The 128,596-nt window shown below is 41.8% G+C and overlaps 4 protein-coding genes across 7 annotated transcripts; 2 read left to right on the top strand and 2 right to left on the bottom strand.

The window, feature by feature from the left end:
• Positions 1 to 8,600: 8,600 nt before the first annotated feature.
• LOC141765941 (uncharacterized) lies at positions 8,601 to 26,999 on the top strand. The gene is made up of 7 exons (XM_074632273.1): positions 8,601 to 9,102; positions 19,958 to 20,123; positions 20,721 to 20,863; positions 21,030 to 21,089; positions 22,731 to 23,153; positions 24,710 to 24,788; positions 25,013 to 26,999. The coding sequence occupies exons 1-7, from the start codon at positions 8,709 to 8,711 to the stop codon at positions 25,224 to 25,226; spliced, it is 1,479 nt and encodes a 492-aa protein (XP_074488374.1). The 5' UTR covers positions 8,601 to 8,708; the 3' UTR covers positions 25,227 to 26,999.
• A 4,248-nt stretch (positions 27,000 to 31,247) lies between these two features.
• LOC141765939 (excitatory amino acid transporter 2-like) lies at positions 31,248 to 59,882 on the bottom strand. 4 transcript variants are annotated; one of them, XM_074632271.1, is made up of 11 exons: positions 59,668 to 59,882; positions 40,889 to 41,028; positions 39,053 to 39,205; positions 38,400 to 38,650; positions 37,861 to 38,008; positions 36,614 to 36,740; positions 36,194 to 36,427; positions 35,916 to 36,110; positions 35,036 to 35,170; positions 34,743 to 34,931; positions 31,248 to 32,388 (listed from the first exon to the last, which is right to left on the bottom strand). In XM_074632271.1, the coding sequence occupies exons 2-11, from the start codon at positions 41,016 to 41,018 to the stop codon at positions 32,385 to 32,387; spliced, it is 1,566 nt and encodes a 521-aa protein (XP_074488372.1). In that variant the 5' UTR covers positions 41,019 to 41,028; positions 59,668 to 59,882; the 3' UTR covers positions 31,248 to 32,384. The 4 variants fall into 4 exon arrangements, with proteins under 4 accessions (XP_074488372.1, XP_074488371.1, XP_074488370.1 ...); XM_074632270.1 differs by lacking the exon at positions 59,668 to 59,882 and adding an exon at positions 44,115 to 44,291 and having other exon boundaries at positions 31,761 to 32,388; XM_074632269.1 differs by having other exon boundaries at positions 32,140 to 32,388; positions 34,667 to 34,931; positions 59,668 to 59,875.
• A 13,053-nt stretch (positions 59,883 to 72,935) lies between these two features.
• On the bottom strand, positions 72,936 to 100,074 carry pamr1b (peptidase domain containing associated with muscle regeneration 1b). The gene is made up of 14 exons (XM_074632267.1): positions 99,605 to 100,074; positions 91,902 to 92,078; positions 90,792 to 90,917; positions 90,124 to 90,238; positions 86,653 to 86,870; positions 85,304 to 85,411; positions 82,715 to 82,885; positions 82,352 to 82,543; positions 81,482 to 82,153; positions 81,224 to 81,400; positions 78,190 to 78,256; positions 77,777 to 78,006; positions 74,703 to 75,076; positions 72,936 to 73,976 (listed from the first exon to the last, which is right to left on the bottom strand). Exons 1-14 carry the CDS (start codon positions 99,756 to 99,758, stop codon positions 73,398 to 73,400), a joined length of 3,360 nt encoding a protein of 1,119 aa, XP_074488368.1. The 5' UTR covers positions 99,759 to 100,074; the 3' UTR covers positions 72,936 to 73,397.
• Positions 100,075 to 116,547: 16,473 nt separating this feature from the next.
• fjx1 (four-jointed box kinase 1) lies at positions 116,548 to 120,607 on the top strand. Its single transcript, XM_074632265.1, has one exon. The coding sequence runs from the start codon at positions 117,934 to 117,936 to the stop codon at positions 119,248 to 119,250; it is 1,317 nt and encodes a 438-aa protein (XP_074488366.1). The 5' UTR covers positions 116,548 to 117,933; the 3' UTR covers positions 119,251 to 120,607.
• Positions 120,608 to 128,596: the final 7,989 nt, after the last annotated feature.

Below are 128,596 nucleotides of genomic sequence, written 5' to 3'. Positions count from 1 at the left end.
ATGCAGTGAGATATCGGGATGAGATTCTGCAGCCAGTGGCGATCCCATATCTCTACAATCTGGGACCTAACTTCATCCTCCAAGATGACAACGCTCGCCCCCACAGAGCCAGGGTTATCACAGACTACCTCCACAATGTGGGAGTAGAGAGAACGGAACGGCCAGGTTGGTGACCAGCATGAGGAGGAGGTGCCAGGCTGACTACTGAGGCTCCTGACATATTGTATTAAATGAATAAAGTGTAAAATAGCCAATATGTCTTGTTTGTTCCTTGTTACTGATAGAGAGTTCAATCATCCAATCCACCAAACAACTCACAACAAGAGTCAGCACCAACAGGAGAATACACTGTTTACCATTGGCATAGCATTTTGGCAAATGTTTCTTGGGCGCTACCCACATAATCAGCTGTGCTGCTCATCCCACAAATGCATGATCCTTACAAGTTGGACATCAATGTGAAGGTAAATAAACAGGCTTTCCAACGATGTAAAATACAATGCCAGTTAGCATTGTAACAACAGAGAAATAATCCACCAAACACAAATTTCCAAACTTTTTTTTCTGAGTTTATTATGTAGCTTGCAGTATCTGGTGCCAAAAAGCCTGCTAGATGTTTTAAAGCCTGAAAACAGAGCCATGAGGAGGCGCAGAAGTCTAGTTATCTCTCAGAACACTTGAATTACAATATGCTGAAAGGTTATTATGTTATTTTTGCCCAAAGATGCCAAACAATATTCTGCCTACTGCAGGTTTAAGACACTTTTGAATTCTCAGCCCGTCTTTATGAGCTGCTGATTTACAATATGGGGTTTCTACATTTTTAACTCAGAATATAAATGACCTAAGGTGGATTATGCTGGTAGCAATGGAAAAGAGGTACAGGAACTGCATAAATATGTAATGCTATTACGGCCGGGGTTGTAGTGAAAATTTCGTTCTGATAGTTCCCTTTTCCATAGTATATTGCTTTTACCACAACTCTTCACGTACTTCCCCTTTTTCAGTGACTGTAGAGCGAGGACATTTTGTTCTGTGGTTGCTGTGGAATCAGATAGAGATGTGTGAATTCTGTGTTGAGGAAGGACATATACAGGCAGGGTACATAGGGATGGGGGCTTGGAGGGGGGCAAGAGGCAATTGGCACAGCACAGCTGTTTTCTACAGTATGTCCACTGTTCTGTCAGCCATTTGCAACACACACATACACCTTCCACAGTGCTAGTTACCACGGTGATGGAAGGTTCACTCAAATAAAAAGTGAGGAGAGGACAAAAACGGTGCCCTTTAACATTTAAGCTTGCACAACAATGTGCACATGCAGTTTTTTGATGTTCTGTCACGTCTTTCTTATTGTTTGAGATTTGATCAACTTGAAATGTCACCGTAAACATTACCTTTTCATCAGTCACACCAAGCATTTGCTTGTTTTAATCTTTCAGTTTTGTAAGCTATAATCATTCCATCATCTGACATCATCTCTGTTCAGCCTCAGACTAACCCCTTACTTCCACTTATCTCCTCCTTATAGAATATAAATATGTTATTACTCGGCTCATAATCCAAACCGCTGCATTGTGCAGCAGTATTTATCTGTGTGCACAACTTCCCCAGCTGCTTGGAAGAGATAGTAGTAGCTTCACAGGTCAACCTGGGATCAAGTCAGATTCAGAAATTGAAACGGCTGCTTAAGAAGGCAAAACCAATGTGTAAACTGCCATCAAAGCACATAAAAAACACATGGTAAAATGGCAGGAAGTGGTAGGTAATTTGAGTTTTTTAAACACTCTGAGATGAGATGACAGATCTGTTATCCCAGCTCCAAATTAACAGGAAAACAGGGATGCATTGCTCAGGGGCTGGTGATAACCATGTGGGATTTTCCTCTAGAAATCAGTGGTCTCATGGTCTTGTGCTACCGTACCGCCTAGTGTAATGAGATGTTGGGACAAAAAGGCTCTTTGTGTCATCGGTATGCAATATCCTTCAGGCCTAATATTTGTGATGAAGTAAACTATTCTTGCTGTTGATGCAATATCCTTGTTTTCTATCCTAATATGCCCTTGGTTGTTTGTCAAGATGGTGAAATCATGCTCCTTTATTAGACCTCCGTGCTGTATCACATTCTGCTATCATCTTGACAAGCTGCCGGGACTGCTAAGCAGAGCAGTTGAACAATGCTCTTCCAAATATCAGCGCTGCGAAAAAGCAGCAAAACAGATTCTGACATTTCCTCGGCTTTTCCTGTCACAGTCTTGACATTTACTCCTCTGACTGCCGCCCGTAAATCTCTGCCCAGCGATCTTGTTATGTGTAACAGCTGGATAAGAGAGCCACCAGACAGAAGTAGTCAGATTGGTCCCCGCCGAGGTTTTGATTAACTGTGCGCGCGAGGTCTTGAAGATGGTTGCGGGGGCTCGCGCTGGCGTGTAGGTCAGACTCATGGACACACAGCATGGTGCGGAGAGACGGAGGCAGTTGCCATGGAGACCGAAGTGGGCGAGTGTGCACTTCTGTTGTGCTGATATTTGGACGTCCTTCAGATGCGTCGTCTGATGAATGTGTTGGTTCCATGTTTGAAGGGTTTCCGCTACACATCCAATGAGGGGCTGGGAGCACCAGTCTGCTACCCCACCCTTTTACTACGCCTGCACCCATCCCCTCCTAGTCCTCCTGGGCAGTATCAAAGCTCGGAAGTATTCATGTATTAACAATCCTAAGGCTTTCAGATGAAATCAAATGGATTTTTAATGGATTTTTCTGTCTTCTCAAGGAAGGTAGTGTTGTGGAGGATAAAATAAGGATCAATGATGAATAATTTCCTCACTTATAAAAGGAACTTGATGGTTGTTTCATCCAATAATGACCCATTTTAGTCTGTTTTGCCTCTCAGGAGTCCCTCCCAGTCTCTTTTGTTGGTCTCCCACACACACACAGAGTGGGAGAGACACATATTTCCCTGTGTGAACAGGCTTTGCGAGTGATCACCAGCGTTGGTGAGAGGCTTGCTCTCGTCCACATTATCTCACGCTCAAGTTTGTACAACCATTGTTGACAGGATTTCCTCTGGTCTCCCCGTTTTCCCTTACTACCAGCACTTCTCTATTCAGTCGTCTTTTGCAGACTTTGCTCGCAAAAGCCCGGCTGTAAGATTGCCACCTCGTGCTTCCTCTTCCTTCTTCTGTCTGCATTCTACTACATTTAGACCTTGATGTCATTTCTTAGAAAAGCCTCTTTTTCCACTCAACTTAAAGACATCCCGTTTGAGGATCCTGAAAGGAAGCAGGTGTAAATTAACCAGAAACTGACGTTATAGCATCTGCGAACATTTCACCTATGCTCGCTGTGGTTTATCATCACTGTGCTGACTGAGAGTAGATTGGGGGATGACACAAGACATTCCTGATGACTATACAGTACTCTGTGACACTCACTGTCCAAACACGCCCGCTCTGCTGTCCCAGCAGCCAAACACAAGCGAGGCCCTTTGCTCTGTTGTTGTTGCACAAAGCCCGGCCTTTTGAAGCAGCCCAGTCATGCTACCGTGACGCCGGGATAGCTCATTCAGCCCGAGACACTGCAGGGCGAGGCAGAGCTCATCCATCGGCCACACTCCTGACGACCTCCCTCACCCCCTCACCCCCACAGCACAGCATAGATACACTTCTGGTTGCCACTCAGTAGTTCCAGAGAACAGGAAATAGTAACAGGAAGTTATCAGAAACATCTGTCTAACAAATACCAACAGATCACATGTTCATCTGTAGGTGGATCAGGTTAAACATGTGTCTTTGTCACCAGCTGCACACCATGTTGTTCTCATCCCTGCACCACATCTGTGCAAATACTCATATTCACTGGATGTTAAGACAGCGAATGATGGATTTCGTCTCGCTTGCTCTGTACGTATATGGACATCTTAGCAATCTAGTCGCAATCCAGTGACTGCGCCGGTCGGAGGGAAAAAGGCACGTTACCTAACAGGAATGCTGAGGAGGTGCCATTAGCCGGCCGTTATACCACAACGGTTCCCAACCACAAGGGCGTCTGGTGAGAGCGCACATGTGTGTGTGTCCTCAGTGAATAACCATCATGGAATTTTTTTTCTTTGCTGGATGCGTCTTGGCTGACTCAGCAGTCTGATGTTTAATTTAAGCTTTAGTCATGCCCAGTATACAGCTGTTCACAGCCTGTGTTTTTCTTTTTTTGCGCCGCTTTAACGTCACACAGCACAGATAATAACCCTCGGTTAACTGTTTGGTTACAGACAAGCTGTCTTTTCGACATCTTCTTTCGAAGCCACCTCACACATCAATGAGACTTAATGATCTACTTACTCACTTAGTCATGTTCACACAAGCCCTTAAACATGATGAGTTCAAGGTGAACATGTTTATTTTACTTCTATAGACTGAGGGTGATCGAGCTTTTTGTGTCGCTTTCAGTCGCTCAAGTGTTTGACCCTACATGGGACGGTTTGTATGTTCAGCGGTCTGAAAAGAGATTAATCAATCACAGAAAATGTTACACATTCACCCAACTATTCATTAAAGGAGTGGATCGTCTTTGCAGTTTCTCTCAAAGTTGTTTCTCCAGAGAGAGAAACTAGGACAGACATTGTTCTGAAGGCTGGATAATCATTCGTCTTCAGAGTCTCTCTGTCACTCTGTTTCCTTCTCTGTCTAGTACGATCTATTTCTTATCATCCAATCTGTCTGTATCTTACTGTCACTGTTTTATTGTTTCATTTGCAGCTGTACCTTAATCGATTGCACTATAAATCAATTTTATTTTACAGCCTACATATCTACATTAGTTTTCATATCACAGGCAACGTATTTATGCAGGCAAGGCAAACTTTAGTTATGTAGCACATGTCATGTACACAGGGGAACATTCAATGTGGTTTACATGGAGGAAAAAAACTGAAATTTTTTTTTTTTTTTGGCAGTTGCTTCAGATGAACTAAACATGTTTCACTATGGCAACAGCTAAAACAGGAAGTGACTTGTATCTGTAGGGTAGGAAGTGTGAATCTTTCTGGTGAAATCATGGTGGGTGCGAATTCAGTCGTCAGAAAACATATAGGCCTAACTGTAATCTGTGTGTGAAATCATAGCCAGCAGTCAGTGTGAAATTCTTAGTTATTTCTTTAATATGTTCCTTAAACTAAATGTGAACATGCGTTGTGTTTAACCAAAGACCATCAATCTCTCTGTTTTTCATGGCCCCTTGTGAAACCACTTGACCTATTGCTCTTGTCAGTGGTTTGTTAACAAACCGGAGGTGAGGCTGACGGAAGTCCAGGGTCTAGTCCTGACCTATTGTCTTGACCTATTTGGAGTACATGCCTTGTGTTCAGCATTGTTCAGCTATGAATTCCACTTGTTCCTTTGCCTGCATGTTTATTTCATTATTAGCTGTGTGATGTGGATTATGTTTGCGGCTCTGATGGCAGTCTCAGTTCTGATGTATACTGGTATTTTTAGCCATGTTAGTGATGTGGCAATAGGGATGGCAACAGTGGCGGACTCAGGCTGTCTGTGGCAGTGGGGCACAAGCTCACAGAAAGGTTTCTAGTATGTATAGGGCAGCCTTTATGGCGCTGCATCATGTTTTTTTTTCCATTTTAAGGTTACCCATTAGTGCATTTCGTCCTAGAGGGCACTTCACCACGTTTTCCCCACTGGAAGGGCACCCCAGAGGGCACTTCGTCACATTTTCTCCACTGGAAGGGCACCCTAGAGGGTACTTCGTCATGTTTTCTCCACTGGAAGGGCACCTTAGAGGGTACTTCATCACGTTTTCTCCACTGGAAGGGCACCTAGAGGGCACTTCATCACGTTTTCTCCACTGGAAGGGCACCTTAGAGGGTACTTCATCACGTTTTCTCCACTGGAAGGGCACCTAGAGGGCACTTCATCACGTTTTCTCCACTGGAAGGGCACCCCAGAGGGCACTTCGTCACATTTTCTCCACTGGAAGGGCACCCTAGAGGGTACTTCATCACGTTTTCTCCACTGGAAGGGCACCCCAGAGGGCACTTCGTCACATTTTCTCCACTGGAAGGGCACCCTAGAGGGTACTTCATCATGTTTTCTCCACTGGAAGGGCACCCTAGACGGCACTTTGTCATATTTTCTCCACTAGAAGGGCACCCTGGAGGACATTTCGGCACATTTTCTCCACTGGAAGGGCGCCCTAGAGGGCACTTCATCACGTTAATTTTTTTTTCACATACATTAATGGTTCCCAGATGATGTATCTTAATAACATTGATGATCCCCTGACTTTCCCTCTAGCGCCACCATGAGGTTGACATTTGTGTTTTTGAGTAAAATATCAACAACTGGATGCTGGATGGTTGCTATGAAATGTGGACATTCATGGTCCATTTTAGATTTGTCATTTTGAGCATGTAAGCATGTTGACATTTGGATTTAGTTTCCGGTTGAGAAGCATTGAAGTATATCTTCCATCTGTGTTCGTGTGATTTTTTGTTGTTTTACCCATTACCCCAATTGTCCCTGTTTGTCCCATCCTGATATAGGCTAAATGAGCTGGAAATGCTGTGATTTAAGTGCCATAAGCTGTTGAGTGTAATATTAACTGTGATCACCTGAAAGGCCAGGTCACATCTGTTTATTTAAGCGCTGTCCCCATGACTACCACATGCTGAGCCATCAGACAATCTGCATGGTTGGTTGGTAAGGAAGTCAGACTAGCAATCACATAATTATCACAGTTGTTTATTTGAGATATAACACACATCACATGCAAAAATCACAAGACATGTTGTCGTCGGGGAGATTCCAGAAACCCGAGATAACTCCATCTGCCACCAAGTGAAGTGAAATGTTAATCCCGGGTAAAGAGTGGAAGCAAGTTTCTCATAATGAAAGTGGAAAAGGAAGGAAGTTGAGATAGTGCAGATAGAATCAAGCTTGGTGCTATACACCATTACCAAAAATAAGTTTATTCAAGTGTGCTATTGGTATACTTCTTTTAAACTTAAAATAAGAGAGCATACTTTCAATTTACTTTTTATGTACTTATCAGAGATATACTTAACAAAAGTATTCATACGAATTATTGGCTCATATGACAAGTATACAGAAAAGTTTAAGTGTACTTGGCTCATACTCAAAAGTATACAGTAAAGTCTAAGTATACTTAGATTATACTGACAAGTATACATAAAAGTCTAAGTGTACTTGGCTCATACTGACAAGTATAAAGAAAAGTCTAAGTGTACTTGGCTCATAATGACAAGTATACAGAAAAGTCTTAGTATACTTGGCTCATACTGACAAGTATACAGAAAAGTCTAAGTACACTTGGCTCATACTGACAAGTATACAGAATAATCTAAGTGTACTTGGCTCATACTGACAAGTATAAAGAAAAGTCTAAGTGTACTTGGCTCATAATGACAAGTATACAGAAAAGTTTAAGTGTACTTGGCTCATACTCAAAAGTATACAGAAAAGTCTAAGTATACTTAGATTATACTGACAAGTATACAGAAAAGTCTAAGTATACTTGGCTCATACTGACAAGTATACAGAAAAGTCTAAGTACACTTGGCTCATACTGACAAGTATACAGAAAAGTCTAAGTATACTTGGCTCATAATGACAAGTATACAGAAAAGTCTTAGTATACTTGGCTCATACTGACAAGTATACAGAAAAGTCTAAGTATACTTGGCTCATACTGACAAGTATACAGAAAAATCTAAGTATACTTGGCTCATACTGACAAGTATACAGAAAAGTCTAAGTATACTTGGCTCATACTGACAAGTATACAGAAAAGTCTAAGTATACTTGGCTCATACTGACAAGTATACAGAAAAGTTTGAGTATACTTGGCTTATAGGACGAATTGTACTTAATGTTTTGATTGAGGTATACTTAAGAAAAGTATAACTAAGTAGTCTTGCCTTATAGGCGTACATAAATGTATACTTGGCTTGTAGTTGTGCTTACTTTTTGATAGAGTAGCCTATTAAAGCATGAGGGGGCTCCTGAGCTAAAAGCGGAACAGATTTTCACAACCCTTGTTTTTGTCATTCCTATGTGTAGTAGACAGAGGTTTAGACTAGCCCTTTACCGGTGCTTACTTTTGCATCTTAAACATTTTCCCTCTGATTAGTTGATATATGTTGGCCAGGCATGTTCAATGAGATCAAGGTATAGGTAAAAACAGATGTTAGACAGAGAAATGTGTGAGTTTCCTATTAATGTTTTGGATCTATAAAAGCTCAGAGGATGAGGTGTGTCTCTGTGAAATGGATGTGACCTCTTTCAATTGGAGGCACAGAATCACACTGAGACATACAGCAAGAGGGAGAAAGACAGAGAGCGCGAGGTAGAGAGAGAGACAAGAAAATCGGATGAATTGGAAATGGAGTGAGGACTGAACAAAAGACCAGATGGGCTCTCAGAAACTGTTGCTGTCAGGAACATGAAAAGAGGAAGAAGAGGGCGGGAGACGGGGAGAGGGCAGGGAAGGAGGGAGACGAGGATAAGCAGCCAGACAGAGGGAGAGATCACCTTCTCCTTAAACCATTAATAAATGTAGAGGCAGAGGAAGAAGGGGAGAGAGAAAGAGCAAGAGAGAGGAAAAGGGAGGCTGTGCGAGGCGAGGCGGGGCAGGAGGGGAGGTGGGGCAAGTGTGGGAGAGGCAGAAGGGTGTGTGCTCACATGAACCACTCTTGCCCTTCTGCGTGTGTGTTGCCACTAGTCTCTGTGTCTGTCGGGCAGAGAAAAGAAAAGTTGGGGCAAAGTCTGAGTCAGCTTCCAGCTCAGCTACCAGACACTCACAGCAACTCCCTCCACAGTGACAGGTTTCTTCTCTCTCTCTTTTTTTTCTCTCACTCATTTACTCTCTCTTTCACACACACACACACAAACACACACACACACCACCCGTCACTCCTGGCAGAGGAAAGACAAGGACCACAGGAGAACTGTTACACACCTTTACTCCCCAGCTACTCACCCAGCCATCGCCAGACGCTTTTGCCCAGGATGTGGACGCTTGTCTTGGGGGTCACCTTTGGATTACTGGCCTCCTCCAGGTCGCAGCAACTTAAAGGTGAGGGGGCTGTGCCTTCGCCCAGCAGATGGCTTTTTGTTTGAGGAATTTTTTTAATTGATTTTTTTTACCTTATTCTGCCTAAATTATGCCTGGCTGACTGGTTTGCCATCACTCCTTTGTTTCCAGATTTTAGGACCAGACTGTATCCTTGTTTTTTTTTTTTTTTCCCTCTTCTTGAGCCATGTTGAGAATTTGAGTGAGCGTTCATGCAAAGAGAAGACAGTGAAAGAAAGAAGGCTGTGCTCTGCTGCTGCTGCTGCTTCTGCTTGTAGAATGGATGAGTGGATGCCGGCAAGAGAGCGCGTGCTACACCAGCACAGACAGGCTTACGTCTGGCAGTCTCAGACTCCTGACAGACACAAAGGAGACAGGCGCTCTTGCTCACTCTCTCGTCTCACACACATTCACACGCCGGGAAGTGAACCTTATTTATCAGAGTTTTGGGTGATCAGTGTAGCTTTCACAAGCAGTCCTTTTCAGGTAGAAATAGAGAGGTCTTTTTTTTCCCCCTTCTTTTGCTGTGCTGATACAGCTGGAGTCTGTGCCGCCACGCTTATTCTCTGACACAAAGGATGTTCAGCAATCGCTCTAGCTTCCCCCCCCCCCACCCCCTAAATGTCTCCCTTGTTTCTCTTTGTCTCGCTCTCTCACATGTGCTTTTCTGTGTAAGGTTTTGATTGGATTTGTGGCTCGGAGCGATATATATCCCTGGAGGTGAAGTTGAATCAAACAGGTCTAGGGTTCGTCTGGCTTGCTCCCTGAGGAGATAGTGGTGGTGGGGTTGTTCACAAAGACTCCCTCTGGCACTGTGCCAAAGAACGATCAGCATCAAGCTGTAAATTTGACCGGTATTTAAAGGCAAATACGAGACTGCCTAAACAGCATGTATGTGCACTGTATGTGAGAAGAGGAAAAAAGGGAATGGAGCCACTTCCACACCCCCCTTTGCTTCAACATGTGTTTGCGCCCTTAAGGCACCTTGTGTGCTGAGGAGTTTTTGTGTATGTATCCTTGTGTTTGAGTGGTGAGAGTAATTGGTGTCTGGCTAGAAGTGTCCTGCGGTGGTGAGATCTCATCCTGGTCCAGACGTTGTCTTTGAACCTTAAACCCATGGCTGTGTTTCACCTGAAGCACATCATTAAGAGCAGGACTCATCGACTTGTGGCTGGCCAGTTAACCAAGATGAGATTTGAGGAGAGTTTTTTAAGATACTTACTGTATGCCAACCAATAGCATTTATATGAGCATGTATGATTCTACAAAAATTGTCAGGAAAAAAAGCGAATTTTACTGGTTTAACTGGTATCTCTACGACAGTAAAGTGACTGAAAATGACCTAAAGATATTCAAATTACTTCCCCCCAACCCAGTAGTTAATTAAATGATTTCATCCATTTAAATTCATCCGTAACGGTATGACCTCTGCAAGGCGTGTAATAAAAACCCAATTTAGGATGGTTCAAATTTATTACTGCACTTCAGTAATTCAGTTGATCATAAGACTTTAAAGAGTTATTCGTGATGACCTTCCAAATTGTATAACGTGTCAGTTTTTGTGTCTTTAACACCAAGTAAGAGTTTTATCAGTGATGATGATTATCAGAAAGACAACATGCACAGAGATTTCAACACATCCTAAACAACTGATATGCGAGCTGCTCTTGTATCTTTTGAGTTTCCTATTTAGATAACAAGTGCAGAATGTCCACTCACTGTGATAACAGACTGACCGTAATTCTGAGTCCTGCTTCCTCTATGCAGAGGATTAGCATCTCTCTCTCTCTCACACACACACAAACAAACAAACTCAAATACATGCACTTGAGCTAACCCGACCGCTGGACTTCCTGCAAATGCGTTCGTATTTGCCTCCTTGGCGTAGCGTTGCTTCATGCACCCGTGTCAGGTTTCAAGGTGAGAGGTGGTCATGGGGCCCCCGTGGACCCGGGACTGGGCCCTGACAAAGAGGGCTTGTGCCTGTACAGGTCTGAGTACCATCCACTGCCTGCCACCTGAGACTCTCAGACACGTGTTTGCCTTCTTCTTCCAATGTACCCTCCTCTGCAAATCAACCACCCTGAAGCCGAATGGCCCTGCACCAATATCTTATATAACTCCTCTTTCATTTTCTCTTCTTTACCCAGTGCATTTGACACTGATTGAACTGCTCTTAAAAAATGGTGCGGGGGTCCTCATATTCCAGGTTTCGTTTGTCTCTTTGTGTGCTGTTAAACCTTCTAATTGCTTTTTAAAACCTTTATGTGAGTTTCACCCTCATATACCCACACTCTCCCCCTGACCTGTCTGCTTTCCCTCCTTATAGTCTACACTAAAGTCTTTGTATCCATGGGAAAACTGCTCAGAAAGAGCTCTGCAATGTACACACATCGCATACACAGTGATTTCCAGACTCACTGTATCATCGGGCATAGCAGCAGATACTGGATCAATAGGCTATAGGCTACTTTGATTTTGAGCACACAATGCATGTTGGGACAAAAAAGGAAGAGGTTCCTTATTCCATATAAGGCTTATTGAAGTAGGCTGGGACACCGTCGGACACGGCTCTTGGGGTATGACACATGCGCAGTGTAACCGATGCGGTCGTGCGTTGCGATTGGCTCAATTTCGGCGAGTGCAGACCAGATTTTACCGTGCATGTGTTGTACCCCCAAAGATATGACGAGTTGATAAAGCGTGCCCCAGCCTCTTTCAATAGGCCTTGATTCCATAGAGAGGCTAAGTCCCGCCCCTTCCGGTGAACCACCATGGGACCTTATGTCGGGAAAATAAAATGAATGGTAGTCAACGGCGAGAGACAAATATCTTTTTGATCCCGTTTGAATTGCTGCATAAATTACACATAGATATTTGTAGCACCGCCACCCCATATAAAGGGCAGATGAGGTGGTTTGGCACGGGAACATTTTAAAACGGGCTGCTGAAGAACCAGGTTGATAAGCAGGAGTAGTGCAAATAAGTGGCATTTATTAAAAAAAGGTTTACCAAAACAAAGGGCAAAAATGAAACCCGGGCAATTTAATGAAACTACATTTACACTGAATCAAAAGAACACCATACAAATGAGAGCTGCAGCCTCACAGCATACAAGCTGCCAACACCTCCCCCCCCCTCTTACTCCAGTGAATGGGACATATCTCCTCAGCCTAACTGGAACCTACCACCTGACCAGGTAAGTATAGGATGAGCAAAACCGAGCAAGCATCCAAATTGACACAGAATAATGAACAGACCATTAATACAAGATCTCTAAGTTACTGCAAAAAAAAAACAACCTATGAACCCATAAAACAAACCAAACAAGCCTGTGTTATCCACACACACCACTTGACATTATATGAAATCAACTGAAACATTAGACTGAAATCAACAATTAAGCAGTCAATTTAAAAGATCATTTTGTGAGTCAAGGCAAGTCTCAGTTTGCTGTCGGTTTGTCGTAGTATCATTTAGTTTTGTGTATACTTCACCAATGCCAGCTAGCTAGATAACTGCTACAGTATGCTCCACGCACTAATGTAAAGTTATCTTACCTGATGTGCTTTTATCCAGCGACTCCTGGTCTTTTTATCAGCTGAAAAAAAGAGAAAGAACGAGCGAGACCTGTTGCTCGTGTGAGTACATCCTAGTACGAAACACACAAGCATCGTAGCTTCAGAGAGAGAGAGACGTCACTTACACCACTTTTGAGTGTGTAGTCTTTCTAATTAGGCCTACATAAACTTGAAAAAGTATCAGTAACAAGGAACAAACAAGACATATTGACAATTTTACACTTTATTCATTTAATACACCATCAGGAGCCTCAGCCACAACAGCCTGGCACCTCCACCTCATGCTGGTCACCAACCAGGTCACACGTTGCTGTGGGATGGCGTTTCATTCCTCAACCAGGATTCGTTGCAGGTCAGCCAGCGTGGTTGTGTATTCCCTTCGATGATGTCACTGGCAAAACAAGGCTTGTCATCATTGAAGGCCTTCTCAATGCAGTGAGATATCGGGATGAGATTCTGCAGCCAGTGGCGATCCCACATCTCCACAATCTGGGACCTAACTTCATCCTCCAAGATGACAACGCTCGCCCCCACAGAGCCAGGGTTATCACAGAGCCAGGGTTATCATAGAGCCAGGGTTATCACAGAGCCAGGGTTATCACAGACTACCTCCACAATGTGGGAGTAGAGAGAATGGAACGGCGTGCCAAGAGTCCAGACCTCAACCCAATTCAACACTTGTGGGATCAGCTTGGGCGTGCTGTACGTGTTAGAGTGACCAACACAACCACGCTGGCTGACCTGCAACGAATGTCTTGTTTGTTCCTTGTTACTGATACAGAGTTCAATCATCCAGTCCACCAAACAACTCAAAACAAGAGTCAATTCCAACAGGGGAGTACACTGTTTACCATTGGCAGAGAATTTTGACAAATTTTTCTTGGGTGCTACCCACATAATTAGCTGTGCTGCTCATCCCACAAATGCATGATCCTTACAAGTTGGACATCAATGTGAAGGTAAATAAACAGGCTTTCCAACGATGTAAAATGCAATGCCAATTAGCATTGTAACAACAGAGAAATAATCAACCAAACACAAATTTCCAAACTTTTTTTTCCCAATTTATTTTTACAGTCTTATACTTCAACAGTTTTACAACAAACAGCCACTCTCTTGACTTGCAAAATTATCTTTTAAATTGACAAACATCATATGTGTGATTCATGATGCAATTCAAACGGGTTCAAAAAATATTGGTCTCTCGCCGTTAACTACTGTTTTCCGAAATAAGGTCCCATGGTGGTCCACCAAACAACACTGTTACTTTAGAGGAATAGTTTGACGTTTTGGGAAATAAATCAATTAACTTTCCTTCTGAGAATCCCCAAAACAATTTATTTAAAAAGAATCCATCATAGAAACATTGATTAAAACCCTTGCATGAAGAATAACAACAAACACAAAACAGATATTCATGAAAATATGTGCACAATATGGTGGAAAACTGCTTTTCTGTTGGGTAAAATATCACAGCTTAACACATAAAAGTGCAAATAACAGCCATTAAAATACTACTGCAGTGTCAGGAATGTCATGTCCACTAAAGGCTCCTTTATTTTCAAATGTGAATGTCTGAAAAGAATGTTGGAGGTCAAATTTCTTATCACAGATCATCTATTTGGATTCATTGAAACCCTCTTTTTAATTCACGGGACAGCTTTGAGGCTAACGTTTAAGTAAAAAAGAGGGAAAAAAAGTGCACATGTCTGTTCTATTTGAAAGAAAGCTGCTTTCAAAAGTGTATATAATGGGTGGAGGTGGAGGGAGACGGATGGTGAGAAAGGAAATGGCCCATTCGGAAAAAAAATCAGATAGCGAGAGTCCTTCTTGTGACCTTCAGGTAATGCTGTGAGTGTGTAGGTGTGTGTGTGTGCACATATTTGCACCATTTCTCATGTTTCACATGTCCCACTGGCCTGGTGGACCTTTGTTGTGACCAGTGGAGGGAAAAGACATGCCTGCTGACGGGGTAACTTCACTCAAGTGTGATAATGCAGGACACTGGAGCATTGTGGGAGTGCTGGTGACAAGGTCTCTCTCTCAAACCAGCTGATGAACTATGGCTAAAAGGATGTTACAGTAATAGTGCGACGTATAGTGTACAGTAGACGCTCTGTTCTAAGCATGGCGTTCCTGCACGATATTGTGACAAACTCTAGTGAGAGCATTTTCAGTAAACTTTATCTGAGAAAGACAAGCGGAACAAGAAAAATGCAGATCAGAAGATAATAAATAGGTTTTCTGATGGTGTTGTTTATCTTGACATCACGCTACTGAGCATACGGGCCTCCCTCGCTGTGCTCCCGCTGTGTCGAGGCTTTACAAAGGTTATGACTCAAGAAATGATCAGCCATCGCTCAAGTGTGTGTGTGAGCATCTGTGATCTGCCTGTGTGTTTGCACACCTGCATGCAGGGGGGTAATTTGTACTTTATTGCTGGCGTAGAAAAGACAAACAGAGGGCAATGAGAGAAAACAAGAGAAAAGGAGATAGAGAGGGGGGAGAGAAAGTGAAGTGAGAGTGGAGAGTCGGGCTTGTCTATTACTTCTGGAGGTTTTGGCAAGACACTGTTATTCCCTTTCTCTTCGGTTCTGTACCCCCAGACTTTGCAGTATCCTTGGTTTCAACTCTATTAGGTGACAATGGAGCCTTTGGGAGAGGCAGTGTCTTGGCATCGCAGGCTTCTCAACTGTATAAAGACACCCATGACTATTCCCTCTGCATACTAATGTGTGCGCCTCAGATTCATGTCAGCCCCCTTTTCAGCTCCCTGATGGTAAGCTGTGCTCCCTTTGATCCCTCTGGGCAGGTTTGCAAGGCCAGGGTTGTTGTCTTCACCCCTTTACTTTCAGGGACACTGTCTGTGCCATGTGGCAGCATGTGTTGGGGTGCTTTCGGTTGAGTGTGTGTGTGTGTGTAAGAGAGAGAAGCAAACAACAACTGAAACTGCCACTAACAGCAGAGAGCTCAACTTCCTGCAGCTAGCTCTGTTTACTCATAACAACCAGTGGAAAAATTAGTCGGGGGACTTTTTTTAAAATCATATCTAGTCTTTTAGAAGTCAGCTTTCTCCACATTAAAGGGATAAAAATAGCCACAATATAACAAATAGCATCTTCAGTTGGGATATAATTTTATGCAGTTGGGATAACTGCAACATGCATGACTTTTCATTAGGACAAAACCAATATATTGTCTTATGTCATCGCGATATTTTAGTTTTTTTTCTTCTTCTTGCGTTTGCATGCCTCAATGCATCACGCTGGGCTAACAGACAAGGACTCAAAAGCAGGACTCTAACACAAAGGCAAGTTTAATACATATTTTTACTTGCAAAATGGTTCAGTACACAGGTAACTAGTCCAAAACAGGCAAAGGTATCCAAAAAGGCTGGGGAAAAATATAGTACAAACAGGAAAGGGTTAAGAGCACACAAGGAACAAAAGGCTGGAACGCTGAGAGGGAGAACAGACAAACTGGCAACAGATAAGGAGCAGCACGAGGACTAAATACACAAAGGGAGGAGGGGTAATCAGGACCAGGTGAAACTAATTGAGGGGAGGCAGGTAATCACAAAGGCGGGAAACACACGGAGGCAGGAAGTGAAGGATCTGAAACAAGTTTACCAAAAAAAAGCAGGAAATACAAACAAAACTGGAAACAAAACATGACCTTAAATCAGGAGACCGGGATGTAACACAATGCAGGCGTCAAGTTTAGGATGCAGCCTGAGAAATCTGTGCAGTGCACCTCCCTCTGTGCTGAGGCTATAGCTGTCATTATGGAGTACTATAGTGCAGTGCTCGTTGAAAACATGCCTGTTCAGAACGGGTCCAATGCTTGGTCTGTGGTGTTGCTGCTTGTAGCAATACACCTGTCATGACATAGTTGTCGTGGCTACTCACCGGTCAGAAACACTGATGAAATACACTCTGGTTCACAGGGTAAAAACAAGTCGTAGATACTCGCAATCAGAAAGACTGGTGAAATACACTCTGGTTCACAGGGTAAAAACAAGTCACAGATACTCGCAATCAGAAACACCAGTGAAATACACTGTACTTCACAGGAAAAAACACACCCAAATCACGGCTACTTATGGTCAGAAACACCAGTGAAATACACTGTACTTCACAGGAAAAAACACACCCAAATCACGGCTACTTATGTTCAGAAACACCAGTGAAATACACTTGAGTTCACAGGAAAAAACACACCCAAATCACGGCTACTCATGGTCAGAAACACCAGTGAAATACACTTGAGTTCACAGGAAAAAAGACACACATGTCACGGCTACTCACGGTCAGAAATACCGGTGAAATACACTCTAGTTTACGGGAAAAACCACATCAGATTTGCGGCTACTCACGGTCAGAAACACCAGTGAAATACACCTAGTGAAGGTAATTTCCAAATAGGCGTATTAGTCGCTTGCTTTGACATAACTACTGCGGTTAGAAAGTATAGCATGGATTTAATTAGCGGAGGTAATTTGCTGGCGGTAACGCTATTAGTGTTATAAGTTGGTATCAAGTCTGACATCGGTGAAATACACTCTGGTTTGATTCCGCTTCCAGTTGGCTATCCGCACGTGTTGACTCGTGAAGAACAGTCCGGTTGTAACGTTTTATCCAGCATCCACGTAATGTAGACTTTAAGATTAGTATAATTGCAGTAGATGAGCCGCGGTCTGCCCGCTCCAGAAGTGAAGAAAAGTTTGGTTGTAACATTATCCAGCGTTTCTGGGCTGTATCCAAGATCCAGCAACAGTGAACTGAGCCGTGGTCAGCCCGCTACAGACGACATGTTGGATTCAGTCTGCGGAGCCCTGAAGTGATGTGATTACTATGTGAGTGAGCACATACCGTACAATGTCATGCAATCCACAAACCACTGAGTTGACCTTGATGCACTCTCAGTAAAGCTTCACAAATGTAGTATGTATTAAGATAAGATATTTCTTTATTAGTCCCGCAGTGGGGAAATTTGCAGCGTAGGCTACAGCAGCAAAGGGGATAGTGCAAAAAACAAGAAGCATCAGCTAACACAGTTTAAAAAGAGCTAAACAAAGTATAACAAAATAGGAGCAGTATATACAGTACCGACAATAAACAGACTATTAAAAAATTGCACAAGTGGAAAATTATATTGCACAGTGAGAATGAAATTAAATTCCACCTGAAGTATTGCACAGTATGAATTACACCTGAGTAGTAATAATGATATGATGATATGATATGCTGATATGCACAGTCAGTGTACAATAAAGTGCAGTTATTGTCAGTATTTGGTGTGTAAGTGGTCTACTGGGAGCAGTGCTGGTTGTGGAGTCTGACAGCTGCAGGAAGGAAGGACCTGCGATAGCGCTCCTTCACACACTATTGCAGGACCATTGTGTAAAATTACAATATATTTTACAGGAATTGTTCATAATTGGCCTTTTGCTAAGTAGTTGTTATATTTTGAGGGAGCAGGTTTTACACTTACATTTCAATTAGTGGAAGTTGTTAACTAAAATAAGTTGGCATTGTAATCCAAAAACTGTTTACCAGTTGTGACTTGTAGGTTTTTCTGTTTGCCAGGCCACCAGAGACGAAGCTGTATATGTTATCTCTGCTGTTTTCATGTACAAATCTGGTGTTGTTGCTGGGTGACGCATTAGACATCTTTCACATCCCGTGCAGCTGTCACCATGGTAGCACTTGATAAACAAGCACCAAACAGATGATGTTGGTTTCCTCTGTGCATGAACGGTACGCATTCTGATAAATTTGATAAATGACATCCGGTGTTTGTGGTAAAGGACCCTACTTATGCAAATTATTATAGAGTTTTAACAGTATGGGATATGATACCCACAGGCAATGTGCAATATACTGCTCTGACTCTTGTATTTTGTGAGTATTGAGATTCTGCACAAAATATTGTCACCTCTGTTTTCAGCACTTTAGTCCCTGACTATCTGTTAAGCTTCCGCAGAACGAACTCATCAGTTTCCTGATCAAATTTTCAGGGTTGATAATACATTTTATGACTTCTTCTATTTCCCATAAAATCTTATGTTATTGCACATAATGGAGATTAAATGCTTTTCAAAATAGTCTTCAGTAGACTTCCACTGAAATTCGTATGCATTTTTTCTATGTGGGAGGGAGAACCATGCAAAGATCACTATATGGAGACAAAGTCACCAGTAAATATTCAGCGCAAGACTCGTGTTCTGAATCTCTGAAATCTATGTCTTGCCTATTCCAACCATTACATTAATTTTGCAATGGGCATATGGCTACTTGAAAGTGATCTACGTGTTTATACATACACATGCTGCCTGTTCATCCGCTCATTTGCTATAGACCTAGTTTGCATTTTTTGTTTTCACTTCAACGAGGCAAAGTCATTTCCCTGAGGTTTCTCCTTTGGTCAAGCAAACTTAAGCAAATATGCTGAGCATCGCACGAGAGACACGCTGTGCATCACAGTTTGGTTTGGGCTAAACCATTTGAAAAAGAGGTCGGTTAGTGTTGTGGAAAGTGTAGTGAAACTTTTTCTTGTGATGGCTTGATTGAGTATTTATTTGAGGCATCTAAAGCATACAGCATAGTGTAGCCCATGTGTGTGCATACCTTTGTATATCCTTCCTTGTCTCTAAGGGTTATGTAGACAATTCTTTGCTCACTGTTTTGAACAAAAAAAGACTTAGTCGGACCTGAATGGCTAAACGCTATAGATGAGTCTACTCCCTGTCTCAAGATGCTTCTCTCCCAGAGATCTCATCTGAACAAACCAGTCGTCTCGTGACTCAACCCCTGAATGATGACGCAAAAGACACTGCACATGTATAGATCAAGATGTTATTTTAAGCATTCATGCACACCATCACAGTGTTCTATAGAAATAAGTAACCGAAGCTTCTGAATGGAAATTATGGTAGTTGAATTGAGTGAATAGCTGGGTTTTCTCTGCCAGGAAATCATTAATTGAGAACAACAGCATCTGGATCTGTCTTAAACCTAATGTGTCATTCAGTTATTAGATTTGTTCTTGACTGACTGGAACAATTTCTCATCTCATCCAAAAATATTGTATGCCCTCCGTAGCCATAGTCTTCTAAAAATCAATATGTCAGACTGTGGCTGGGTAGAAATGATTTAGACTTAACATTTCAAGTGCTGCAGTGAAAAAGAACATAAGCGATGACCCCACCCCCATTATACTGTGTCTAAATGGTGATGAATCCTATACCCATATTTTTTCCTTCTATTTCCCAACAGTGAGTTCGCGCACCTGCAGCTATGCCGGGGTATTTCTGGCTGAGGGAGCGGCGCGTCACTTCCTGAACTTTGACATGGCCGCAAAGGTGTGTGATCAGCTGCAGAGCGTCTTGGCGAGTCCAGATCAAGTCCAGGAGGCCTTTGATAAAAAGATGGAAACATGCAGGTGAAACCACAAGGCTTTGTTTCATAATTATTTGTATTAACCGTGATGAACAAGACTTTTTTATTTACTGAAGACACTCCTTTTTAAATACAATGTATATTTTTAAGCTGTAAAACATTAAAGAAATACAGAACATTCATGATGAAACATTTATGGACCAAAATTCTCAAGATCTTGCCATGAGTTGATCCCTCTCACGTCTTTCAACATTTCGCCTTCTGGATCTTCTTCAGTTCTAAAATGTCACAAATGATTTCATTCATAGTCAGACAGCACAATTAAATCCCACAGTTGAACTTCAACTTTAAATGCACTTGGTTTCCATTAAAGCACTTCATCCCAATATGTGAAACCAGAACAGAGGAAGAAGGTCTTCCAGTTTTACAATACGGTTACGACATGGTTGTCATGTGGTAGACATCACAGAGACTTCCAATGAAAGAAGTCATCTGTTTCTCAAGTTTTCTCTATTTCTCTATGTGAATCCGTTTTTTTTGTATGATGTAATGTGTTTAGACCTGGCTACTTGGAGACAGATTGCATTCTGTATTAACAAATATGTCTTCTAATGATAATATTGTTACTGTGTCCATTCAGGAACGGCTGGATGAACAATGTGAGCACTGCCATCCTCAGACACTCGCGCCATGAGAACTGTGCACAGAACAGGACTGGCTTCATCATACATTCATATGTGACTAAAGAGGAAACCAGTGACGTCTACTGCTATGATAAAACAGGTGACTACATCCACAGGGAAAAGTCAGTTACACTTATCAGAGCAGTCCAAAGCTGATACACAAATTACTCAAGTGTCATGTAAATTTACAGTCTGCATCGCATAAACCTGTTGTTGTTTGACCCTCCATTTTTATAACGTCTACTTCCTGTTCCCCCATGTACCAGCTGGGCCTGACAAGAACTGTATGAAAAAATTTGAAGAATACTTACCCTCAGATGAACCAGGTTAGTACGAGTCCAGTATCCAGTAAAAAAAAAAGAAGAAAAAAAGCTTTTTAAAATCAGTGTAATTTTGTATCTATCACTAGATCAACTGAAATATTGTATAGGATGTCAACATTCAACGATCACAGCATGCAGTATTTCCAGGTTATGAAATTCATATTCGGCATTGGTCATGGAACTGACCAGAAACACATTTAGAAATTCAAACTCCTATTGCGAGATCACGCACAAACCCTCCGCATACAGTAAGTATTTGAATAAGCAAAGAAAATGAAACCTCTTAGACAACACCTCGGTCGAGTTACCAAATGATCTCATCTCTATAGTCAACGCCAACATCCTCTCAGCTCCTGGCAATGTTACCTGAGGTGGGCCATACAGTTAATCATCTCTGGCTCACCGACAAGACAGCTTGGTGAGGTTACCTTGAACGACCGCCTTGAATGCCAATGAGTCCTCAGATTACCCAACACCAGGTTACCTTTCTTTTGAAAACTGCAGGGCCGGTTTAAGGCATAAACCATATAGGCGGTCGCCTAGGGCGCCACCTTCAGGGGGGCATAGTCGCCCTCAAAAAAAAGAAAGAAGATATTATTTTTAAAAAATGATGGTGGGCGCCCTTCATTTTCTGCATTGAAGTAACAAATGATTAAATAAAGAAAGAAAGAAAGAAATACACTTTTGACCCCTGTAACTCTTCTCACACTTTCTCCATCTGTCTAGCCGCACTTCTTTGTTAGTGAAAAGTGTAAACCGAGTGAAACTGACTAAACACTTTAAGCCAATAATATCAGGGATCAGCTATAGCCTATAGTTATATATGAAAATAAAAATCTTAATTTTTATTATTCAAGTGCAAATTTCAGAATTTCACCCTTGGGCACCAAAATGGCTAAAGCCGGTCCTGGAAAAACTGCAAGAGCATACATTAGCAATGGTAACACTTTACATTGCAGTAAACTGTGTGCTGTCCTACAGAGAAATCTTGGGATTACAGAATTGTGATTTATGAATCCATAATAGAAATAGCTTTGATGGATTTGACGATAATGATAGTAATACAGTGTGCTGAAACAAAACGGTACAACAATGGCTTTCAAACCGAGTTCTGTTTTCACAAAAAGAAGGTGCCCTGTCAGTTAACACCAATTTTAAGAAGCACAACAACATCAACACTATGATTTTTGTATGTTTAAAAATCCAGATAGAAGTGAGCTGAATGGTATAAAGAGCATCACGCAGGACATTACTCATTGTCTACTCTATACTTACACAGCACCTGCAGCATGCCATTTCTTTAATGGCTCTCTCTGATTGTATTGTTGAGGAGACATTGTTCAATTATTTGTATGGTGGATGTCTGAGCATAAGATTGTGAGAAACTCCACTCAAACATGCATGTTCATATGTTTTGTATTGTAATGTATTATTACAATATTAATGTTGGCATAATGACATTAATTGAAAAGTAAAATCCACTTTAAATCCCAGAGAGAATGTAAGCAGGCTTTACAACACTGTAAAATGATATCCAGATAGATACCACAATATTGCTAAGAAATGGTTAATGTTCTTACAAAACACATTAAAAGTTACACGTGACTGTAACCATGCGTGACCCTCTATCTATTTGTCAATCAGCTGAACCCACACCAGAGCCTCACACCCCAACAGCAGCAGAGAACCAGGAGGAGACCACTCTGAAAACACAACCTGATGATGCCTCTGGTGGTGAGGGGGGTGACACCACGGTAACCCCTGAGGAAGATGAGACCGAAACGACCCCCTCAGCCACCACAAGTCTCACAGCACTAGACGATCTAGATGCCACGAACGGCCCCACTGTAGAAGAGGACACCCTTGGAGGGAGCGACAGCAGCAGCGTGGCGTCCACTTTCACTCCTGCAGAGTTGGACCAGCCCACTGGATCTGGGATGATGCCAACCAGTCCTGAGGAGGAGACAGACTCCCCGGTGGCCCCTGTTGAAGAGCCGGAGAAAAGAGCACCTACCACTGAAGATGACCAGAAAAAAGCGCCTCAAGGAGATGATCCCGGAACATCGAGTAAGAAAAACATAAGCAACACATAACTGCTACAAATCAAAGTTGTGTTCACTAAAGTATTCAGGATTTAGGTGAAATAACAACACCTGACAAGTAAAAAGCTCCTCTTTGGTGCTAACAATGTTAAATTTTTTTTGGAGACTGTATCAGAGAGAATGAGTGAGTGATTCAACTCTCTAGTAATGTTTGGATTGCATTTTACTTCTCCACCCTCTGTATTTACAAAATTGTAGTCACAGAAAATGCAGATACTTGAGTTTATTCATATGTAAAATGCATGGAAACGTGCTTAGAGAACAGCACATCCTGTCATCAGATGCAACAGGTTTTGGGAGGACTGGAGTAACTTTAGGAACACCTGACGCCCCCTTGTGTTAGGTTGAGCTGTGGAGTGGATTTACTACAAAACAGGCCTCAGTGAGTTTTCCTCTATGTTCCAAAGAGGAATTACAATCAGGCTCAGCGTATTCAACAAACACATCATATGCACAAAATTGAAGGCATAGATTATGTTTCAATTTGCTGAACATGTAGATTCAAATCAAATTCATGAATCAAATTAGATTTTCAGACAACTAACAGGACTAATTTTCGACAAACCATGTAAAGGAAAAAGCAACTTATTATGTAGCTTGCAGTATCTGGTGCCACAAAGCCTGCAGCCTCACAAAGAGAGGAAAATGCATACACAATTTAAAGCAGCAGTGGGTGGAAATGGAGCAAATACGATTAAAAAAAAAAAGGGATTTTTATAAAACGGTCACTATATCCTGACAGTAGTGCATGAGACAGGTAATCTGAAAAAAATCATGTGCCTCTGTGTCCTCCGGTGCTCCTAATGACATCTGCAAGATTTCACAGACCAGAGGAAAACAACCAATCAGGGCCGAGCTGGAGTGTGCCGTTTCTGAGTAGCTGTCAATCACACGCGAACTCCAATCAAATGGTCAAACTAGGCAGCGCTGATCAAATATGAATCAATATTCTGTTACTGTAATGCTTATTTCTCACCTTAGATGTTTTCAGAAACATCTTGTAGTGTACTGTTTAGCTGTAAAATTAGAAAGTTTTATATTTGGTCAGCGCTGCCTAGTTTGACCGTTTGATTGGAGTTTGCTAGGGATTGACAGCTGTTTCCGTTGAATGAACAGCCAATAGGAACGCTCTCTCTCTCTGAAATGACCTTTTTGATTTTTTTAAAGCCTGAAAACACAAATACATTTGAATATTTCATCCAGTTTTATGTTTTCAATTCGCTTACTTTTGAGAGATTAGGTACTTCTAAGTTGAATACGTCGGTTTATAACCTATATCTGAAATTATTTAAATGTCTACCTTTTGTTGCATGCGCCTCCACAACAACAACAAAAACCTAATGGCAAGGGACAGGTCCTGCTAGGTCCAGTACATATACCTCCAACACCCTGAGGTCCATAGTGATTGCAGTCAAATAAGACCATGTTGGGAAAAGTGCACTCCTATGTGAATTCACTATTTATTTCTTACTGACTCAGCCTTTATAGTGTTGACTCATGGCTTGTTATGTTTCCCTGCAGACTGGGTGTTGAGCATTGGACTGATTGTGGCAATTGCTGCTGTTCTTCTCGTGTGCGCAGCCGTTGCCAAAAGAAAGAAGTAAGAATTTGATTGCTATTTTTGTTTTAAATCTTACAACTAATAAAGCTGTCATGTAACATGTTTTGGGACATAAACATCACCCCGTTTGTCTTACTGAGCACAGTAATCAATAGTCAGCCTTCCAATGTTCACATATTTTGCTGCAGACTGGGGGAATGGCAAAAAAACACACAAAAAAAAAAATCTATAAGAAATAAATGTGTCTGATTGTGCTTTTGCAGCTGGTGTGGCAAAAAGCAAACCCTGAATATCACATCCAAAGACGGCGGCGAGGGAAACGGAGCTGCAGCATCAGCATCCAGCTCCCACGCCCAGGAGAGAGAGCAGGAAATGGTGACCCTCATGAACAAGGAGAAGATCCAGGAGAACGGCAACACCGAGGAGTTCACCGTCATCACGCTAGAGGAGTCGCCAGATAAAGAGCAGCTGGCGTGAGAGAGAGAGAGAGAGAGAATACTGTAGAGGCAGACAGGAGAGAGAGTAGGTGAGGATAGGGAGGGATGGAGTGAGGAGATGGTTGGGAGATTGGATGGGTATAGGGGGGTTTGGGGGCTCCAAACACTGGTGGTAAATAACTGCTTTGGTGGCCAGCACTGGATCGGGGTGTATGTGTGTGTTATTTAGAAAGATTGAGGTACAAAGTATTGTACCGGGTCTGAAGCTGTTGCCTCTCAGTGGGATCAGGTCTTTCAAACCAACATGTGCAGCATTTTGTTTGTCTGGTATGCCAGGTTAGCTATAGGACTGAATGGCGGTCAAGGAGCGTCATGCACGGTGGGGTGTCATGCATTGATGCATAGCAGGGTGTGTGAGTGTGTTTTTGTGTCAGTTCTTTGTGTTTGTGAGCTTTGTTGACGACGGGGCTGGTTTTTAAAGGGAGGGGGTGGCGATGGGGCTAATTTGTGAAGAACATATCGATGACAAATTATTCTCTTTTTATAGAATTGGTGGATCCTAAATTGTATGGCCTTTCAGCCAAAATGGGGAATAATAAATCAATGGGTTATTTTATTTGAGATACTGCAGTTAGAAAAACTAATCATTTTGAGCACCCTTGATGTTTTTTCTGTTTCTTTGTTTTGGTCGCTTATTGTTGTAACCTTGTGTATATTTCAGACATTTACCTGTGGACTGGAGTTTGTTTCCATTTCCAAGACAACTGGGGATGTCACTACCTTAATTTATGCAGCGTTGATTCTCTTTTTCTTGGTCTTTGTATATAAAGTATATGTTTTTGAAATGCCTTAGCAATAGCTGCCCGTGTTTTTTTCTTGTTTTGTAGAAAAGGGCTTTGTAACCCTTTTTAAATAAAGGAATGTGTCATTTTTTTTGACAGTTATTTAATTAGAAAAAAAACAGTACCTCCGAGGTAAACAATTGTGAATGGATTTTTGCAATAGTCAAAGTGGAGTGGATATTGTATGAATCAACTTGATGTATAGCATCCAAATCTGCTGCAATTGATGCACCATTGAAGTCAGTTACATACATTTCTATTGGGTTGGGAATATGATGATGAAATCCCTGTTGTTATCCTGAGGATAATGATACAAAATGATATATACATACTATATACACAGTGTGTACATTGATTAATTAAGGAAAAAAGAAAGAATTGGATAAATAAATTTTTTTCAATGCAAAATTTAAGCTCTATTGTGACAAGTGAGTGACGGCGGCCTAGCTTTAGATGCTAAACTGCATGGCACATATGATAATGGGGGGCCCATGTGCTGTAAACACATAGCAATGTAACGGTTTCTTCATAAGAAAGGGGCTGTGACAACGTCGTCTGTGTGCTCCCGAGGGGGGAAGGGAGTGATGAATGAAGCTTGTGTGCTTGCCCAGGCCTCAATGTGCCAGTTTCTGTACATTTTTCATATGTAAACAAAATTGCTGCAGTTTTTTCTACTGACCTTCTCATTGGTGAAATATATCATACATTGTGTCATATCAATATTATTCCCAGTGTGATAGCTAATTCTTCCTGGCTTTCAGTATGAAAACGCTGAATTACAAACAGCGATTGCAAACAGATTTTTTTTTTGTTGTTGTTTCCGTTTATTTCCTGCTTTTGCTCTCATGATTCGTTTTGAGGAGAAGTAGCTAATGCACTAGTGTAGGCAGGTTTTATGACAATTAACAAAAAGATGTCGCTGAAACAATTTGTAAAGTCATGAATGAAAATAAATGTGTATAGAAAAGAGATGTTCAGGAATGTGGTGTGTTCACTCACTGATTACTCTGTATGTGTGAAGACAAAAGGGCAGCGAGTGAATGGAATGACAGTGGGTTGAGAGCGGTTACATTGCCTCCACATAAGAGGAAGTGAGGTTTCCATGGTACCGGGGTCGTGATGTGAGAACATGTTAACGCAGGAAACAAAGACTGATATTAAGACGGCCATTTTGAAAGATAGGGATGGAATATTTCCATAGTGTTGACATTTTATGGCATGCTATATTTGACATTTTAAGGACATACAGTACTATGACTTTTTATGACATACTATACTATGACTTTTTTATGACACTATACTATGACGTTTTATGACATACTATACTATGACATTTTTATGACATACTATACTATGACTTTTTATTATACTATGACTTTTTTATGACATACTATACTATGACTTTTTTATGACATACTATACTATGACTTTTTTATGACATACTATACTATGACTTTTTTATGACATACTATACTATGACTCTTTTATGACATACTATACTATGACTTTTTATGACATACTATACTATGGCTTCTTTATGACATACTATACTATGACGTTTTATGACATACTATGTTATAACGTTTTTATGACATACTATACTATGACTCTTTTATGACATACTATACTATGTGTTTTTTAAGACATATTATATTATGACTTTTTATGACATACTATACTATGTCTATTTATGACATACTATACTATGACTTTTTTATGACATACTATACTGTAACTTTTTATGACATACTATACTATGACTTTTTATGACATACTATACTATGACTCTTTTATGACGTACTATGCTATGACGTTTTTATGACATACTATACTATGACTCTTTTATGACATACTATACTATGACTCTTTATGACATACTATACTATGACTTTTTATGACATACTATACTATGACCCTTTTATGACATACTATACTATGACCCTTTTATGACATACTATACTATGACATTTTTATGACATACTATACAATAACTTTTTTTATGGCATACTATATTATGACTTTCATGACATACTGTCTTGGCCCCTTGATCTTATCATATGCCAACTGTTTCTGTCATTTCTGTGTGTGTGACAGTTATGTGACAAGATCTAAAAAAAAATCACACAGTCAAAAAGCCAACATTTAGTTATGAATCAACATTTATTAGTTATATTTGTATATGTACACCAAAGGTACAACACTTATTGATATGTAGAAACAGATTTTTTATGTATACCATAGACCGAGGAAAGAATTCATGTCTTTTTTTGTCTTTTTTTTTCTCAATAGTGTATCTCCTCCACACATACGCTCCGCCTTTACATCAAAATTACAACAGCTTTACAAAGAGGGAAGGCCTAGAAAAGTAAGATCAGGAAAGCACATTGTAGGCAGGAGTGAGACAGGTTATCAGCTCTGTTTAGGAGTTTCTTCAAAAAGACACATTTCAGTAAAAAAAGGACAAGCTTGAAGATATAATGGCTCTTTGTTTGAAAATACTGTGTCAATCAATTTCCATTTCATCAGTACCATTTAGCTCAGCAGGTTCCAGGTGTTTGTGCGTGCATATAGTTTCTGTGTAAAAAGCAAAAAAAAGGCAAGTGGAGTAAAGGCAGTTTACCAAGTGGGATTTCTATAAACCTCCATGATGTTGATGGCATGTCAGAGGTCAAATGTGTGAAGTGGTGGTATGTAGTCAGGGTGAACACAGACTCTAAAAGATCTAGATATCCATGTCTTGCAGCTTTAAATGCACATGCACCATGTAAACAAACATGCCTGAGACTAAAGCCAGTTTTCCTTCATTGAAAAGACAAAATGGTTCAGATGAGTCACCTGAGGACTGTTGCTCAATACTATAACAGGCATCTAATGTTGTTTGTTCTTTCTCTCAAATCAACTACTAGTCTGTGTTTGATTCCTCTCTATCCTACGTACAGGGCAAATTTGACCTTTTCCTTTATTGGTCTCTCAGCAACCTTTATCACAGTAATTCCCACCAAAATATATCTCATGTTGGCCCCTTTTTTAAAAACAAAAAACTTCCCCTCGCTCTCTTACTCTATCTCTTTCTCACTCTCTTTCTTTCTCGTCGTCGTGCAAACAGCGTTTGCTTCAGGATCACTGTAATTTCCGGAAAATTCTGCATCGCCACTGAACAGAACAGTTATATATTTATTTATGTACAATGAAAATGAATGCACACTGCTTATATCTTCATGGAACAAACATTCAAAACGCTTACATTAGATTAAAAAAAAAAAAAAAAGATATTTATATATTGGTGTGTGACAGGTAAGTAAAACAACTAGTTAACAGCTATTAGAGAATAAAAAAACAAGCAATTTATTACACAATTTCCTCTCTATACATTTTGTCTAAATCTAATTTTACTCAGGACATAGATGATATATTTTTTCTAGAGGATTACATTAAAAATGTCACAGCAATGAAACTATATTCCTATATACCATTTCAATGCCCCCCAAAAGAAAACAAAAGGAACAAAACAAACAAAGAAAAAAAAAAACATCTGTTACCTACAATATATACACAAAGTGCAACGAGGCACTTCAAAATATCATGCTTTTAAGATAGTGGTGCAAAAAAATAATCATCATTTTTATTTTATTCATGCTTCTAAAAACCGTGAGTTTGAACATAATATTGGTCCAACACTCAATCCCCATCGATGACACTATGGTCTCCTTACTGGAGAGTTTTTTTTTCCTTTCCTGAAGATCACAAGGTCAAACGATCAGGCTCAAAGGGCCTATTAGGGTGTCAGTGCTGTGCTATGCAGCTCTGATTACAATTATAAATGTAGTAACCTTCGAGGTTTAAGAGTGTGTTTATATGTGTGCATATGAAAAAAAATGTGTGTGTGCATGCTTGTTTTTGAGTGTGTGTTGTGCGTCAGTTTGTGCAGCGTGTACGACAGAACACCGAGCGCGCTCTCTGTTGTATCAAAGCGCACTTCTGTCAGCCGAGCTTAAAAAAAAAAGAAGCAAAGTGAAAGACATCTTCTGAGAGTGTGTTTCAGGAGCTAAAGGACAGAGTGCTGCGCTAAGTGTTTTGTTAAGTTTCCTAGTGTTGCTTTAATTGGCGTTTGTTGTTGTGTGCTTTTGAAGTGAACATCTTCAAGGCAAGCTTGTCATTAAGCACAAAAGAAAAGAAACAAGACGAGAGAGAAGGACACAATACTGATAAAGAAATCAAATCCACAGCCACATCACAGATGTCTCACCTCTCATTCATGCAGGCTAAAAAAAAAAAAAGATTAACAGCCAGTATAGTCCAACGTTGTTTTCTTTTTAAGCCATTTGGTTCTATGAGAGGAATATATTACCTGATAGTTGGCGACATTCTGGCATAATGCATGTGAAGTGTCCATTGTTCTATTCTCAGTTTCCTAAAAAAACGTCTTTGCACCCATATGGACACACAGCTGCAGCATCTAGGGTTTGTAGAAACAGTCTTGAGCGCTGGTGGCTAAATATATATTGTTGTTTACCTTTTTAGGTCTGGCTAAACAAGAAGCTGGCAAGCCTCCCGGAAGAGTGTTATATCAATGATCTGTCTCTGTTTGTGCAAGCCAAGACTGACAGCCAAGTGCTGCACTATACTTCTTCCTCCGCTTCTTTTTTAAAAAATGTTCTGGTGGTTCATGTTGTGTGTCAGTAATAACCATGTCTGTGCTTTCAGAGAGTACGCAGGTCGAGGATCATTCAACCACTGGAATGCTGTCTGAAGTATGTGTGTGTGTGCTTCCTGTATGTGCTAGAAAACTTCCCTTCACAGCTTATTATCATATATTTAAATTACTGTCTTTCAAGAAAAGACCTTTGCAGTAAACTGTCACCATTTTCAGAGTCAACGCTGGCAAAAGTTGTGCTGTTAAGAGGTCAATGTTTTGAAGCTCTAGTGAGCAAGTAAACATTTTGGGATTACAACATTTTTTTCCCTGTAAAAGAGTAAACATACACGCCTGAGTATCTTCCGTTGTCCCTCATTTTGTTTTTATAATCCAATGAATGACTTTGATTATGCCGCTGACTGAAAATGATCCTCATTGGCTTTGTTTGTGCTCTATATAATCTCTTTTTTGTGCTTCAAATTATTCAGATACGTCAATTATTTATTATTGTTTGTTTTTTACAATAATCATTTTGGCGCTCATGATCTTTTCATTTCATTGGCATCACAAAGAATTTTTGGGGGGGGGGGGGGGGGGGGGAGTATAAAGTTTCATATTTAGGGCAATGATTTTCTTAGCTGTGAGGCTTCATCAGAAAATGTGGTAATATAAACTGCTGTGCCAGCCAGTTATAAATGGACATAAATGTCAGAAAATGTGTTGTGAGTGATGTCATGGAGGCAGTTCAAAGGCCTCTGTGAGTTAATTGATTTTCTGCCTGTTTGGTCCCTATAATTGACTTGGTCATGTTCTTAACTCCAGCTCTCTTTCTCTCTCTCTCTCTATCACACACACAGACACACAAACAAGTTTAATATGTCACTCAACAGGTGACACAAAGAATAAAGTCCCTTTCCTTTACGGTAGACGAAAAAAGGAAAACAAAAGGGGGATAAAATGTGTTGTCCATGGTACGATTTGTGCTTTATAATTCCATTGTGACTGTGCTTGTATAGGTTATGAGGCTCAGTGTGGATTTCCTGTTTATACTCTCTGCCTCCTACCCTTTCATCAGTTTGCTGGACCTCAGGGATAGTGGGTAATATTGGGCAGATGTACTTTAACGTCTCTGAGAATCAAAAGTGATGTTCTTAGATGAGAGACTGAGCTGATGAGGAAAAGCGGCAGCCTTACGCACACATTTTGATGGTACTGACAGGGATGCAAAGCAAGGAAGTTCAGTACAAACGCTGGTTGTCATGACTACTTCCACCACTTCTTCTCTCATCTTTATAACTTCCCTCATAAATGTATAGAACCAGGATGTATTGCTAGGAATATCTATCTAACTTTTTCTCTTCCTTCCCTCCCCAAGCCTTGAAGTATGTTGTGCAAGTATCTGCTATACGGACATAATTGTGCTCTAACAGGTAAAGTGTACCTCTGTTATCATTTCACGGTTAAGTGAATTAGTATTATATATCAGTCAGATAGACAGTTACAAAAACCTTTAAAGGGACTAATAAAAAAATGAAAACTAAACTACATAGAAAAGACAATTAGTAGTTCTGTTCATGTGACTTTTTTTTTCTTTTTTATCACCAGATAGGAAAGCTTGTGGAGCCCAGGAGCAGGGGATCTCTGTGCTGCCATTATTCATGTTTCCATGGTCCCTCCTCAACAAGCGTGCACTCCGCAGCAGAGCCGTTAGTGGCTGAGGTTACCTGTAAGGAGTTAGCAGGGAAATCTAAACAGTTGATCCAAGGCACAGACAAAAAACACACAGTTCATTTGTAATCAAACTTTGGATAAAAAAATAACACTGCATTATTGATTCAGTACTCCACTCCACTTAAGTTCCAGCCAAGCAATCTGATTGGTCAATTATTGTTTGCTGCTATCAAAAAAGTAACTTCACCAATCAATCCCGCTATGTCCTGACTTTAAGTGTCATGAGGTAATCCTTTTAGATAACGCACATGACTGTAAACATTGTATGACTGTAAAGCCAGGATGCCATTCTTTTCTGTAATTTTTGGGTGCTGTAGCGATGATACTGAATTAAAGAGGACAAATCATGCTCCTTTAAGGGGTCATACTTGTATTTTGGGTTTCTACTAGAACATGTTTACATGCTGTAATGTTCAAAAAACACTTCATTTTTCTCATAATGTCTGTCTGAATATACCTGTATTCACTTTCTGTCTGAAACGCTCCGTTTTAGTGCCTGTCTCTTTAAGCTCCCCTCCAGAAAAATCCCAGTCTGCTCTAATTGGCTTGCAAGGAAAAATATGGTGCACCCTGGCAAAGGTAGTTCTCAAGCTGTGGGTGATATATTTTAATGAGCCAGCTCTGCTTGTTGAATCACATGTTTTCTAATCTAGGTAGCCCACAAATAACTGACTGAGTTGTGTTATTTCACAGTTTGAGGGATGGTAGGCACTCCAGATACACAAATGTATCTGCAAAAGCATTGAAAAGGTGAGTTTTTCATGAGTTGTCCCCTTTAAAACATTGCATCTTAGGTATCATAGCTATTTTGTAACATACAATACAAAAACTATGGAGGAACTCCGTTACGACCACTGATGATCATGCTTATAGTCATCCTAGGAGTGGAGCTACTGACCTGGGAACAGACCACACATTTGTGATGACAAAAAACTCAACAGGCAGTAAGAAAGTAAAAAAAAATACAATGAATGAATGAATGCAAAATAGACAGATTACATTGAAAACAAGGAACAAACACTACAGAATGAATGCATTGTTAGGGTTTAAGCTATTTTGCAAGCACTCTACAGCGGTTTGAAAAAGAGGGTTAGAAATGTGAGTCACGCTATTTACAAGCAAAGCAGACCAGAAAACAGAAAAACAATTAGTCATGGCGGATACTGGAAATAGCAAGCCTTTGTGTCACATTTATATGTAAATGTCCTTTAATAAATAGAAACTCAGAAATGAAGATATAACTTTTTTTTACTGAGGACAGATTACTTGTGTGACAGGTTGCCAACGTTGCTAGGCAACACCTTTCACCCTTTAATAAATGAATAGGCTCATCAACAGACCTTTCCCACCAGGGAGTGTGTGTCAGGGAACAAGCCCTCTGAACTGCCATATATTATTCTAAAAGCCCAGCATACATTCAAAGACTGCATTCAAGGTGCATTATGTTTTACATTAAGGGAGCTACTTCACAGCTTTCCATTTCACAACGCAGTTCTCACAAAGGATGGAAATAGCTGGTGTCAAAATGCAAAAAACCCTAACTGGGAATGACTCACTGACAGCGTGTAGACGTGTCTAAGTAGGGAATATATGAACTGTTAATTAGCTGTAACACTTCCCCTCTCATTTAAAATCCTACAGGAACAGGTGAACCTTTGGAAATAAACGTCTTGATCAAATTTAAATCACCTACATTTTAAGATAAGGCAGAATGAACCACACTAGGCTGAACAAAAGGAAAATGAGCACTAAAATGCTTACAGAAAAGGGAACACATTATTCTATTGAGATGTTTTGTTTTGGAAAATGGATGTAGTTTGAACTTTGATAGATGGCAGGGCTGCTAAATAATTCCTCAGGGTCATGATGAGGATTATCTGGCTCTGCCTTTTGAGTTAGAGCCAATCCCCCAACAGGTTACAATCATCAGATTAGGCTAACTACAAAGCAGAAGCTGATTTATCCCTCATTTGCATGCACTGAACTTCAATCTTTTTTTTTTAGTTTGGAAACATTTTGGCAAGAGCGCTTAAAATATTTGGACGTTTGTTCAACACAAAAGCTGCTATTCCAGAAGAATGAAATACATACGTACTCATGCATCTGTTGTTCTCGTGCTTCACTTCTGTCTTAAAATAACAGTGGGTGTATTTACATTATTATGTACAGAGATGCAATGAATAAAACAGAGTCAAGCAAACGTGCAGTGTGAGCATGCAACGAAAGGGAGGGTTAAATACAAGTCTCTATGTCCGTAAGCATTAATGGTACCTTGCATTCATCTACTACGACAGAATTGTTAGCAGTGGCGGTAGCGGTTGTGGTAGCGGTAGCGGTTAAGACGCACTGGTTGGAATTGTTTTCGTGGTGGTTCTTCATGTCGTCGTAATAAGACTGGGTCTTTGTCATCATTTCGATGTCGTCGGATTTGGCCTGATGCGCGTCCAGCTCGTCGAGCTCAGCCTTGGACAGGTGGTACACGATGCCTGCACCGTAGGAGTCACCCACCACGTTCACTGAGGTCCTGAATCGATCCCTGCGGAGAGAGAAACCAGGATAAAAGATGGTCTTAATCAAATGTTAAACAAAAACCTAACGTAGGAGCAAATGGAAGAATCAATATAACCACAAAAAACTCACAGCAGCCAGTCAACAGCAACCAGCAGACTGATGTCTTGGGTTGGCAGGCCGACAGCGGTCAGGATCAAGAGCATAGTCACCAGGCCAGCACTGGGAATACTGGCCGCTCCAACACTGGCCAGGGTGGCTGTCAGACTGGATGAAGACACAGCAGAGCAGTACTCAATCACATACTCCAAACCCACCGCACCTAACCGCATCTTCCGTACCCGCCCCCACACCCTCCTCAGACACCGACGGACGTGAAATTGCAAACGCTGCACAGCTACAGCTGAAGACATTCATTCTCTATGGTGCTTGTATAAAGAGCAGCAGCTGAAGAGCACCATAGTGGGTCCTCCACCGCACATGAAGAGAGGTTTCAAATTGAGAGGTGGGATGTTTAATTTGAGGGTTTCGTGGATTGATACGCCACATAAATGTCAAGCTGAAGGCCGTCCATCCTTGACTCACCGTATTAACAGAAGAGCATTTAGGAAAGATAGTTACAGATATTTGCTTAGCATGAGACACAGCAGTGGCACATGTTGTCGCTTCCTCCTGGTGGTTTATTTGTCTTCTCTAAAGTTGCTGCTTTGAGCCATTCACTGTTAAACGCCTCTACACTGCTGCTGTGTTTGCCAAATTGCATCCTCAGGGCTCCATTTAAACCATCTCTACATATTGGGAATTACAATTTTTACCATTATGACTGAGAAAGGCAAATTTAAGTCCATTTAAAAAGCCTATTTTCATCCAGCTAAAATATAATGGAAGGTTTCATCATTGATGAACACTGATATTGACATTTCCTACACAGGCTTTTAACAGTGCAAATGACATCAACTCATAAAATATATGTTTGAAGTACAAGGATAAACTATCACGAGTGTGTCCTGACCTGACGGTGACAATCTGACCCGGATCAAGGTGGATGCCGTTCATCTGGGCAATGAAGATGGCTGCAACTGCCTCGTACAGAGCAGTTCCATCCATGTTGATGGTGGCGCCGACTGGGAGCACAAAACGAGTGACTCGTTTGTCAATACCTAAGTTCTCCTCCAGACAGCGGAAGGTGACAGGCAGTGTACCAGCACTGGAGGGAAAAAGCAGAAACATGTAGGTTATACTTTGTATTAACTGTATAAATATCAAGAAACAACTCATTTTGATGCTGACCTGGAGGCTGTCCCCAGGGCAGTGATCCAGGCCTGGAAGATGCCCAGGAAGAAGGTGAAGGGATTTTTCCTGACAATACAAAAGTAGATGCTGGGCAGGAAGATTACTCCGTGGATTAGGAGGCCAATAATCACAGTCACCATGTACATGCCCAGCTGCCTGCCCACCACCTCCAGGTCTTTGATGGAGATGATCTTACCACAGATGAGACAGGCAATACCGAAGGGAGAGTACCTGACAAGATGAAAAAGCTTTTAATTATTCATTTAAATACAGAGGAATTTGTCAGGACACAAATTCTGTTTCACATAATCTTCTAAAATGCGGTAATGACTTGAGAAATAACTTGGCATTAACCGTTATTTCTGACTTATTTCTGTTTCAAAAAATGAGTCAATGAGATTTTAAAGTGCTACTAACCACATGATCAAGATGACAAGTTTCATCACAATCTCATTGAGGATGCTGAAGAAGTCAAGCATGAGTTTGGCCTTCTCTCCCATCTTGCCCATGCAGATGCCAAATGCAATAAAGAAACCAATCAGACCTGTGACAGAAAATCATAAATGTATCAAACTTTGAACACCAGTGTGGACAGGTGAGAAGATGACTACTACATGAGAGGATTATTATTATTATTATTATTGGGAGATGAGAAGTTTTACATTTACAGCCAAAAACATTCGGTCTGTCCAGATGTTCGCTGCTGTGAAATTCCGTAAATGTAATACTGTGAATGTTGCTTTTATTTTTAGCCATGCTAGCTAGCAGCATGGCCCTAGGGATGGCAATGTTGTTTGGTCGGTCCACCACTTTGGCCCAAACTGAAACATCTCAACAACTATTAGATGAATTGCGATGACATTTAGTAGAGAAATCCATGGTGATCCCTTGATTTGTCCTGTAGTGCCACCGTAAGGTTCATATTTGTAGTTTGGAGTGAAATGTCTCACCAGCTATTGGATGAATTGCCATGACATTTGATACAGACACTGATGCCCCCTTAGGATGAATTGTAACAGCTTTGATGATCCCTTAACTTCACATACTTTGGCTCAAATACCTGCAAATCTAATGACATGCCGATCTGCATCATATGTACTTTGTGTTTAGTGCTAATTAGCAAATGTTAGCAAGCTGACATGCTAAACTAAGATGGTGAACATGCAAAATATTATACCTCCTAAACATCAGCATGTCATCAGCATTGCCATTGTGAGCATGTTAGCATGCTGATTTTAGCATTCAGCTCAGCCTCACAGAGCCACTAGCATGGCTGTAGACACTTACAGACATAGATATGAAACAGTTTTATATCTATGGATACAGATTTCGGAGGAGACCGGTGGCATTGAAAAAAGTCTGCCCTTTCAAAACTACTTGCTGACTGCTAACGTTACTAAATAGCTGTCTACCTCCGTGTTTTGGTACAGTTGGCTTTCACACCTGATGCGAACCTTACCCGAGTAGACATGATCCGTGCCCAAGACCACCTTTTTTCAAGTGGACTCGGGCACGGTATGGAGCGTTCACGCTAATCAAACAAACTGGACTTTGGGAAAAATTGTTCTCAGATCTGGGCCCAGATTCCCTGATGTGAAAGCACCTTAAGTCTTGTTTAATGTTAATTGTACATATACTGTGAGTATTTTCAGTTGGTTACATACCCAGAACATTCATTCCACTTTTGAACTGCAGGGTCTTTTTGACGATGAACTGAGGGTCCTTGGTAATGTTAGCTACCAGGCCCTCCATGACGGTGGCATTGACATCGTCCTCAATAGCCACCTCTACTTTCGTTGTGACGGTCTGGATCTGAAGTTAAAGGAAGAAAAGAAACTAGTGTTGAGTTTAATGAGCAATACCAGAATCAGATATGTTGTTCCCTACGACACAAGGCCACTCAACTGTCAATAATGCGTCTTCTATGGTGTGTCTTTACAATCCAAGGTGCATTTGGATTCCTCTGTTAATAATAAACACTTGGCTATATAAAGACAGTCCAAGGAATGCTCTTTCTGTACAAGCCTGCCTATTTACAGACATACAAGCTTATGAGTCTCTCTAACTTGATATTGGGCTACAAATGATGCTCCATATTAAGTGATACCACTCACCCAAGACTAACAGCGACTTTCAGATATCACAGAGAGACTTTCTAAGCGTCTAGCACCTGCGCTGACAGTCAAACTTCAGCATCCATTACCTGTTGGAAACAAGCCTGCACCAAGTTTTCTGGGAACAGGTTCCTGATCAGATCAAAGAAAGCATCCAAGCTGGACACGTCGTCGTTTTTCTCTCCCTCGCCCAGATTCTCCTTCAGTTTTGGGTTGCCGGGGTGGATGACTAACACCAGGATGACTCCCAGGACAGCAGCAATAATAGTGGTGGTCATGTAGTAGACCATAGCTCTGGTGCCCAGGCGACCACTGGATTTGGCATCCAAACCGGCCAGACCTGCAGCCAAAACAAACAAGATTGTGTTGACCTGGTAATTACTTATAGACTTACTGAATGGAAATGTTGACTTAATAGTGTGGGCCATGAAGGCTGGATGCAAGGACCATAGGGGCTTGCATAATAGTGTTTGTGCATGTGCATGAAATACTGTCAATTATGAATTCAGAATCAGGATTACAGCAATAACAGGGCTCTTTCCTTGTGTCTAGTTTTAGTATTACAGCAGTGAAAGGTGTAGATGAAGAATTTAATAATTTGCCTTTGTAATTAAACTCTACTGCAACATGAGCTGCTCAATCGTAGTATCAAGTGTTTAAAGATAAAATGCACAGTAAAATGTATAAAATACTCTTATAATAATACATGTATTTGCCATAAGTGATCAGTCACACACTGCACCTGTGATTAAACTGGAGATGATGAGGGGCAGGATCAACATCTTCAGCATCCTCATCAGGATGTCTCCGGGAAAAGCAATCACCATGACAATGTCTGGGTGGATCGGGGAGGCGATACGAAGCATCATCCCTGATACCGCTCCCAAGATCACACCTGAAGTGCAAGGAGGAGTGTGAGTGAGCGAAACAGCGAAAACGGCAAAATAGAAGGGAATTGGAAAAGGAAGTTAGAGAGAAGAAAATCAGATATTACACCATTTCTTATGGGTGTATTATGCGTTAATGGGAACATCTCAGATATAATCTATAGAATAACAAATGAGCTATGATTATCTCCTTAAAGAAGCCTTGATAACTGACTTCTGTCCTATCAATTTAGTCGTTTGGAGCTGTACAACAGGCTGTCTGTTACATACTTAAAGAGGACAGTGTGTTGTAAAAGATAAAACCGAAACCTGCTGAGAGAGAGTAAAGCTCATGGAGGATTAAGATCAGATCTCTTTGAAGCAGTAGGGAGGAGGCAGCATGTCGGATTCCCTGGTGGAGCATCTGTAATCTCAGCAAACCCAAAATGTTTTCGAGGATTTCTCACTTTGAGGAAAGATACTTCATACAAGGATTCAGTGAAAGCCATCCAGTGGCTACCTTACCTATCCTCTGGCTTCCATTCACTCTCTAGTAGCCTGAAAACAGTCATTTGAATGATCAGCCCCTCCCTAACAAAGCCACTGTTGACCTTTGACATATGCCTCTTCCAGCTAAGAGTTCTTTTCCTGCCACGCAGTGTTTCGGCCCCCGAAAGTAAAGATGACCTCTGTATGCTCTAACCCCCCTGCTGCCCAGCCTACCAGGCCTGATAGTTGGCCTCTGTGTCCGTCCATCTCAGGCCACACAAAACTTCATCACCACCCCCTCCCAACCGCCCCGGGGCTGCACTTCCTCTGCTACCACACCACTGCCAATGATCACACAGGCCGAGGCGTTGTTTAATAGCACACACTGGAACCAAAAGCCCTCCAGCTTTTTTTTTTAATTGTAAGCTGTCCTCTGTGCTTCAATCTATCCTCCAGTCTAGCAGCCTCCTGTGGATTCTGCACACCCAATGCTTTTGGATGGCACTTGATTTCCTGTGCCTTCTCTTTGGTCCCATTTGCAAGCTCCCATTCAGGCTCATATCTGCCAAGTGACAGATGATCAATGATCACGCTGGCTCACTCGCCTTTTATGAGAGTCCTTCCAAGTGGGGTGAGATGTACACATTACACATGCTCACGCAAACACACGTCCGTGTAAGCGGGACACAGATAGGCAGGCACATACATGGCTACACACATATTATATGCATTTATTCACAGCCTATGCTTATTAGATGATATAAGATTGGGAAGGAACACCATAGCTGTCAGACACAAAAAAAGTTTGAATGATATAACACAAGTATAGAGCGTATAACCATGACTACTTTGGTGCCCTTTCCTCTTTTCATTAAATCTCCCCCCGTGGCGCAGTGAGCCACCGCCATTATCACAATATTGTTCATGCGCCACCAGAGGCTGTTGTCTGGATGGCCAGAGCAAGCAGAGAGCGTTTGATAGCAACAGGTGGCACGGAGCTGGGGAAGGTCATGGACACCCAGTCATCTTACTGTCTGGTACACTGAGCAAGCACAGATGGCATCTCCTCCTCAGATTACGAGCAAGCAGCATAATCGAGCAGCTCGGCGTTAACAGAACACTGAGCTCAGCGGTGGTCGGTGCCCGTCTTTAGCATGCCCTGCTTTTTATTAGGGGAAGAAATGAGAAAACGAAAATACACCGACGACAACGGGGTGACTTACCGAGAACGGTGAGTGTGAGCAGAAGGTTCTTGAACAGCTTGGAGCACATTTTGGCACATTTGTTCTGAGGCCTGGCCTCGATGGGCTCCAGGTGACTCTCGTGCATCCTCACCTCGACTTGTTTAGGCATACTGTTGGCACTGTGACAGAGAGAAAGAACAAGGGGAACTGTGATTTACAAAATAACACACTATACAGCCTTATTAAGTATATATCATGTGGTTATATTCTGTCATGTGTGAGAAAGAACAAGGCATCATGTGGATACAGCACCATAATACAGAAATCATATCATTTGGATGTGCATGATGTCTCTGAAAACATATCTCTGATATAGTTAAAAAGAAAACAGTGCATGGGGAAAAATGTTAAGCATTCAAGTGTGCTGCCAAGCTGTCACTCCAACACCGTCCATGGTTACTATAGCATCCAACAGATGGAAGCTGACTGCAAGCTGCTGTCCTTTGGGGGCGATGCTTCAGATACATAACATCTCAAGTCAGTTTATTAAAAGGATTTATGTAAAGAAGTTCTGCATTTTGATAGAATAATAATATGCCCTGTCACAGCAGACATTTTGACATGTAATTGCAGGGTAAACACAGGTGTAATGAATAACATTTATTATGACCTGTTGCATTTAGGTGCGCCAGAGCTCTGGTATTGTGCATGCTGGCTCACTGGATTGGCTGTGACACTAAAAAGGACCGTAATTAATTGTATCAATTACAATTGTGTTTACACCGCAATTACATGTCAAAATGGCTGCTGTAAAAAGTGTCTGGGGCTTTGTGAGAATTTACAGGCATGTGCACATTTTGTAATTTGACTGACTTGTGAATTGACTGAATTGTCATGGTCCTGGGTTTGGGTTTGTAGTCTTGTCTGGTTTTATTTCCTGTGTTTGTGTTTTCCCGCCTTAAATTTACTTGTCTGCTTGGTGTCTTGTGTTTGGGTCAAGCTTTGGAACTGAAACTGTAACATTAAAAACTTTCACGATCGTTTTTATCATGCATAAAGAAATGGCATGAATTTAATATTAAAAAAAAAAGGTGCTGTTATACGCACTACATTAACAACCACAGAACAAACAGTGAAGCAGATTGGATTCGGAATACAAGTTTCACACCCAGTTAAATTAAATTACAATTTTAAATACTTATCACCCCTTATGTATGTTTTTAATTAAATACTGTATGAGCTGGTTCACAGTGTAGCCAACCAAAGACAAAAATCCATTGATGACAGTGATGAAAAGTGAAACAGATGCCCACTTGATGGGACAAAAGTTTGCTGAATTACTGAGAGGAGGAGCAAACATGTTGCCTGTTAAGAAGTATGCACCCAGTTATACATTCCCTCTCTCTGTTAGGATCGTGTGACTGTAAATTTAGAAGCACACAAAAACCTCAAATAGGCTACAACGGTAGGAAGCTCGGTCACGCAGCGTAATTAGTTGAATGAAGAGTGATTTCCCATTACAGGCGGCACAGAGCAGCTTCCTGCGGCCCCGGCGAGGTGTGAATGTGTTTGTAGAGCCAGCTGTGTCTGTCACATGCCAGTTAGGCAGGTGTTCAACAAGAGCTTTACATTCATCGTCACCGCTCAACAAGTCGCGGGAATAATCTATCAAATTGTGTTTGACATCTTTTTTTTGTCTATGAGGAAATATAAATGTCTCTAGTGTTCTATTCTTCTCCAATACGCCCTGCAAACGTCTGCTGGGATGGATTACAAAGAGGCAATAAAGTGGCTCTGACCTTTCACCTCACCCCTGGGGTTCATGGCCTAAAACTCACAAATGGAAGCCTCAATGGTGGAGTGATTTTTTTTGTGCTCATACCCTCCCCCCTGTCATAGTCCGCTATGAAGTCAGAACACTTCATAGATATTAATCATGTTGCCTGACAAGTTTTTTTCAAAGCTGAAAGTTAATCAAAGGCGAGACGGGGAGCTTAAATCAATAGGCGTTCTTCGCAACCAAAGGCTCTTTATGGTGTTATTGTTGTTGTGTAAGTAGTCACTAATAATTCCACACACACACACACACACATATACAGACTCACACATTTACACACACCTCCCCCAGCTTTGTGTGTTGCTGCTCTGTAAGCTTGGCTATATAGGAAGACCACCTGGTCAGCTTCCAGGCACACAGATGGAGCAGTCCTGTCTCCTCTTATTAATTTCAAAGTGAAGTGTGAAATACAGAAAAATACATGCAAACAGCAGGCCAAACAGTAGCCGTCATTATTTCATACTAACACATGATGGCCGAATGAATTAGTTAAAACCCCAGGAATAAAAACCCTGAAAAATCGGCATTATCATGTAATCCCATTCCGTAAGAGTGATGAGTGCTGTTAATTGAAATTTTCCCACTTTTCTCTCCGTTTCATTATTTTTAGCACCAAGAGAGAGGGAGAGAGAGAGAGAGAGAGAGAGAGAGGAAGCAGACGCTGGACGTCACAGAGGACGGAAATTATCCTGTCACGATCCTCTCATTAGCGCTTCTCTCACCAAGTCGGGGACAGATGAGAGAGTGGGCTTGTGCGACTCGATGAAAGATGAAAATGTACAGCAGCAGAGAGTAAATCAACTACAGCCGAGAACTGTCATTTCTCATCAGTAGGTGTTTTCCTTTGTTACAGAATTATTTCACTGGATGAGGAATTCTCCTTGCTGTAACATGTTTAGCTTTAGAATTAATTCTCTCTAGAGAATTACTAAATTTAGAAACTGTGAATATGAAAATGGAAGAACAAGGTGTTAATATAGCTACTCGTAAAATAAGTTTCTGTGGCTATAAAAGAATTTGACATGAAAGTCCAAACACACGCACACAGTTTCTTCTCCTCAGTCTCTAATGGGATCATCTGATAAACTGGTTAATCTTGGCCGGGGGTTTAGTCAGATTAACCGTGAAAGCCATAAAGAATGAATGATGGTTTTTAATTAAGCAACACCTGCTAACCCAGGTGATGAACAATCCAAACTGAAAGATTTACAACGTTCCAAAATGTTATTGACTTTCATTTAAATAAAGAGAGGTTCCCTTGTATTTTTTTACTTTATATACTGATTTACTTACTAACATTATAACAGCATGTCATGTTTACTCTTAACTTCTACATACAATTAAATTGCTTTGCATTGAATCAATAAGGAGACATGAAGAGAGAAAGTAACTATGCCAAGAACTTCAAATGGGATGCAAAGTACTTACTTCATTTCTGTTGGAGTTGAGGTAAGTGCTATATACATTGACCAGGATCAGATCAGCCTTTGGTATTTAAGAGTGAATCAGCACAAGGAGTCGGTATGAATCACGACTGCTCCATCCAAAACTGTTGCCAGATATCAGCAGGCACAGTAAGGTCCCAGGTACAAAACAGCAGAGCTCTGCTGACAGCTATAGCAGCTCTCAGCTGTCCACCAGCTCTTCCAAAGCATCCAAAGAGGACCGAGTCAACACAGCCCAGACGACAGACCCAGTCACAGCCACAGCAACCTGAATTGCCCCATCCTGAAGTCTGCACCCCCTCCCCAACCCCCACCCCCTCACTCCACCACCACCACCCACAACCAGGCACACACACACACACACACACACACACACACACACACACACACATCTAACAACCCTACAAATAAATAAATAAAAATAAGAAGTGGAGGGAGGAGTCAATATCTGAGCTTAAGAGTCAAATCCCTCAGAGACCCTCCATTCTCTGGAGTCTGTAATCCCCCCAGAGAGCTCACTCCCAGACTCATCCAGCTACAGTACATATGGGATGGCGAGGGAAAGGCCAGCAGGCTGCTGGAGATGAGCATGATGATGCCTGCTAATGGCACAATGCGGACAGTACAGTAGTGCTTTGTAAGTAGCTCTTTTGCTGAGCGGGAATAAGCGACAAAGGAATGACGGATGGAAGGGTTAAATGTCATAATGTTGCCTTGAGGTCGTCCTGATGGACAGCAGATGAGAGTTTGCTGCTCTCTGTAGTTACGCTACAAAATATGATGTCACTCTTCAAGAGCATATACTGTATTATGAGGCATCCTTAGATTTTTGTAAATGGTTTTGTCGCACACTTCCAAATCATTACATTCAAAGATATGAGAGAGATAATGTCCTCAATAACCTCAATAAATATGATTTTAAAGATATCTGTCTTTAAAGATTCTAGCCCAAATAAGATCAAGTCACACACACTCCAACATATATAGATTTACTTTTCCCCGCCGTTCAACGAAAAAACTCCAAAGTGCTGGACTCCCAAAGCACAAATTGCCAACGTGATTCATGTGAGGGACAGTGTCACGCTGATTTCCCTCCAGTCTCCCAGCAGCATGGGACTTCACATCGTATTGAGCAGTATCACATTATTCTAATTAGGGAAATGTGTTGGAAAGCTATTTCCTCTTCAAACAAATGACCAACCGCACAACAAAAAAGCCAGAGGAATCCTGTCCCTGTCGGCAAAGGTTGTGTCGTGAGAAATCACTCATCCTAAATCCCTTGACATGTCATACTCATTGAAAAGGGCCCTCTCGGGGGGATGAGGGAGTATTTTCGGGATGAGAGTAGGACAGAGAAGAAGGGGTTACACGGGGGAGTAAGAGGGACACTAGGGGGAGAAGGGGGTACTGGGGTCACACCAGCACCTCTCAGCCAAAAGAGGGGCCTGCGAGAGGGATGGCCGAGGCAGCCATCCCTGCTCTTGGCTGGTACCATGTGAAGCTCTCCGCTTCCTCTCTCTTCCTTCTGAGGGGCTTTGTTTCACACGCAAACAGCGGCAGTGGCCCCAACTCGCCCGGCCAAGCGCCGCATCCAAACTGGCAGGGGCGAGAAAAGAAGGGAGGGGGGGGTTTCGAATGGGAGGGTGTATAAGGGTATAGCGAGGAGGAGGAGGGCAGTGGGCATGTCCAGAATGCCAGTTCTTTCAGGCCACTGATGTCATGCCTGTGCCCACCGTGGGAGAGCAGCGGAGGGACCAAGGCACCCCTTTCTCTTCCCCCCCCCCCCCTCCACAGTCTCTCTTTTTCCAGGATGAATGAATCTTTCAGAAGCGGCAGCCCATTGTGTTCCATAATCGACGGCGATTATCCCGATTTTATGCTGCCTTCCCAGTGCGAGGAGGTTCCCTGAGTGCTGGCATTGAGGACCGCTGCGATGCAGCGAGGACCACGAGGGGTTGTCCTAGCAACACTCTGCGGCTTAGAGAGAAGGGGATGAAGAGGGGAAAGAGGAAGCTCACAGCGAAACACATCGCCTGCACACACACCATATAAAGATGAGAAACGGCTTGAAAGATTAGCAGATGGACAGATTATATCTTTACCTCACCAAATAACATTTCATAGATTTATTATGCATTCAAATACTTCTAACAAACCTCACAGGACATTTCTAAAAAGAGTTTCTTTAGTGTCCGTGCTGCATAATTAATGAGCTTCTCGCCATACAATGCCACTCGACCATCCACAACATGCGCTTACGTAACAATTAACAAGTTTGCATTAGCGGCCGATTGTGCGGTTACACTCGTCTAATTCAGGTCGTAGCACAGAGGAAGATGTAAATGAGAATACAAGTTTCCCACTGGTCTCTCGAGGGGCCCGATGCCCGTTCTCATGACTGGAGCATCACAATATACTGTGAGGTAAAGACAACTGGAGCCGGGCCAGGCTCCGGATATATCTGCCCCCCCTCTGGGCCTCACAGCCACTTGCCATGCAGTGGGAAGAAATGGGCTCCTCACACATACTGGCTGCCTAGGAGCTGTGAAAAAGCCCCCCCCCCCCCCTTCAAACGAAGCTCTCAGCAAACACTTCAGGTTGTGCCGTGCATAGGAAGTGGGAGATAAATTCCAGCACCTGAATAAAGGGAAGCTTTGTCACTCTACGCCTCTCAATTATGTATCCCTAGATGGTTGTTGGGATGAATGCGTTCAGTGATAGATAGCGATGGAGAGATGCGTGGACTGTCATGCAAATCTGGTTTATTCCATCAGCAGCAGTGTATGTAACCTACTGTTCTTCAGCAGCAAAACAAAACACACAAGACCCTCTAAGATTGCTGCTTTCAAAGAAACAATATAAGAAGAGGCACCATGGCAAAAAAAAAGCTTTCCCATCGGTAAGCTGCCTTAAAACTTTGCGTGGATTCAACCCCAAATACCAAACTACAATCAAAGAGCACAGGCTTTCCCAGTATACATTTCTCAAACAGCTGAATGAGCGAAACAACGAAGTTACTCAGTCAATTCATGTCTTGTGTCATCTCTAATGTTTAAAGATGGAAAAATATGTTCATGTAGCTCAACCAAATCTGAATGTACTCATCCAAAGTGTGAGTGTGCCTATATCAACTATTACAGGCAATGTCCATGTAAGTGAACCACACCCTTTATCGTCTTGATTCGCTCAGTGGTCCACTTGAAAGCTGTTTTGAACCGCCTCCAAGTGAACCCTGGAGCGAGACTACAGTCTGATCAAAGACTGGCACAGAACCAAAGGAACTGCGCATCAAATGGAGCAGATTTCAGTTATTTTAACGCTATCATTCACTGTTTTTGTACTGAATGAAATAGCTAATCATTGAATGGAGATCAAATCACTGTGATTCTAAAGGACATTAATATTTCATGCGAAACAATGTGCTCATTTACAGTCCTGTTCCATCAGAATAAACGAGTACCTTTTTTCGTTGGTGTTTGGTTATTCTATGAGTGTGTAACTTCTTGCAAATTGTTCGCTTAAATTCTACATATCATATTTATGTATTAGTTGCAGTTGTAAATACTTTATTCTGACTATGTATTGTCTACTATTGACCTGTAATACCTCATTCTTTGGGTGATTATGAAGAGCTACCTTGAATGTGTCTTCAGATATATGTGGTAGCAGGGCAGGCATTCAGTACCACGGTCAGTGACACAGCCTCAGTTCCCAGCTCAGGTTGATCTGAGCTGTATAGTGCTGAAGGAGCTGCTTTTACCACAACTGATCCAAGGTGATTATAAGGTTAGCAAGCTGCATTCCAGCACTGAAGCTACCAAGAGCCCTCACAAGAGTTGACAGAATTCACACACACATACATTAATCTCTGGGTACAAATCTTCCTTATTTGGCAGATTTCTGTGTGTCTTTTCTACTGAAGAACACCAGTGTCCATTTTGGTAACATGTCCATCATGTGCAGCGATTTGTTTTCTCACATTGTATGTAACAGCCATAACGCTCCTGTTTGTATGCTTTCATCACATTTTTCCCATTCTATTTTATCAGGGTGCATCAGCAGCATCCTGGCAACGCATGATTGAGCCATACTGTACGTACGTGCCGGTCCCTCAGCATCCTCTAAGGTTTCCCTTTGTTTGGCACGACTCTTTGTGTCCATAATGAGGCGGTCATTAGAGAGAGCCTCTGGGAATCCTGACGCTACTGTTGTAGTCTGCATAGGTCTCTCAGATGTGACCAGTCCCACTGTAATTATGTGCTAACAGGCCATTATGCTGGGGAGTGGTTGTTATAGGGCTGACTTGGGTGATTCCCATTCATCTGGATAATATTTGCAGAGGGATTTAATTTGATGGCATCCAACCCAGCCACAACCCACTTCACAGCCGGAGCTGGGCACTCAATCACGAACCAAATACTCGTCCCCAAGTCTTTCCCTCTTCGTTTTTACGTCTCCTCTTTTCTCCTTTTTTTTTGCATTCAAAGTGAGCATTCATATTACATGTCTCAGCTTTTGTAACTCTCAGTCTTTCCTCCATCATGTTCTAAGAGTCTTAACTCTTGATGCTGTTTTCAGTGATGTCCTTCAAAGCTGCAACCAAAAGGATTTTGTTACCAGCATCCCCTATCCCAGCCCCCATCTTTTGCCTAAAGCCGCAAAGATGAAAGGTCAGCGGAGAAAAGAAGATCATCCATAGTCAAGTGAGATTTTCCCGCTGTACTTCCCCACGACCTGCTCTATCCAATGAGGGGCTACACGCCTATTACAAACACACTCATCTCTTTTTCTCCTATAGCCTCTCCTGTGTTCATGCCTGCTGCATATGAAGCGATGCTACTATCATTAGCAAAGGCGCATCTGTTTAACAGAGCTGGCTATACGGCAGCATGCAGCTTTTGATGGCTTTGGTTCGATCCCCACAGGAGCTCATTAAATCTGCCAGTAAGGCAGGAGGACCACCCCACCCCCCCTACTACAACCACCACTATGGTATAGCCTACCCGCCACATTGCTGCTGAGAGTGAGAGAGAGAGAGAGAGAGAGAGAGAGAGAGAGAGAGAGAGAGAGAGAGAGGCATATAGTAGACAGAGGGAAGGGTGGGAGGGGTGAAATGGCAACAACGCCATATAAAGATAGATGTGTAACAATGTATGGGGGAAGGGTGAAGGAAATAGGGGGGAGGGTGGAAAAAGGGAAGGTGTGGCTGATGAAGGTAAGGATGGAGACAAAGGAATGGCAAACAAATGAGAAAATAAGTGAAGGCGGAGAGAAAAGGATTGGACGGAGGTCAGATTAAAGCAATCAATCGAAGTGGAGAATGAGATGGAGCATTGTCTCTACGTATACAGTATATGATGAGGGGCTTCTGTGTTATTATCTGAGGATACATGAAGAGCTGACATCTGTGTCGGGCAGCTGGCCCTGTGAAATGGGATTAGTGCACAAATCAACTTTCATACATCACTAGACTCACCTGCCGCACTCTCAGATTTAAACATACGCAGATGATACGTGCATTTACTCACACTATCTAACAACCCCTCTCGCTCACATTTGTGTGAGTACAAAACATGGCAATGCAAGCACGCCTACACACACACACACAAACACACACTTTTGTCTGCGGTCATAAATCTCAGTTGGTCCAGTCCCGTGGTATTGGAGGCGGGGTGAGGGGGGGTTACAGTCTCACTCAGGATTTGCCAATAAGAGGGCTAAGGAGGATGGATGTTCTCTCACTAATTAAACACTGGAGTCTGCAGGGAGTGAGCGCAGCCTGCAGCAGTGTGGCCGTGCCCTGCTCTCCTCACACCACCCCGCAGTGATGACAGAAAGGGCATTCCTGCACACACACACACACAGCTCATTACATCAACCAGCTAAACCGGACGACCACACACATACATTTCTAGCAAATGACTCCCCAAATCCTGAAGGTTGATATACAATGTAAAATGTTCAGTTGCTTTAGGGCGTGTTAAGTCATGTCTAAAACAAGACAAGTTAAAACTCAGTATGGTATACAATGCTAAATCCAATAAGAAGAGTTACCTTTTACAGTTTCCAGGTTCATAGTTGCAGGTAACTGTTGGAGTATCATGCTAAAAAAATTTATAGAACCAACAGAAATTCCTACACATACATTATGCGATTTTCATACAGCTTGGTTTGAATTATTCTTGTGCTCTTGTGGCATATGGTATCCACTGGCTGGACGTCATGCGATGTTTATTACCTTAAACAGATGTTGCAACACATGTAGACATGGCCTGCGACGATGTTATCGTAAGCACATTTCTATCAAGTCCCCTGAATGCACCGTGTTCTGTTATTCTAATTGCAACACTCCTCGTCTGTGTATCTGCACCGAGGAACACACATCACATCAAGGATGACCGGAATACGATGGGGAAGAATATCAGGAAAGCGGCGAAGTGTGACAGAGCTGACAGAGTAGACAGTCTACAGTATGCATTTCTCTTACTCATTACAATTTGTCTTTCACCGCCTCTCCCTCCGTTTCTCTCTTTCTCTGAAGCAAAACTTCAGCCTGTGATGTATAAGCTGTATGGTTTCAGGCCTCTAACACTGCAAGCCTGCTTTCCTTTCAGGACCACTTCACTGACACTGTTCTTTCAGAACCACCCATGTACTGTATGTATATGCACATGAACCAGGAGTTATTTTCTCTGTGACAAGAAAATCTTCCCATTGCCTATTACCGTCTGTTGTTGCACGTGAAAAGCCACAGGGGGAACCCTGCCACTCCTCACTTCACTGTTTTTCTTTCCACGTCACTATTCGCTGCATACTTTGTCAAACTATGTAAACATTTCTTCACTCACATGCAGCACTGGAATGCCATTGAGAGCGAACGTGCTCGCTTAGGCTTTTTTTCCACCGCCTAATTATGACAGCCTGCCTAAAGTCACAGTCAATCATTATCAGAACCTCTGGGTGAAAAGCATTTTCAACACATCTCCGCTGTTTGATCCCAGTCGCAGCCAAATCCCCCGAGCACACTCCTCTTAGCGCGCTCAGAAGATGGTAAACCCCCCCCTTCAGTCGAGATTTAAGGCATACAACACAAATTCCCTGGAATCCTGGTTCACTGTAATCCTCTACTACTGTAAGAGGAGACGGGATTCCCAGTGATGTCAGGATCTATCTGGATACAAAAGGATTCTGTACAGTGAAGCAGTAAGATTGCACGTTAAACTGATTTGAGCACACTAGAAATATCTAAATTAATTCAACTTGACATTAGACAATATGATCTTTTCTCTTTTTTTCAGCTGCAACATCAATTCATAATCTTAGTTTACATAACTGCATGGTAGGGGTGTAAGAAAATATCGAGTATTGTGATATTAAGTTTTGCGATATTGTATTGATTCTCAAAAACACTGTATTGATTTTAAATTAATAGCTTACGCGCAAAGATTAACTTAGTCAATAGGCTACTCTATTTCATTTGCAAAGACATTCGCCCTCTCAATGTATGCGCCCTCGCAAAGTAGTGTTCATTATGTTGGATGTTACAGGAACTGTGATAAATGCAAATGCACTGTTCTGATTGCATAAAAACTATATGATGATAATAACTTTTTTAACTCAGATTTTATGCATATGATGGTGTGTTCTTTGTACTATGACAGTTCTCCTAAAATTAGATTTAAAAAATCACAAATATATCACCTGATATTGCAAAATAATGAATCGTAACCCCTATATCGTGATACGTATCGTATCGCCAGATTCTTGCCAATACACAGCCCTACTGCATAGATAGATACTTTAGATACATAGATAGATAGATAGACAGATAGATACATAGATAGATAGATAGATAGATAGACAGACAGACAGACAGACAGACAGACAGATAGACAGATAGACAGATAGACAGATAGACAGATAGATAGATAGATAGATAGATAGATAGATAGATAGATAGATGCAGCTCCTAATTAACCAGTGCATAATGTGGTGAGCCAAAGCCCCCTAACAAAACCCTCTCTGTGTTCATCAGCCATTGAGGCAAGCCGCTCTTGGAACACGCCACCCCTACTAGAATAATGGGCCACTTTACAGGCCTCCAAGTTAGTTCACAGAACCTAGAGCTGGGAAACAGCTAGCGCAGGGTTCATGGGGAGGAGGGGCCATTTAATTGTTTCCTTCTTTTTTTTTGTTTTTGTAACCCCCCCTCCTCTCTCTCTCTCTCTCTCTCTCTCTCTCTCTCTCTCTCTCTCTCTCCTCTTTTAGTTCTGAAAAGGGGGCTGACAAACATGCAATGAAGGGGATTGTTGTGTGTTTCCGCTGGACAAGTGGGTGAGGTAAACAAAACTAGACTGCAGGGTCTATCAGCTGGGCTCGTCGGGACGGGATAGGCCGAGCCGTGGGGAGCAGCACCCATGCAGAGGGAGGATAGGTCGGGGGGGTCTGTAGGAGTAGGAGGGGTGAGGGCCGTTTTGGGGGGTGAGAGGGGGTGAGGGTAAAGGGCCCTGAGGGAGAGAGAGAGAGAGCAAAAAGGGTTTTTTTCCGGAAGAAGTGGGAGGTGGACATGGGTGCTGAGGTTACTCCTCCGAGTGTGGGCATTGTGTTGGGTGCTGAAGTTCTCATGCATGTCCCGCTTTGGCTCCCTAAAATGTCGGAAAGTGATGGAGCTCTCCGCGATTAAGCGGACAAGTGGCAGCTCCGCTCAGCGCTCCCACAGCTCGGGCTATTTACATACTCAAGAGGAACATTAATGCCGGCCGATCCCCCAGAGCCGAACAAAGAGGCACACAAACCTGCCTCAGAGGCCCATTACGCACTTAATTGAGGATTTGTGGAATAGTAAAAAGGGGCAGAGGAAGAGGAAGGTGGGTGAGACGGGGGAGGGGAGTTGGGTGAAGTGACACTAGTTTTACTTAGATTCACTTTTTTGGTGTTTCTTTTTTTCTTCTCCTGTCTCGGTTAATGGCTAAATGATATCTAGCTACATCTTCGTCACCATATGGAAAATCATCAAATCCTCTTTTTTCTCTCCATTCATCCTCTCCCTCTTTATTCCCCATTCGCTGATCCTCCCATTATCCTCATTATGAAACTGTCATAAAAGCTTTACTCTAGAAAAGGAAGGATATGAGGAGAAAAGCAGCTACAGCAACTCCTACATAATATATATATTCTTTTTCAAAAAGCTGAAAAGAAGTTAAACAGAAACTATTAATATTAACACATTTCTGAGTATACATTGTAAATGCTCTTTTGATTCTGTAAGGTCACATCAAACATTTATAATACATCTCTCTTAAATTCAAGTAAAAGTGAACTATCTTATATTGAGATATTATTGTCTGTGTGTTGAGGCATAAGGTTCAAAGAGCAATGTCATAATCAACCAAAGGCAGCCATCATCTGGTAACCAGTGTGAATCTGTCAGACTGCATCTTGTGACAATTGTTCAGATGAAGTCTTCTATTTGTTTTGAACGAATCTCTTAATGTGCTTTAATTATGATTCTTTTGTTGATGCACAATGGGAAGATTGTTCTCAATGGCATTGGTGCCAAGAGAAAAAACAAAACGAGACCCCCCCTCCCTCCCTTGTTCAGCCCCTCTTCCCTTTACCAATCACTCTCAGAGCAATTTCGTGACTCCCCCTGCTGACCTGAATTCCGATGCAGCAGGTGCCAATGGGATGTGGGTGGTTTGGGGTTTTCAGGGAGGAGGAGGAGGAGGAGGAGGAGGAGGACAGTGGCAGTGGTGAAGGGGTGGGTGGGATGAGGCCTTCACTGTACCAGTAAACACTGACTCAATCCCCTCTGGGGCCCCCCACCCAGTATGTTAATGTGTTAATGTGATATTCATTATGTTTGAGTCCTTCTGAAAGGAGGAACAGATTGAATCATTTAAATTGGAGTAGAAAAAGACGCGATCGAGTTGGTCCACATGTGAGAGGAACTTATTTCTGTGTTTCAGGATGTCGGCCAAACCCTCTTATCTTAGTTAAGGTGGGAATGTGTACTTGGGCACCTAGTAGGCCATTAGTACAAGTGTGGGCTTCTCTGACCATGACCTTTGACCTGTGTCTACCAGATGGGAGCAAACAAAAAAAATCCCACTTTGTACTGGCTACACAGCCTTTTGAATGTTTTACTTCACTTTTACACACAGCACTAGAAAGTATTTTGACATAATTATAATTAAACTTAATTTCAGAATCAGGTATTTATATAACACAATAAATATAGAGCAATCGGATTGCTTGCAAAACACAAAAGTGATAAATCACAATATAAAACTTTATGTATATTTTGTATTTGGGTCATTTTTTTTCTCTTTTTCTTTCTTATTTAATGTCTTTAATGTTTTTTAATATACATATAGGTCATTTGGCTTGTATGAATTGTAAACCATCGGTACTTTAAGGTATACTTTCTTTTCATGTTATCTTTTAAATGTTATTATTTCTATTTGAAGGTTTTATTTATATGATTGTTTTATTAATATGCAACATTTGAACCAGAGCCTGCTTCTGAAAAGGTTTCTACCCGGTAAAGGGGAGTTTTTGTTGCTCTAGTGCATGCTCATGGGGGATCTCATGTTGGGTCTCTGTAAATTATAGTGTACGGTCTAGATCTGCTCTAAAAGAAAAGTGTCTCCAGATAACTTCTGTTATGATTTGACGTTATATGACAATAAATTGAATTGAGTTGTGTTGTGGTAATAAAGTAAACTTAACTCAACTAAATCTCCATCTGCCTCGTGACAAACAACACGTGGTTCCACTTTTGGACATTTTGGTTTTGGAGGGCAGTTTAATGATCACTGCCGTCTCATAGCGAAACTGAAGAAATGCCTCGACCGTGGCCAGTGGAGATCTATCGCTTTGCCGCCAGCAGCAGACCCCGTTACTGAATGCCTCTGTTTCTGTTCCTGTGCAGTCATACAGAAGTGAAGGGAGCTGGGCTCTTTGTTTGGTCAACCCATGGGAAAGGCCTCGCTCTGTTCTGCTCTCTGAGAACCAAAAACACTGATTCTATAGGGCAAGACTAAAAAAAGGAACATGAATCCCACATATTGGGAAGATTCACATCAGGAGTAAAGTGATGAGGAGGCGATTCAAGGCCTGAAAAGCAATGAGCGGGCAAAGGGAGTACAGGGGGAAAATCAAGTGCGGAGACAAATAAAACTGGATGATATTAAGGCAATTAGGAAGGACTGAAATGAAAGAAAACAGCTAAGGGAAGTAAAAGAGAAGTATTGAGAAAAAAGAGAGACAGAGATAGACGAGCATGAGGGTGGTTAAGAGTGAAAAGAGGAGCTGGATGGTGCTTTGGCAGCTCCGGCGTGTTCCCAGGAGGATTACTCAAGCACTACATGCCGCAGACTGCCAGCAAGACCACAGAGAAGCTCCATGAATGGAGACCCACAGCCACACACATCTATCTCTGTCTGAATTATGGTGTCTATTTCACCTGTTTCCTCTTTTTTTCCTGTTGTACTGTCCTTTTCTTTTCCTTTTTCTTTCATTCATTCATCCACTTTTCCCAGCTTGTTCCCCCACCTCCCTTTTCTCACTCTCTAACTTTCTCACTCTTTATCTCTCACTCTCTCTGCAGCAGCCTTGCCGAGAGGTTTGACGTGTCCAGCCACAGTCAGGTAACATATGCTGCCTCTTCAGGCTGCTTGTGTAGCCCTTTTTACGTCTTCATGCATGGGCAGAGCTGAAAAAAAATGTCTAGGGGGACGCGGTGAACAACTTCTACCCCCCTTGATCACTCCATCCTTTGGCCATTTATCTCTTCTCAACCAAAGAAAGAGTTCTATATTTTACTATCTGTCCTCCCCATCCTTTTTTCTCTTTCTGTCACTCCCACATATTAAAGCCACTCTCCCACTCTATCTAACACTTCTGGCAGTGTAAAAATCTCAGTTTATCTGGCAGAAACTGCAGCGTTTCCACTGAATTCTTGGGTTTTTATTGTCTTTCTCAGGCGCTAAAAACTGAACTGAAGCACATTATGGAGCAGCAACAAAATACGAGGGCAGCAAGGAAAAATAGGCCAGCGCTATCTGCTGCCTGCTTGCTTTCTAGGCGTTATATAAAAAAAAAAATACAGCTAATTCTGAAAAAAAGACCACATTATCACATTCTAACCCCTCCATGTGAGCATCCTATATAGGATTCAATTAATCTTTCAGCTTACTCTGCAGTGTCAATGTAATTTTCTTTTCCATGCTTACTGGTGATGGCTCATTTGCCATCTGGTCTACCACTCCCAGTCATCTATGAGCATTACGGACAAATCCATCCAGTGGATTCTCCTCTTATTAATTCTCAAGCACAGACGACTACTTTAATCAATCCATAGGACTGTCGAGATTGATTGATAAAATTTAATTTCCACAGTAAAGCAAGAAGCTGTCAGTTATATTGATTTTTTTTTTATTGTTCCTTTCCCTCTCTATGTTATTTAACCCTGGCTTCACATATCTACACAGCTACCCTCCCCCTACCTGTATGTGTACCAGAACACAGCCTATATTTAGGCTAACACAAGTAACAAACACACGTCCATGCAAACATCTCCTCTGCCCTCCCCGAACACCCCGAGCGATGTCTACCCTAATTAAAACAACGTCTTCACAGATGGCCAACATAACAGTTTCCGAGAAATATGATTTTGACTCGTTTCACTTCAAGTGGGGGGATCAGCGCCGCCGCAGGGTTTTGTCTAGGCGTGGGAGTCCCTCTGTATGTTTTCTTGTGCGTGTATGCGTGCGTGATTACTTGGACTAATTTATGCTCAGAAGGGTTGACACTTTCATGATTCCATGTAGCCAAATATTGACATCACACAATGAATATGTATTTGATTTTCGTCCACCAGTGGCCATATCAAAGAGGTGTTTCCCTTAATAAGAGACTTGGAAGAAGAAAAAGGCATTTCAATTTCATTTATCTTGATTAATGCAGTCTAATCAAATGATGATAGTTACATGAAACACAAAAAAGAATATCTGTACAGACTGTGTTTCCTAGAACAGCATACGGCAAGACATAATAAACACCCAGGAAATAATTTGTTTTCTATTATTTTCTGGCACATGTAGGTAAAAAGGATTAATGGAGCATTCCCAGATAAAAGTCTCTGCATAAATTCCCTTACACTAATGATGTCCTTCTCTGTAAACAAATGCTAAATATGTGCATAATCTGTATGAAATGGTTGTTATGGCTGCATGTAACCCTCTCGCATGATAAACACATATACATATACAAAAATAAGAAAATCCACCCCCTGCAGATTCAGGACGTGCATTTACATATTAAATGACTCATCCTGCCTTTCAGCATGTGCGAGCTAGACTTGAATGTCTGTTGTGCTCATTCATGTAAGGCAGCGAATGCCACAGTACAGTAGTTTAGAGAGCAGCCTCTGGGAAAAGGACAAAACGCATTAGCTGCTTGGACACTTTCCTTTACGGATTCTCCCGGCAATTACACTGAAGGCCAAGAAAAAGTCCTCTTCAGATCCCGGCCCTGCCGCACAATGCACATGTTGCAGCCAGGTCCTCTCACCAGGACGCACCAGTGGAAGATAACTTGCCCATTAAAAATATAATCATCTGTAGTCAGAGAGTCACCACCTCCTCTCCATGCAGGTTGCATCAAGCATGAGTTGACAGAATCATAAATCCACAAACAAACACCTTTTTAAGTGGAAAGCTAAGAGTAATGCTGAAGGCGATCAACTGAGGGTGCCAGGAGACTTGGTTTCCATGGTGACATTGATGGTGCTATTGGGAAACAGTGTGTCTGTATGTGTGTGTGTGTGTGTGTGTGTGTGTGTGTGTGTGTGTGTGTGTGTGTGTGTGTGTGTGTGTGTGTGTGTGTGTGAGTTTTAATATGAAAGAGGGAAAGGGCTGCAATGATTGGCTCGAGAGGTGGGTGGCGATAGTAAGGTAATGAGCATTCCGTTGTTCCTTCCAGGAACGTTTCCTCGGTCTGTAAAATAAACTCCCTGATGCTCTCATCATGAAAAGATGAAGGGAAAAAAAGAGGTAGTGGACACAGGGAATGCCGTGGACTAGCTACTCCATTGTGCAAATAAAATATATATGCAATATCCTCTTTCTCTTCTCTTATATGACCTATAACATTTTTTTTCTTCCTCAGATCAGGCAAGTTTACAAAGTCATATATCTCCATTAGGCTATATAGTGAATCTGTAGGAGCAAAGCCTTGAAACAAATGTATGCTTTTACAGCAGAGACACTTTGTGCATGCTCAGGATATAAATTTCTGACAAATATATCATGAAATCACGATAAAAGCACAGCAGTAGAGTTGTTTAACATAGTCTATAAACCTGCTGCCAAACCATAAGATTGCTCTCATCTAAGTTGCCAAGGAATGTCACAGGGCAGCCTCATTAGAATATTAGTATACGCCTTAAGTGTTTCTACACAATGAATGCTTTGAGATTACAGTTAAAGTTAACCAACAGGATAATTCAGTATCAAAGCAACTTCCCTTTTCTTTTTGCAGCAAGAATACGTTTGGCAGGAGCCCTTTGGTTTAAATCAAGAAAAAGGCTGCTTTGGTCACAAGTTAAAACACAAAACAACAAATGAGATATAAGAAAAGAAGATATTATATCTACAGCAGTGACACCAAAGTGCTGCCCTAAGGCTGCTGTCAAACGTTGTGACTGTTCTCTGTGATGTAGCTGCAGGGAATAAAGGTTAACTTAGATCATGCATCTAACAGCAAATCAATTCCACTTTTATTTAACGCATGCACGCTCTGAGGCTGGAGAGAAAGATGTGCAGCTCTTTTATATTCAATGTGAAGATAATGTGCAGCAAGATGCGCTCACTGCGCTCCGGGACCTTTTCACTGCAGGTGAAAGGTTTCATCTATATGAGCATCTGTGGAATAGAAATATTGCGCAAAAGAGCAAAAAGTCAATGGAGAGCCGGTCTCACTGAACGTCTTTAAAGTGCTTCTAAAAGATTTGTAAACAGGCACATCTGGCTATAGATGTTTTGAATGTTGATGAATGTTTTTTTGATACCTTATGATTCTGTAATTTGCTCTTTGTCTTCGTTTTCAATTGTTGTGTTTGTTTTATGTCTGCAACCTGTGTAACTGTGGTGCTGCCTATCTTGGCCAGGACACTCTTGGAAAAGAGATTTTTAATCTCAGTGAGTTTTTTTTAACTCCTGGTTAAATAAAGGTTAAATAAAAATAAATAAAAATAATGGTTAAATGAAGGGAGATCTGCTAATTTGTGTGTTTCCTTGCAGCCTATATTATTAAATGGTTTACCCTATACAAGCATGCAATCATTTATCAATTAAAGCAATTATTTCAATTATGACTTGTGATGATAAACAGCAAAAGATAAGATACAAGAGAAGCGTCTTCCCATCACCAAACATCTCCATCATCGCGCGTATTTATTGATTTTTTTGCACGCTGAAATAAAAAAAAAATAAAAAAAAATAAAAAAATAAAAAAACAGAACAGCATCTCACCTTTGTTGAAAAGCACGATGAAAAAAGTTTTTGGTCTGGTCCCCTCGCAGGGTCTCCTGGTATCCGCTTCTTCAGAGGTGGTGAGCCACAGCGAGCCGCAGAAGAGCGCACAGACAGTCCAGGACAAGGAGCGCGTCTCAGAACACACGGAGAGGCTTCTCTGTTCGTTAAATCCGAGGAGCTCCGCAGCTCAACGATCCCACTGAATGAGCTCTGCCTCACCTCACTCTTCGGAAGCTTTACTCACCCCCCACCCTCCTCCTCCCGTTTCCCCCCTCTTTGTCTCTTCAGCATGGGAATGCCAACTCCGGTTGGTTGATGATGTAGCCTATATCTCTCCCTTTCTTTCTCTCTCTCGATCAGCCACTCTCTCTCACACACTCACACACACTGGTTTCCCAAACACTGACAAAAGTTCATTTGAGATTGAGAGATTTACAGCCAAGAAGAAGCTAACCACAGAGGAAGATGCAGGAAGATGCACCAACCAACAGTGGCCACTTTCAAATTTAGACTCAAGATCAAAAACTGTTCTTAATTGATCAAATGCTGCACTTTACTGTCTTTTGACAGTACATTTTTTTTTTTTAACTTATACTTTTATATTCTTTTATTCGTTTTTATCTTATGCACTTTGTGCTCTTTTATCTTGCTTTTATATACTGTATGTAAAGTACTTTGAATTGCCTTTGTGTATGAAATGTGCTATATAAATTTTTTCCTCAGATCAGGCAAGTTTACAAAGTCATATATCTCCATTAGGCTATATAGTGAATCTGTAGTAGCAAAGCCCAGCAGAGACACTTTGCTCATGCTCAGGATATAAATTTCTCACAAATATAATAATTCCTCTCTTCTTGGTCGAAAGGTCAGAGTGTTTGTCAGAGTGTCCCTCTGTTGACATTCTTGGGTTGGAGTCCTGTCTAGGGGAGCCGCTGTTATCTGTACAGCTGTGTCTGTAGTGGGGACCATAGAGCCAGTCGCTGTGGCAACCAGGGTCAGAGATGCCAGAGGAACGGAGTAAGTCATAACATGATAAGGGTAAAACACTGAGCACCACGGAGGAAGGACAGAGTTGTGAGGCCTTCACGCAGAGAGCACCTCAATGGTGGATACCTGACAATTGCTCCTTGATCAAGCTTCAATAAACCTTCTATGTAAGACATCATCAGCTCCGGGGCCTCTTCCTTCCTATAAGTTAACTTGTGTATCAGAATTCCATCACAAGTAGTAGTACCTCAGGTGTAACTTTTATTGAATTTCAACAGGAAATCATCTTAAACTGAAGTACAAGTTTCTTTGAGAATGAATGCATGTCATTTTAGCCTTTGTGGATCCCTGAAAAAAAGCACATGCTGAGATCTTCTTCTTCTTCTTAGTCCTCTTGGCCCCCTTGGGAGCATAGGGCGTCCACCATGGATCTCCACCTCACTCTCTTCTGTGCAGTGGTCTTTGCTTCTTGCCAGGAGGTCCCGATCTTGTTTTGCTCGTCAAGCGTGGACCGTCTCCAGTTGGTTTTTGGTCTCCTTGGCTTCCTCTTTCCTTGTGGGTTGTAGTCCAGAGCTTGTCTTGCTATGTTTGTTTCTTGTTTTCTGAGTGTATGCCCGATTCATCTCCACTTTCTCCCTTTGATTTCTTTGTTGATTCGCTCCTGGTTTGTCTGTTTCCACAGGTCTGTATTTGTAATTTTTCTGGGCCACCATATCCTCAGTATGTATCGGAGGCAGTTCTTAATGAACACTTACAGTTTGTTGGTGATCGTGTTTGTGGTTTTCCAGGTTTCACAGCCATAGAGAAGGACACATTTTACATTTGAGGTGAAAATTCAGATTTTTGTGTTTTTGGAGAGCTGGGAAGAGATGCTAAGATCAATGTGAGTCAAACCCACGGAGGAGAGTTGGGCTTGGGAACACTGTTGACTCATGTCAGGTCGGTACACTGACTTCATATCACTCTTTTTGACTCACAAATGACTCAGAGTGACAACATGTGGCAGACATATGTCGTCTGTGGCATGCATGGAGTCAAGGGTGAGGCTGAGCACAAAGAAGAGCACAACAAGAAACAATCAAGGGAATAAAAAGGGGGGAACTTTACTGCACTACGACATTACTGCAATTCGTCTGTGATTCACGTCTAGTGGATTGGTGTGTTTGACAATTATTGTCAATGTAGCTTTGATTAATGCTGATTAATTTCACAATTAATAATTTTGTCGACAAAATGTCAGAAGTTTGGGGGGAAAAAATATATATTTTAGCTTGGAAAACCATTTGAAATGATTCATTGATGAGCAAGATAGTGGCCGGTTAACATTTTTAACATTTATGTTTATGAGGTGGTGAGAGACCTTTTTTTTTTTTTTAAAGCAACAGAGTTCAAAGTTCAGAGATGCTAATGTTACACACTGAAACACTGTACATAACTATTCAAATGGATATGCTTTTTCAAAGAGGAGAAAAGAAGGAAAGAGGAAAAGTAGGAGGGCTGGCAGGTCATTTTGCAGGGCAATATTTTGATATTGCCAGGACTGTGGGTATAAGCCTGCCATTGGCCACGTATTTCACACAGCATTCTCCTCCTCTTCCGCTATCTGCGCTATCTATATTGCAAGGGCACCGTCGTTGCATCCTGGGCACCCAAGACGACTGATTGGTTTAAAGAAATTCAAACAAGCCAGAGCATTTTTTCTCTCTATAGCAGAATGATAATGTGTTGATCCAGACCTTTCTTTAGCACTGACACAGCGCTGTAGAAAGGTCTGGCTATACGAGACTATAGGTCGAGGCTGATATTTCTCCCTTGCAAAGCGACAATGGACCTTGTCCTCACAAGAAAAACAAAGGCATTGACCGTTTTAATGCTTAAAATGTCCGATGTTTACCTGATAAGGCACTCTAATGGTGGTCTTTTAGGGGTCAGCATGCTTTATCTAAAGTGCTTGTCGGATTGTCAATGAGCTTCTAAAAGCCCTGAAGAAAGTTTTTGTAGTTGCCAAACTGGAATAACTACTTCCGTGTCTGTCACATGATGCCATTGGACCCAAAAAGACTTTTCCGCATAGACTTACATTGGAAAAGAGACATCTGTAACTCAGCGGATAGTTTTTTTTGTTCGGTAAATCAACTTCCCAATATGAACACTTGAATAGCCCTTATTTAAATCATTCGGTCCTAAAAGTTGTGAAATGCACTAATAACTGAATATGGAGTTATTTTCCTTCCTGCGTTCATATGAATGAGACCCAGACTGAGGCTGGACTGTGAGCTAGGAGGCGGAGTTAAAGGAATCCCTACTGCGCCTGCTCTATGGGCCCAATGACTGCACAAGATTGCCGGAAGATCCGGGTACTTTATCACTCGACACTCGAGTAATTTTGGCTTCATGCACTACTGAGCAACTCTCATAGGAATGAACGGGAGCTCACCTACAACGCTGTATCCAGTTCTCTTTATACATCCAGTTTCTGCCCTTGTGTGTTTCCGGCCTCCTTGATTAGTTTCACCTGTAGGTTACATTTCAGTGAAATATTGCAGTTATCCCACCGTTTCCTCGACTTTCATTTGCATTCATTCTCTGTTCACGTATTCACTGCACCGTGAGAAACACACCCATTTCCCGTAGGCCATGTGTGAAGAGGTGACAACGTTTGAACAGCTACAAACTTTTTTGACTTCAGAAATGGCTGGACGACGCTTCATACAAACCGCCTGTAGTATAATGTTGTTATAGAGCCACGAAATCTCAACGTGGGGAGTTTAGGGTGGATGGATTGGTCATCAGAGCATGTGACTTTGACATGGGACACTGCTGTTGTCATTCAACCTGCCAAAATCTATAAACTGCCTATAATCTGTTAGGAAAGAGCTCTATTGAGAGGGGGAACACTTCCCCAGATGGTGATGTAGCAGCACTCGAGTTCATCCTTGTATTGCTCCTCAGACCACTCATGAGAGTAGGTAAAACTGAATTGTTATTGCAATTATATTTTGGTCAGTGCTCTGTATGCCTTTTTAAAGCTTATCAGGCAGCAAATGAGAGCATGTGGAGTGATAAGAGCAAACTGCTCCAAGAAATAGAGCCAGACGCTGACTAAGCCATGTGAGTGGTGGAGCATGTTTTCAACTTTCCACTTCTGTACAGTCATTTAGTGCAAAGTTTGCATTTTGGGATCAGACCCACCTGTTTTTTAACATTTGAGTGAACCTTTCTGTGTGTAGCTGCGCTGGCTGCTGTGTGGCAACATTTGCGTGGGCAGCACCGATTAGAGTCTTTAGTACTTTCTAGTTGCAGCCTTGCCACCATCAGCGAGCAAAAGCAACAGTTTTAATTGCAGGTATGGAAGGGACATGGCAGCATACAGTGTTATTCTTAGTAACGAATGCATTTGTTTGATTTATCAATTTTGAGTGCTTCAAATGTGGTGAAAAACAGATGATCTTGTATCGCCATTAGATGAATCAGATCCTCCGAGTTACCACATCTCTGTCTGACACAGAGATGTTGCGAGACATTAAATTGTCAAGAGGTGAGCACACTGCCAAAGGAAAATGCTGGCAGGAGTCAGTGACTGAGCAGGAGTGTTGGTATAATGAATAGGTATGGACAGGGTGATAAAGAAGCTGACCTATTATGGAGTAACTCCCCTGAGAGGAAAGATGTCACCAGGGAAAGTTATAGTTCTTCTTACGTTGTCTGCCTCAAATGTCTTGCAGGTGTCATTTCATTATTTTTTTTACTATCACTATATCCCTTTAATGTTGTGCTTGACTGTTTGGTAGAGCACATTTTGAGTCACTGTATCTTTTGAAAACTGTGTTGAATTGATTTCAACCTGATTGAGCCATCTCTTCCACTCAGTTTAGTTATGCTAAAATAAATCCACTAGATATCGCTACGTCTTTAAATAGCATGCCTTTTCAGTCCGCCTCCTTACAGGAAGTTAGCAAAAAGAAAAATCTCCCCAAATATGAGAACTCAGTTTGGGCTAATTTTCAAAGGTAAACATATTTTTTCGACATAAAATACTTTTTTGAGGCCTTTTTTTTTACCAGAATTATGTAACTTGATAGAAAAAAGAGACTAATAAAGGACAAATAATTTTCTACAAACAAAAACCAGCAAATGGTTTCATTGTCCTTGTTATGGTAAAGATAGTAAAACTAAATAATAACAAAAAAAAGATCATTCATTGTTGTTAATGTGATACATTTATTGTTACTCCATTTTATCAATAAATCAATCAATCAATCTATCTATCGATTTATCTATCTATCTATCTATCTATCTATCTATCTATCTATCTATCTATCTATCTATCTATCTATCTATTTATCTATCTATCTATCTATCTATCTATCTATACATGCATATATAAATACATAATAAATATATGCATAATAAATGTGGTGCTAAGATAATACATTTACAATTTTTATGAAATAAAAAAAACGTAGGAACATTCACTGTTGTTAATTGTCATTATATCATATCATATACGTAATGTTATATATTTGATGAAAAAAGATATCAGTATTATTTTTCACCATTTCTGAGATGTTTTCATAGTAGCCTACTGTAAATATGGTAAATATCTAGAATAAATACATGGAAATAATACTAGTACTGGTAATACTACTACTTCCATGGTAACAAATTGACATATGTTGGTAAACTAACCTATTACTAGCATAATAACTGTACATGATTTATATTTTCTTTCTTATTTGGTAGAGGCCTATATTAAAATAAACTTCATTGCTTTACTCTTTGTGAGGACATTAAGGGATATGATTTTATTAGGACCTTCAAATTGTATATTTTTAATTTTATTTATATGCAAAATATTCAGCTATTTCTAGACCCTCCCAACTTGTTACATTAAATTCAATTCAATTCCCTTGAACATGTTTTAATGAATCCTTCTCATGAGCTAATTGTGCCTAATTACATTATTAACACCAAGTCATTTCTAAAAGTCTTATAATTTACGGCAAAGCACCAGGGTTATTGATCATCCATACCCAGGCATTACATCAATAATCTGCTTGCTGGGGTTATGTAGTTCATTTTGTTGTCACCTTCACCTCCCTTGTCTACAGTGTGAGGGTTCTCTGTCATCATATTGATAGGATATCTGGAAGGATGGGGTCAAAGATAACTGAATTAGTTGTTTTGCACCTTGTCTACACTGGCTGTACCCTGAGAGCAGCATGTCAGCAGCACAAAAGTAACAACTCATTATGTTAAAATACGTGGTCATAAAGGCGTCATCTTTTTAAGCTCTGTGGTTATAACTTCTGTGTAACAAAGTCATCAACTTTCCGAAGAAAGGGGAGGATAAGTGAAGATCCTTTTCCTTCTAGGGTCCTAGTTGATGTCCTCAAAAGAAATAAACATTGACTGTTGGTAGGAGACAGGATGCAAACACTAGTCTCCAGTATCAAAGTGAGACATGTGCCCCACCATCCATCACGACCTCCTCATACTTTTTGCGGCACCATATACAACATACTACCTACACTTTTGCTACTGAATAGAACTATATGTCCGTATCTATAAGAAAGGACAGTACTAGGAAAGTGTAGTTCTCATCATCCACTACTTGTACCTGTTGACCCAGAGTGCCCCATGGACCTTCTGCACGTCCTTGACTGTATCCTTTTCCTCCTCCTCCTCATTAACATGCTGTTGGTGTTATGTACAGATATCTAACTAAAAAGCAAAGAATCTCTGTCTGTGGGTGTGTGGGTATATGGGTATGTGGGTATGTCCTTCACATAACTCAAGAACCGCTCATCCAATCCACTGCACACGTGGCGGATGTGTTGTTGGGAACCCCATGGAGTGCTTTGTCAAATTTGGTACAATTTGGTACAATATTAATAAACTTTGAATAAACAGGTGACCAGTGCTCTGTGCAGCAGCGGAGGGCGGGGCTTCGGGGCTCTGCAAACTGAATCGAGCATGTCGTTTACGAGCAAGTGTCACTCTGCCATTGCAACTCAAATTGTGTACATTGTTTTAACATGTCATTACTAACTGTAACATATGCCAAATAGTCACAATGTTGACATTGGAGAGGTTTTTGAATGCATAATCAGAAATGATATCAGAAATACATCTGAGTTGAAAAAAAAATGCAATAATCTTATCATTAATCTACTGTAGATAGGCGATGGTGAGCATGCTTCAGTGCACACAAATGTGCGTTATCTTCAACTAAATTCAGAACAACGGGGTTTGTTTGTTCTGTACACTATCAACCCATTTCAGTAACCTTCAGATTGCAGCTGATAATCCAGCCCATGTCTCATAGCAAAGCATGTAATAGACCCGCATGTCCAAGTGCGTCAGTGTCCCGTTTTGTGTCGACGAGATGTGAATATTACACGCCTGCATGAAGGTGCAGTGTGGTGTCGTGACAGTTGTCACGTGTTTTCCGCACTGAGGTTACGTTGTTTCTGTACATGTTTTTTTAGTTTACATACTTATTTAAAGCCCAACCATGACGTTTTCCCTAAACCTAACTAAGTGGTTTTGTTGCCTAATCCTAAGTGAGTAACTTTGTTGCCCTCTGCTGGTCCTGCACGTTAATACAGGCGTGTAATATTCACGTCTCTGAGAGGCAAAAAGTGACACTGACACACTGTCCTCTGGTAGTCAGGCGGGTCTATTACCAAATGTGAGGACCTTAATGTGAGCCAGGACCATTTTGAAATAGCTGTCAGATTTGCAGAAGTGCTGAATTTTTCATTTTAAAGACGCTTTGTTATTAGTTAGCAAATTTCTACAGTTTGTTTGGTAGGATAATAAAACTGACTGTTGTCTCAGGTCATTGGCTCATTTCTGCAGCAATTAAACCCTCCAAGGAATAGTCCAACCTTCCCCTGGGTTTGACTTGCTCATGAGACATTTGGATGTACCAGACTGCAATGTGAAGGATAGTCAGTATGGGAATGCCATGCAGGGTCCTCTTCTGTATGCAAAGCAGCAGCAGAACCCAGATGGATAATTAATCTTTACCCTCCCCACCCAAGATATTATGCATTTTGTTTTGACTGTAAAAAGCTGAACTCTGTGACTCCAGTCGGCGAGCTTCCCTTGACAAGTCTTTGTCCAACTTACAGGGAGTAGCAATTTACTTCACCTTTACCATGGCACGTTGGTCGGTTAACTTCTTCTTCTTAGGTTTACTGATGTTTAATCTCAGCCTTTCACTGAATGAACACCAGAAGCTATGTATAAACAGGACGACAAAATCATTAGCCCAAATCAGTTGGTCTCCAATGTGTTGAGTGGCATTGGGATTTAAGAATTGTAACAATTCAGGCCCATGTGCACTCCAGTCTGTCCTCTCTGTACGGTATGGGTAATTTGGAAACTGTTATCACAAGCACAAAGCGATAAGTAGCATCACATACTGTAGCTAAGATGACATTCTAAAGACGTCACAGTGGACATTTGAAGGTTTCATCTTATCCAACAATCCTATGTATTTCACCTTTTTAAACTGGATTCATGTTTTAAAATTGAACGTTTTTAATGTTATGCATTTTAAGAAGCTGTTTAGGGAAGAAACCATGAAATACAGCTGCACCTGCCCCTGCAGAGGGTACTTTAACCCTAAAGGGCTTAGGCCAGTGTTGATGGCCTCTCAGGAGCAATCAGAAAACCTCCAAGTGTTACGAGGATGTTGGAGGGTAATAAAGCTGGCAAGTATTCAGCATTACCCCAGGGAGGTGGGGAGGTTTCCTTGGGGGGGAGGTTAATGCAAATATTGAACTGTGTGCTAAGCCTTGTATATTTGAAAGATTGGCTTTGGTGCTGGTGAATGGTACAAATACAAGAACAGCCAAACCAAGAAAATGCTATTCGTTCCCCCAAAATAAAGGAAACACACCTGCCCGCACATACAAATAATGCATATTCCCTGCTGTCTTTTTCACTCCTTCCCTCTCTATCTAGCTATCTCTGTATTCACTTTTTCCGGTTCGCTATGTTTCTCTCAGTTCAGTAGCAGCAGCCTGAGTTCACGCAGGCTTTCTGCAGCTGCTGTAGGAGTCAAACAATCACAGCTGTAATAAATCATAATGCGACTTCTTCTTGCTGTGCAATCCAGTCACAGGCCTGCATATGGATGAAAACACATCAATAAAGCAAAATTGCTTTGTGTGTTGAAACACGAGTGTGTTCTATATTTATTCCGGGCTGTGAAGTGTATGAATGGCTATCTTCCATTTTATATAGCCATATCTGGCAGGTAATGACTGCATAATACCATGCTGTGTTTAGGTTCATACTGTATGTATTAGAGGGCTGAAGGGGCTGGAATACGAATGGTAGAAAATGGGGGTAGGGATAATATCACAGGGGAGGGCCGTAAACACATTAAAGAATAGGGCTGTGTGTTGGCAAGAATCTGGCGATACAATACGTATCACGATACAGGGGTTACAATTCAATATGTTGCGATATATTGTGATACTGTAAGTAAAAATCCAAAATCATAGCACTACTTTGAGAGGGCAAATAGAGTTAATTGTTGCATGTTAACTATTAACTAAAAATAAATACAGTATTTTTTAGAATTGATAGTCTCACAAAACATAATATCGTGATATTCTATTTTTATTTTTTTTGTGTATCAATCCGCAGCTGAAAATAGTTCCCGATAAATGCACTATTTATTCCTAAAAATTACAGTGCCCAACTTTGCCTTGAACATTTGCGACCAATTTTCAAAGACTTATATCTTCAGTAGGGCATGGAAAAATATAGAAAAATATCTATAATATAAATATAGTCCAGACTTTTAAATGTAAATGTTTCAGGACATCATCTTAGCAGTCCCACATTTTTATGTCGGACTAGAATATTAACAACGGAGCTGTGTGCAGATCCTTGGTGCCAAAATGTTTCAGTTCAAAGGGTTATTCTCACACTGAGAACAAAAGCACAGAGGGCCCATTAGCCTAACTGGGAAACTGGACTGAAACCTAAACATTTTGTATGTTAAGTATTTTGCCCCTCCGCCTCTCCAGCGCTAACTATGGACTTCTCATGGTAGCAGTTTCCCATCATTATCCAGGTACTTCGCTCAGGGTTACATCTCTGTTCCCAGGACAGTCGGGACTTGGTTAAGTGTCATGTTTCTATGGAGGATGCCCTGTGAGCTAGCCAGGGCCTGTGAACAGACCAAAGTGGACGGGACTCTCCTCATGGGACTAAACTAAGCTGCTGTTCAACTTCAGTAAATGGGTGAAGGAAAGACAGAAAGTCTTTGATAGATGTTGTTCTTGCGGAGTGCAGCAAAGGCACTGTAGCAGTTTTGCATGCCAATTTTGATCTTACACCATGAACATTAAGTGTTATAAATGGCTGGATATTTTTTGAAAGATATAGGAAGACAAAGAAAAAGAAGGTACTCAACAAAACCATATCCTCTTAAAAAAAACTCCCCTCTACTCCAGATGTATGACCGTAACATCACCTCTGGTTAGAAATTTAGAGACAAATTGCTGTCACATTACTAAGCTCATAAGGTTGTAGAAAATCTATTATATATTCTGAGCCCAGTGCAAGTCCTGCTGTAAAGTAATAACTACATTTTCAAAAAGTGATTAGAATAGTTATGAGAGTGAAATACTGCCAAGATAGGTGTTGTGTAATCCCTTTTTTGGCACGTCCTTTCAAAAGTCTAACTGCCATGTTATTCACCAACTGGTTGGGTGGGAAAGAGAAGAAATTCGATAGCAGAAACAAGAATAACAAAATGTGTGACCTTACCACTGAAAGTCTGATTGAGAAATTGTTTTCATCTGAAGAAAGATACCGGATTATATAGTGTGCATTTTATTGTATAGTTCATGTTCCATTTTAGTTCTATCCCCACATTAATCACATTCAAATATAGCGTTGCCTGTTTTATTTATACTGATCATGCACACTGATCATGTGACATGAGTGAGATAAAGGGAGTCATTTTTTTTAAAGGTACAGTGTGTAACATCTGGCAACATCTAGTGGTGAAGTTTCCCACGTCTTGTTTCCCGGCGGCTGAGTGGATTGACGGTGGTTAACTCTGGAGCGAGTGACTTTATCGACTCCGGCTCAAGCAGGAAAAGTGAACACAGTGATTTGTCCGTTCTGGGCTACTGTAGAAACCGTTCCATATGTAGATATAAACGGCTCGTTCTAAGGTAACGAAAACACAAGAATTCTTATTTTCAGGTGATTATATACTCAAGAAAACATTACTAAGTAATATTGTATTCCATTTCTGCCAAAATATCCTCCTAAATGCTGTTCCTTTAATTTGCGCTCATGTTCCTTATCAGTGAGTCAAAGACATAATTGTAGAGTGTAGTAGGTTTGCAGACGTGGCTCACTGGCTGAAAGCTTTAGTTTAAGTTGAAGCACAGCAACTTTTTACATAAATGTACCTACTTTTGGGTGCTCAAGATTGAGATATGGTGGTGGGGGATGTATGGTTGCAGTGAACAAAACTGTGGTGCTCCATGAAGTGATTTTCATTAATCAAAGTGCATGGGCAGAAAGAGTGGAATATGCACCATATACCACAACAGGGTTGGGTAAAGCATAGTGATTCTGACCTGATCTGAGGGCAGCAGACAATGCAAAACATTGAATTGTGACACAAAAATTGCAGTGCGACACTGGATTGCTAGTGATACCCTCAAGCCCCAAATATCAGTACTCATACTCACACTAGCTGTTTTTTACTATCCACTTTATCATATACGGTTCTACCATAAATTTCTAAACAATTGCCTCCCTGCTTTTCTCTATACGGCATTTTATTTGGTCCTGTTTTGTCATCCAAACTCTATCTCAAGTCTACTCAGTCTTCTCAAGACTGCATCTCAAAAATCAAGTCTGTCCTGTTTTAATGTAAGTTGACCATAACAAAGTCATACATATGTTCATATCATCACATACGGAGTCTGTACTAAGGGATAAGCCAAAACAGCCTTATTGTACACTTTCAGCTGGTATGCAGCTTTTGACAATTTTGAAAAGGGTAGATCATATCAGTCCTGTTTTCTCCTTTTAGAGTTGATTTTAAAGCTGCACTAAGAAATATGTTTTATTTACATTTGGGAAAGTGCTCCGTATATGGTTGTGAAAACGTTTTTCTTATTTACATTATATTTATCTTATTAACAATGAATCACATTATTATTGTGAAAGGGGTCACTGGTCTTTTTCTTTCTTTCTTTGGCTTTCCGGTCCTCAGCCGCAACTCTCATCAACCTCATTTCCACCAATAGCAGGAAGCTGTTGTCAGTGAAAAATCTCTGCTAAACACACGATACACTCTCTGCCTATAGCGGACAGTTAGCAGCTAGCAGCTGGTGAACGTCGTGGAATATTAAGCAGCAGAAGAGCCAGACAGTTCTCTAAAAAGTTGTCCAAAACTGTACTAAAAAAAAGTGACATATGTCAAGTTCCCAACAGCACAACTCCAAGTTAATGATAATGTTGCTGGATGTGTAAATAGGCACCTCAGATGCTCAGCCAGGGTTCCTCTGAAGCTTCCTCACGTTTGGAGCTTCAGTAACATCTTCAGAAAAAAAATATGTTAAAGAAAAAAAAAAGCCTTTTATTAATATTGTCTCCAATTTTATTTTTACGTCTCCAATATGTCTGTTTTTGTGGATTTAATTCTGTTTCTTCTTGTTTTATTTCATTTTTGTACCTCTATTTGCCTGATTGTACCTGTCTCATTGGTATAGTTTGCAGCACTGACATGTTTAAACCTTAATTTACTCATGTAAAGCAGCTTGTAGTTTGAATTATAATTATTTTTGAAATCACCAAATTGAGAACAAATAAACCAACAACCGGAGCCGAGCTCCTCTATCGATGCTGCCGGAGATAAAGTAATAATATATTCTTCATTGCCCCCTTTTGGAAGCCAATATAAGCTGCAGCTCCTCCATCTCACTTCTGAATAATGGAGGAAGGTCAGAATGGAAGTAATTGATTTAATTTGACCACAGAAAAGGGAATTGATCTGTGAGTAACGTGCTCCGTTTATGGTTGTGAAAATGGTGCTGCTCTGACCTGGATTCAGTTGCCTCACAGCGCAAAGCCCACTGTGTGCTTCAAAGAGCAATTATAAGGTGTTTCTCTTCACATCATCTCAATATGACGACGGTAATGAGTCAGTGGAATATATTTGTTCGTGCATACATGCTGAGTTTTTACACTATGATAAGAAAAGTAATCACACTCAGACAAGCTTTACCACGCCCCCACATTTTCTTTAATTAAAAATGTCTTTCAATACAATATGTACATCTCTTTGCGTCATATGAATTGATAGAATAATTCAGTACATTACAACATATATATACATACCAAATGAGTACAATACAAACCATCATCAGCCAGAGGCGTGAAATGGTTTTCTGGTCATTTTCAAGTCTGTAACCTCAGGCGGAGGAAACCTGAACACTGAAGTTTTTCTGATGATGCCCAGCACATCTAATGTGTTAGCACCCCCTTCAGTTAGAGCACTGTGTTGTCCAGTGTTGTCCAGTGCTTCTGCTTTGAGTGAGAAAATGCCCTTGTTCATGAAGAAAAAAAAGATGAGAGAGGATGAAATAGACTGAAAAACAGACGAAGAGGACTGTAAGATGTGAAGCCATTTAAATATTTTAGAAGCATAGAAGGAACAAGTTGAGTCAGACAGCAGGATTTTTTCATTTCATATTGCTCTCTATCCAGTCTTTGAAGTTGGCTACACGTGTGTAGACTGTGTAGAGGTCAGGATTGCACTCCCCTTGGTCGTAGCCAAAGCTCACCAGTCCCAGGAGCCTCCACAGCCCTTTGCTCTCTGCCTGTGTTACGCGGAGAGAGGCCTTCTGGTCGTTGCTGGCTTGGTTCTCGGTGAGGGCAGGGAGGACGAGGATTCCCCCCGTGTCAGAGGGACATATGTTAGAGGGCTCGTAGTCAGGCTTGTGGCTGGCACAGAGCATATTGTCCGTGACGCTGACTGGCACACCGTTACGAGCATACTGCTGCTCACAGGGCACTACGTCGGCGAGGTGAACGAGCCCAACCCTCGCCTTCTCGTCGGGACCTAAATTTGAATCGGGCAGCGGAGACCAGCCTGTCACAAGCCCTTTCCCAGAGATCACCTCTTCTTCTCCCTGGCTGTGTGAGAGGCAGATGGGCAGGACCTTCTCCCCGATCCTCGCTTTGTCCAGTAGCTTGACCACGGCTATATCAGAGTCGAGAATATGGGGGTCGTAGTTTGGATGAACAGCAACGGAGGCCACCTAAAGGAGAAAAAGGATGGACTTAATGTGCAAGTTTGGTTAATAGTGATCATTAAAGGGACTATTTGTAACTTTCAGAAATGCGTGTTAACAGCGACACCTGTGGCCATTAAGTCAACGAAAGTCAGCGTCGGGCTCGCGCTTGCTCGCTCTATATAGACATGAACGAACATCGCTCAACACAGTGAGGCGACACACGTCAGCTAAAACCACAATATCACTATATTTCACCTGCTTGGCAGTAATGTTAGCTGACCAGACAGAGGTCTCTCCATGAATCACTGCTGATCCTAGTGTTGGCTTTTCCGGAGGCTGAAGCAGTGGGGCTCCGCAGCGAGTGACGTTATCGTCTCCGACCGCAGCCGGAGTGAACAGGGGAGACACCGGCACCCGGTCGGAGACGATAACGTTTCTCGCTGCGGAGCCCCGTCACTTCACAAGAAACCTTTGTTGGTCTGGAGGAGCTGCAGCAGTTATTTCTGCACAAACGTCCATTCACTAGATATTCTCAGACCTAAACTAACTCTTCTGCAGTGTGTAGTGTGCGCGCATGCTTGCGAGGTGGAGCGAGAACGCGCGCGTTGTGTGAGTGAAGACAAGCAGGCAGAGGAGCAGCCTGAACAGCGTAGCCACATGCGAGCATGCATGGGACACCGACCCGGTAGATTTATACGTGTAAAAAGTTACAAACAGTCCCTTTAAATGGCAAGATCTCCTACAGCTTACCTTCAGGTCTTGAAGACCTTTACTATCCCTGCTGTCGTCACGGTACTGCTTCCCCACCACCACCTTGATCTCGGCTGCGTCCAGAGGATACACCTTCCCCAGCTCCGTCACACAGTGGGCCGCCACCACCACCCTCTTTTGGTTCACCAGAGCCCCGCTGCACACCAGCTGCCAGTCAGGAGCCTGATCATGGCTGCCAGTTTCTGCTGCAAAAACGTCCCCCCTCAGGGGCCCTGCTGCCTGGCTGTCTGCCTTGGTCACTTTGGTCACCTTGGTCGCGGCTCCGTTGGTGGAGCGGCGGTAGATGGCTGCCAGCCAAGGCCAGTGAGCCTCCGCCGGCCTCTCTGTGTCAAAGGTTGGATGCTTCCCACACACTGCCAAAGAGGAGGTGACGGGATGAGAGGACCAGAGAGGAGAAGACCACAATCAAGAGGAAGGGATGGTAAAGGAATACAGGAGAAAAATTAGACTCACATTGAAGACTGTGTCAACACTAAGTGCTGTGGGACTGTCTTTGATTTGTCTTTCCATTCTGAGGGCTTTTATTTCAAACGTGCAAAGCAGTGGCATAGATACTATACATATTAAATACTCAAAAAGACACAAACTTGTGAAATGTGAGAACTCCTAACAGTTAGATTCATTGCATGAAGACTTCTTTCATGAGTTAGAGAAGCCTTAGTGCAATCAAATCATATAGCAATAAAATCTCCACATAGTCCTTAAACATACTGTAGATGGATATCTGTTTTACCTACCCTCTACAACATGTTCATAAAATTCACTATGGTAGATTCAAACATCTTATTCCCGTTATCATCAACCAAGTAATAAATAAACAGACTTTATACATTTTTTTAGACTGCTTTTGCTACGTTGTTCCACAATATGGTGAAATGAATCCACCTCCAGGGTTTGTTGACATTGTTATAGATGTGTGGACCAATTTTATTAAAGGTAAACACAGCTCACAGGCCCAACACCATTCCAGGTTGGTATTATGGCAGGCTGTCCACGAAGAGCACACAGCAAATAGTGATTGAAGTGGCTGGCCCAGTGTGTTTTCCTTCTATTCTGAAGGAAATTAAGAACTATTTTAAGATGACTAAGTCTGAAGGCGAAAGTGGACCACTCTGTGTGGAAGAAGTCTCCTTAGCAACGTTATTACATTAATGGGTAGGTACAGTGTGACTGGATCTACACTGCAACAAAGCAGTCCCATCTTCTGTATATGTATGCTTTTTTAGGGCTGTCAAAGTTAATGCGATGACTCGTTAACGCAAATTTGTATTTGATCTTTGGGAGGTTGTAGCGTCAGTTTTAAAGCTAGAGTGAAGATACTGGCATCATATGAATCTACAAAAAACTAAGGAATCCATTGGTACCAACCATTTCATACTAGCTTACACTAAATCTTGGTGAGGAAAAACTGGCATGGCCATTTTTTAAAAGGGGTCCCTTGACCTCTGACCTCAAGATATGTGAATGAAAATAGGTTCTATGGGTACCCACGAGTCTCCCCTTTACAGACATGCCCACTTTATGATAATCACATGCAGTTTTGGGCAAGTCATAGTCAAGTCAGCACACTGACACACTGACAGCTGTTGTTGCCTGTTGGGCTTGAGATTGCTATGTTATGATTTGAGCATATTTCTTATGCTAAATGTACCTGTGAGGGTTTCTGGACAATATTTGTCATTGTTTTGTGTTGTTAACTGATTTACAATAATATAGACACTCAGTGGCCACTTTATTAGGTACACCTGTACAATCTAGTAGGCTACAATCCTGCCATAAAGTTAACTTTTATGATACCTATAATGTTTAGTTTTTTTCACTGTCATAGAGGTGTTAATTCAATCACATGTTTAGCACTGAGGTCATAAATAGTGGTGGTGTTGGACTGCATTATGTTGAGAGGTTTTTCCAATATTCTGCCCCCCCCTCATATAGGGCTGTCCTCGACCAAAGAAATATTTTTTCAACTGATCGATTAATTTAATTGAGAGATCAGTAAGACTGAGTTTCTCCACAAAGAATCACACACTTAAAATCTCGTGTTCAGAGATGCGCTCAGAAGTTTCTTGGAAATAAGTCATTCTGCATGAAAAAAAGCACAAAAAACGACTAATCGACTAAAGAAATCTCAGTCGACTAAGACCAAAACGACTGACGATTAGTCGTCTAATCTACTAAGATAGGGGCAGCCCTCATTAGTTAATAACACCTCTTAATACAATGTAGTCCAGTACAACTCCACTGCAAACTACAAGCTCAATAATAAACAGATTTCTGACAATGTCAACAAAAGGTATGAATTTATGGCAGAGCTGTTGCATTGAATTGCAATAGATTGCATAGGTGTACCTAATAAAGTGGCCAGTGAGAGTATATACACATACATTTGCATAAATCAAGCATATTTGCCCACTCCTATGTTGATAAGAGTATTAAATACTTGACAAATCTCCCTTTAGGCTAACGTACAGTTGGAACAGATTCAAAAATGTGTAATTAATTTGCGATTAATCACGATTAACTATGGACAATCATGCGATTGATCGCGATTAAGTATTTTTAATTGATTAACAGCCCTAATGCTTTTACATAAACTGTTGTTGCTGCTGCCGATGAAGAAAGTGGAGGGACTGTTGTGTATGTAGGTTGTCCATTTAATTACGTCCTGGACGGCGCCTTGTTTAATCAAAGATGCTGATTGCATCTATCTCACAGCTCAGCTGTAAATGTCAGCTATTGGCTTTTGATCTTAGTAGCTTAGGGAAGTTACAGTGAGTGGTGAGGAGAGGACTACAGCTGGCCTAAGAGACGGGCGAAGATGCTGACAGTGTATTGTTCAATGTCAGCATTTAGAGGTAATATTTTACAGAAGGGCTGCTGCATGTGACCATATTGGACTGTTAATATTGCTTCATTAGATAAATGTCTGTCTGAGTGACCACATCGTAATTTTGTATGTGGGTGTAAATCACTGTATTAAAATCTTTGTCAGTGTGTGTGTGTTCTGTGAGAGTGTTTTCCAGACAACTATAGTAGTGCTCTGCTGCCCTCACCTGGCGAACAGGACACATGGCGCCCGCTCCATTTCCCAGTCTTCAAGCAAGTGCGGCGAGAACTGCCAGAGTGTTGGTAGAAGGGAGAGGCACATTCGTACTCTATATGGGCGTAAAGATGGTGGAAGCCCTGGGGCAACTGGGAAAGCACTGGGGGACCTTTAGTTGGTCCGTCAAACTGGAACTGTCGGCCAAACCCAGAGGAGTACAGCTTGTGCACAGGTGTCTTTCTGAGGGGAGAACAGGAGGCCAAGGGTATGCAGACATACCCTTTAGGTTGAGTAAATGTTTTGGGATGTGAGTGCAGAAAAATGTACTGTATGACTTAATTTTGTCAGACACTAAAGGGCATAATAATATACAGTGCTTATGTATGTACGTTATATAACATAAAGCGCTGGTAATAAACATACCTGGATGTTGCTTGCGGTGGCAGAACTCTTTGTCTAACCAGCTCTGACACTTTGGGCTCCCGGCATGCTGCAAATAAACACACATTTATGAACACACATACACACACATAACACATGCAATACACACATAACACATGCAATACACACATAACACATGCAATACACACATAACACATGCAATACACAAACCAAAGTGCCATCAACATCAGCTGTGATTTGAATGGAGCTACTGTAGCTGGAACAGTGACTCACTGACTGGACCGTGGGGATATATCATATACTTTATGAGGGTATTAGAAGTTAAGTAATGTTGAGTTGGCCCAATTAACAAGCAGAGTGTACAGGCAAGTAGGCCATCCAATCATTTCATTCAGGCAGAATGAAATGATTGAACGGGCTTATTACAGACCTGGGACCGCCACAGATACAGTATTTTTCTTTTCTTTTTTTTGTCAGAGCATTTGATTTATAGGCCCTTTTCACAGCAGCCAGGTATACAGGTGTAATTGATGAAATGAATTATGGTCCCATTCTACTTAGTGTATCACGTCCTTTGCAGTGAGCCAGCATGCACAATACCAGGGCCCTGGCCCACCTAAATGGATCAGGGCCATAATTAATATGGTTATTAATTACACCTGTGTTTGCCTTGCAATCACAGGGGGCCTATTGATTGCTGTCGGGGTGTAAAAATAATTTTTTTAAATTATTACAAACAATGCTTCCAAAATAAATTGGCATCCCCATATCTTTAAAGGAAAAGTTCGATATTTTGGGGAATACACTTATTCGCTTTCTAGGCAAGATGAGAATACTAACACTACTCTCATGTCTGTAGGTTAAACATGACTCAGTTAGCTCAGCTTAGCATAAAGACTGGAAACTGGGGGAAACAGCTAGCCTGGCTCTGTTCGAAGCAAAATCTGCCTACCAGTACATCTAAAGCTCACCAATTAACTCGTTATATATTTTTTGTTTAGTCCGTACAGAAACTGAGGGGAGAAAAACAACAATTTGAGCTTTAGAGCCAGACTAGCTGTTTTGTCCTGTTTCAGTCTTTTTTCCAAAATGTCGAACTATCCAACCAGGTTGAAAAGAAAAACTTTGACTTCTGTATATTCCTAGTGTGACGACCTTCTCTGTCCTGTCTGCCTGTTACTTGGTTTGTCCGTGCAGGTCTTGGAGATGGGCCTGGCAGAAGGTCATCAGTGAAATGGCAGCACCTGGGCTCATCAGCAACACTGGCAACACCTTATAAAAAACCCAGCTGGAGCTTAGTTACTGGTTTCCCCCTCTTCCCTGAGACACCCATTTGGTTTGGTGTTGCTGCACCATAAAACATTGCACTTACACCCTTTTCCACTCATGCACTCACTTACACTACTGGTTCCACATGCCACTGTCAGTTTAAGTTTTCCTCTTATGTTTTCTTTAAATCAATAAATAATTTAATTGGCTTGGATTGTATGCATCTCCCTCTTTTATCATGGCCATGCGGGTCTGGTCTGTGACACCATAGCTCTTGAATTCATGAGGAAAGTCGAGCCACGGACAATCTGACCACTTACATTTTGGCAAAGAGCTGAAGAGCATCCAGACCAAAATCTATTAAGAACTAATTAACATTTAAAACTCCAGACTTTATGGATTATTGTACTGCAATCATACTTTATCCATTAGCATTTAACGTTAGCATTTGTTTAGCATTTTAGAACCCTTTACTTACTAGCCTTTATATCTACAAGTCTGATGGCCTGATATAAAGTGAGAAACTCATGACATCTTATTAATGAATAACTCATTTTCTAATAAAACACTAGGTACTGAATGTTTGTACTGAAAAAAACTTAGATGTTATACCTTATTAGGAGGTGGTAACTATTTATCAATGCATTAAATGGATAGTTGGGTGTTTTGAAGTGGGGTTGTATGAGGTCCTTATTCATAGTATGTGTATTAACTGCAGTAGATGAGGGTCGGCACGCACCCAGCTTGGAGAAACCGACAAGAGTACTGACACCGGAGCAAAGCAATATAGTGCTGTGGACGGGGACAGCAGAAAAAAATTATTTTAGCAACCACAAAGAAAGGCTCACCTAAAAGAATTTATATCTGTTTATATGTAACTTTCAGAATATCCTTGTTATTAATGACACCGGTGGCCGTTAAGTGGACTGCAGTCAACATCCTGTTGTTCGCGCTCCGTAGGTGTGAGTGATCATCCTGGGCATCGGCCAAAACAGTGACGTGACGTTACATTACAATCACATATCACCGTTACTATCTTTAATGTCCAATCTCCATGATACTAACTAGCTTGCCATTTACAAATTACTTCATCAACTAACGTTGCGAAGCAAAATCGTCCCGAGTCGTTTACATAGAAATCAGTCCACAGGCTGTTATTGGCAACCGAGAAAGTTGAGGACTTTTAAGTTACATTACATTCTGTTCACGCATTGTCAATACAAGCAATTACTACAGGTAAATTGTTACACATAGTACCTTTAAGTGTACGCTATATTTAGAATATTTTCACTGCCTTATCTTGCCATCAGACAGCCCTTTCCTTCTCCTTTCCGACAGGAACTGAACTGAAAGTGAGCCTTATCTGTGCTCTCTCCAAAGCCAGCACGCTCAGATGCCAAAAACAGTATAGATACATTTCATTTTCGGTTTGGTTCGCTGTGGGAAAATATTCTAAATATAGCGTACACTTAAAAGGATATACATTTTTTTAGGTGGGTCTTTCTTTTAGGTCGCTAAAATACTTTTTTCTACAGTCCCCATCCACAGCACTGTATTGCTTTGCTCCGGTGCTGGTACTCTTGTCTGTTTCTTGATGCTGGGGGCGTGCCGATCGTCATCTACTGTAGGTAATACACCTACTATGGATAAGTTATACAACCCCACTTCAAAACACCCAAACTATCCCTTTAACCATCAGACAAAATGCTGTACGTACATGCCTACAGAAATGTCATCTGTAATTAAACAAAGTATAAAAACAAAGTGACCAAACTGATGGGAGTACCTCTGACACAGAGGGGTTGCTGGCCACTCCAGGTACCATTTGGCTGGCAGGTGCGTCGGGCATTACCACTGATAGCATATGATTGGTTACAGAAGAACTCCACTGTTTGAGGCTGCGCCCCGGGCAGCAGCTGGTAGTATCCGTGGTAGAGGCGAGAGAGAGGAGGGCAGCTTCTCTCTGCAGGAGGGGAGCAGACAGATGAAGGTGAAGACCAACAACAAGGGGATGATTTTCATTTATTTATTTTTTTTCTCTTACCGCTGAAGCTTTGGTTGACTTCTTTCTCCTTTTCTTTTTCTTTCTCCTCCCTCTCCCTCTCCAACTCCTCCTTTGTTTTCTCAGCAGAACCTTTCTCTGTCTTGTCCTCTTCAGTTGTTGGCTTTTCCTTTGGTTTTTCCTCTCCTCCCGCTCTGTACATGGTGTACTGTGTAATGTTGACTCTACTGGGAAGGATTTTCCTCCCTGGGTCTGGGGAACCTATGGTATTATTTTCTCTCTGTGTGTCCTTTGTATCCCGTATAACTGTGTTGTTCTTTGTCATTTCCACTTCAAATATCTCCACTGTGTTTTCACCCTCGGCTGTGATGACCGTCCTCACCTTGGTGTCATTAGGGCCGACTTTGTTTGCATCTTTTTTTCCGTTCACCTGCTCCTCTTTTCTTTCCTTCTCTTCTTGCCCTTTGTCTTTTATCACAACTATTTCTGTGATATCTGTTTCCAAGTTTGTGTCCGGGCTGCCTTCTTTTCTCTCAGGAGGCTTTCCGACCTCGGGTTCTTTCTTTTCAACTGTATTCAGGCTGTTGTCTGGGCCTTCACTATCCACTTTATCTTTGCTGCCTCCGGTAGGTTTCTCTGACCCAGTATTTCTCTCCTCTAGCTCTCCTTCATTCCCACCCTCAGACACAGTTTTCTCAGTGAGAGTGTTATTCACTGTGGACACAGAACATAAAGAAAGATCATTACAGAATTGTCAGTCAGCAGCTGATTGTAAATCTTTTTGTTCAAAGTTGGCTTGTCATGCGGAATGGCTCTCGGCACTGACTCATTTTCTGTTTGTACTTTTGTACTCTTTGCACTGACTCTTCCGTTTCAGTTCTAATCCCCATTATTTAAGACACTCTGTCTGACCTTGGGTGCAAACAGGAGGAGTCCCGCTCCAGGTGTTGTTAAGGAGGCATGCTCTCTGGAAGCTCCCGCTGAGCTCAAAGGGCTGGTAGCACAGGTACTGTAGAGCAATGAGGACATCATTGGGTCCATAAACCAAGAAGTGGTCCCCGTGGGTTGGCTTGGGTGGTAAAGTGCAGACTCCTTCCACTGGCACTGGAGACATGAAAGGGAAAATCAAGCTTTTAAATGCTGCAAATCGTCCTTTTCCCGCAATCTGCACCATCTCTGGGGCAGTATGTATGGCATCCAGACCCAAGCAAATGACAAACATATGACTTTACCAGATCTCAAAATGACAGAAAACTATTCCCATCATTATCTTACCGCACTCTGGGGCAGGCGCACTCCAGGTGCCGTCACTCAGGCAGATGGCGGTACGAAACCCCCGCAGCTCGAAGCCACGGTCACAACTGAAAGCGATGCGTGCCCCCGAGTGATGAAACAAACCCTCTGTGGATCCATGGTGGGGCACTGGAGGCCTGTGGCATCCCACCACTGAGTGGAAATACAGGCATGCACGTTTTATTCATGAACACAGGTTGTCTTATTTTCCTGTTTTCTTAACTGAATGCTGCATCTTCCAAACTGAGGCGTATATAGGGGATTTAGGAGGCATTTCTAGCATTCCTCAAACATCAGTTTATTGCGCTTCCCGGCTGTAAAAGACCACACAAATAGACCTTCAGGTGTTTTGCAGGTCAAACAGGTAGCACATAAACAGAAATCGCAGCTCTCGGACTCATTACTCTTCATTTACAAATATCCGGAGCTTTAAAAAGCATAGCCTGCTACCTCAGAGGCTCATTAATGAGTAATTTCACCCGTCTTGGTAAAGTTCACACTAAGACTTTCGCGCATGGCTTGTAAATAGATGCAATAAAATAGCTTTAGTCAAACTGTTTAATTTTCCAGTGTTGTAAAAGTGGATTTTATGAAGCGGGGTAGCAGAGATTGGTAATGTGGGATACTGTGTGTTGTGTGACAACCTACTGCAAAATAAAAGTATCCATGTCATAAAAGGGGAAATTATAATTATTTTGGTGTTTTGTGTTGTGCATTTTCTTTGTGAATAATATAGTATTGAGTTTCTATTTTACAGGCAAACTACATATGCGCACGCAAAATGCTGTGGTACCGGACTGCGCCGCCCACAACTGAGCTCACACAAACCCAAACACATATGTTCACACTGTGAGATGATGCCTTAGGACGTTTTCTGTGTTTTGGACTTTAGCTTGGGTCCAATCCATGAAATGCACTGTCTGCGATTTTATAGCTCCAAACTAAGGAACCCTCCCTATAATCTGGGTGTTTTGCATTATGCCATTTTCAATGTGAAGTCCCTTAGGGGATGGAGTATGCTCTTTACCAGCCAAAAGAGGATAATTAAACTGTAGTTGACCTCCTTTGAATATATTTTTTTGAAGTCAAAGCATCCTGGCGTGCTGTGGGTGTCGTTGTATTGCATTTAAATGATCCCTCTTCCACATCAGATTTTGTCCACAGACATAACGAGATGAGTTATTGGGGTGGAATGCAAACATACGACGCATAACGACTCACACTGTAAGTAAATCATCATTCCTTTCGTCAATGCCTCGGAAACTATGCTCAACACTGCACTCCAAAACAGATTAGACTCAAGAATAGATTAAACCGTGCCAGAGAGAGAAAGGAAAATAAATTATTTCCTATCTCGAGTTTCTACAATAATGTGTCAAGGCTCTCTCATACAGAATGAGTTTTAGCTCAGGCTTACAACAGATGACAGGTTGATTATTGAAGACATAAAATACGGCTGCTTATGTCAGGTTCGTACTTAAAATTCTCCAGGCAGAAATGTAGACGACGTTTTCCTCTACAAAATGTCAGACATTAGCGTTATTCCAGCTCTCATCCATTTAAAATTAACAGCTGAGGATTCCTCATGGGAATACAGATGAATGCACACTGTGTGGAACGAAACTCCTGTCTTTTTTTTTTTACGGGTGGAAAAGCTGGCTCGCGTCATAGAAGTAGAATTGTTTCACCATTCGTTTTATAGAGCCTTAAAAATGCCACCACGAGAAAAAAGTGAGTGGGGTTCAGGAGGCCTGTTTCTGCAGGATCTTAAGGGAGGTGTATTGGATATAAAAACAAAAGTTAGGGTCCAGACACTCATAAATAACAGACCCTTATAGGCCAACCACACCCTGATTGAGCAGTACCTCACATCATGAGAGGAGTGGCTCTACCAGTATGTTGTAAATAACTGCAAATGTCCGGACAGATTTAAGGTGGCATATGGTTTGCTGACATTACCAAAAACATCAATACCCCCCCAAAAAAACACAGTATTTTTCTCTTCTCCTCATCTTTGATGCTTTCATTTCTTAATCTGTTCACCATTAGTTGGTTCCGTGCTGCTTAATTTCATGCAAATATGTTTTTTAGATGGTCATTTGGATTTGCAGCATAACTGTTGAACTGCTGACTGGCCAAAGCTATAGCTGGGACTACACGGATGGAGAAGGCAGCTGGCCTGAACCAAGTCCAAACCACAGACATCTCCCATGTGACAGTGATTCACCGCCTGCCTCATGGCAGCAACAGTAAAAAAAAAGAGAAAGGAAAATGCTTTCAGGAAGAGGTCAATTCTTGCTAATTTTGTTGTAACTAGGTGTGTCTGATTTCATATGGAAATTACAAAAATAACGTATGCGTCAATACAGTAAGACACATGTCTTTCAGATGCCTGGAGAGATGGAAAATTCAAGTCATGCCTACAGATTGAGACTGATTTATTCTTTCCTGTGATCACAATCTGCCGGCATTTTTCTTTCCTCACTACCATTTTCCCCCAAAAACCATGAAATATCAGCATTTTTCAAGCGTGATCACACTACAGAGGCTTCAGTTATGTTACAGACTCACCATTTTCACACCTCCTGCCTGTGTAGCCAGCCAGACAGGCACAGTGGTAAGTGTAAGAAGTGTCCAGGATACAAGTCCCATCGTGTAGGCAAGGAGAAGAGCTGCAAGCTGTAAACATACAAGTGTGTGACATTAGGGTACGAGAGATGAGAAGAGAAGAAATGTATTTATTTGCAGTATAACGATGCAATCCGTGTGCCAAAAGGAATGGCTCCCACACCGAGCTACATCAAGGGATTCCTATTCGAAGCTGGTACCATTTAAATGTCATCTTTACTTTCCATTTCTAAACGTGTGTGGGCATTTCCACACAGAAAGCCTCTGTTTACTTTTACTAGATCTGGCTTAGCCGCTGGTAACGTATGCATCTGTGAGTGTGTGCGTCTGCACTTTTAGACCTTGAGAATGAGGACATTTCTGGAAAGAGAAGACATTTTGGTCAGTCCTGACTTTCTCATTGGGATGTTATGAAGGTTTTTCTGAAATGTGTAGGTGTCAGTCACGCACTGTTAAAGCCTTTTTATTACACACTTGGACTGTGACTTCCTTGGAAACTTCTTTCTTGTTTACATTTGTTGTGGCCCATTACTGTAAAGAGCCTCTTTGTTCATTGAGTCTGACTTTACAAATGACTTATTATTTATTGTCTATAAAGCAAGGACAGACTGTTGGGTGCTGTTATTGGGACTATTAGGACTTGGTTTTGGGTGTATGGTTAAAATTACCCTTAGAATAAGTGTTTAGGATTTGGGGTGGGGAATGCTTTATGACACAAATGGTCCTCAAATGTGCACCCAATTCAACTGTTATTGGGCCATTAAATGTGCGTTATCGCTCGCTATAAGCATCATAGATTTGAGTCAGTAGGGGCCAACTACACCTACTACATTTTGAAAGTAAAAGCTAAACTTAAAGCAACACTTTCGAAAACGAAAACTGTGAGAAATGTCACGTTTTGAACACAAACAAAACAACTTCTATAGGTTTAGGCAACAAAACTACAACTTCTTTAGGTTTAGGCAACAAAACCACTTAGTTAAGTTTAGGCTTAAAAGATTGTGTTTTGGTTTAAAATGATATGTTAATTACTACGGTCGCTAGAGGTCGCTGTCTTTTATTCCGTCTTTTGGTGATCTACCATGTGAATAGATGACAAAAGCTACTAGTGGGTGAAGCAGGGCCCTACTGACCCACATCTATGAGGCCACTGATAACGTCCCATTTAATTACCTGATAACAGTCTAATCGGCTGTCAAAGTATAGAAGTAGATTATTAATAGTACATAAATATAAATAGTGCTAGTAGTACTTTTGTTACTGTCATTAAATGACACTGGTATTTAACCTACCCGAGCTCTCCTGGAAAGTTGCGAAGAATCCGTCAAAATTCTTGTAGCCATCAGACACAAAGAGGATGTGCAGACTGTTGCCAGAGCTGTGAACCGGGGCCGGTCTGTTGTTTCCACAGACTCGAGCGATAACACGCGAGTTGATGCTGTCGCCATCTCGGACCTCCACGTAGTCATAACGACAAGAATGTTCGAACTCTAGACTCACCATCATGAACCTGTTCGTAAGAGGATGAGTGTAAAAAAAAACAAAAAAAAAACAGAAAGCAGTAAGTGTCTGATGAAGAAACATTAACATATTGCTAAAACGTTTTTTAAGAAGATTTTCAAAATAAAATGATACAAACTAAACTATCCCTTATTGGACATTATATTTACTGTTACCTTGACACGTTTTATGGATATGATGGTGACATGAAGCAAAGTTTGTGTTGTGTTTCTGCTATATCTGTGTTATCCTGGATTATGAGAGCACCTGTGTTCCCTGGAAGCGCCACACCAGCTGGCATCATGGAACCAAAGCTTTAAAAACTTCAGCCAGGAAACAACTAATGAACAGTAATCACAGCTACTAAATACATTAAAGGTGATTTGCCCCACTATTACATAGCTTACTGCTATTAATGGTGTGTGAAATGAGTTCCATTTTAAGCAGGTACCACAGCAGTTACAGATATAAATTTATGTTTTATAGTTTTTTTTAATGCAACCAAGATTTAAGGGAGAGAAGTTGTACGTGGCAGTAAAAAATGAAAGGAAAGGAGTAAGCTGAGATCATAACTAAAAAAAGTATCTAAGTAAGACCACATTATTACTGTATGCACCAACTTTGTACCAATATATATATGAGCTAAGATTAAATATTTGAGATAAAGCACAGTAATTGTTGACACTTGGCAGCAACAATTAAACAGCACATCAATAAACCAAAGCCTATCATTGGGTTTGTGGCTTTGGCAGATTTTAGAGACATCTTAAGAATTTTTCACCCTTATATTAAATGTTTATCTTCTAACAGTAATTATGTGCCTATTCAGCATTTTTAAGTACACATATAAATGCCACAACATTTATATAATTAGCAATAAGTACTGCTGATAAATAGCAAACCCATCCCAGTCTAATTTAGGATCTCGTTATTTCAGATCAGCAGCTATTAAATGGCTATGAAATATATCCATGAATGCTGAACAAACATGTTGATTGCACAACATTATTTCCAAAACAAGTGGTATAACTGGTGATTATTGGTTTGGAAGTTCTAGGTAATGTTTCCAAAACACACTTTGTGTGCTACATCACACAACATCAGGATATCCAGAAGGAGCGGCTCTAGGGCTTGTTTAAAATGGGAATTTACGTGAGTATAATAGCTGTTTTTGAACTTTACATACACTTTCAATTCATGAGCTGTTTGATTCAGTTGCAGTCAGAGTGTGACATTGAGAGGACACCAGCTGGATTAGGAAAAACACAAAGGAGTCTCCTTTCCCCTTCTCGGTGACTTCAGATGTAATCTCCTCGGCCTAACGTTGGAACGGACATGAATGACTGATGAAGTTTATACAAAGCACTGGCTTACTCCCAGATCTTCTAATTTTACCCTTCATCATCACAGACCCTTGGGTCAGGGAAGCTTAGACTAATAAGATAAACAGTGATGCTAAATGTTAGCCCACAGCATCTCCCAACAATTAATGCCAGTTGTAATTCATTAAATATGTTGTCTGTGATGTGAGTGTATACTGAGAGCCACGGTAGTTAAAGAAATACAGGAAAACCTTAATTCCCCAGTCACTCAGGCACAACACACAACTTTCCATTAGTCTTTCTCTGAGCACAGCAGCTCTGTTTAATTCAGGGGTTTTGTTGGATTTAAGAATTATATATATATAATATGACATATAAATATTAGTCATATCTATATTGATGCTGTTGATGTTGAATGTAATGCAACAAACCATTTCCGTATGTACGGCATGCACAGCCTAAATCTAACTGTATGGAGCTTCTGTTCTGCTAAAACCCTGGACGAATGCTCGCCTGTAAAATGCTGTATGCGTAATGGAGAAAATGACAGGAATAAAAAGTTATCACAGGACTGAAAAGCAATAACTTTCCTGAAAGAAAAAGAGGGTGTCGTAATTTCCAAACTTTGCTGTAGACTTGCCATCCGTCCAGGACATACGTCTTGCAGAAATATCTGAACTGAGTGGAAATTTGACTTAAGCAGGTCAGCCGTTAATAACTTCTACAGATGGACAATGAAGAGCCCAGAAAGTGATGCTGTAATGCCGGATGAAACTGAGGCGATTTAGACTCTATTGCTACAAAAGTTTGCAAAATACTTCTGTTTCCAACAGCCACATATTTATTTGTAAGTTTCGGCCATTACAGTATATCCACGTCAGCTATTATTTGTTCACTTGTCAGCTATGTAACCCTCTCCATTAGAGGGATTCTACATTTGAAAGTAGTTCCAATGAAAACTGTTGACAGGGAAGTATGTGGATTATTAAGAGTAATAAGAGAACTAGTGCACCATTTCTGAGAAGCACTTTGCTGTTGAATCTTTTAATGTAATTCTTGGCCACGGACCACCACTTTGGTCCAGACTGAAATATCTCAACAGCTTTTGGATTGCCATGAAAGTTTATAGCCTTCAGACATTTTAGTGCTGTGATCCAGTGGGTCTGAAAAGTGAAGCCAATGCTGAAGTGCCTTAAATTTGCATTCTTTCTAATAGCCAGCAGGGGGCGACTCCTCTGCTGCAAAAAGAAGTCTGATTGTATAGAAGTGTATGAGAAAATGACCCTACTTCTCACTTGATTTAATACCTCAGTAAACATTATAAACATGAGTTTATGGTCTCAATCGCTAGTTTCAAGTCTTCTTCAATACAGCATGATGTTCATTTAGTAAAGTATGGTCCCATTTAGAATCAAATAGACCATAAAGCAGGGTATGCTTTAGGGCGTGGCTACCTTGTGATTGACAGGTCGCTACCACGGCGTTGATGCTTGAAACGGCAGTCAACAAACCGAATGGGTGACGTCACGGTAACTACATCCACTTCTTATATATACAGTCTATAGTTTGTAGCCTACAGACTTTTGTAGTCCCCAGTTCTAACTTGTGTCTGGTATTATGATGAAATCTTATGACATTCCCATAAGCCTAAACTGTACAGATTAGTGGTAATGTTAGCGTGCGAGCACTAGATCGTGAACATGGTAAACATTATGCCTGCTATATGTCAGCATGTTAGCATTGACATCATGAGTTTTATGTTTGAAATTGTATTAAACCTGTAGTTTTACCCATCATGCTTTGTGATAGAAAAAATCAACTATTATCAGTGAATATTATCACTAACCTTCCTGATGTAACCTAACTGGTGTGCTCTGATGACACAGGTAGGTAAATGAGGACCATTGAACAACTCTAGTAGCAGAAGGTTTATAGTCTCACCTGAGCTCTATAGTAAAGGGACGATCCACCTGGATGGTCCACTCACAGCGAGCATTGTTGGGGTAGCTCTCGAGCACCAGGTGGCCCTGCCGTTTACGGATCACTCCTCCACACTCTGGAAAACACATGGGAAAGAGTTGTATTTTGGAAAGTTGGTGCTCTTTAAATTTCAGTGGCAGTTAATTACAGCTTAATTGTTATTTTTGAGGGTCTACATTCTGCTGCTTTGGTTTCCGTTCAAACCGAAAGCAATTACATTTGAGTTTCCAAAGCCACAACATGACGAAACGTAAACACAATATGCACAGGGGCAACAAGGCATTCAGCAGCCTTTCCAGGTTCTGCTTTTAATTAAATGCCTGTTTGTTGTGCCCCTTGGCAGAATATTTGCATATTGAGAAAGCCATAGTCAGTGTCCAAATGTTACATATTAAATTGTTTTATGGGATTCCCAATTGTTGACTCCGACTTGTCATTCAGCTCCTAACGGAAAACCTCCTGGGCAATATGGCAGCATTCCAAGCTGGCATAGTTATCCCAGATGAGGATAAATCAGCAGGGAAGGAATGAACACATGTACATGGTATTCATTTCACTGACAGAATAAAAAAAAACATTTATAGCAAAGCCCCGTAGGATCCGTTAATTGGGAGAATGATGAGACTTACTCATGCAATCTCCACCGGACCAGCCAGGCCGACACTCGGCGCAGTATTTGCCAGCAATGAAGAAGTCATCCCTTGGGCCCCATGTCCCATTGTTACAGCGCTTACAGTTCTCAAATATACTGCAACCTGAAAGAGAGAGAGAGCCAGAAACAAAATTACAGTAAAGTAATTAAAGAGTCAGGCTGACGAGGTCTTTTAAAAGGGTTATTATTGTTTGTCAGAATCTGGAACACTTTCCCCAAACGGCGTGAGCCGTGTCACCCGCATTCATCTGACCCCTGCAATGTTTTCCTTTAAATATGCTAAACACATTAAGCACGTCTTTAACTACAACAGAGCACACAAACATATTAGTGCCTCCTGAAATAGAAATGTGGAGAAAACCCCCTTAAATGACTTCCTGGGAGGATGAATTTTCACTTAAGAGACTGCTCCGTCCACGTGGGACTGAAGAGCAACATCTGACCTAAATACATGTATGAATTTTAACAAAAAAATGGGCTGTATATGCACACAGAGGCTTCACACATTTTTGTGTTTAAGAGTAAAATGTGATTTACAAGACAGGTATCCCTTAAATTCAGAACAGCTGTTTGTTTTTTTTCCCCCCTAAAAGGAAAACACGCATACGTTCAAGCTGTGAAGGAAACATAACATACTTCTACGGGCGGATGGCATATAGGAAAATAACGTGAAGAAAGCAAGAGTTTGGATGCACATGTGTGCAGACATCCCCAAGTGATTATATTCTCACGTATACACGCACCCGTATTTCTTACACAGACAATGATACGCTCATCTCTGAGTACAAGAAAAATGGTCTTGTAGTTGACCTAGAAACAAATTAGATCCGACACAAATATTTCCAGGCTTTCTGTCATATTGTTTGTAACGCTACAGTGCAAACAGCTGTGCGGTTGATCGACATCATTTGCAAAAACTGCACTGCAAATATTAGAGAAAGACTTGGAGATGGAGATTTATGGGCTGACTGGAATCAGCAGACTTTACAAAGAGAATGCCAACTTTTTTATTCTGTTCAACGTGATAAAGTTTGCAACATCTCATACAATTGAAGCACTCATTCAAATACTTGCAGTTATTTTTTACCTGGATGGATAATGCAGGGGTCACACTCGTTGATGGCGTTGCGGCAGCACGGCACCGCGTAGCCCACCGGCTTCCCCTGAATGGGACATTTACAGCGGATCACGTCGTACTCGCAGCAGCCTCTGCACATCACGTTCCACTCTGGGCCCGGGCACTGGTTGTACAAATACCTGTAATCTAGATGAGAAAACATGTCAGGGTCACTCAAACAAGCAAGCAGGGAACATGTGTTTATATAAGCATCATTATGTGAAGAGGAAGATGAGTCAAACATGGAGAAAAGTAATGATTGGCCTTGTGGGGGAAATGTGAGCAGACACGGGTTGTGGTCAGGAGAAGCCGTGGAAGGATTCTGGTGAGTTCAGTGTTTACGCTCTGCACTGGCTCTCTGGTTATTTCCACTGCCATATGGTTGGAAGCTCCTTTTTTAGAGAGACCGCAAGTCACTCTGTTCCTCTGTGTGTTCTCATACTAGATTACATCAGACAACAGGCCACAATGGAAGAGTCACTGTGACACAAAACAGAATCAAATTAATCAGAAAGTGCTTCTTCTTTGTAAAGTTTTCACCCAATAAACGCGATGTTTAATTGTACTGGAAACCAGCCATTCAAGGACCTTTTGAGCTGGAGTGGTTATTATGTAACAGTGGATTTAAAAAGCTGAGACAGACAAGTGGAAATTCTCTTGTGGCAGATGTGGATGGAGAACTAACAGAAGCTGCACTTTAAACTTGGCACGACGCTGGCGCAGCGTTTTATACGTGCCCTCCTCCTCCCAGCCCTGCAATCATAAGAACTTCCCTCAACCCTCCAACCATTTATTCTCCCTGACGCTCCCCCACCTAAAAACACACACGTTTTTATTTGTAGTGCCATAGCTGCACACAGGGCCTATTTGTTGTTCATATGAGTTTTGTGAAACCAAGACGACACAGATACACGAAAACAGACGTGATTCATCTCTTAGCGGTTGTTTGCAGACGGTCAACTGGAGAGGAGAAGCATAGATGTCTAGGAATGCTGCGAGTCGTCCCCTGCTGCCCTTCCACGTTAATGATATCGTAAATTGTATCTCAGTCGAACCACAATCTGGCCTTCTCCTCAGCCAGCTCTCCTAGCAGACACAGTGAGCTATGACGAACACACTGACCATTAATCAGACAGAAAGTAGGTTGTGCAATAACACTGGTTCAACTTGAATGTGAGTTTCTTTTGAGGACAGATTTCGTGCTTTATGAAGCTGTCGTTTAGCCGTTTTTATGATTCCTGTCAGTTTCTAGGGTCATTATTTATTGTTTTGATAACGTGGGCTCAGCTGGATTTGTGTGAAGTGTGTTCAGCAAGCCAGTCCCCACACGGGGTCGGTCCACTCTCTTTGCGGCATGGCGTGCGATTGAGGACTATGATTTAATGTCATGCAAATGTTTTTTGATCCATGGCGCCCAAACACGCCTGTCCATTACGCAACGCCCACGCTGTCACACGAACCGCCAGTGTTCTTGTGGTAAAATATAATGTAAACATACAACGCCTAAGCTTTGTCTTTTAATCATAGCTGACGCTCTTGCATCGTCTTGTTCTGTTTAGCGCGGTTTGCCTCCCTGAGACAAAAAAGGAGAAGCTCATAGTTTCTGCTGAGTGTCATATTTGTGGATTTCTTTCGACCATGTGTGTGAGAACCACAAACATCCATGGCATGGGCATCGCCTGCGTGTTCAGAGAGATGTCTGTTGAGACAAGGAGAGGACATTGTGCAAAGAGCTGGGATTATGCACCGTACTGCGAGTCAAGTATACTGTAAATATGCATTATGACAATGGCACAGCAAGTAACAACCTGCAACACAGTCTGTTATTCTCCTCAATATATTTATGTAAAATCAATTTAAAAAAAGTCTAGCCCATGCTTTTATAAGTACTCCACTAGTTTAGCATTGCTCTCTATAACATTGTCAGACTCACGATGGGCAGTTAAAAAATAAGATGAAAATCAATGCAGCAGAACCAGAGATATCGTCTATTTTATTCCACACATTCTTCCTCTTTGTCAAAACTTGGCACCTTCATTACCCACAATGCAACTTGACCAAAAAAGGTTCGGTCAGGGATTCGGTTGTGTTATTCTAGCGGTGTCTCGAGCCACTAGCCTCAAGCAGAGATGAGGAGCAGGTTACACAGAGGTCTGGTAAACTCACTACTTCGTAACTCCACACGACCAGACTTTTATTTTTTTTCCATTTTCAAACTTGTACTCTCAAATTGCCTCAAGTGACATCTCTTGAGGCAATTTATCAGATTTCACACAGCTCCCTCTGGAGCCACAAAAGGCTTTATGCAATATTTTTTCACATATGAAGGAGTGCTCCCCACCACCTGTTAACAAATCATGCAGAATTTGGAAGAAATGATGTAGCCTGTTGAAGCTGCTAATTGTTTGATTACAGTAGCCCAGGAGTCGATCCAAACTCTGGTCTGCTTTCACTCACATGCATTAAAAGGCAGTTGGATATTTTCAACGGTTACACTTTACAATAAGGAACACAAAAATGTGAGTAGTTACCAGGGAACAAATGAGGAACTAACTGCTAGTGAACCATTAGTTAATGAGTAACTCCTAATCAGATTGTATCGATTAGCTAATGATTAGTTAATTATTAATTAATTGAAAAACGAGAGGAACAAATATGGAATTGTTAATGAGTACTTCTCTAATAATTCCTAATGGAGGACTAAATAGTAGATAATGATGAGTTACTAGAGAACAGACTGGGAGATCCTATATTAATGCGTCATTAAGTAGTGATTAGTTCATGAATATATGTGACTTGATCATACTGAACACTTTCATGAGTTGTTCCTGATGTACTCTGAATCAGCTGCTGAGCGCCACAAAACTAATAACGACTTAATTACTGATTACTTAAACATTACGTTACTGTTTTGTGTTAATGATTCATCAATTATCAAGTCGTTGCTTATTTGTTCCTCAATCGTTTCTCAATTCACTAATCATTAGCTAATCTATACAATTTGATTAGGACATACTCATTAACTAATGGTTCACTGGCAGTTCGCTCTTCATTTGTTCCCTGCTAACTACTCACATTTTTGTGTCCCTTATTGTAAAGTGTTACCTTACCTTACCTCAACAACTACGACTGTTGTTATGACTGCAGTATGACCCAGATTACATAAATCAGAGGCTGGGAATTGTCAAACGAGAGGATGGACTTAGGCCATTATCGTCCACCACATCACTCGCCAATTGCAATGAGTAATCGTGCTGGATGAAAACAGTGTTTAAAAGGTGCTAGTCTGCCACATGGGGACTGAGAGGTGTTGACACTGGCTCCTCTACCATATGGGACAGCTTTTTTTGCTTCTTTGCTGAGGTTTGTAAAGGACGGCCGCCGGCCGGAGAGACTGTGTGAAATCTGATTTATGGGACATAAACCTGAAAGGGTAAAAAAGACTTTATGAGCTGGTCTGGTTATGTCATTACATGGGTCACTGCTGTGTGTCTTGTCCTCAGATAGAGAAATGACATCCTGTGGTTGTAACTGCCCTCAGTGCACTGAAGAAGAACAGATCTGTATGTGTCAACTATAGGGTTGGAAATTCATCTTCTGTCTCACCTCTTAGCCATCCAGATTCCCACTAGCTGTTTTCTTAATGCTCCTCCTTGAGGTAAATAAACACAGGCAGCAGCATTTTCAGTGTTTATTTTGCTGTGAACGGATTCAGTTTGCTGACCTCCAGCTCTGTTGATAAGGCTGTTATGTTTTTCTCTGAAGCATGACTCCGAGGGTTTCTACCCCAGTGCTGGACGCATGCCGGAATGCATCTTTATTATTTCTTTCTGGAAGGCTATCCCCTCTCCTTAATAGGTGTTTACTGATTTACAACACTTGAGATCATTTTTACATAACTTCTCTCTGGCTCGCGTCCTGGCAATTTCAATTTACTCGTGTTGGTGATAAGCTTACTGCCTTGTAAAAATACATCTGCGAAGGCTTCCAGGTCAACACCTGCAGGGTAACTACAGACCGGACAGTAATAATTTTAATGTGTTTTTTTTTTACAGCACTTTAGGAAGGTCTGAACAGCTGTGGAAGTGCACGTGTACAGGAGTAAGCCTATAGCGAGTGGGCGTTTGTGTACATGTATGAGCTGGCCTTCAGTGTTTGGGCTTTAATGAAATTATTTTTGGACACAATGTATGTTTTGCAAGCATGTGAAGATGAAAATGTCACTCCATTTATCATTATGTTCCCAGACCTGTAATTTAAGTCAACACTGTGGTTGTGCTGTTTGCCCCTGGCTAATGTGTATTTAATCACAAACTGGAAGTGATGACAGTTGTCAGACAAATACCATAAACAGGTGTGCATCCTATAACAAAGGTTGCTTTCTCATTGTGCCTCATGGCTGTGTAGACTGGCACCCATACCATCCAACCTGTCTGATATTTAGGTGTTTTGGTATAGTGTCTAAATATTTCCCCAGCGCACACAGAACTAGTATCGCGTGTGTGAAAGAAGACGCTGGCACCGAGCCATAGAAACACAATTTAACAGCAGATCACAAAGGGTTTTTTCCCCCCTCAGTCCTGCAGTGTATTGTTTGGCTCTTCTGGTCTAATGTTGCTGTGGTCTCTGCTTTTTTTCCATTCCAGATGTTGAACTCCTGTGTACTCCTCGACATGTCAAGAAGCGATAGAAATAAAAATAGCAGTAACACGGTCGGGCATCATGACAGACGCCTGGTTCAGACCTCTGTGTGTCACAAAGCACTCCCACCCAATCAGAAGCTCCACAGGACCGTGTTGTTAGCCGGCATGTCCCAGCTGCTTGTCTTTGATGTGGATCCAGACACTGACATCATTATTACCGGGGGCAGAAAAGATGTGGTCACGGAAATTCCCGCGAGTCCTGCGTGACCTCGCGTCTGACTTTACTGACCCTGCTGGCTCGCTAACCTCCACAGCAAACCCCTGACTTCTGCGAAGAAACGATAAAATGTACATGTTATTGTTCAGTTTTATATAATATATGCCTATAACTGTTCCACAACCCATAGAAAACCAGCATTACTGATACATGGATACACACAAAATGTGCTGCCGGTGCTGAATTTGACCTCACAAGCGACTCATAAGCCTGCGTCAGCTCCGAAAACTGTGCCATCATTTTCTGGAAGCAACATCCTCCGTACTAAATAAAAACCCAAGGTCAGTATTTGCTGTAATTCTGCATCAGCATCGACTTTAGCCAAGGTTCACAAAGTGCATCCTCCAGAGTGTCAAATAACTTGTATAACTGAGTTCTAATCTGATATAAAATGTCTTAAGAAATGCAGCTGGGAACATTGCTTTCTTTGGCCTTAAAACCAGTTATTATTATAGTTTGTCTTTTTCTTACTCACTTCTCAGAAACTGTATCTTATCAGTCTTGTCTTGCAACACACGGCTATCATAGCTAAGCTATTTTTAACTCACAATGTGGAGACAGTCATAGCAGAGCCCAGTGAGAAGATGGGTTCAAATTGCTTATCAAACACAGCACAATGCTGTGGCTGTGTCACCTATGTTGGACACGTAGTATCTCTATTCTGCTGGTTTGACTAAGTAGCAGTTCAATACTTTGGAAAATATGCTTCTTCGCTTTCTTGGCGAGAGTAAGAGACGATTGATATCACTCTGGCCTATGAGTGGTATCAATCTTCTCGAATAGTCATATTTTCCGTTAACGTTCAGCTCACCGAAATTCCAAAAAGCATATTTCCTCACTTACCCCTAGTGGCATCTAGCAATGCAGACAGTATCAGTTTTATTTGACCATGCTGCTCGCCACAACATCATGAAGTCATACTTGTTTCTTGCCACAATTAAGTGAGAACTCATGTCAGGATGTGTTCCCTGTGAAGAGAATGACAGGTTACAGTATATGTATATCCAGTGAATGAATAGTTTCCTCCTGACAAATTGGTGCTTCTTTTAGGCTGATGTATCATGGAAAAAGAGTTGTTTTTATAACAGCTGTGAGTGCACGTGCTGTGCATGTACTGTATGTGCGAATTCCTCCTCGCCTACTGCCCACAGCAGCTGTCTGGTATTTTGAGGTTGGAGTGATTTTTGCTATCATGGAACAGGGGAAACTCCCAGGGGAGCTCTGCGGGTCATTGCGTATCTGAATGTAGCCCGATCCCAGTGGTCATCCTGCAGATTTGCTTTAAATAAACTTCCCTCCGCTAGGAAACCACAAACCCGATGAAATATCCTCTTGCTCTATTACCCACTTTGGTGAAATGGTATCACACACACACCAATATGTAGGTCAAACAGGAGTCTGGGATGTGCACATTTGTTTTCAGCGTTTCAACTCAGAATGAACTCTTGAGTCTGATATGACACTATTCCAATCAGAGGCTTTTGTTTTTCTTCTTGTAACTTATATTCTGTGCCAAGTATTTTGCTTTCTTCAATGCGATGTGATTTTTACGTGTGCTAGCCTTGGTCTTTGTTTCCTCCAGTAGCCATGGCAACTTCCCAGTGGACCTTAGCTAAACACACTATAAAGAGAGTGTGCCAGAACAACAGCACTTCTCGGGAATCAGGTGGGAGGAGGATTCTAAACAGGAAGATGAAAAATGCCTCAGTAGGGACACCAAAACATGCACAACACACACACACGTAAACAGACGTCCACAAAGTCAGGACTTGTATGTAAACACCAGCTTTGCTTTAAGAAAAGGAAACTATTTTAGATTGCTCAACAGAAAAAAACAAAAACTCATCAATCATCAGCTGATAAAGCACGGAAATGAAACAAGCCGTGCCAAGAGTGACTCAGCTGACAACAACATAAGTAGGCAAATCTGCCAGAGAGAACTCTCTTAGTCACTGAAGCTTAACACAGCTGAGCTCTGCCCATCCCTTCATCACATTCACCAACATTACATATTTTACCACCTTGTAACCGTGTTGATGAGGAATCAGGCAGAGGGCAGAGGTTTGGTTAGGAGCCCTGGAGACGGTGTACTGTATGGTATACACATCACCACAGCCAGCGTGATTGACTCAAACGTGACTCATGTCTTCCTGTTGCCAGTTCAAGTGGTCACCCAGAGGTAAACAGGCAGAGACGCAGACTTTAGCATTTAAAGGGAAGCTCTCACACAAAAGGGAACGCGTGCCAAGATTCAACACCCCCATCAATACTCCAACCGCCCTCACTTTACCTCAAGGAATGTGTGGCCACATCCAATTATTATACTTCTTCTATTATACAGAAGAGCAGAAAAACAAAATTCTCACTTTCATTTCACACAAAGAACATCTGCAATGAGTAGTCTTTTTTTAATGGGACAATAAACAAACCCACATATAGGACAATATTATCCCTCATTCTTTCAAAACAAGAGTTGTAAAGTCAAAGATTGCACAAACTTGTCAGTGTCGCTTTCCTTTGCAGCCTCCTTTAAAAAAATCTGGATTTCTACATCACTGTCTCTTCTTTTACAAGCCTTTGCTGAGCGCTGTTGTGCTCTTAAAGCTTAGGAGGGAAGAGGCTGATGGAGAGTTGCTGATGCCGGCTTTTTTGAGAACAAAGAACATAAACCAAGAGTGCTGTGCCAAAATAATAGAGACGGGGAGAGAAAGAGAAGCAGGGAAGGAGAAAGTCTTTGCCAGTCAGTCTCTTACCGTAGGGCCAGGCTGTCCCTTGAGGTAAGGAGATGAAGAGGGAGATGAGGAGGAACCAGCCCTCCTTCCAAGAGATACAGATGCCAGTCCAGGGGATTGTGCGGGTGCCCCCGTGGGTTTGCCCCAGCTGCAGTCCCCGTCCCGCAGACAGCATGCTGCAGTCTGGAACTCTGTTTACTTTCTGAACTCAGCTGACATCACCTTCTCTTGGCCCTTCAGTCCTTCCCTCCCCCTCCCTCCATTTCTCCTCTCTCTCTCTCTCTCTCTCTCTCTCTCTCTCTCTCTCTCTCTCTCTCTTTCTTTCTCCCTCCTTTTCTTTCTCTCTCAGTTTCTCTCTCTGTCTCGCTTCTCGTTTGGCTTCAGGTTACAGCCCAGCCTCGCAAAAGGAGTTCCACTTGCAAGTGGTCTCCCAAAAAACTCCCCTCTCTCTCTGCTCGGAGGACGACGTCACTGGTCTTGAATAAATGCAGGCTAGACCGTTATGCTTAACTCATTATGGAGTCACACACACACACACATACACACATGCACATACACATTGAGGTGAAGCACAACCGGTGACAACCAGTTTATGTTCTACACTATGTGCCTGACACACTGACAAAAGACCAATGATGTGGTGATAGGATTTATGTCTGTTTCACTGCTTATGTGTTCATGTCTAAACAATCTTGAGGTCAGTGTGATTCAAGTTCACACGTGGCTAAGATTGACAACAGCAGCTGTGCGTACTCTTAGAGAGCAGTGTGTGTGTGTTAAAAAATAACATTCAGTAGGTAATTATTGTAAGATTACAGGAACAGTATGTTGTTTAGCAAAATACTCTTATTTGCTTTCTTGCCAAGAGTCAGGTGAGACGATTCGTGTACGCTGAAGCAAAATTGACCTACCAGCACCTCTAAATTTCAATTATTTGCACATTATATCTCTTTTGTTTTCGGTAATCCGTACAAAAAACAAACAACAATAATAAAAAATAAAACAATAATTTGACATTTTATGGATGGTTATGTGGCAGACTATTTCACGGTTGGGACTTTGTTACCTTTGGACACAGCCAGGCCAGCTGTTTCCAGCTGTTTTCAGTCTTTATTTCTAAGCTAAGCTGTATCTGCCTGCAGCCACATATTTAGCCTACCGTACAGGAGAGTGGTACCAATCCTCTCATCTAACTCTCGGCAAGAAAGTAAACATTTCCAGAAATGTTGAACTATTCCCATAACAACTGTACAACAAACATACAGAAATAACGATATTGTCTAGACTATGCTTTCCTTTTCTAATAACTTCCATCGGTTTGATGCACTATACTCTAGGCTACTAATGTTAATGTTATCCTGCAAATCCAATGGTGGATGAAAATAAATTAGGTAGTTTTACACTTCATTACAATCCTGCTTTCAAACTGGAAGACTTAAACAACAGAAAGGTAGCCAGTGTAAACACAGTTGCTCAAGATACTTTTTTTTTTTCTACACCGGTTGTTATTTTGTATGAGCTCCCGGGTGTGTTTTATTTCAGCTGGATACAGCACTGGAATTAATTCGTTTGTTGTTCTTTGCCCACTGGGACTCCGAGCCGCATGCAGGAGCTAACAGGGAATACAGATCAAACGGCTCAGAGTCGGAGAATCAAATATCCCTAGCAGTTTCCTAAAACAGCAGGATTTAAACCGTAGAAGGAAGACAGGAGCAGTGCTCCAGTCTGTGTGTGTGTGTGTACGGTCGGGAAATTGAAAAACAGACTGAAATCAAGAAGGTTCATGAAGAAAATAGAGGAATGAAGACAGGAAAATAGGCAGGAAAATCAAGGTAGAGAGGAAGGGGGGGGGGGGATATTGTCTGTCTCTCTGCGCTTTCTATCCACCTTTCACCACCTCTCTGCTGTTTGTCCAGATGCCTAATGGTTTATTATGTGAAACCCAAGGCTTCAGGTTAACGTGGACACTGGTTTCGTATTTTCAGAGAGGCTACATCTGCAGTCTACTCTGTCAGCAGAATAGACTGTATACATCTATACATAGAAAAGGTGTTTGATGTATTTTTAAATTGTACACTTACACACCATCGCAATATTTGGTTTAAATATATAGTATATGCAATTTTGGTATGATTATAGTATACAGAGGTAACTATTGTTTTGGGTGTTTTTGTGGAATTTCCTTCAAATGTATTAGTTTTCCTACATTCAGTCACCAGATTTGACTGTTATTAGCTCATTAAATATACATTATCAGTCGTTATAAGCCTCAGAGATCTGGGTCAGTAGGGACGTTGTACTACGTTGTAAAAGTGAAAGCGTAATTTAAAAGCAACATGTTAGAACACATAAAACCGAATGAAGCGTTATGTTTTGAACACAAACAAAACATCTTTTTTAGGTTGAGGCAACAAAACTACAACTTCTTTAGGTTTACCTTTTCCAAACCGTTTCCAATGGCGGTTCCTGAGATGGTTCCGTGTAAGAAACCATCTGGCGGATCAGGTTAGGTCAAGATACCATGTCATTAAATTAATATCGATATTGTTTACATTCTGTTGAAGTTCAAAGGATCCTAATTAGCGGATTTGTAAGATCGAGTGTTGCTTTGCATTTTGCAGCCTATACCTCATGCAGACTATATCTTCTTGCACATTTGGTCTGAAATCGCCGTTACACATTCGGTTTTCCTGAAAAATTCAAAACGACCAAAATTAGAGACACGTGGTTTTCACTTAAAAACGAGAAAATAATGTCTGACGCCACATCACAAAACTCATTAATACACTTATGTGTAGTTCTATCATGTTGTCTTTAGTTTCTGATTTCCCCACTTGACCCTAGGGTACTTTATCCTTTTTCTCCATCACCTTGCGAGACAAACAGAGCCCTGCTGATACCTTCATTCATCATTACTGTAATAGAGATATTTTCCTGAAGGGAATCATTTTCTCATGCTCATCCTGGGCTGCATTATAGAAGCTTCTCAGTTGGCACCACAGTGACTGTGATTGGTTGGTCAAAGAGAATGGGCCCCTTGCCCGCAGCGCACAGTAAAATCTCATTACCAAGCACATGAAGGAAGTGGTGCAGTAGGGGCAACAACAAATTACCTAGGAGCCATTACACTTAATGACATCCACTGTTGACTACACATTCCTTACAGAAGGGTTTTCAGAGGATATTAAGTACGTACAGCTCCAAAGTGTTGTCTGATCAGTTTATTATTAATAGCTTTACCTCACACAGGGTCAAACAAAATGAAGGTGTCTGACTATGGAGCCATGTGGTTTTAATACGAAGGAATCTCATCACATTCATCCCGTTCCTATGGTAACACAGTACACACAAGTGCCTTTTTTTCCACAACAGTTAACGACCTCGCTCTATCATGGCACGACCTGCCATCTCCATTAGATGTGTTGGATGGAAACTAGGCCGCGTGCTTCACAGGTAAGACGGATGCCTGCAGCAGCTTTTTAGCAAAGCCAGGAGCACAGTGCCACGGTGAGGTGCAGGGTTAGTAACTTAATAATGCAAGACTGTGTCAAACTGGATGCCAAATATGCTCTCGTTTATGTGCTTCAATTTAAAGAGGCCGCTACGCTTATGAAGACAGCTTGTCTTTATGAACTCTTCTAAGGTTAACTACTCTGCACAGACAGTGTTTATGCATAATTATCGGTGCCTAAAGAGGAGCAGGGCGCTGTCTGTCCTTTTGCCTCACCAGTCTTTATCCTTTATTAAAGGGGAGAAGGGAACAAACAGAGGTATATGTTGATAATGACATGATATTAAGTAGGGCTGTCAATCGATTCAAATATCGATGACTTGCTCAAAACTGCATGTGATTATCATAAAGTGGGCATGTCTGTAAAGGGGAGACTCGTGGGTACTCTTAGAACCCATTTTCATTCACATATCTTGAGGTCAGAGGTCAAGGGACCCCTTTTTTAAAATGTCCCTGCCAGTTTTTCCTATCCAAAATGTAGCCTAACTTTGTAGCATTATTTAGCCTCCTTCCTGACAAGCTAGCATGACACGGTTGGTAACAATGGATTCCTTAGGTTTATAAGATATATGTACCTTCACTCTAACTCTAAAACTGAACCAGCGACAGCCTCTGAAAGACAGTAAAGTCGGTCGGGATCATTGGCGACAGGTCTTGGGTCTCATGTCTCATGTCTTGGGTCTCGGGTCCCGGGTCTCAGGGGGTTAAAAGGGGAAGGGAACAAAGACAAGATATATGGTGATAATGACATATGAAAGAGAAAATGACACCAAATTAGCCTGAATATACTGGAAGAAGAAGATGATATACGGTAAACATTTGAATGTGCTTCAGGATATGTGCCTGAACTCACTGACCCTGTTCACATGAAGCCCATCCCCCTGCATGAGCCTCATTTTGCTTCTAGGTAAATCATGCTACATTAATTCAGATACAGTGCCTCTAGAATTACGTTTCACATCGCTGCCGCTGCCCATCCGGTTCCAGATACTTCAAAGCATTCTCAGTGCTTGAAAACGCATACTATATTCAAGTAATCTTGCCAGAAACATCTAACATATAGTTTTGGCTCACATGTACCCACTCTTTGATTTAAGTCACACACCAAATCGCCGCTGCCTGGCTTTGATTTACCTCAATCTTTAAATCAGGTCAAATACATTTACACATTACTTTGTATGAAGCTCTAAATCTGTCCTCCACCCACAGTCTCCACCCAGTAAAGCTATGCAGCTATAGCTGCCCTGGCTGCAAATGACAAAGACTTGGATTTCACATCCCATTAGACCCCTGTTAATCCCACAGCAAAAGGTCCATCTGCAGGAGACTGCAACAGCAGGGAACGACATTAAAGTAGAGATTATTATAGCACCCTCAAGGGCATCTAAAGATAGGATGCTAGAGGTACATCTGTGCAGACGCACATGCATGTGCTCTCCACCCATATGATTTCCGGCATGAACTCTTCCATATGTACTGTACGTCAAGTGAGTCTCTATTGCATGAAGTCATAATGTAAACCTTCTGACAAACTAAAATCGGGAACTTTGAGTGAAATGTAGACTTCTTCCTCTGAATCTGAACATAGCTGATCCTCATGAGAAAAAAACTATATTTAATTGGAAACAACTTATTTTAATAGGAAACAACTTCATTCAAATGACAGCATATGCAAAATATCTGCAGACACTAGCTTTCCACGCACAGCCAAATGTAATATCATTTGGATTTGGAAATCTCAGCTGACATCCCATATTCCTTTGATCTTCAACTGATTTATAAGCTTGAACCCTTAGTTACTTAGGTTAAATATTGTCAAATAAAACAAGGGATCTCCTCTTGGAAATAAATTGGAGACTGAATGTGTTTCAACAAGGTCACCTTCTCTTTCAATACTGTGAGTGGGATTTGTCTCAGAATAGTGTGACTCATCATCCAAACGGCTCTCAACATCATAAATCTTCTCTGGCCCATCCGCGTTTATAGGCAGACTGTAGACTACAGCTGTGGGGTCTAAAAAACAGAGCTACCGAAATCTGAAAATGAAATTTTTTGCAGGGGGGAGGAATGACTGGACCCGGTAACAGTAGCACTGGAAGCTACTTGAATAATTGCTGACCAAGCTCCGCTCCTGGAAGACGGAACCATGCTGGGATAATGGAAACATCAGAAGGACATAGAAGGAGACGGAGAGAGAGAGTATGGTGTGAGGGAGAGTAAGAGGAGACTTTCCATCTGCTCCAGGCTCCAACAACAGGGAGTCGTGAGGTCTCTGACATGAGACTCAGTGTCCTGCAAACCTGACTCCGCTTGTGTTTATTTGGCAATTGCATTTCCTCCACTTGATCCGTGTTTATCACAAAGTGACCCTTGTGTCGTGTCATTGTTCCCAAAGAATAGCCACGTCGCAGGCAATGATCCAGACAACTGTCTCACACGGGAGAGTGTGTTTTTAGTGCACCATGGAAACTAGGTCTCTGTTTTGGACATCCTTCCTGTCACCGTATGCAGTGGAGCACCGAGGCTGGGCCATTGTGGTGGAAATAAATTGGTCAGAGAGATATAGGGGAGGTGGGAGAAAGAAAGAAAGAAAGAAAAAAGTGTGGCTGAGTGAGGTCAGACTAAGAGGCTGAATTGGAACCACTAAGCTACTTTAAAGCGGAAAACAGCCACCCAAAAGCCCATTAACAGAAACCCAACATTTTATCACCTCGCCGCTCCAATTCTCCTACTCCTCTCCAACTTTGAGAGCAGTTTCTCCTCTCGGAGCTCTCTTTGTGTTTTTGTTATTCGTTTCTATTGGTTATAGACTCTCGAGGAGCCTCCAGACAGGAGCCGGTGATCTCAGCATGTTTCTCCGTGACAGATGTGGCGTTTTGTGTGAGGAATGGAACACTTGACAGGAGGACAGAGTCCCTTTAATGTGGCTTAAACGTGGAAAACAAACAGGAGATAGATCATGCAGGATGCGTATACGTGGAGCCCCACCCTCTCGATACCCGATCTGTTGTGTGTATTTATAGGCACATTCATTTGGGATTTTAGTTTTATGGGAGGGTTTGTTGCTCCGCAGCAAGCCGTCATCATAACAACACTGGATCCAGGGTGGCATCCTTTTCTGCCGTGCCAAATATTAAGCCTGACCACGTAGCATGCCTTAGTGCAATTAAAAGGGATATGTTACAGGAAAGAAAATAAGTTGAAATCATGTGCACTACATAAATAATAACGTGCATTACTGAATGGAACTATATTATAATTATGGCATTAAAATCCCAAATGATATGAGTCATTAGAAGTCAAACCCTGCTATTGCTCACAAAATGTGTTTTTGTAACTGAGCTAGCACACCATGTAAATAAAATGCTTCTATGTGAGGTCAAGTCTTGCATAACTATGACTATGAGAAACTCAAATATACTGGTCTAACATATACTGTAAAGTACATGTTGGTTTCACTCGCTGGGTCCATGTGATCATGTTCAGGTAATTACATTATTTCCCAGACAGAAAGATCCATCCAAAATCCATATACTAGATAATGTAAATCCATTGGTAACTTAAATTAAACACTTGAAACACACATTTTACACATTGGCTTTTCAATATATCTGAATCCTGGAAGTCCTGGAATCTGCTACACGTGTTATCCAGTTTTGTGATTTTTGTAACTTGTCTGTAGTCACAAGTAAAAATCTGAGCTCTGGAAAAATCCTGGTTGGTCTGTTGCCGCTCACTTTTCCACCACGCTTGCTGTATACCTCAATCCTGCTGGCTTTCGGTCCACCACCTCAAAACCGTACAATTCACCGTGTGTATTTCAGATTAACATGTTTTTTGTTGTTGTTTTTTGCAGTGGTGGAAAGTAACTAAGTATATTTACTCAAGTACTGTGCAATTTTTGCATATTTTACATTTTCATTTTCTGCTACTTTATACATTTACTCCCCTACAATTCAGAGTGAAATATTTTACTTTTTACTCCGCTACATGTATTTGATCCCTTTATTTACTAGATATATTGCAGATTCAGATGAATAATACTAAGTATAATCAACAAATAAATGAAGATGTATTATTATGGAGATAGCTTATTTATTGACCCCCTTGGTGAAAGCCACAAGCCACCTGTCAGTATATAGATAAAAAAAAATAAGCCCCTCCTGTACCAGCTGGAACACTAAAGTGATGAACACATTAATGCATCAATAATTATAATCCAAGAATATAATATACATAATTCTGAAATGGACCGTTATGCAAAATGACTATTTTTACTTTTTGTACTTTAAGTATATTTTGATGCTACTACTATTATAACTTTTAACAGAGTATTTACAAACTGTGGTATTGCTACTTTTACTTAAGTAAAATATCTGAGTACTTCTTTCACCACTGTTTTTTTTTGTAGTATTATATAACACACTTTGGATCAACAATGTTTTGATTAAAGGGCTAATAAATTAAGTTGACCAGTATATAATAACAATGTATAATACAATATACAATACAATGTGCAAATAGACACATTCACAAACAGCCGACTACATAAAACAGCTCAAATACAATGTTCTTTAAGCAAAAGTTCTACAAGAGAGATGATTATGTGCACAGCAGCCTCTTGTGGCCAAACGTGGAAATGCACAAATGTTTGGGAGAGTTGGCAAAGGTCCTGACCGCACAGCAAACCACATAGCAATGCATATGTCACGGCAGTCTCACTTAATAGGAGGTTAAGGCATCCAAGACCTATTGGGTATATTGGTACAATTTGTTTGAGGTGGAGAAGCAAAGTCTGTGTAACAAACTTGTTTTTTCTTTTTAGGCTGTACGTATAACACTGACATGTCACACAGGCCATTCTGTAAAATCTGTCAAGACATTTTGCACAGCAGTATGTATGAATTCAGTGTAAACCAAAGTCTATATATTAAAAACGTAGTTAATGTTAGATTCAACAGCACCATAACTAGATGTCACATACAGCAGCTTTTGATGTAGTGTCTCTGTTCTGAAATAGGCACATATAGAGTGCCGGGATTTGTAATAAGATTTGCATTATGGAATCAGAGGATGTGTGTGACAGAGACAGACATATAGAGAACAAGTGTGCAATTACGTTAAAAAAAACAACCTGAAATCAGAAAATGTAATGAAACAAGAACAGAGAGACCGGAATTAATGAAAAATTGAAATGCACTGCCTGCCACCATCAACATTATTGGTTCTGCGCTATTCAATTTTTCTTGGCATTTCGCTACTTTGTGAAAGATAAAAGTTAATTTCAAAAAACCCTTTGATCTTAATCACAGATTCATGGCTCTCATTCCGGAGAGAAAAAGCAATGATGTTGAAAGGCCTGCACTAAATTAGCAGAATGTCAAAGAGAGGATCACTTGTCTGAGATCAATCCTCAAGTAACCATAAACTTAAAAAAAAATAAGCTGATCTTGATTCAAAACATGTTATTCCAAGATAGTTAAGAGATTCGCCAGAAATAGCAGCATGATCTCAAGCAACTGATAAATCCTCCTGATAGCGGAGGATGTGCTTCTGTCTCTGATAAATGTACCCTTACAGAACTGTTACATCATGCGCTGCTCATACTGATGTCTAACCTCCGACAGCGTGGGCAGCTGAAGGCGGTACATGCCACAGTGTGTAGCGTCGACTGTGGAGGCATTCGCCTTTAGATGTACAGCATATAGCCCTTCTGTCAGTGAATCCAATGCTCTTGTGAGAGCAAATGTGCACACAGTTTATCTCTAAGCATGACCATTTCAGTTGGGATGCACGTTTGCCATCTTAATCCTGCAAAATGAATCACAAAATGTGGTGTAAACTAGGAATTCAACAGTATATATTTTAAGTGAGTGGCAGTGTTTAAAGGAGGTGGCATGTTGTTGTTGATCCTTACTCCCTCTAGAGGGAGTCAGAGCCTACAAATCCATGTTTCAATGGATGCATGAGATGCATGTAAAATAGAAGACAGTTTGAAGAGATGATATGTCTCTTTTCTTCTCTACACACTAAGGTGAAAAGAAAAAAAGAGCCCCGGCACCGCAGCATATCACTTTCTAGGATTTCACATGAAGTACGTCCAATCGTTCCCGCTTCCATCTGTTATGGAACATATTGATTTGCCATTGCGAGCAGTAAAGTGGAATCAAGACGTCCACGGCAATCTCAGTTGGAGAGGAATGTAAGTAGTAGGCACCGGACTGGAACGGGGCACCATGGCTAATCACTCTGATCTCATTTTATTATTTATATTCCCCCGGCTGGGCGAGGGCTGGCTGTTTGATCAATTCTCCGCTCCCTTCTTTTATCAGCAACGAGCCACTGCCTCTACCCACTATACGTTAAATTATTCAATTGGGCCCGCTTTGTTGTTAATAGCAGTGATCATTCTTGCTTAAACGGCATAATGTATGCGCTGACAGCCAACAGTGATACAAACCTGTCCCGGGGGACGCAAATCTATCAGTGGCGAGAGTCTATCTGCTACATTAGAGATCCCAGGCACCAGTGAAGCATATTTAGGCAAGTAAAATACACTCAGCATCAAGGCCTATACAGGGAAAGGCTTGTACCACAAGGCCACCAACATAAATAACAAAGCCTTTCACTCTTTCGCCTCCCCTCTAGGGATTTTAAATGATGGATAAGCCTATCTTATATACAGTACTTGTGCTGTTTTTAGGGCTCAGGAAGACGAGCAGGCTGTTGTTATTTATGCAGCAAAGTTCAGAGAAATGAACAAAGATTAAAAGATACGAGTAAAGAGGATTATGCCTGATTTAGACACGCTGTGCCAAGAACACGAAAAAGTTCTACGAGACAATTCTTCAAATCAAGTTGCACTATTTTTATTTTTAACAAGATGCTGCTAACTCAAACACCCTACATTGCATGCTAATTTGGTGTGAGAGTTTGTTTTACTTGCAGCGGTTGCCTGGAGTTATTTTCCATGTGGCTCGTTTGTTTACCCATCCCCCCTCCAGGGTCCTGTCAACACTACCGGCCTCGTGAGTAGGAAGAGGTCAAAAGGCCATGGGGGTCATTCTGGTGTTAGGGATTCTTTTTTTTTTTTACTTCTGTTGACCCTCCAACACCATTATTAGTACTGATGAGGAGCTGGAAAAAGAGTGCAACAGGGAGGAAGAAATATTAGGCTTGAAATAAGATTCTGTCTTGGGCTATATCATGATATAGGGGTTACGATTCAATATATTGCAATATATTGTGATTAGGGCTGTCAAAGTTAACACAAATTGATTTTAATGCCACGTGGTAGGGGGTAGCGGGCTCAATTTTAAAGCTGAAGTGAAGATACTGGTATCATACGAAACTAGAAAACCTAAGGAATTGATGGTATCAACCATGTCATACTAGCTTGCTGCAAAGGAGGTCAAATAATGCTCCACACCTATGCTCAATTTTGGAGAGGAAAAACGGTCATAGCCATTTTCAAAGGGGTCCCTTGACCTCTGACCTCAAAATATGTGAATGAAATTGGTCCTGTTTGTTGTCTGTTGGGCATGAGTTTGCCATGTTATGATTTGAGCATATGTTTTATGTTAAATGCAGTACCTGTGAGGGTTTCTGGACAATATTTGTCATTGTTTTGTGTCTTTAATTGATTTCCAATAATAAATATATACATACATTTGCATAAAGCAGCATATTTGCCCCCTCCCATGTTGATAAGAGTATTAAATACTTGACAGATCTCCCTTTAAGGTACATTTTGAACAGATAAAAAATGTGTGATTAATTTGCGATGAACTATTTTAAGCGATTGACAGCCCTAATTGCGATACAAGGTGACATATTGCGATTTTTTTTTAAATTGAATTTTAGGAAAACTGTCGTAGTATAAAAAACACACCACCATGCATAAAATCTGAGTAAAAGAAGTTACTAGTATTATATTTATTAATGTTTTTATGCAATCAGAACAGTGGGATCTGTATTTGCCTTTATCACAGTCCCTGCAACATCCAACATCATAGCACTACTTTGAGAGGGAACGTACACTGAGAAGGTGCATCTGCAAATAATTGCAAATAAAATAAAGTATTGACTGAGTTAATCTTTGCATTAATGAAAAATCAATAGTGTTTTTGAGAATCGATACAGTATCACAAAACATAATATCGCGATACTCAATATTTGAGATATTTCTTATTCTGTCAGGTGCAAAAAAAATGTTTTTGTTAAGATGAAATTTAAGGTGTAATCAACTGCTTTTAAACTATATATGAACTATATATGGGTATGTCTACCTATTATAGGTTATTTCAGTATCAGCTGATAATTAGCACTGCCTGAGCTGTCAAACTGTGAGCTGCTCTCTGCTGGCACTTCACATTTCTTTTTTTCAACTAATGTCCAGCTTGCATCTGAGCAGCATTCGAGACTTTGAAGCGTCAGATCCAAATAAAAGCACAAAGAAGTAGGCTGGCACAGTCAACTGGCATATGTTTACAGTATGCCCCATATGGCAAATAAATATTAATACAGCTTTGCACAGGCCTGTTAATGTGAAATTAGACTGATACATTTGTAGCCATTTGCAATATGGACTTTATTCTTACCACTAGCTTTATACAGAGCAAAATGCCCTTAAGTCAATTTAGCCTCGTAGTTAACAACACTGAGCATGGATTATCTGGAGGTTGGGTTGAAATAAATCACGCCGATATGCACATCTTCATGCATCTGTTCAAAAGAACGCGACTGAATTCCCTCCACTCTCCGTGTAAGCTCCTGCCATATGCTGAAAAAGCAAAATGTTTTTCATTAGTGGTTGCTTAAACCGGTTGGAAATCTGGAGAGGGCGGGTGAGGGAGTTGAGAAAAGAAGACGCATGGAAACCGCAGCACTACTCCCTCACACGTAACAGAACATTCGCTCCAACGTGATATGATGAGAGCGAGCACCTCACGCTGCTCGCCCATTAAACCCGAAGCTGCTAAATGTTTCGCTGAAACGTTAGGAGGACATCCAACCACCATCTCTAATCTTAACTGACCGCGTGACCTCCGACACAAGAGCCGGGGCAAAAAAACATATCGCGCAGCGCACTTCACAAGATAAATAGGCTTTGAATGTCATGACTTTCCTAATAATTATCAGATGTTCTTAAGCTCTCCCTTTTAGCCAATTTAAAGGCGAGCCTCGCCACAAAGCGCCGAACACGCTTGAGTCAATAAGCCAGTTAGCAGGAGGGAAAGTAAAAAGAATTCAATTCTTGACTTATTTAATAGGGGATTTGGCGTGGCGGGTCAGGGGGTGTAATCCAGGAGATTGGACACTGATTCTTTAATCGAGTGGCTCGACAGTACATCTCCTTCCTCCCCTGCCCGATTTCGCTCTTGTAAGAGGGTCTCCCTTGTGTAGCACTGAATATCAATCGCCTAGTCCTCTGCTGGTTAAACTCCCCCCGCCCCCCTTTTAACTTCTGCTGCATGGATACCAGATGGAGATTGGAAGTACAGTACTCTAATAAGCTAAAGCATCCTGCTTTCCCTCCATGGCTGAGAGAGTAATGCAGCATTCATTAACAATATCTCATTCATTAGCAAATAGAAACCGACCCAGTCATTGCTTAAAAAAAAAAACATTGAGCCTGCGTATCAGGAAATTGGCAAAGGCAGACTAATGAAACCACAGTGACTGGTGGGGAAAAGGGCAGCAGTTCGGTGGCTGTGTGCCATGCTCAGGTCCCAGCGGTGCAGTGGATCTCAACCGCTTCAGTTTGATTCTGCAGAGGCTGCTTGTTTCTGCCTCCGAGACCTAGATAAAGCCACGAGGGTGACTGCTGTTGCTTTTGAAAACTGCATCATCCCTAGAAACACTAGAATTAAACAGCGTAACCTCTCACATTCAACATCAGCCTGCTAAAAGAAGCCAAGAAAGTGTAGTGTGCTGACTTCAAGGCCCATTTTTGTGCAATTTGTGCACTATTCCAAAGCGTTAACTTGAGATAAGTGCTGAGATAAGCGCTGACGAAATTGTGTCTCTGTCTCCGGTAGTTAAAAGAAATGTCTTATCTTGTCTCTGGAGTATTTATTGTAACGGTATACTTCCTCAACTGCACGTTTACCGCAGCCGAAATGTAGCATTCAGAGTAGAGGGAAGCACATGCTGGGCTTCTTGAACAAGATGACTACATCCCAGTTCCTGGATTCAAGGCAGGTATTGATTGACAGTCCAGTGTGCATATGTACTCACCACTAGAATACTAAATCAGATCTTGTTATCTGCTCCACACTAGACACACACATGTCCAAAGAGCACACATTCTCGCACGGATATCTTCATCATGAGACGATGGACTCATCCCCATGGATGTCCCCCCACCCTGTCCCTGAATCCCCGAGCATGAGTAATTGTCAGGCCCTGTGAAATAATCGTAGCTTTCAACACTAATGGAAGCCCTGCACATTCATTATTCAGTCCAGGAAACAGAGTGCTGCAAAGTGTCAAGGGACCTATGAGTTATTGCTCAGCGTGAACTACGAGGGAAGTGACAGAAGCCCACTGCACTTTCTCCTCCCCTGTCCCCCCATCTCAATCCCTTTAACGTCTCCTCTGTGTCCCTCCGTCCATCTGCACAGGGGAGACAGGCACCGCGCAGGGAGGCCGAGATTGTATCACAGCTGTGGCGCGGTCCGACACCCAGTGATGGGTGTACTGTGACGCTGCGGACAGAATGACAGACGGGCCTGGGCTCTCTTGTGTCACTGCGGCGTTTGACCACGGACAGCCATGACTGGTGGAGAAAGGTTTTCCCCCGTGTTACGGCCCTCCTGGGACTGCTGTGGGATTTACGAGGAAAGCAGAGGGAGGAATGCGGCAGGAGAAGGGGGGGGGGGGGCGCTCAGAGGTTCGCTGACCTGCAGATAACACATGGCAAGAAACAGATAGGTTTGATATGTGAACATGCCCGCACTTGCGCTCGAGGGGAAAGGGACACCGAGAGAGCCGCGCTGCCGCAGTAAATACAGTCGCTCCACACTCCTAAAAAGCTAACACACTTCAGACAGAATTCCAGCAATGCACTTAAGCCGTCTTCATTTCCTATGTCTAGACCTTGGAAGTCTTGCAGTTACTCAGCTTTAAAGTGAAAGTGAAGAGAAGCAGCCAGACAGACCTAAGGGAAGCAGGGTTTTTTATGTCAGGACTACAGAACAAGCAGAGAGATAACATACCATAGTACAATTCAAAGTTAAAGGGCAACTATGCACATTTTCAAAATTCATACATGTTATTCCTATGGTCTAAGACAGTCCAAATAATATTAGTAAACATGGACAATTCTCTCCCAAATCCCAAAACTAAAGGGGTAAAACTCAAATTTGTGATGTCATCAAGTACAAAGTGTGGAGATGCTCCATAGACGATGAATGGGAAGAGATGTTCTAGATGACACTGAGAGCAACCAGGGGAATGCTCTGAGTATATGGGAACATTTAATGTTTGAGAACAACAGAATAAAGCTCAGTTGGGTCTAAAAAAGAAAACAAACTTCAAAATTCTGTGGGTCCATAAAATCAGTCTCCCATTCATTGTCTATGGAGCAGCTCTAAAGGCTTTATACCCAATGCCATCACAAGTTTGAGACTTACTTCACTGGTTTCTGGCTTTGAGAGAGAGGAGCTCAAGTTCAAACTTGTTGATTGAACTTTCCTAGACCATGGAAATAACTTGTTGGAATTCTTCATTTTGGTGACGTTCCCCTTTAAAATACGTGAAAGTATCCATACCCATCTATACTTTGTATGCATTTAGTAAGCCTGTGTAGTATCCATACCCGTCTGCATTTCTGGGACACAGTGAGCAATTTGCAAAGGCTAATTTGTTTTTTTAACCGCTCTTAAAACCAGATGGAAAATCCCACCTCCACCACAAGGACCCACTCTTATGTCTACCATGTTAGAGAAACATGCTCAGCCATGCACCACCACACAAACCATTTCTTGAGATCCAGAGACTCGTAAATGCTTCTCTACTCATGCGCAACCCGGGGATTTTTCATTCCCTCTGCACAGCCACTGCTGTCAATCCTGCATCGCAAAATCAAACACAGGTTGGGAATAGAACAAATTATTCCGCTGATGGCAAAAAAAAAAAGCCAAAACATCCAAGTTTGCAAAGTCTGCCTGTCTACGTCTATTCCTGCATGTCATTAGATATGAAAAGATGTATCAGTGTGGATGGGTTTTGTGTAGTTCAGCATGTCTCCCTTCAGGATATCAGCAAGAAGATAACACAGCTTCATAGAGCTCCGGGCGTTTAAAGCAGACATTAGCAGACCTCTAATTTACTGCGTGTAATTGAGTATTCTTGTCCGCGGCTGTCTTTTTGACTCAGGCAATTTAGCATGCCAGCATGTTGCTGTAAAAATGACCCAATTAATTTGATTAGCAAACTAAGGTTCAAGATACAGAGTTTGAAAACACGAGCCGAATGGTAAAGAGCTGGGGGGGATGCTAATGAGGAATGAGTTAATGAGGGAGAAGGAGTTTGTGTGCTCGCGTGTCACATTTTGGTTTAACAAAAGCCTTGGACGAGGATGAAACACGCAGAAGATGACTTTGTTGAGTGAGGAATGATCAAATACTCAAATTGAGATAACGACGTGTTTTTAAGAAGACAAAACAGGAGCGTGAACTATTAAACACAAGGTATCTTTATATCAAGTACGTCATGAGTGAGCAAACTCCATATGCTGCAGAAGATATATATGTTATGATATACTGTATATGATAGGGTTCAAAGATCTGTTAAAAACTAATGATTGGACCTTGTTTTATGTGTTTTTCACGTATAGGCTAGTTTTGAATATAACTGGAGATAAATGAAGGAAAAGAAAGGAAGGAAAATGTCTTTGTACCTGTATAGGTTTAAATGACAAAGCAAGTTTTATAAATACACTTCAACGATTGGTATCTGCATGCACAAAATGTGTCACAAGATTATTTTAAATGTCTCAAATATTTGGCTCTTTACTCTAGCAGTTTGGCTTTTCAAAGAAACAATGACAGTGAAATTAAAGCTGCAATTGGTAACTTTGAGCAAATAAGTTTTTTGTTTTTTTTTAAAACTGTCATATCCTGAAAGAAGAGCATGAGACGGATAATCTGAAAAAAATTGTGTTCCTCTATCCCCTCTTAGTGCTGCCAACATGCCCGCATGAAGGAAAATAACCAATCAGAGTCGAGCAGTCTCTAAAGCAGCTGTCAATCACTGCTCGCGAAACTCGCAAACTCCGATCAAACGGTCAAACTAGGCAGCGCTCATCAAATATAAATCAATATTCTGTTACTGACACAGAGGAACATGATTTTTTTTCCAGATTATCTGTTTCATGCACTACTATCAGGATATAGTGACAGTAAAAATAACATTTTAACAGTGCTCAAAGTTACCAAATGCAGTTTTAAAGGGCTGATAATTATGTTTGAAGGGGGGTTACGATAAATCTGAAAAGGCTAAACGCATTAAATATTGAATTGCATTCATTTCCATGCAATGAGAGGTCTACAACTCTACAAGCTTTAGCCTTCTGTCTGGTTATCAGCAGTGAATCATATGATCAGTCAGACAGATGTCAGGTGACTAACTTGGCTAGTCTGGAAACATTAGGGCATAAATAGTTGCCTTGTCTGCACTATGTTTTGGATCATTGTCCTAAAACTGAAGGTTTAAAAAGAACAATCCTATACACTGTTCGCCCAATATGGATGTGAACACCCTCAAACAGCCTTAAAGTTGAAAGTCCACACTTTAACCCCACACCCTGAAGAAGGCTGTTTGTGCCGCTACGCGTGGGTTGTTACCCAATCTTACATGTACCAGCATTGTTTTTAGCATTTCATCATGAAATAGCCAATTGAATAAAGGCTTTTTTATATTTTTTGCCAGAAGAATGCCTTGGACTCCCCCCTTTTTTGAACTTTAACCCCACAGTTGTACTTTCATTTCAAATCCAACATAATGGGAGTACAGCACCAAAACCAAAAGAAAAAAGGGTGCTGATGCTACTAAGTGCTTTTCTGATTCATAATGACATCATGGTGATAATAAATTAGAAAAAAGAAAAAAAAAAAAAAAAGGTGGGCGAATGTTTTGCACAAATTTGGGCAAACTGGCATCAATCCAACCATCCATCTATCCTCAATGACGCAATAATTTGTTTAAAATGGTCACATAATTTACCAAAGTATTTATTGCCCTGAGTATCAATTATCCTAATGGCTGCCTTTTGCCAATAATACCACACAATCCTCTCACATCACATCACATCTCACACACACGCATACATACAAAACGCGGTGCGGTGCACTTGCTCGATCCTCTCCTCTCTGAACCCTCCTTCCTTCCCACGATCCGCCCACCACCTCGGGACTGGAGTCACGTGTCTCACAGCCTATAGTGTCTCTCTCTCCCCTCTCTCTCTCTGCGAGCAAGGAGCCGACACCACCACAAATCAAACTCAGCCAGTATCAGCAAGCAGCAGCCCGGTGGAGAGAGTGAGAATAAGAAGATGAGAGACGGAGAGAGGTGCGCACAGGACTTAATAACGGAGAACGTTCAATAGAGGAGGATAACGCGCGGTTGGTGAGGATGCAATGTTTTCCCTGCAGAGGAAAAGGATGTGTGAACAGGACGGGGGATGAGATTCACACTGTTTCGGAGACGCTCTTCTTCCTGTGATCTCAAACAGTCCACTGCCTGTGAGGAGCCAGAATATTCACTAATTCTGTCTTATATATTAGGAGCTCTGTTGTGGGTCTCCTCGGAGGGGTGAAGGGTTTTGGTCTTCACCATGAGGGCTGCCTCGGCAAACTTGTTTGTCGCCCTTCTTTTCCTGTGCGCCCTTGCGGGTGTTTTCTACGTCTGGAGCGCGCTGGAGAGCCGTCTGGAGAGGCAAAAACGCGGACTGCCAGCACCGGGTGGTGGTGGAGGCTCTTCTTCTTCTCACCAAGGTCTCCAAGTGGACCTCTCCGCCAAAACTTTCCGGGCATTGCTCGCTGTCCCGGCGGCACAAAGACCGCACTTGTTGGTGGGGGGCAGACTCGAGACGCCTCGCAACCTCACTGCCTCTGCTGCAGGAGGAAGTGGAGATTACCATGTGAATGGGGATAACAACAAGAGGTCAGCGCTCAGGGAGGTCAAGTCGGGCTCCCCGGTGGTGGTGGTGGAGGATGGGATCTTTTGGAGCGAATGGCTGGAGGATCAACTCCCCGCTATCTTCACGGAGGATTACGCGCGGTCTTGGCGAGAGAGAGCCCGGACGAACCGGGTGGTGAAGCTGGAGCCAGGCTGCGGAAGGATATCCAACCAGCTCGCCACTTTCGCAGACGGGACCAAAGCGTGCGTGCGTTACGGCATCAACGCGGATCAGGTGCAAGGGGAAACTTTGACGTATTACCTCGCCACTTTGTTGGGCATCACCAACCTGCCTCCTCTTGTTCTCTCCCAGCTGAGTGGTGACAGTGAACAACAGTGGGCGGCTGTGAGGACGCGCATAGGTGGGTTACAGTGGAGCGATGGAGCCGTGGTGTCTCTAACGGAGTGGGTCTCCAATTTGACCGGCGTGGTCACACCTGCGCCGCTGCGTCAGGAGAGGAGCAGCGGGCTGCATCCAGATGTGGAGCTCCGGAACAAGACGCTGCTGGAGCTGCTGGAGCTGATGCAGTGGAGCGACTTGATTATGTTCGACTACCTGACCGCGAACTTCGACAGGCTGGTCAGCAACTTGTTCAGTTTGCAGTGGGACTCGCGCGTAATGGAGAGGGACACCAACAACCTGCTGAAAACGCCCCGCGGCGACCTCGTCTTCATAGACAACGAGGCCGGTTTGGTGCACGGGTTCCGGGTGTTGAACATGTGGGAGAAGTATCACAACACGGTGCTGGGCTCCGTGTGCGTGTTCAGGAGAAGGACCGTGCAGCGCGTGGCGGAGCTGCACATGCGCAGAGACGTTAGGAAGAGGCTGCTGGAGCTCTACAGAGACAGCGAGCCTTTGTTGTCTCTGGAGTTGGGATTTCTCTCGGACGAGCACGCCGGTGTCCTCCAGGAGAGGATAGACAGATTACACAAACACATTTTGCATTGCAAAGGGAGGTACGGCCAGCTGTGAGCGTTCAGCAGCAGGCTTCAGGTGGAGAGACATTTGCTGTTTGCAACGGTGTAAACGAGCTCTGCAAAACCTGATTTGGCACACCTGTGCTTTAAACTGATGCGCATTACACAAACAAACTGTCTTGAATACATAGCTGAACTACCTCTTGTGAATAGAATGTGTTGCCTACTTTATATAAAATAAGTTCATTTGACACATGTTTATAAGCTCTCCCCTTGCTGAGATTTCCACTGTATTGCCTCACAGAGAGGAATGATTGAAGGGACTGTTTGTAACTTTCAGAAATGCTTGTTAACAGCGACACCTGTGGCCGTTAAGTCAATGAAAGTCAGCGTCGGGCTTGTGCTCGCTCTACATAGACATGAACGAGCATCGCTCAAAACAGCGAGGCGACACACGTCAGCTTAAACCACAATATCACTCTATATTTCACCTGCTTGGCAGTAATGTTAGCTGACCAGACGAAGGTCTCTTCATGAATCACTGCTGATCCTAGTGTTGGGGCTGAAGCAGGAAAAGCAGGTCGGTGCCGGGGCTGAAGCAGGAAGAGAAACGTTATCGTCTCCCAACCGCGCCCGCAGGGAGACACCGGCACCCGGTCGGAGACGATAACGTTTCTCGCTGCGGAGCCCCGTCACTTCACAAGACACGGAAAACCTCTGTTGGTCTGGAGGAGCTGCAGCATTTATTTCTGCACAAACGTCCACTGTACATTTACTAGATACTCTCAGAGCTAAACTAACTCTTCTGCAGTGTGTAGTGAGCGCGCATGAACGTGTAGAGGTGGAGCGAGAACGCACGTGGTGTGTGTGAGTGAAGGCAGGCAGGCAGATGAGCAGAGACCCCGGCCACACGCGAGCGCGCATGGGATCCCGACCCGGTAGATTTATACGTGTAAAAAGTTACAAACAGTCCCTTTAAAGGCCAGTCTTACTTCACCCCCACTGATGCTCACCCGACTATAGGATTCAATGTAAAGAGTAGGATATACTATTTGTGACTAGGCAGCCCCTTCATGTGTACTTGGATTCTTGCCTTGTGTTCAGCAATCCTAATGATAAACTCCTAAGCCTTAACATACTCTTGACTATACTGTATTTCTGTTGACATCTGGCTCGCTTTTTTATAGGAAATCGTTTGCACAGTACACATTGTCATAGCAGCACCTGCACTCCTGTAATTGTGTTTGGATTGCATATTCAGCCTTAAAGTCACCGTTGTACATGTTGTAAGTACCTTGTAAATATTGTCAGCCAAACCTGTTTTGGGAAATTTTGACGCTCCGCTAATTTAACGTGCATTGTAACATTCCAAAATGTCCCTTTTTTGATAAATACACTGTAATTTAATTTGTCAGACTGTGTGTTTTGTATGCAGTTTGTACTTAACCGCCTCATTAGAGTGCATCAAATATTCATCTAGTCTGCCTCTGTAAGCCTCTGTACTTGCCCATTGCAGTGCTCTCATTGTGCCGGAGACATATCTTGCACTGGCACACTGTTCCCCAGGAGCCATTCCCGTCAGCCTCTGGCACGCTACAACAGGAATCTCTAATCCCCTTTATAATCTCACCCAGAATGATAAAGTGAAGGAGGCAACTGACATCATTTGACTTCCTTTTGAAAAGGGGCTTTACTGTTCCCCTAACTATATCAAAACTTCCTGCCTTTCACGAGCAGAAAACAGAATATTTGTCACTCCGGTGATATGAAACGGTCAACCTGCGGCCAAGGCTGCTGGATGGCTTATTGGTTCAATCTGTTCAGCTAAAAAGTACTCCCTTTTGTGGGTGCGTGTGCCGCTGAGAGGCCGAGCCCACAATTAATGAGCACTCCGCTCTCAGAGGAGAACCTTGTTTACAGTTTTTCAAAGGTTGAATTTTGAAAGGTATTCATGAGAAAAAGTACATAATGTCTGGAGGTCATCAGCTGCATTAGTTTTGCTTTATGCTTTCACTTCACATACCCACATCTTTCTTTAATTTGACCCTTTTTGGAAAGCATCCTCTCCTTATTAGTTCCACTCCGAGCGCAGCTTTCTGGTTCTAGACTCACGAGCACATCAGAGGGGAAAGTCAATGATCAAACTTTTTGAAGACCTAATTCTTTCCAGCTTCTCGCTGTTCTGCACCTCATCTGGTTTCTTTTACAGCTTTTTTTTTATGTATGGCCAACTCCAGGGGCGCACCGCAACTGTTAGCACATCTCCACAGAGTGGGATGAGCGCATCTTGTTCAAATAGTGGCTCGATTTGTACTCGTACTTCATTTCACGCGTATGTCGGTATCAGTGAGTTATGTTACTCTCTGCTAGGTCGCTGCATAAGTGGCGGAGAAGCAGCAGATGTTCAAGCGGGAGTAACTGGAGGCTTTTTTTTCCCAGACTAACTGCCTGCTGCAGCTCTAATAGGGACTTGGGGATCAATATGTGCACTGACTGTTGTATATAGGGGAAAGCAGGTCATGTTAATGCGCCGGGTGTAGGGTTAGCATGTGCCATTCAGAGGGGGGCGGGAGTCGCAGCTGGGCTCTAAGCATGTCTGTTAATGCTGAACACTGCCAAGAGATTTACGACAGGCTGCAGACACCAGGGATTAGACACAATGCTGAACTGCAGGTCTAAACCAGACACACAACCAATCCTCCTCTCCTGCCTCGCACAATCTCCCTCCCTGTGTACTTCACCCACATCTCACCGTTCCTGCCACGCATTTGTCTTCACTGTTAACAATCACTGTCAAGTTCATTTCTTAGCTAAATGGAGGATGAAAGTTTCATTTTCATAATTAGCTTCTTTTTTTTTTTGCTGGGACGTTCCTTTGCACAAGAAATCCATTTTTAACCAGAGACCATGCCAGCTGTAATCACACTAATGGTGGTGGATATCAAAGAGGTTGTTGAATTTTAACTGTTCACATATGTTCCTCGCTCACTCTTCTCTCCGCCTGGCTTATTTCAGATCACCACACAAACTCCTTCAAGCCGTCCTCCCCTTTTTTTCACCCAGAGGCAACGAAAATCTTCACGCACATAACTTTGTGACATGGTCTAATGAGTGCAGCGTGTCCTAGCTCGTGGCAAAGGCATGGTAGGTTATTACGCAGTAGAGGCCTATATGGCAGTTAGTAGTGCCCTAATACATGCCAGTGTTGTGTGGTACCTTCCAGATGTGCTTGTTGTCTGTGTCAATAGGCAGACTTACAGGCTCATACTAGCCAGGGGCCCGCAGCAGGCCCGAGCGCACACCCCAGGTACCCAAGTCGATCTTCTTCTTTGTGCACATTGCAAACATTCCAGAGGAGCTGAGGGAGGATCATCTCCATGGACACACAAACGCGCACAGACACTTCTCAGGCGGGCGAGAGGAAGGAGTCCCAGCTGAGTACATAAACTGTTGTAAAACTTGGCTGAGATTCTATCTCATTATTTTTCTAAAAAACGCCAAAGTCAAGATTATCAATAGGTCATATTAAAAGAATGTTCTTCACATTGAAGCAACTTTTTTAAAGGCACAATGTTGGAAAATGCTTATTACTGTTGCTTTCTTATTGAGAATTAAATGAGAACCCCCTGTAAAGCTGCTTATTGGTTTTACACTTTTTTTATGTATGTGTAAAAACTAGGGCTGTCAATGCAACTTTGTTTTAACGCCACTAATTTCTTTAATGCATTAACGCAACTTTCGATTTTTACGGTTGTAGCGGGCTCAGTTTTAAAGATAGAGTGAAGATACTGGCATCATATGAAACTGGAAAACCTAAGGTGGTACCAACTATGTCACACTAACTTGTTGCAAAGGAGGCTAATTAATGCTCCAAATTTACACTTCATTTTGATGAGAAAGACTGGCATGGCCATTTTCAAAGGGGTCCCTTTACTTCTGACCTCAAGATATATGAATGAAAATGGGTTCTATGGGTACCCACAAGACTCCCCTTTACAGATATTCCCACTTTATGACAATCACATGCAGTTTGGGGCAAGTCATAGTCAAGTCAGCACACTGACACACTGACAGCTGTTGTTTCCTGTTGGGCTTCAGTTTGTAATGATTTGAGCATATTTTTATGCTAAATTCAATACCTGTGAGGGTTTCTGGACAATATTTGTCATTGTTTTGTGTTAACTGATTTCCAATAATACATATATGCATACATTTGCATAAAGCAAGCATATTTGCCCACTCCCATGTTGATAAGAGTATTAAATACTTGACAAATCTCCTTTTAAGGTACATTGTTGCACAAATTTGCCATTCATTTGCGATTAATCACATTAACTATGGATAATCATACAATTAATCACGATGAAATATTTCAATCAATTGAAAGCCCTAGTAAAAAATAGCTATAACATTGGGATTAGGGAGCTTTAGAGGTGCTGGTAGGCGCATTTCGTCACGTTTGCTATTTCAGTTCCCACTCTTTATGCTAAGCTAAGCTAACAGGTTGCTGTCTGTAGCCTTGTATTGATCAGAAAGATGGGAACTAGTCTAACTGCATCTAACTTGGCAAGAGAGCAAATAAGCATTTTTCCCAAAAGTCATCATCATCATCAAGTGACAGTTGCTTAATCACGCCGACCTATTTAAAGTATGAAAGACTGAGTGCTTTGGACAAAAAAGTCAAATTGGGTGTTTTTCCAGACACCAGGTGACTAGCTGATTCCAACTGGCCCTTTCCCTGTGGGCCTGCCATGTGTGAATGGACGGACATAACTGGCATTCTTTCATGGCTACACAGTGCGGGGACTTCCTGCGCATGACTGAATGATTTCATTATGAAACACGGCACATACTAGGGGGAGAGTCAGTTAGTCACAGCTGAGTGGATACGGGCCATGAAGGGTAAACCGGGGGGCCGGGGGCAACGACTGGAGGGGCTTTGGCAACGCAAGGTCCGGACAGACGGGCTTGTGGTGTTCCCGAAGCGCTGGCACAAAGCCTGGCTTTGTCCGAACCAAGGGTGAAAGCATAAGGTCAAGACCTTTGGGCATTCTTCCTCAAGACAAAGTAGAAGGTAATGAGCAGCAGAGACAGGCGAGAAAAGGGCCGCAGCATTCCTCAGCTAATAAGAGGAGCTGTTAAGTGTAGTGACCTCCTCTGTTTTCATCTCGGCATGTGTATGTCCAAATTCATTTGAGTCCAATCTATGATGTCAATGTTGAAATTGGCTCAGTGTGTGACCATCCACAGGTGTGAGTTTTGGATTTGAAGCATGTAGTCCCATTTCCCCGCATGCTGCGAGTTTAACAAGTGTGAGCACCTGGAAACATCACAAGGGACGCCCAGTTTTGTTAATCTCTGCCATATGGATTTACTTTTTAAAGTCAGCTGCGATAGCACACAAGCGTTTGATAAATGAGAGTGAATAAAAATATAAAAAAGCGACACTAAAAAAAGGGAAAAAGAGAAGGTGAAGCAATGGGTTATGTGTCAGGGCGATGAATGATCATGTAAAGCTCTATGACAGATTTCTCCTTTCTGGAACAAGATATTTCCCTAAGCTCTGATGGCCAATGTCTTCAGCCAATAAACTTGCACCCTTGGGTGGGGAGTTGTTTTTTGCAGGGCTCTATCAGAGTAAATCATACACAAGTGAGCAGACTCATACATCTGTCCAGCTGTTTTCCACTCTCTCAGGGCTGCCATGCGTGCATATTATGGGAAAGAGTTGTACTTTTCAATCACAAAACTTTCCTTTCATCGCGCTAGTTTACTTTTCATGACTACCAGTGAGTCAGATCTTTGATGTAGTTCATGTTGACAGAAATATATCGGGTAACACAGACATATGACATCATTATATATTCCTCAACATCATTTTATGTTACCATTAGATCCGGAGCAATAATATAGCCTACGGTGTGTATCCAAATAGACATAGAGATCTGAATATAATCCATTAAACTGTTTTTGAAACAAGAACTCTTTAACCCCAATTTGGATTCCCTCTATTTTCCCTTAATACGATTTGCTTCATGCCACTCATAGCATGCATAAAAATAAATCCTGATTAATTTCACCACTTAATTCCATCCTATTTGTTATGCCTTGTCCCTCAGGCTCTTGTCTCCAAAATGTCAGACCATAGCCTGCAGAAAGTCATAATGCAAAACATTTGCATTTTATATCATGAAGAGAAAAGGTCTACTGTCATATTTCAGAATGATCAAGACCTTTTTCTACTAGATGAAAGACTTTAGCATTGCTGTGAGTAAAAGTGGCAAATGAAAAGTGAGTAAAAGAGCTAAATTCAGCATGTCTTAAAATTCTGTTTTGTTCAAGGATTACCCAGGCATGACATTAGTTCCCTTGTAAGGACCTTGTCGCGCTCAAATGTTTTGCCTTGCTTTTCCCCTCCTCACTTCTACTGACATGTCGCACAGCATTTGATTGACATGCTTGACGGGATTTGATATTCCTCCGGGTGATGCCTGTTGATGCCTCGGTTCGGCCGGGGGGACTTGTTTCAAGTACACGCCGTTTCGCTCATTTGCATCTGGATTCATCTCTATGTAAATGTGAATTAGTATGCTCATGGAAATTATTGTTTTTTTCTGTCTTTTGCTAGGAAAAAAAAAGACATTCATGGGGAGATAATCTATCATTTTGCTGTTGAATGCCTCTTTCTCATTGCCACCTGCACCTTTAGCTGAGATTGTGGCCGTAATTAAGATATTTCTATGCAAATTTTGTGAGGGGAGGTTATGAATCAGCCCCAATGTCGGACAAAGAGTTGATTGGCCCAAATTAGCTATTAGCTGGCTGGACATATGAATAATATATAAGAATGAGGGGATGTCTTTTCTAATTCTGAAAAGGTGTAGGGGAGAGTGGGGTGATTTGAGCCTGTGGGGAAGTTGAGCCACCGCTTGTTTCTAGGCAACCACATAGACAAAATGTAAGTGTCACGTGACCACACATTTTTGAAGGTCATCTATTTTACTGACCTTTGAAGGAGCAAGGACCATATAACAAGTGTTAAGCACATTTAGATGATACTAGTTTGTTATAATGGCCAGCCAAAAGGCCTGATGAAGTTGAGCCATTTATAATTCTATATAATTAGATTATATCTTCAAATTGTTATGTAAATCTCAATGTAAGCTGCAATACTTCAATAAAAGATAAATAAAAAGATGATCATATAGGCCAGTCAACTTTTTTTGGATGTGATTGGTTCACATTTCAGGGTTCATCACCATCTGTTATGGTGCACTCCTGAAGCAACCTCTCTAGGAAGAACCACTGCCTTTAGGAACAATGTGGCAGTTCTTTGATAACCTCATTTAAGTGATAGACAGGTATGATTGTTAGACTAGGCATATTGCACACAGCTCAACTTACTCCTCATTGGGGGGCAAGTTGTGCCAAGAGACCACTTTTTTTTTTGGAAAGTCATATTTTGGAAACTGTTTATTTTAGATCCAAAGTGATCATTCCGAAGGATGCACCACATATTGAAATATACTGTATGTACATGTTTTAGTTTGAGACTTTACTGTCGTGCCCTCACTTTAAAGACACCTCAAGTAAAAACTGGCTCAACTCACCCCACTCTCCCCTACTGTATGCAAACGCTGCACCACTTAGCAAAAACCCAACTTTTATATCTGACACATCTTATTAAAATTTCACTCTCACAGAGCAGCATGAAAATATCTCTTTGTCAATGGAGTTATCTTTTTTTCCCCAGCATGCTGACTGTGTCATAAGGGCTTTGTCCTCTCCATGCCTGAAGTGCAAAGACGATCGATGCACAGAAGGGCAAGAGGACGTGTGATACTTGGTGACAAAATACCTGCAAGCTGCTGAAACAGCACATTCCTCCCCGCTAGCTGACCACTTGCTCTCTGAATGTTAGCGTTGGCTGGAAGCTGTGCCCTGTCGGAGACCTGCGTGTGGTCACAGTAGTCGTTTTGAATTATAGCACCCATTGGCTGCGCCGATGCTCAGTAATTGGGTCATTTCTATGTAAATTGCGCCTTGTGCCGCCATAGTAATGCTGTTGTACCACGCAAATGCTCCGGCTTGCCTCGGTCCCAGCGGTACACAGTTCCACTGAAATGATTAAAGCTAACTGTGAGAAAATGTCACGACAGTCAATCAGTTAAGTAGAGAGGTCGACAGGAGTGTAGATAGAAAGAGGAGGCCACTCAGGCATGCTGCGACGAACACAGGCACGAGAGGCAGGCAGTCGTTTTGGGCTGCGTCCAGGTGCTGGCTGCTCTCTTTAGAGGCGGGAAGAGAGAAGAGCTCACTAGAGACAAACATTAGGGGGTTTATGGCTGACTCTGCAGTATCATTGTCATTTGAACAAGATTGGACATGCCTTAGTGAAGGTGAGATGGGACTATAGGAGACTGAGGCAATATAATATAAAAAATTGTGACACAATTATAAGAAGTTAATGAAGCTTATTTGATTTCACTGCTATTCTACTTTAGGATTTTAGAAACTTAGGCACTTGGCAGCGATGTGAGCCAGGAAATCTCAGCTCTCACAGACATTATTATCCCTTCTGTCCTTGACAACAATATCTCTTGATGGCATTGCTACCTTCAGTGATCCTAAAAAATCATTTTTTTGGACAAAGTTTGAATTTAAAACAAAAAGTGCAGTCTTGCCAGTAGTGTTTTTGTCTTTGAAAATAACTATGGAGTTATTCAGTCCTGCCTTTTTAACACTCTGCTATAAGTAAATCATGTTTTCTACATTCTATTGTCTCAACAACGCTTGTTTCTTGCGTCGTCAAGAGAAGTACCCTGATAAGCCTGCCTCAAAACCTGATAGGACCAGCCATGATTTTCACCTGGCCTTATTTTTAGCTTCCTATCGAGCAGCAACCTCCGGTACTGAGAAATGAAGCCAATGTTGAAGTGCCAAAAACTGCAGTTCCTCAAATGGCACTTGAGGCTGGCTCCAAAAGCGTGTCAATCTCCATATACCCCCCATGTTACAATGTCTAACTTCACAGCAGAAATAAACATTTTTATAGTCTGGAACAAAAAACAGTTTTGGTCTGTATAGCTAATATCGCCATTCATGACAACTGTACGGGGGTGAATTTATATATAACTCACCCGTTTCAATTACATTAAGGTTTGAAGTTGGACACAATTGAGTGTATGGCCGCTTTGAGTGGCAGGTGGGTGCTGTCTCAGGTCGCTAGCCGTAGGCTGTCTGCTATGCTGCGTCACCCCTCAGCTCCACCAACGATCCACCTCTTTGCCCATTTCTGGATTAGCCGGCAGTTAGGCTGTGTCGTCACTGCCAAGATGGCGATAGCCAGAGCCACCCGCTTTGAGCTTCACAACGGCTCTTCAGAAACCTATGGGTGATGT

Source organism: Sebastes fasciatus, chromosome 4 (assembly GCF_043250625.1).
Source record: "Sebastes fasciatus isolate fSebFas1 chromosome 4, fSebFas1.pri, whole genome shotgun sequence".
Taxonomy (NCBI): Eukaryota; Metazoa; Chordata; class Actinopteri; order Perciformes; family Sebastidae; genus Sebastes; species Sebastes fasciatus.
This window is presented reverse-complemented; position numbering and strand designations above follow the sequence as displayed.

Excerpts from the sequence above, each read along its gene's own strand:
- pamr1b (XM_074632267.1), bottom strand. The coding sequence starts at position 99,758 with ATGCTGTCTGCGGGACGGGGACTGCAGCTGGGGCAAACCCACGGGGGC. Across the intron at positions 78,007-78,189 it reads CCACCGCAAGCAACATCCAG|AAAGACACCTGTGCACAAGC; the intron begins GTATGTTTATTA and ends TTCTCCCCTCAG. Across the intron at positions 75,077-77,776 it reads CCATGTGTCCTGTTCGCCAG|TGTGTGGGAAGCATCCAACC; the intron begins GTGAGGGCAGCA and ends CCTCTTTGGCAG.
- fjx1 (XM_074632265.1), top strand. The coding sequence starts at position 117,934 with ATGAGGGCTGCCTCGGCAAACTTGTTTGTCGCCCTTCTTTTCCTGTGC.
- LOC141765939 (XM_074632268.1), bottom strand. The coding sequence starts at position 44,152 with ATGTATATAGCACTTACCTCAACTCCAACAGAAATGAA. Across the intron at positions 39,206-40,888 it reads GCTCACACTCACCGTTCTCG|GTGTGATCTTGGGAGCGGTA; the intron begins GTAAGTCACCCC and ends CTTGCACTTCAG. Across the intron at positions 36,428-36,613 it reads CTTGTCATCTTGATCATGTG|GTACTCTCCCTTCGGTATTG; the intron begins GTTAGTAGCACT and ends TCATCTTGTCAG.
- LOC141765941 (XM_074632273.1), top strand. The coding sequence starts at position 8,709 with ATGAACCACTCTTGCCCTTCTGCGTGTGTGTTGCCACTAGTCTCTGTG. Across the intron at positions 9,103-19,957 it reads CAGGTCGCAGCAACTTAAAG|TGAGTTCGCGCACCTGCAGC; the intron begins GTGAGGGGGCTG and ends ATTTCCCAACAG. Across the intron at positions 23,154-24,709 it reads AGATGATCCCGGAACATCGA|ACTGGGTGTTGAGCATTGGA; the intron begins GTAAGAAAAACA and ends GTTTCCCTGCAG.